A 142,099-nucleotide genomic window follows, 5' to 3' on the forward strand; every position below is an offset into this window, starting at 1 on the left:
AATGAAGGAGAGTTTTATTGTGGGGGGGGGGAGAGAAATGCCCTTTGGCATTCTCCAGCTCCCACACTGGGAAGGGGTTGGCACAGCCTGGCATTCAGTCAGCCCACCCCCTCGTCATCCTCACGCGCCCCCACCCACTGGTACCATGGCAACAGAAAGCCAGGACCACGGTGGCAGCGAGGGGGATCCAAAAGAAGGCAGGCGGGGGAGAGAAGCATGAAGGTTGCTGCCATGGTAACCTCTGGCCCCAGAGGGATGGGAACACCGAGGGACTCCATGTCACCAAAGGGCCGCTTTACACATCCGCGCTCTTTTCCGTTGCCACAACAACTGGGCCTCGAGGAGAAGGCCCTGCTGCAGGGTGCCACTTTGGGGGCAAGGGTCTGGCCTTTCCTTACAGAGGTTATTCACCACGGCAAGGATGCAGCTTTCAATGTGCCAACCTCAGTGCTGAGCCGTATCAAGGGAAAACAGATTTAAAGTGACCCTGAGAAGGAGCAGGGTGTGTTTTTACAAGCCTGTACACATCCGGTTGATGCCTATTGCAACAGATGCCAGCCACCTGTATGGTCTGAAGGCTTTCACAGCCAGAATCGACTGGCTGGGGTGAGTTTTCCAGGCTGCGTGGCCTGGTAGTTTTTGCGCCTACATTTCGCCTGGATCTACGGCCAGCATCTTCAGAGGCAAGTCACGGTGAAATGTGTTTCTCTCCGTGGCATATTAGCAGCCAAAACTACCAGGCCAAGGCTAAACAGCTTGGAAAACCCATCGCTGACATTCTCCTATCACTTTCTTTTCTCTAGAAATTAAACGGTCCTTTATAAATGGCATGTATTTCAAAGCAGAGAATCCTGTAAGTCAATTCTGTGATATTCACTAGAGTTGCTATTTGTTCATCATTTTTAATAGATTGTTCATACAGTCTGGCAATTGGGGAGGCAGGCCTTTGGGGAGGCCGGCCGCAGACTGCCTGCCCGCTCTGATGCCCCCGTGCCCTCTGTTGTGCCATCTCCTGCACTGCCAATGTAAGATCTTATTTGGCACTGCTAGCAGCCCCCCCCCCCTCGTTCCCGGCCTTGGGATTGGGCACCATCAACAAATTGTGGTCGACCAATAATGGTTGTGTTAATGCTGCTGTGTTTTAATGTTTTAATATTGTGTGTATATTTTGTTTTATTTATTATGTATTGTAGTTATGCACTGGTTTGTACACTGCTCAGAGCCCTTAGGGGGTGGGCGGGTTATTAAAATTAATAATAACAACAACAACAACACAGAAATCCAGTCACTAGTAAACACAGCCTGAATATTCAGCACAGACATTTTGATGGAGTTTGGCCTGGAAAAGAGCGCTACTGTGGCAATAAAGAGGAGCAAGATCACTGAGAGTGATGGGATTGAAATGCCTGATGGCCAACTCATCAAGTGCAACCAAGAGGCAGCTTATCAATACCTGGGCATTTTGCAGCTGGATAACATCAAGCACGGGCAAGTGAAGACTGTTGTCAGCAGAGAGTACACCCAGAGGGTCAGGAAAATTTTGAAATCTAAATTAAATGGCGGGAATACCATCAAGGCCATCAACACCTGGGCCATACCCGTCAGAAGGTACACTGCGGGAATCATCAACTGGACACAGGCTGAGTTGGAAACATTGGATAGAAAAACTCGGAAGCTTATGACAATGCACCATGCCTTACACCCACGCAGTGATACTGATAGATTATACCTTCCCTGGAGATCTGGAGGCAGGGGCTTACTGCAAGTACAGCAAACAGTGGAAGAGGAGAAGCATGCACTGGCCGATTATGTGAAGGAAAGTCAAGAACAGGCATTGATTGAAGCGAAGAACAGACATTTGCTGCAAACCCAGAAAACCAAACAAGAATTCAGAAAAAAATGTGATTAAAATGAGGACTGAAAGCTGGCACAACAAAGCACTGCACGGCCAATTTCTGGAGAAAATCAAAGACAAGGTGGATAACGAAAAGACCTGGCTGTGGTTAACAACTGGAACTTTGAAAAAGGAAATTGAATCCCTGATTTTAGCCACCCAAGAGCAAGCCATTAGAACAAATTCGATCAAGGCCAGAATCGAAAAATCCTCAGATGATGCAAAATGCAGATTGTACAAAGAAGCTGATGAAACTGTAGATCTTGTCCTTAGCTGCTGCACAAAGATTGCCCAGACTGAGTACAAACAGAGACACAACTCAGTGGCCAAGATGATCCACTGAAATTTATGCAAGAATTACAACATAAGAACAGCTAAGAACTGGTGGGAACATTGTCCAGAGAAAGTAATGGAAAATGAGAAGGTCAAGATCCTGTGGGACTTTCGAATCCAAACAGACAAAGTGTTGAAACACAATACACCAGACATCACCGTGATCGAGGACAAGAAAGTGAGCATCATCGACATAGCAGTCCCCGGTGACAGCAGGGTCATTGAAAAAGAACACAAGAAGGTCACTAGATATCGCGATTTGAAAATCGAGCTTCAGCGTCTATGGCACAAACCAGCTGAGGTCGTCCCAGTGGTAATCGGCCCGCTGGGCACCATCCTGAAAACACTAGGGCAGCACTTGAAACATCTTCGAATTGACAAAATTAAAATCTGTCAAATTCAGAAGGCAGCCCTGCTGGGATCTGCACGAATACTACGCCGATACATTACAACTTCCTAGGCCTCTGGGTGAGGCTCAAATTGTAATGAAGGCCAACAACCAGCTAAAGATCTGGCAGCTGTGAAATCTACAATAATAATAATAATAATAATAATAATAATAATAATAATAATAATAATAATAATAATAATAATAATAATAATAATAATAATAATAATAATAATAGGGCTGGCCCTTCGATCCCAGTTTAAGGGTTCAAGTCTGTTTGGAAAATGTCACTTTTTGATTTGAAAGCCCCTCCCTGCTTCTTAAAGAATAGAGCAGTGATGGCGAACCTTTTTGAGACCGAGTGCCCAAATAGCAAACCAAAACCCATTAATTTATCGCAAAGTGCCGACACAACAATTTAACCTGAATACTGAGGTTTTAGTTTTAAAAAAACAGTTGGCTCCAAGGCGTGCGTTACTCGGGAGTAAGCTTGGTGGTAGCTGGTGGCTTTGCTTTGAAGCAACCGTGCAACTCTTCCAACAGGTGAATCACAATCCTAGGATGGTTTACTCAGAAGCAAGCCCCATTGCCAGCAACCAAGCTTACTCCCAGGCAAAGGATCGCGCTTTAGTTCTTTGCATGGAAATCAGCGGGGTTTAACAGCGCTTAACCGGGTTACCTACACTGCTTCCCCAAAACTAGGTCTAAGGTTTAATGCTAATAATCGAGCCCAGTGGCCCAGGCCAGCCAAGATATGGGGGGTGGGAGCACTCTGCGAGTGCCCACAGAGAGGGCTCTGAGTACCACCTCTGGCACCCGTGCCATAGGTTCGCCACCACTGGAATAGAGACTTGCTTAGTCCCAGTGGATAGCTGGAAAATCCCACGCTGCAGCTCAGCAGATCTGAGCTGTGTTAGTGCGGAAAGGGAGACTTGCAGGGAAGAGGCGACCATAATGCTGAGCCATAATGCTGAGCCATAAAAGTAGAGGCGACCATAATGCTGAGCCATAAAAGCCACAGGCAACAAGGCAGAAGTCTCTCCATACACCGGGGATGCACCAGCTATGCTGAAAATGTGACTTTGCAAACTAGCCCAAAGGGGTAGAGGTCTAAAAAAAAATTTCCCCTTTATTTTTGGACTTTATACCCCCCCTCCCCATACAGAAGTCTCAGGGTGACTTACAAAACGAAAAGCAACAATAAAAGCATCATTGTGTAAAACAATCCTAAAAACCCTGGTACAACCCACCACGTACCCTCCCCCTCCCCAGACAGGCAGCCTCCAGAGGGGGTATCAAGGGGGTCAAAGGCTGAAGGCCTGGGTGAATAGGAAGGTATTTGCCTGAAGCTGAAACCAATAAAGGGTTGGCACCTGAAGAATTTCCAGAATGAGGCTGGTCCAGAATCTGGGGCTGGCCATGGAGAAAGCCCACCTGCATATTCCCTCCCCTCACACCCCAGCAGGGGAGGGAAACAACAGGAGAGCGCCCCCCTCCCCTTCAATCTCAGTGCTCAGGCAGGTTTATATGCCTGCAGGCCCTCCCTCAGATAGGTGGGGCCCAAGCCATCCATCCATCCATCCATCCATCCATCCATCCATCCATCCATCCATCCATCCATCCATCCATCCATCCATCCATCCATCCAATTTATAGGCCACCTCATCCCTGAAGGGCTCAGGGCGGCTCACAACATGGCTGTTTTCCAAACAGCAAATTAATACAACATAAAACTTAACCCATTAAAACTCAACAGCAGTTAATAACAATAAATAGATTAAAACAACAAGATTGTGTAGAACACATACACATAGGCGCCCGATCTAAAGGCCGAAAGAAAGAAAGAAAGAAAGAAAGAAAGAAAGAAAGAAAGAAAGAAAGAAAGAAAGAAAGAAAGAAAGAAAGAAAGAAAGAAAGAAAGAAAGAAAGAAAGAAAGAAAGAAAAGGGAGGAGATAGGCAGGGCGCAAGATGGAATTAGGGCCCAACCAAGATGGTCCAGACAGGCAGCTTTGATTTGTGTGGAACAGCGCAGCCGGCCCCTCCAAAAGCCCATCAACCTCAGGACTTTGAATTGGATCCAGTAACGAATAGGGAGCCAGTTGGATTTAAATACCCTCTATCAGGGACAGAATATTGAGAATTAAAGGGAAGGGGGAGAAAAATCAAGTAGCTCAAACACCTCATAGCACTCTGAAGGGGAGATTTTGGAGAGTGAAGTCTCCGAGCTGCCCCCCCCCCCCCCCGTTATTTCTCAATGCCCCCCAGCTTATTACCCACTGCAAGACAAACACTGCCCTGCCCTTGCTTAGGGGCACATTTATCTATTCTTAATGCATGTGGTCCAGGCTTGAATTTGGACGCCAAAAACAGGAGTGAGGCTCTCTGCGGATCACGCCCTGGCTCCGCCTGTTGGGAGTAGAAGACATCTGGCTAGCATTTGTCTGTATTTCCTTGGATAGCAGAACTGTACGTCTGAACTTTGATCACAGCTGTCTTCTCTTTCGCTTGTCAAGAAAAAGAGCCTTGCAAAGCAGAAATGGGAAACAGCAACGGTTTTGTTTTTAAAATGTGTTTGTCAGTCAGTTTAGATCTGTCCAAGATAGCCCAGGCTAGCTGGGTTTCATCAGCTCTCCGAAGCAGGGTTGACCCTGGTTAATACTTGGATCAGAGACCACCAAGGAAGTCCAAGGTTGTTACGCAGAGGCAGGTAATGGCAAGTCACCTGTGTCCCTTTGGGGTCACAATGTCAGCTGCCACTTTTGACTAAACTTATCACTATCACCAAGTTGATGACCAAGCTAACGAAGAAATAATTCTCAGTTTCTCTGTCATCCTCATAATGGAAAATAAAATAGCTGTGTATAATAGACGGTTTGGGACAGGAAGTTTTTCCCCCCCTTCCTGTTTGATTATTAAAATTAAAACAACAACCTTTATTTGGCATTTAAAAATAGGTTCTAGAGCGTTGCCAGACATTTTTAAAATACAAATCAAGAGTACATTCACAGCGCAGACAGGAAGACTGTATATAGCAGTATACATTACTTAGAAAGTTCTGTCACTTGTAAAAGAAATTTTGCTACTTTTTCCAAGAGCATGACATCTGTGTTGTTTAATAGAAGCTCCACAACAGAGCAGTCAGAGTCACTTTCAGATTTGTCTAGGGCCAGCCTGGGAGAGAAATTCCTAATGCCCACATATCTCGGCCAGTCAAGAATAATGTGAGCAAGAGTCTCCACTTGATTTTTACAGTCTGGACAAACCCGATCCTGGAGAGGGATGGATAAGTAACGACCCTTTGTAATGGCCGATGGGAAGGTATTGGATCTGACCCTTGTGATAGTCCATCTCTGTTGGGGTTCAGTTAATAATTCAAGATATTTGGCTATGTGCTCCTGTTCCGGTATTATTCCGACAGATTAAAATTAAAACCATGTTGACTTTTTTTTTCACAGTGGGTCTGCTCAGAACTCGACTGAGGCTTACTCAATGGGCTTACTCACTGGGAAGTGTTATCAGGATTCCACCTATAACTTTTTTTTTTATAAATATGCTTTATTAAATTCAAATAAGAGGTTACAGAAAGCAAATAGAATGATTAAAATAAGTAATCCAGTTGTAGTTCTATAAATTAATAAAATCTTCAGATTACATCACATCTTTGAAAGATAAAAAAGGATAGGAGTAACGAGAAAGAGAGTTACTGTGAGGTTATCATAAAAGGATGAGGATTAGAGAGAATAGAGATAGTTAGAGGGAGAGAAAATAAGGTGACACACATTAATCATGTTTCTTGTCTATTTATCTTATATTATTACTTGCTTACTTATTTATGGGACTTCACCTTCAAAATTCAATTTCTTATTACTAATACATTATCAACTAACTATCTGTATCATAATAAAGGCAATCTCGAGGTTATATTTACTATACATATTTTGTTATCGTTTACCATTCATGTTTATATAGTTCCATTATGTTATTAACTTCATAACATATGTAACCTCATGTCATTAGCAACTAAAGGATAGATAACAATTAAAAAAGGAATTATATGGTCTTCTTTAGTAGTCAACTGGAAGTATAATGACATCGTTCTCTTTGGTGATAAAGTTTGTCCAAAGCTGCCAGTTTTTTCTGTATGTTTCAGCTGGCAATTGTTTTATTTGATGTGCTTGTTGTTGATAACGTTTCCTTCCATATCTGTTGAACAGCTAGCAGCGGTTCTCAACCTGTGGGTCGCAACCCCTTTGGGGGTCGAACGACCCTTTCACAGGGGTCGCCTAAGACCATCAGAAAACACAGTTATGAAGTGGCAACGAAAATAATTGTATGGTTGGGGGTCACCACAACATGAGGAACTGTATTAAAGGGTTGCAGCATTAGGAAGGTTGAGAACCACTGTGCTAGAGAATCAATGATTTATCAAGTTTAAAAAGAGGCGACCTTGCCAAACCTGGGATTGCAGGGAGGAATGGCCATCCTGTAGTTTTAAGAACTTTCAACGATGCACCCAAATTGACTCTTCACCACTGTAGTCTTTATAAACTGGATAAAGCATAACAGAAAACCATAATCTCGGGTATTGTTATTCATTCGGGCCCTAACGGTTGTTCCCATCAGCAAATACAGTGTTAACCCAGAAAAATATTGGAGCAGGGGCATAGAGGAAAGAGGCATCCCGAGAAAAGTGCCATCTTTGAATCTGTGCACTGTACTAGCTGTGTGATTTTTGCTGTGAGCTAAACACTGCTACCAGAGAGATTAGTACAGTTGCCTTAAAGCATAGGTGTCAAACTCGCGGCCCTCCAGATGTTATGGACTACAGGTCCCATCATCCCCTGCCAGCATGATGCTGGCAGGGGATGATGGGAATTGTAGTCCATAACATCTGGAGGGCCGCAAGTTTGACACCTGTGCCTTGAGGCATCCAATGCCCCCTTGGTTCCACACACCCAACCACTGGCCAAAGTCTCTGCCTACCTGTGCTCGTATTTCAAATTTTGATTTTACAACCTACATTGGGGTACATCCAACCTCACCCCACCCCCTTTAATTTAACAGTGCAATCCTAAAAAGAGTTACACCTTTCTAAGCCCACTGGAGGTACACAACTCTGCCCAAGATTGCACAGGAACATATGAAACTGTCTTATATTGAATCAGACCATCGGTTCAGGAAAGTCAGTATTGTTGACTCAGGCTGGAAGCTGGTCTCCAGAGTTTCGGACACAGGGCTTTCCCATCACCCACTGCCAGTTTTTTTTAAAACTGAAGAAGAAGAAGAAGAAGAAGAAGAAGAAGAAGAAGAAGAAGAAGAAGAAGAAGAAGAAGAAGAAGAAGAAGAAGAAGAAGAGGAGGAGGAGGAGGAGGAGGAGGAGGAGGAGCAGGAGGTGGAGTTTGGAGACTCAAAGGGGCTTACAATCTCCTTGCCCTTCCCCCCTCACAACAAACACCCTGTGAGGTGGGTGGGGCTGAGAGAGCTCCGAGAAGCTGAGACTAGCCCAAGGTCACCCAGCTGGCGTGTGTGGGAGTGTACAGGCTAATCTGAATTCCCCAGATAAGCCTCCACAGCTCAGGCGGCAGAGCACGGAATCAAACCCGGTTCCTCCAGATTAGATACACGAGCTCTTAACCTCCTACACCACTGCTGCTCCTGGACTGGGAATTCAACCTGGGACCTTTTGCATGCAAAGCAGACCTCGCTAAACCACAGTCCCTGCCCAGCGGCTCAGGTGTTGGGAGGAAGGCTTCAAACTTTCCTCCATGGGATGGTAGTGAAGGTTCCACGCAGGGATATACAAAAAATTCACCAACATCTACAAGCTGTTAATGCAAGAACAAAATAGAGTAAAAGCAGCATTTCACTTTTCTATTGCAGGGGCAGCGTGTAAGAGCTCTACTCACTGGCCAGATTCTTGGAGTGCTGCCGGAGATAGGGAAAAGACGCGAACAAGCGGCTGAGTTGTCCACGACCATGCATCAACCCAATTATAAACCATATCTATGGCACGAATGCAGGGAGAGCAATTCTTCAAACAATGCCAGGACATGGTGTAGTGGTGAAGAGTGGCAGACTCTAATCTGGTGAACTGGGTTTGTTTCCCCTGCTCCTACACATGAAGCCTGCTGAATGACCTTGGGCTAGTCACAGTTCTCTCCGAACTCTCTCATTTCCACCTACCTCACAAGGTGACTGTGGCAGGGAGTGGAAAGGAAGGACTTTGCAAGTCGCTTTGAGACTCCTTAAAGCAGGGTATAAAAACCAACTCTTCCTTTTCTTCTACATACGGTAACTACAAAAAACTTCTGAAGAGAGTCAGTTTCACAGCAACATTTCCAAATTTGGAAAACGATAGCCCAGAGATGCAACAGAATCTGGAAAGATCCCTTTTTTTTAAGGAAAGAAAAGGAAGATCACAGACACTGTGAAGTTTGCAGACATGTAAATACTGGGGGCCTACAGAGATGACAGAATCTACATATAAGAAGTTGTCAGATGCATAGTGGGGGAAGATCAAGTCTTCCTTTCGAGTTGCCAGAATGAAACAATGAAGATTTTATGTTTCGAATTTAGAGCGTACGGAATCAAAGCCAAGACACGGCCGACAGAAAGAGGTTGGAATTAGATGCATGCCAGGAAGTACAGACTCACCAACATCTACAAGCTATTAATGCAAAAAGTCCTTGCCATCTGCAGAGCCTGTGTTTCATTTTGAAAAGGAGATAACCGCTTCGCAAAAGCCGCAGGCAGAAGGGGAATGGAAAGATCACACATCTGGGTGAGAATATATAAAAGAACTCTGCAACATCCAAAGCTCAATGTTGCCAACTGAATACAGCGGAACCTCGGTTTTCATTGCCTTCAGTTTTCATCGGTTTCGGTTTTCATCGATTTTTTCAGTGAAAAATGTGTCTCAGTTTTCATCTATTTGCCTCGGTTTTCATTGATTTGCAGTAAGGTGCACGGGTGTGTGGAGAAAAATCTCCTGGACAAAGCTGTTGCAGGCCGTGTGTGCAACTTGTTTAATGACAACATCTTGCCCCATTTCAGACAAATCTTAAAGAGGCGTCAAAAACAGACCTCTTTGGACAGCTTTCTGGTGCGACATTGGTCCACTGGCTCTGAAGCTGGTCCTAGTGTTATTGTTTGTTACTGTTTTCAGCATTAAACACTATGTTTAGTCACCAAAAATGTGTTTTTGGCATGTTTTTTGGAGTGCCTAGAACAGATTAATTGGATTTACATTGATTCCTATGGAAAAGTTTGCCTCGGTTTTTATCGGTTTCGGTTTTCATCGATTCTTTTCAGACGGATTACCAACGAAAACTGAGGTTCCACAGGAGAGTGGAACAGCAGGACAATGCCAGATCCATCATTTGAAAGCATGAACCTCTGTAAGATTGCTGATGGTGAAATAAAACAAAACAGAGAACAAACAATAACAATAAATCCATGGATATGATATGAACTGCAACTTGTTCCCAAAAACAAAGATTTCGCAAGGCAAAGGGAACAAACATCCTTGTGGATAAAATCCTCGTCTATGTGCCTCTAAACTGAAACACGTACAAAAGAATTAATGATTATACTTGTAACTGCTATGCCATCTCTCAGATCTTAATTTTGAGTGTAGAATGTGGTACCAAACTCACAGAGAGAGGGCAAGACACTTTATAGCCACCCCTGGTATCCTAAGCATAATATCCAGCAAGGGCCAATGTTTTCAGTTGGCACACACCATAGTTGGCAGGACCTGCTAGCCTAGCTGGCTGAAGCAATGGAACAGAAAACCAAAACCAAGTACACAGGATTTTTTATTGCTTTTAACAACTGAGATGAGCTCGCTCCAAGGAAGTGCCTCAGGAAGCAGCGGGGAGATCAGGCCTAGAAACAAACCTGCCCATAAGAAATACCTCTTGTCGCCACCTCCCCAATTTCCAATCACCCCTTCCCATTCGCCAGGCCTTACTGAGGGGCGTTTCTCCAGCACAGTTCCTGCGACTGCCAAAATGCACAAGAGTCCAGCTCTTCTTCCAACCTTGTCGAACTTTGGAATTCCTCTTCGTGGTTGGGGAGGGCAGGAAATCAGGTGCCTAAAGGGTGATTTCTCTTCAGTTCTCCTCAGAAATATCTTGGAATCCCTGGAGTTCGCGCAAGCCCTGTTGCCGGGTGGGGCGAGGGAGGAAAGAAAAGCGACCTGAATAGAAATGCCGTGACTGATTCAGTATGCCCACACCTTCTGTCCGACGGCCACTTTGCCTCACAACTGCACCCCGGTCCTGAACTCCCCATGAAGTTTGGGGCAGGGGAACAACTGTGGGGGGCACGGCACCCGGGGTGAACACCGGGTGCCATTTGATAAAGCTACACCCCTGCTTCTGTCTCACTTCCACACAGGAAAGAAACCCTTGTCGCCCCCCCGCCCCCCCGACCTCAAACCACACCTTGAGAAAAGGGCAGCACCTTCCACTGCAGCTACAGGCCCCCTTCTCTGAAACAACTTGACACTTCCAAGATGGCACATTCTCTCCCTTCCACCTCACCTCGTGGCAAGAGCATCACCCAGTTTACCCCATTACCTCTAAAACCATCCGGATATTGGCTTTGATCTTGGCGGAGTCTGTGGTGAGGGTCTCAGCGGTCCTGTTGAGAGAGAAATAATCCCTAAGTAGGTAAGGGAGAAGGATGGATCCAGGCCAATAAAACTTGGCAGCATTTAGATCTCATCTAACTGATCTGTAACAGTGTCACCGCCCAGGAAAATAGCCAAAATATTTTCCTGAGTCGAGTTACCTGACTACACTGGCTCCAGGTCAGGACAGAGACCTGTGTGGTTCAGAAGCCTCCATAAGGCTTGCAAAGGACATATATATGTGTTTGTGCCAATGTTTTATGGTTTCTTGCCTTTGCCCCTCTTTGGGTATAATGAAAGCCCTTTAGTGTTGAATTTACTATTTGCCCATTGTCTAGGTTTATATTTTAGCTAGGTTGATTTAAGGTTCTGTTGTTGTTTATTTAGGATAGTCTTGCCTATCAGTATATGTGCTTGCACTCTCCAAGGTTTTCTCTAACGTTTAAGGTTAGAAATGTTATTTTTGATATTTGTGTTTGTTAGTAAAAGCAGTAGCCTGTAGAAGCTGATATTAAGGGACAAGGAAGTTAGCCCTGGAATTCAGCTTAAACCAACACCCAGCCAACTCCTCAGCAAAGACAAAGACCCCTTTGGTTTTGCAAATTAAATCTGATGACAGCACCCAGAGGTCCCAGCCGTTGGAAAACGTGTCGGGACCACCATTGGACAGTTTGAACTCTCTTTTGTTGCAGAACTGAGGCGCAGGAGCCTCAGGTCATAACCGAAGGAAATAGCCCGTCTGATAACAGAGATAACTGGGTGCGGTAGCAGACCCACCCAGTTCTATGAATGGACCTTCTCCACTTTCCTTTCAGCACCATTGCGAAGTCTTGCGGGAAGACACTTGGCAGCGGGATTTTGTGATCCCATTCACAAAAGTTGTAATTGTATCTTTCTCTTGTATTAATGTTTCTTTATTGGTGTTCGGTACGGGACCTGCCCCCTTTACCTGCCCCTTTGCCCCTTTTGATGTGTATGTATAAAAGATCTCCTATGCATGCTTTGGTTACGCATTCCTCTTGCCTGGAGTTTGTCACCATCACCTCCCTAATAAAAATACTCTTTGCATTGAGAGAACACCGCTTCCCCATGGCGCCTCCAACTAGGAGTTGCTTTGGCAGGCTAGAAATCATCACTTATTGTTACCCAATGCAGACCTTGTAGCAGTGTAACAACAGTGGGGATTTATTTAACCAATCAAAATCCTACAACTCATCACTGAGATACCACAGCAGCATGGCCTCTCTGCAGACAATCAAGAAAGACTGTATCTAATAGAGAAAACATCTAGTGAAGGACGGCACAGGGGCTTTTATCAGCCCAGCCCCCCTCTGAGGAGCCAGGTGGGAAAGGTGATTTCCTCCAAAACTTACTCGGTCAACAGCTTGGTCTTCTTCTCAATGAAGGCCAATGCCTCAGGCAGTGTCAGCTGTGCATAGAACCCATACCCCAGAACCACAAAGATGGTGGGTAAAAGATACAGCGTCTGGCCTGCATCAAGACAGGGGAAAGGGGTAGAAAATAAAAGGTGCTGAACTTCTGCCCCAGCTGGCTAAGACTAAAGGTGGGAGGAAGAAGCAGAGAGGAACCCAACTTGCTATTAAAGGGGGTTAACACCCACAAGTGGCAACTGTTTAAAAGGTACAGAGAAGTCAGTGGCCTTTAGTTATCCATGATGAAGAATATCTGCAAGAGAAGCAACGGAATGAAGTTGTGAGGAAAGCAAAGGAACCTCATCCCACGGAAGCTGTGTAGGATGGACGTCACCAGAGAATTAAAGATCACAGAGAATTAAGGCCCTCTTGACAGTCCCATTAAGTAAAGCAGTGGTTCTCAAACTTCCTCATGTTGTGGTGACCCCCAATCCTAACATTTATCCATTTTACAGATGGAGAACACTGATGCAGAGAGCCTTAGGCGACCTCTGTGAAAGGGTTGTTCGACCCCCAAAGGCAGGAGTGGGCAATTATTTTTTCCATGGGGCCGCATAAGAAACAGAAAATATTGTGGAGGGCCGGGCCAAAAGGCAGGGGGGCGAGGCGCTTTTGAAAGCCCCGCAGAAGCCGGAAGCCAAGGCAACCGGCTTCTGCGGGGCTTTCAAAGACGCCGCCCCCGGCACAGTCAGGGGCCAGGTCATCCGGGCGGGTTTATGGCCCGCTTCATATAATGCCCAGGTCTGCCCAAAGGGGTCGCGACCCACAGGTTGAGAACCACTGATTACTAAAGAAACTCAGTAAGCAATCAAAGGGGATCAAAAAGGCCAGGCTACTACAATGCAGATGCCCTCACTAATTGATTATTTATTTATTTATTTATTTATTATTGTATTTATAAACCGCCCTCACCCGGAGAGCTCAGGGCGGTGTACAGACACATAGGTAGCGCATATTAAAATCTAATAAAACTGTTCAATTTAAGATAGACATTGAAATAATAGGCTCTACGTCATTAAAACCAACCCCATTAAAAAAAGCAGCTGTTCCTAACAACAAAATATCAGTGGCGTCCATCTACTAAATCCCCTCAGAGGGAAAGGAAGGGGGGAAGGGACTCAGCATGTAGTCCATAAGATGATGACTATAAGAGGAAGGGGAAAGTAGAGAGGGAGCCATCAGCGGCCGGGCCTCCCCGAAAGCCCGGGCGGAACAGCTCTGTCTTACGCCCAGGCCCTCTACGGAAATCATGGCTAAAGATCCCGCAGGGGCCCGGGCGTAGCTGGAGGTAGAAGACTGTTCCACCAGGCAGGGGAGCCCAGAGCTGTAAAGAAGGCTCCTGCTTAGCAGCCGGGTGGAGGCCAAGCCGCATCATGGAGAGGAGGCCAAGGATCACCAGATAAGTTGGCTCTCTACCCGCCGAGGCGGCGCAGAGGTCACGATTTGGGACGTGATGGGGCAGAGGCATGAAAGTCCCAAGCTTGGAATCACGGAGGTCCCCAGACCGCCAGCAAGGCCGTAAAAGCGTCAAATACCAACGCAGCTTTGGAGAAATGAGTTCGGAATTCAACGCGGTAACCAGCGGATTCAAGGCTGACGAACACAGGTGAGAATATATGCCCTCTTGCGGCACCCCCTGTGAGAAGACGGGCCGCCGCATTCTGGACCAGTTTTAGTTTCCGAATCAGACGCAAGGGAAGGCCTGCGTAGAGCGAGTTGCAATAGTCTAACCTGGAGGTGATTATGCTATCTTCATGGCTACCCACATGCTAAATGGGTGGATCGCACCCAACACATGCAAATCAAGCTTGCTAACTGCACCCTTTACACTTGTTAACAGAAAAATGGCTCTTTCTCCCACCCTGGACATTCCACAGGTACATATACTCCACTTGCTTTACTACCATCAGATCCTCTGAAGATGCCAGCCACAGATGCAGGTGAAACGTCAGGAGAAAATGCTACTAGAACACGGCCATACAGCCCGGAAACCACACAGCACACCACTAAAGAAACTGGCTTGTTGGCATGCAAGAGGAGGCCTTATTTATTTATTTCATACATTTATATCCTGCCTTCCCCAACCAAGGTCAGGCTCAGGACCGCAAACAACTTATTTAAAATCAGTTAGCTAATACATAAAAATTTACTAAAAACTTTTGGTGGCAGCCCCAAGATTATGGGACATAATCCCAGAGAGGTGCGCCCGACACCCTCACTCTCAATCTCTAAGAGGCAACCAAAGCCAATTTCATTCAGGTCAGCTTTTCATTCGTTTAGTGTTTCTGCCTATTGGCCATTTTGAACTGATGCGTTTCTATGGTTTTTTGTTTTATTTACACTCTAAGCTGCCCTGAGTTTTATGACAGAAAAAGTGGCCACTAAATGCTTTGAATCAAGAACGTAGGTAAGGGGGGGGCTTCTCGGGTTTAAACCCCCCTCCATTACATGTCCGAAGCTCCGCCCCTCGTTTGTATTTTGTATCCCCTGGCTCCATTTTCCCTAGCTATGCCTCTGCCCAGAGGGGAGGGCAGAAAGGACTGCTGCCTGCCAGCTGGGAGCCCAGCGAGTGGGGGGGGGAGGGGAGTCTACTGTCCCTGGCCTCCGAGAGCTGCTTTTATAAGCACTGAGGCTGGGGGTGGGGCTTGGGGAGGTGTGGCCACGCTTTTGGGCCGGGGAGGTCCAGGATTAGATCATCTCCAAACCTCGGTAGTGTCCAAGCTAAATGAGCTATTATATGTGAATGCATGTAATGGGAGCGCAGCAGCACTTCTTCTGCAAGGAAAGATGACAGGGATGATATTACAGACACAATCAGTGTTGGGTGGGAAACCACCAAGAAAGTTCAGGGCTGCTCTGCAGAGGCAGGCAATGGCAAACCACCTCTTTATTTATTTTTATTTTTTTTAAAACTTTTATACCGCCCCATCCCCTGGGGGCTCTGGGCGGTGTAGTCTCTTGCGGTGTAGTCTCTGTTAGTCTCTTGCCTACAAGATAGCCAGAAGTGGAGGCATTCCTCCCATTGGGCAAAGTGGGCAGCCGCCCAGGGCACTTCCCACTCCCTCCACCGTGAAGTTGACCAAGTGGGCGATTTGTGCCCTGCCCGGCCCAGGCTAGCCTGAACTTATCAGATGTGGGACGCTAAGCAAGGTGAGCGCTGGTTAGCACCTGGATCAGAGACACCAAGGAAGAGTTGGGTGACAAAACAACTCTACTGGTCGCTTGCCTGGAACACCCCACGGGATGGGGTCGCCACGAGTCAGCTGCAATGTGACAGCACATTCTTTGTGATTCCAAACGTGGTTCTTGGTGAGCCACGGAATGACAGACTCTTTGGCCAGGTCCCCAGTGCAGTTCACACCTCATCTTAGGCAAGCCAGCCTCTTACAACCTCAACACACACACCCCATGCGTTATGTGGGATTGATAATGCTGTAAGGAGGAGGTTACGATCCTTGCCTCAAACATTTGCAATACAGGATATAAAAAAATTGAGTATTATTAGCCGACCTCTTTTTCCGTCTTTGTCCCCCATTACATTTAACACCAAGAGGACTGAGGAATGGACCATTCAGGCAGTGACTATGGGGAGAACTTGTGTGGCTGTGTTAATAGCACTGGCTAGAAAACTTTAATCAGGTTTCTGTTTTTACTGGTGTTCACCTCAAGGAACAGTCAAGGAGCCTTATAAGAAGAAGAGAGTTATGATCAAGATCCGAGTCTAGTTGCTCCTTAAAGATCTTCAAGATCTCCATGGCACAACCTTTCGAGAGTCAAAGTTCACTTGCTCAGATTGGAACCCAACCAAAGGAATTTTGACTCTTTAAAAAATGCCATCTTTTATTGATGGAAATTAACGTAACCGAAAAAGAAAATGGAATCTTATCTTAGTTACAATTCTAATAGAGGAAACAAAATTAAATATGTCATATTAATAATTACCAATATTACCAATATTACCTGTTTTTGATAGCAATTCTACTAGACCAAAACAGATTAATAAAAAAACTTTAATAGATTACAATTATAAATGTCTAGAGCTCTTCTCACAAAATACAAATTGCATCGGCAAATTATAATCATTTTAATATATGTATCCATTTGTCTATTTCCTGTAATATACACCCTTCATTTCAGCATCATTACCCTTGTTTTTTGGGGGGAGGGAAATAATATTTGCACTACATTTTCCCTTTGTCTTGGAATTCTTGGACTGGTTTCTTATTTACAAAGAGGCTTATCTGGTGAACCAGATGTGTTTCTGCACTCCTGCATTCCTGCTGGGTTACCTTGGGCTAGTCACAGTTCTCTCAGCCCCACCTACCTTATAAGGTGTCTGTTATAGGGAGAGGAAGCAAAGGCCACCTTGAATCTCCTTACAGGAGAGAAAGATGGGGTATAAATCCAAAACTCTTCTTCTTCTGAGATTTTTGGAATACTTTTGGGTAGTATCCCTAATAATGTTGTATTGGCATCCATAGCAAATTTGATTTTTTAAATGTTCTGTATTTCTGCATGAATATCTTTCCAAAGCTTTCAACTTTTATGTGCATTTGCCGTATAAAGAGCCATCCACTTCTTTACATTTCCAGCATCCTCCACTACAGATCTCGTCCATCTTCTCGATATCCTTTCTGAATTGTGTCAATCCCCTTATTGTATTGCTTGCTGAATTAATTTCCTTTCTTAATCCTGAAGCTAGTTGAAAATATATGGTTTGCCTCCTTCATTTTCTGGGGGGCCAAGGCTTAATTACTCCTTGAGTGTCTATCGTATCTCCATATCATATCTCTTGAAAGTTTATTCTGAAAACATGTTGGTCTTGAAGGTATCACTGGACTCAAATCTTGCTTTTCTGCTTCTACCACCGGAAACTATCCAGTCAAGAATTGCATGGGGGAGGGGCAACTTTACACCTTATGCCACATAACAAAGAATCTCAGCCACATAAGAACATAAGAAAGAGCCTGCTGGATCAGACCAGGGTCCATCTAGTCCAGCACTCTGCTGCTCGCAGTGGCTCACCAGGTGCCTTTGGGAGCTCACATGCAGGATGTGAAAGCAATGGCCTGCTGCTGCTGCTGCTGCTTCTGGTCTGCGAAGGCATTTGCAATTTCAGATCAAGGAGGACCAAGATTGGTAGCCATAGATCGACTTCTCCTCCATAAATCTGTTCAAGCCCCTTTTAAAGCTATCCAGGTTAGCTGGATAGCTTTATCCACATGCTTGTACCACATGCCTGTACTGAGTGCAAATCCCTCCTCTTCCTTCCCCTTACCATCTGTCTTTCTCAAATGAATGTCCCCCTCTTCCCGCACCTTCTGCTTCTCGCAGCCAGTATACAATCAAAATTATTTTGGCTCACTGCCAGCAGGAAGCAGAGAGAGAGAGAGAAATGTCTTCACATTCAACGCATCCATTCGTGCTTGGGGGAGAGTGAGAAAACAGCCTAAATTTGGCATTTGTTATGCTACGTACCTTTCTGGCGCACATCAATTATTTTTATCCAGAAAGAGTTCATTTGGGGATAAGAGCTCGGCCGTTCTTGCCCAAATCCTGCAAGTTCCATCACGCAAGCTTATTTTATTTATTGCCTTCATTTAGACCCTACCTTTCTCCCACCAGGAACCCAAGGTGGCTCACATCATTTTCCTCTCCTCAATTTTATCCTTATACCAATGGTGGCGAACCAATGGCACGGGTGCCAGAGGTGGCACTCAGAGCTCTCTCTGTGGGCATGCGCGCACAGAGTTCATCATGGGGGGGGGGAATTGCCCCCCCCACACACACACACATCTAGGCTGGCCTGGGCTGCTGGACTTGATGCATGTGCACCTCAGCGACCAGAAAGGACTCAGCTGGTGGGCCTGTGGCTCAGCACCTGTGCTCCAGGTGGAAACCTTGCTACCCGGGAGAGGAGGGGCAAAGGTAGGCAGAGAGATGCCTAGAAGAGTAAAGGGCGCAGATGCTGCACATGTGGGACTTCCTGGAGGCTACAGCAGGTTGGCCCCTGCTCGAGGGGGTTATTCAGGTTAAATTACCGCGTTGGCACTTTGCAATAAATAAGTGGGTTTTGGGTTGCAATTTGGGCACTCGGTCTTGAAAAGGTTCGCCATCACTGCCTTATACAATTATTTGAGGTAGGTTAAGTGGGGAGATGGTGGTGCATATGACTGGACCAAGATCACCCAGCAAGCTTCCATAGAAGAGGAGGAAATCTGAACTTGGGTCTCCCAGATCCTGGTTTGACTGCCTAACCATTACATCATGCTGGCTTTTTTGGGAGGAATGGTGGTGGTTTGTGCATAGCAAGTTTCTGCAAGCCAAGCCAACAGACACCTTTCAGATCAGTTTGGTTCCAGGGGGAGAACTCCACTTATCCTACTAGTGGGACGGGGCTGTCTAAAGCTCCCTTGGGCCTTAACTTGGGAAGGCAGGGGATTTCTAGGAATTCACATTGTTCTTTTCACTGGCAGTCTTCAAGCATCGGCTGAATATGAATACTTGTCAGGGATTTATAGGTGGATCCTGCACTGAGCAAGGATGTGACGGCCTGTATGGCCCCTGCCCACTATATAATTCTATGATTCTTCCCTTGGGAATCTTTCCTACCCACTCAATCAGACCCCAGGCTGTGAGGGTTTATACACCCAGTTACAGCCCCTATGAGCCAAACTGTAGCTGTTAGCTGCAAAATTATTTTTTGCATTTATATGCCTCTTTCCATCCAACCAGGTTCCCCAAGGCAGCAAACACAAACACATTAGAACCTTTGAACAATCAAAAGCTTCTAAAATTACAGCTCAGCAAAAACGCACAAACAACATTTGAAGCATTTATATGTCTCTTTCCACCAAACCAGGGTCCTCAAGGCACCAAGCATAAACATAGGATTAAAATCTTTGAACGCTCAAAAACATTTAAAATTAAAATTCAGTTAAAACACATAAACAACCTCAGAACCAGGCAGGAGGGCCTAATGAACGTTGCCAAACAAAACATAGTTCTAATGTTTTGGTGCCACCACAGATAAGGCCTTTCTGAGGCTGCCACCAGACTAGCCTCTGATGGTGGAGGCAACTGAAGCAAGGAATCCCAAGATGACCTGAGCATATAGATAGTTTCACATGGGAGAAGGTGGTCCAGCAGTGGCGTAGGAGGTTAAGAGCTTGTGTATCTAATCTGGAGGAACCGGGTTTGATTCCCCACTCTGCCGCCTGAGCTGTGGAGGCTTATCTGGGGAATTCAGATTAGCCTGTGCACTCCCACACACGCCAGCTGGGTGACCTTGGGCTAGTCACAGCTTCTCAGAGCTCTCTCAGCCCCACCTACCTCACAGGGTGTTTGTTGCGAGGGGGGAAAGGCAAGGAGAATGTCAGCCCCTTTGAGTCTCCTGCAGGAGAGAAAGGGGGGATATAAATCCAAACTCTTCTTCTTCTTCTTAAGATATGCTTCTGTACACATCTGCTTCACAGAGGGTGCTTGTGTATTACTCAACGCCTCCCCAACACAGTTTTTCTTGACCTGGGACATTATCCACCTATCTCCTTCCATGAGTCATCTGAAGCTATCTCCTCAGCAGGCAGCGGCCTGTATCACGTAATTCCCATAACTGAAGGGTAATTCCTTAAGAGGCGTCAATGATTTCCATCAATGTTTCTTCCCAGTGCAGACCCTCACCGTATCCCCTATTTTCTTCCACTGAGTCCCAGGAACAAAACTGGGAGTGAGGATCAGCAGGCTGCAGAAGAAGAGGGAAGTGGAGAAAGTCTCCACAAGCAGATCTCATCACACACTGAGACACATCTCATCTGCCTTCCAGATGTGGCATACAGCATTCAGAATCATGTGGCCGTGGCTGACAGGGGATTGGACTAAATAGCCCTCTGTCTCTTTCCAACAGTTATCATACCACCTCTGGTTTCCTTCCTTCTATCATGGAAGCATATTTCTTTTGTATACTCAGATCTCCCTTGTATACGCTAAACCAGTGATTCTCAACCTTCCTAATGCCACGACCCTTTAATACAGTTCCTCATGTTGTGGTGACCCCCAACCCTAACATTTATCCATTTTACAGATGGAGAACACTGATGCAGAGAGTCTTAGGCAGTGGTTCTCAACCTTCCTAATGCCGCGACCCTTTAATACAGTTCCTCATGTTGTGGTGACCCCCAACCCTAACATTTATCCATTTTACAGATGGAGAACGCTGATGCAGAGAGTCTTAGGCAGTGGTTCTCAACCTTCCTAATGCCGCGACCCTTTAATACAGTTCCTCATGCTGTGGTGACCCCCAACCCTAACATTTATCCATTTTACAGATGGAGAACGCTGATGCAGAGAGTCTTAGGCGACCCCTGTGAAAGGGTCATTCGACCCCAAAGGGGTCATGACCCACAGGTTGAGAACCACTGCTCTAAACATATCACCATAGAGCAGCCAGGAAACAGAGGGATAGAACCGGCAAGGAGGAGAAAAAAGCCCCACACAGGAACGGGCTCTTTGCACTACTTACACTTCAGCATTGACATAAAAATTGCAGCCAAGGTCAACTTGGGTCACCAGCTCCCGATTTCCTGTCTCCTAAGAAGAAATGACACCAGCTTACAAACTCACTTGGGCTCCTCAGGACAGAGCTGGCTTCACAATAGCCACTCCGGCCAGCAGTCTGCTCAAATTGGCATGCTACTTCAGAATGTATGAGAACTATCGACTATTTAGAGCTACAAATGAAAGACTTCAGAATTACCTGTAACCGCTCAATCACGCTCTTCAGTTGTAGGTACTGGGCGATCTTCTCATAGACCTCATCCCGCTGCTCCAACACTTTCCTAAGGGAAAACATCAGTGACAGCCAGTTGGGGTAGTTCATGTTATTTCACCACCCCGAAGAATGCATGCCCTGGCCTGTGAGGTCCAGGCTAAACTGATCTTGTCAGCTCTGGCAAGCCAAGCAGAGTCAGCCCTGGTTAGAACTTGGATGGGAAACCCCCCAGGAAGTCCAGGGCTGCTACACAGAGGCAAACCACCTCTGTTAATCTCTCACCTTGAAAACTCTATGAGAAGGCCATAATTCAGACACAAACTAACATTACTTTTCACCACCAAACAATGGGTCCTCTTCGTTATCTGGCTCATGTCACCAGTCCAGGATAGAACAGGCATAAGCAGTAATGCCAGTGCTGTAGGGTTAGAGAGGTTCTGTAATTTGGAGAACCAGATTTCATTCCCCACTCCTCTACATGAAGCCTGCTGGGTGACTTTTGGCTAGTCACAGTTCTCTCTGATCTAATCTGTCTCAGCTCCACTGATCTCACAAAGTGTCTAGTGTGGGGATGGGAAGAAAAGGAAGTTTAGATTTATACCTTGCCTTTCTCTCCTGTAAGGAGACTCGAAAGGGCTTACAATCTCCTTTCATGTTCTCTCCCAACGACAGACACCTTATGAAGTAGGTGGGGCTGAAGGAGTTCTGAAGAACTGTGCCTAGCCCAAGGTCACCAAATAAGTTGCATGTGTAGGAGTGGGGAAACAATTCCAGTTCATCAGATAAGAGTCCACTGCTCATGTGGAGGAGTGGGGAATCAAACCCAGTTCTCCAGATCAGACTCCACCACTCTTAACCACTACACCTTGCTAGCTCTTGAGGGAAAGAGTTTGTAAGCCGCTTTGAGACTCCTTACGGTAGAGAAAACCAGAGTATAAAAACCAACTCTTCTCCAGTATAATGTCCAAGAATGAGCAGATGGGAGATGGGGAGACCAAGGGAGATGGGGCACCAACACCACTGTAAGCAGTCACTTAGCTGGAGATTTGGCCCCACTGTCCAAAACTACAGGGCCTCAGAGACCAGGAGCTTGCCCAAGGCAGAACCCTGTGGAAGAGGAGGAATCACTCACTGGAGATCTCTTTGCAGAACATCACTTATGAAACCTTCGTAGCGCAGCACCTTCTCTTTCACTTGTTGCTCATCCAGCATTGCCATTGGAGTCCCCAAAGAGTGATGGTGACAAGGAGGAGGAGAAGTTCACCGCTGCAGCCAGGGAAAAGGAAAAGCATATCTCAAACCAACAGTCCTGGACACAAATCGGAACTTATTTGTGAATTATACAATTGGCCACTGCAGTTAAGATCTCTAGGAAGGCAAAGGCGCCCCAGCCTTCCACCACCCCTCTTCCTCTGCATTTATCCCATCACTCTAATGGTCTACACCAGTGGTTCCCAACCTTTTTTCACCTGCTTACCCCTTAGCAACCCTAAAACTGTATCCCCATATTAACAAACCATTTCATTTTTTTCTGGCGGGTACCCTGGAGGTAAGCACACCCCAGGTTGGGAATCATCTGTCTAAACATTTACCTGGCTGGTCCGCAGCTCCTGGAAACAAGTTATGATCAACTAGGAAATAAAGGGGGGGGGGGGCTAAATTGATTTCTTCCTTTCTTTTCCTCTAACAGATCCTCCTTCTGCAAGCTGCCCTGTTTTTATAGTCCAACACACGCGTTTTTCTGTGCTCTTCCAAAGGTACAAAGAGAGCGACAGCAGAATATGTCCCAGGCACCAAGTAATTCTTATATATACAAGCTTTGGAAGAGGTCATGGAGGGCGTCAGGAACGCGACCCAGCACTTCAAGCACTCAATCGAACCCCAATAAAATCCCAGAGGGAAACGTCCCACAGGGAAAACACAGTAAGAACAAAAAGAGTGCTTCTTTCTAGCATTTTCCTATCGCTTCCTCTCGTATAGCTGCCATTGCCATGGTTTCTTGGTACCTGTACTGATAGGAGGTTGCCATTTGCGGGGCTCAGCTCTGGCAGGATGCTCTAGCCGCTAATCTCTATGGTTGTTTCCCTTTGTAGTTTAGGGTGGTGACAAGGTGGGGATCTACTTCCGGGTTGAACATCCGGGTACTTGGAATGTTATTCTGAACTCGTCCAAGCTTTTCTACTGCAAACTTATTAGCTTGCAAATAATTTACTAGTAATTGTTTCCAGTGAAGTTTCGTATCCGTGTTTCGGAATCAGGAAACGCAACGGAAATGGTAGACTCGTCTCTCTGAGGTCACTTCCGGTTTTCTTGTTAAATTTTTTTTAACAAACCGGTTCTGAATCTTCACAATGGCGGCGCCGGAGCTATATCTGGATGGTTCGATTCGCTTTTGGGTCCTGTTGCCCGTGGCTTGGATCGCGCTCGCCGTCGGGATCCTGCGCCTGCGTGTGGCGACGTTGTTGCGCGGGGAGCGCGAGCTGGGCTGGCCCGAGCAACGCCAGGACACGTGAGCGGAGGGAGGGGCGTAAAATGGGCCACGCCCACCTTCTGAAACTCGCTGCATGGTGGTTGATCTGGTTGTGTAGGAAAGTTGTCGATCTTTTATGTTGCAATAGCAGGACTGACTGTGCAAGGTTACAAGTGTCAAGAAAGTGCAACTCTGATAAGAAGCCTGGAAAGTTTCATAAACACTTATTGTGGCATTGTGAGCCTGTCATAGCATAGCTAAAGTTGATGCATGTGCACCAAAGGGAGAGTACAATGTGAAAGTGCTAACTCAAAATTAATCAACTAGTTCAGTAGTGGCTCCCTTCAGATGCTAGAAGACACTGCTGCCTTCCAGTCTGGATTAAATGTTCCCAAGTCCTGTCCTGTGGTACAGGGGAGCAAGCTGCAGTACTGCAGTCAAAACTCTTCTTTCAGCCTGAGTTCGATTCTAATGGAGGTCAGTTTAAGAACATAAGAACAAGCCAGCTGGATCAGACCAAAGTCCATCTAGTCCAGCTCTCTGCTACTCGCAGTGGCCCACCAGGTGCCTTTGGGAGCTCACATGTAGGATGTGAACGCAATGGCCTTCTGCGGCTGTTGCTCCCGATCACCTAGTTTCAGTTAGCTGGCTCAAGTCTGACAGACTCCATCCTTCCAAGGTTGGTAAAATGAGTATCCAGTTTGCAGGGGGTAAAGTGTAGATGACTGGAGAAGGCAGTGGCAAACCACCCCATAAATATGGTTTGCCTAGTAAATGTCATGCTGTGATGTCACCCCGTAGGTCAGTAATAACCAAGTGCTTGCACAACAGACTATCTTTACCTTTAAATCCTGCCTATCAATCAATAGCTGAAGCTCATGCACCAACTGCACCCTCACAAATAATTTGTCTCCTGAAAGAAGATCCAGAATTATGTAGCCCCTACATGCTCAAAACCTTTGCCTGAATCATTTGCCACAAGCCTAGTTAATAAAGTCTTCCCAGTTTAAAGAATACTTCAGGGAGGGCTTCTGTTATATACCACATCATTAAGAGGTGACACAAATTACTAACAGGGCCTAATCTATCATGACATACAAAGGCACAGTCAAATGGACCTCTACAACATAAAACCAGCACAATAAAAAACCACAAGGATAACAAACAAAACTACAAAAATCAACATTTTGGCACAAAATTCTCAGTCCCATTCATCCTCAAAAACACTGCGGAAAAGGAACATTCTTTCTGCTTCCTGAAGAAGACAAGCCAGATGAACTTGTCCGTAAATTCAGTTAGTTTAGCACAGATTGCATTCTGTAATCTAGGGGCCGCTGCCGAAAAGATCTAGTTCCCATTTTTGGTCACATGGTACTCAAAAGGAGATGGAAGAAACCCAGGCCTTGAAGATGACCCAAACAATACGGTTGATATAGAAGCTAATTGTTCTTCAGGCAGTACAAGCCCAGACCACTGAGGGTTTTCACAGTCAAGAAGGGGTGGGTCTGTGGCTCAATGGAAGATCCTCTGCTTTGCGCACAGAAGGTAATAGGTTCAGTCCCCAGCATCTCCATGTTAAAAGGATCAGGCATCGAGTGAAAATTTGCCTGTGGTGGTCATCTGTCCTCAAACAGGGCCTAGGCCTGCTGGAACATTCTGTCCAATGAGACCAGGACCATGTGGGATTTAATGCAGTTCTGCAGGGCCTGGAAGATTTAGCTGTTCCACCAGGGATATGGTTGAGGCAGCATCAGTTACCATCTTTAGCCTGCCGCCCATGCCCCCCTGACCACCCCCTGTTATTAGATAACAGGTTCTGTTTTTATCCGCCCGTTCTTTTTAAGATTTACTGGGGCTCAGTAAAAGTAGATGTTTTTGTCATTTTGTTTTTTTAGTATTTAAAGTTTCTTTTAAATTTCTATCCGTAACAAATAGTTATTGATGTATTTATTCGTAGATTCATGCGGGAATCTGCCCCAAGCCCAAGAAGTAAGGGCCAGAATAGAAATTTAAAATAATTTTTTAAAAGATTCGGTGTAAGAGTAGCTTTCTGTATATGCACATGTAAGAAGAGAGCCTTGAATTGCATCCATCTAGACAAAACTAGCCCCAACCTGGATAGCTAATTTGACCTTGTCAACTCTCAGAAGCTAATCAGGGTTGGATTTGGATGGGTGATCTCCAAGGAATACCAGGGTCGTGATGCAGAGGCATCAAACCACCTCTGAACAACTCTTGCCGTGTAAACCATATGGTGTTGCTCTCAGTCAGCTGTGACTTGGCAGCAAAAAAAAACCCCCTAAGTTTTTAAACCTAAAAATATAATCTTCCCCTCCTAATTATTACCAGTTCTCATGGTTGTTCTGATAATGTTTCCATTGCAATTACCTGTGTCCTAAAATCAATGATCCCTTCCGAGACTTCAAGATCTCAGAGGAAACAGTTATTATTTACAGCATGTTTATTCTGTCTTTTTGCCTTTGTGTGTTTAGCTGCATGCCAGCTTTCCCTCTGTGACATTGCAGGGGAATTCCCAGAGCCATTCTAGTTGCCAGCATGGTGTAGTGGTTAAGAGCAGTGGACTCTAATCTGGAGAACTGGGTTTGATTCTCCACTCCTCCACATGAACAGCAGACTCTTATCTGGTGAACTGGATTTGTTCCCCCACTCCTTCACATGAAGCCTGCTAGGTAACATTGGGGTAGTCACAGTTCTCTCAGCACTCTCTCAGCTCCACCAGCCTCACAAGGTGTCTGTTGTGGGGAGAGGCAGGAAAGGAGTTTGTAAGCGGACTTTAGCCTTCTTACAGGAGAGAAAGATGGGATATAAATCCAAACTCTTCTGCTTCTGCCTCACTAGTTCACAGGATGGGAATGTCTGGTCTTATGGCAGTAGCTGCAGGTCAACAGTCAGCATTTATACCTTATGTGTAACACAGAAATTATGTTGCAATGACTGTTTAGGGGAGTGTTCTTTGTCCGTCAGGCAGATTCTGGCCCGTAGCCGCCTCCTGAGGGAAAACGGACGGTTCCTGACTCATCAGGTGAGAGACTTCCTGTTCCATTCCTCATGCAGTCCCTGGGGCAGTCTTTCTCAGCAGGCACACAGGTTACCACACATATGTGGACCTCATTTTGATGTGGGACACTGACTTGTGGAATCTCTTCTCCACACGGGGCTCTGTGCAGGTTCCAAAGGGTTCTGTTCATGCAGTTCGCAAAAATGCTCTGGAGAATCTTGTCCAAACATTGCATGAATAATATCTCCAGCAGGAGAAAATAATCCTGGCAAACAGATTAGCCACCTCACGTGTTCTCAGGGGCTGCTGTAGTCTCCAAACAGGCCCAGAGACAAGCGATTATGTTATTTACATTGTGTATAAATATGTATATTTGCAAACATGTTGTGTGTGAGAAGTAACAGTAAAATACGGAGTGTCTACATTAATTAGAACTTGGAAACATGATTTTTCCCCTTATAGGTAATACTGTGAGCAAACTTTTATCTATATATATGAAAAGCGAACAGTGTTTTTGTTGATGATAGTATAACTCAGTAACTGCTGGGCCAATTCCTCTGAAAATTCCCAGCCACTATAGTCAGCCAGGCGAGAGTGTTTTTAGATGTTCACATACCTGAAATTTCACACCTGGCCCAGGTAAAACACCTTTTTCCTGGTGCTCCCTAGTGAAGGACATGCAGCTGCCTGTGTGTAACTGTCACCCTTAGAATGTTCATGCTGCTTAGAGTGTTCACTCAGACGGCCAGATATGAACAGTGAAAACAGTACATAGGCAGTAACTCGAATGGAAGTGAAACACATACACACACATACACACAAGGGAGAAGGGAGGGAGGGAGAGGGAGGGGGAGGCATGCAAGGGAAGAGAAGTGAGAGAGGGGAGAGAGTGAGGGGCGGCATGCAAGGGATGGGAGGGAGGGGCCAGGCACCCTAGATTCCCTGAATACTGCAGTTACAGTTAAGAAAACCAGGCACGCATTACTCAGGAGTAAGCTCGGTACAGCAACCGTGACATATGGGTGCTGTGTGGTTTCCGGGCTGTATGGCCGTGTTCTAGCAGCATTCTCTCCTGACGTTTCGCCTGCATCTGTGGCTGGCATGTTCAGAGGATATGATGTTGGGAAAGCAAGTGGAGTATATATATCTGTTGGAGTGTCCAGGGTGGGTGGAGAAACATTGTCTGTGAGTAACAAAGAAGGCAACCAGGTCAATAGTTGAGGGCATCTGAATAGAAGTATGAGTAACAATGAAGACTATAGCATGGGAGTGTCAATGGAGATAGCAAGGTCACTGGTGGGAGCATCTGAATAGAAGTATCCTGGCCTTTGTTTCTTTTGTCTATGGTCATCCCAGTTTGTGTGGAGCTGAGCTAGACACCGTCTTGACTCTTAGCATTTTTTTCAACACCGGCGTTGCCAAGTTCTGTTCATTTTCATAGTTTCTTCCTTCCTGTTAAAATTGTCCATGTGCTTATGGATTTCAATTGCTTCTCTGTGTAGTCTGACGTAGTGGCTTTCAGAGTGGTAACCACTCATACTTCTATTCAGATGCCCTCAACTATTGACCTGGTTGCCTTCTTTGTTACTCACAGACAATGTTTCTCCACCCACCCTGGACACTCCAACAGATATATATACTCTACATGCTTTCCCAACATCATATCCTCTGAAGATGCCAGCCACAGATGCAGGTGAAACGTCAGGAGAGAATGCTGCTAGAACACGGCCATACAGCCCGGAAACCACACAGCACCCAAGTGATTCCGGCCGTGAAAGCCTTTGACAATAAACCGTGACATACTTTGAATGGCTGCGTCGCGCCCGTCAGAGGGTTTCCTCAGAAGCGACACCCATTGCCACCAACCAAACTTACTCCCAGGTAAAGGATCATGACCAGCCAGCCTAGATGTGTGGGAGGGGTGCCTTTCCATTCCCCCCCAAGGAATGCGGGCACACACATCAATGACATCGCGCAGTATCAGGCTGCGTGTTTGCATGAGCACATACTGCTGGCCTCTGCAATTGATTGGCTGCTACTGTTCCTTTTCCTTTTCACCATAATAAGCCACAGCAATGCGTGGCTGGGCCCCGCTAGTTGTTGATAAAATGTGGGGGGGCCAGAAAAAGTCGCAGGGTTTGAGGGGGCACATATCTACCCCATGGACCACCAATGGGCCATTTCTGGCCTAAGCACTGAAGGGGACATAATTTCTTCCTTGTTTATGTTAAGTGTCTTTTTCCCCCTGTTGCAAATGCTGCCTCCAGGATTGCTTTAGCTGTGCATGGACAGAACGAAACATTTATCCTTTCCTCCCATGCCTCACACTCATCAACAAAACCTCTCCTAGGTTGTCTTCACCCTGCGGGGGGACATGTATGGGAGGGGGGGCTGTGGCTCAGTCGAAGAACTTCTGCTTTGCATTCAGAAGGTCCTAGGTTAGATCCTGGGCATCTCTAGGTAAAAGGACCAGGTAGAAGGTGATAGGAAAAACCTTACCTGAGACCTGGGAGAGCAGCTGCCACTCTGAGTAGACAGTACTGATGTTGGTGAACTGATGGGCTGATTCAGTATAAGGAAACTTCATGTGTGTTCATGTGTGTAATCTTTTCTCCCCAGTGTGGGAGACAAACATCTTGAAGGTGGCCTGGTTCTGTGCATTGTTGGAGGCTTTCATGGCCAGAATTAACTGCCTGTTGTGGGTTTTCCGGGCTGTGTGGCTGTGGTCTAGTAAGAACATAAGAAAGAGCCTGCTGTATCAGACCAGAGTCCATCTAGTCCAGCACTCTGCTACTCGCAGTGGCCCACCAGGTGCCTTGGGGAGCTCACATGCAGGATGTGAAAGCAATGGCCTTCTGCTGCTGCTGCTCCTGAGCACCTGGTCTGCTAAGGCATTTGCAATCTCAGATCAAGCAGGATCAAGATTGGTAGCCAGAGATCGATTTCTCCTCCATAAATCCGACCAAGCCCCTTTTAAAGCTATCCAGGTTAGCTTCCTCCTGTGGCAGCATATTCCAAACACCAATCACACGTTGCGTGAAGAAGTGTTTTCTTTTATTAGTCCTAATTCTTCCCCCCAGCATTTTCAATGTATGCCCCTTGGTTCTAGTACTGTGAAAGAGAGAGAAAAATTTCTCTGTTAACATTTTCTACCCCGTGCATAATTTTATAGACTTCAATCATATCCCCCCTCAAACGTCTCCTCTTCAAACTGAAGAGTCCCAAACGCTGCAGCCTCTCCTCATAAGGAAGGTGCTCCAGTCCCTCAATCATCCTCGTCGCCCTTCTCTGCACTTTTTCTATCTCTTCGATATCCTTTTTGAGATGTGGCGACCAGAACTGAACACAGTACTCCAAGTGCGTTCGCACCACCGCTTTATATAATGGCATGACAGTTTTTGCAGTTTTGTTCTCAATTCCTTTTCTAATGATCCCCAGCATAGAGTTTGCCTTTTTCACAGCTGCCATGCATTGAGTTGACATTCCCATGGAACTATCAACTAAGACGCCCAAATCCCTTTCCTGGTCTGTGACTGATAGCACTGACCCCTGCAGCGTGTATGTGAAGTTTGGATTTTTTGACCCTATGTGCATCACTTTACATTTTGCTGCATTGAACTGCATTTGCTATTTCTTAGCCCACTCACCTAATTTATCAAGGTCCGCTTGGAGCTCTTTGCAATCCTTTGCGGTTCTCACCACTCTCATAATTTGGTATCATCTGCAAACTTGGCCACCACGCTACCCACCCCTACTTCCAGGTCATTTATGAAAAGGTTAAAGAGCACTGGTCCCAAAACGGATCCTTGGGGGACACCACTCCCCACATCTCTCCATTGTGAGAATTTCCCATTTATACCCACTCTTTGCTTCCTGTTTCTCAACCAGTTTTTAATCCACAGGAGGACTTCCCCTCTTATTCCTTGATTGCTGAGTTTTCTCAATAGTCTCTGGTGAGGAACTTTGTCAAAAGCCTTGTGGAAATCCAAGTAGACAATGTCTACTTGGTAGCCAAGGACTAACTAGTAACATGAGTAACATACTAACTAGGACTAACTAGTAACATACTAACTAGTAACATACACGCTACCCACCCTTACTTCCAGGTCATTTATGAATAGGTTAAAGAGCACTGGTCCCAAAATGGATCCTTGGGGGACACCACTACCCACATCTCTCCGTTGTGAGAACTTCCCACTTACATCCACCCTTTGCTTCCTGTTTCTCAACCAGTTTTTAATCCATTGGAGGACTTCCCCTCTTCATTTTCATCTCCTAGAATTTCACTCACATCTACAGCTGGCATCTTCAGAAGCCAGCTGCAACATGCCTCAGAAGTTGTGAGGAGACCGTCAGGAGCTAAAACCACTACACTGTGGCCACACCGCCTGGAAAACCCACAACAGCTGTCTTTTTTTCTAATGAGCACATAGCAAGGGAGGAAAAGTTTGAAGTTTCTCTTTCTTACTGCTCAGTTTTCCTTCTCCATAAAGCCATTTCTGCATGCTTGTGTTTACAAAGGAGAAGAATTGTTGTAAAACAGTTTGGGGGTTTGGAGGTGCCAAGCACGTACTTGTAAGAAGTTGAACCTCCTGAGAAACCGAGTAAGGGGCTCACTTGAATGACTGCTTCCATCTTCCCACTAGGTCTCTTCCCAATGTAATATTTGGACTTCAGAGCTGGAAATTCCAACATTTGATTGAAACCAGAATGCTCATGTTACTAGTTAGTCCTTGGCATGTACAACCAGTAGGGCACTTCCATCGCTGGAGCTAGTGGTCAATGGACTGTTAACAGATCGTACAAACTTCAAACCATTGTCAGTAGCCACACAGTAAATGGTCAGATGATCCTCAGAAATAATGCAGAAGGCTGTCAGCGATTGGCCAAGCACATCTTTCGTTTTTTCGGAATGAATGTCAAAAGCACTAGATCAGCTGGAGTCAAAGGAGCTGTTTTGTTTTTCTGCTTTCCAGCTAATTCATTTCGTTTATGTGCTTTTTCTGTAGCAAAGTCTGTATCTGAAAGTTAGCTCAGAGCAGAAGGGTACCTTTTAGAGTGCTCTCCTCTTTCCCATCTCCCTGCCTTTTATCTGAGACTCTTTGTGACTATTTCCATCAGCTACCTGCATTTCTGTTTATAAGGTATGAAAGAAGTGTTTTTGTTTGGGTTACATGAAACAAGTGACTACCATAAACACTATTAAAGAAACCAGTCCCGGAGTGTGGAGGCAATTTCAACTTGAAGGGCAGAGAGGAAGATGTATGAGATAGTGGTGAGAACGCTGCATAAAGACCAGGGTGGCACATGGGTTTAAACCAGCCATTCTCAACCAGGGTTCCGTGGTACCCTGGGGTGCTGTGAGCATGTCCCAGGGGTACCGCAGCAACACTACCGCCCCCCCCCCCTCATTTTTGTGGTGTCTCCCACCGGCACCAGCAAGGACATGGAGCTGGCCCATGGGGCAGGGCCTGCCACAAGGTCAGCAGCCACCATCACCCCCAGTGCTTCCCTTCACCCTGGGAGGGGAAGGTGGGGTGTGTGGCAAGCAGGGGCAATGGGAGGGGAAGGTGGAGGGTGGCAGCAGGGGTTCCGTGAGATATGAAGAGTGAGGTCAAGGGTACCCTGACCTCGAAAAGGTTGGGAAACACTGGTTTAAAAACCCACTCTGTCATAAAACTCAGTGGGTAGCCAAAGGCCAATTCCTCTCAGCTTGGTCTACCTTGCAGGATTGTTGTAAGGATAAAACGGAGGGATGAAAGGGGGATAAAAATCTGATAGACTGGCCTTGGAACCAGTGGAGTAGCGCCAAGGGGGCGAGGGGTGTGCAACACACCAGGCGTGCAGGGGCACAGGGCACACACAGGCCCCGGGCACAGTTCCCCCGTGCTCTGGCCCTGCTTGGAACCTTCCCTCCTTGGCTCCAAATCTGACTAACCTTGTGAAGTAAGAAATTCTCCCTTTGAGCTTTACCATTGGGACTCTTTAGTTTGGAGAGGAGACGGCTGAGGGGGGATATAATTGAAGTCTATAAAATTATGCATGGGGTAGAAAATGTTGACAGAGAGAAATGTTTCTCTCTTTCTCACAATACTAGAACCAGGGGGCATCCATTGAAAATGCTGGGGGGAAGAATTAGGACTCATAAAAGGAAACACTTCTTCACGCAACGTGTGATTGGTGTTTGGAATATGCTGCCACAGGAGGTGGTGATGGCCACTAACCTGGATAGCTTTAAAAGGGGCTTGGACAGATTTATGGAGGAGAAGTCAATCTCTGGCTACCAATCTTGATCCTCCTTGATCTCAGATTGCAAATGCCTTAGCAGACCAGGTGCTCAGGAGCAGCAGCAGCAGCAGAAGGCCATTGCTTTCACATCCTACCTGTGAGCTCCCCAAGGCACCTGGTGGGCCACTGCGAGTAGCAGAGTGCTGGACTAGATGGACTCTGGTCTGATCCAGCTGGCTTGTTCTTATGTTCTTACCACAGTCACGAGGTCACCAGCCAGCCTAATGATCCATTCGTAGGATCGTGCTCAGGGCGACCGAAGAAATGCCCGTGTAGCATTTTGAATGCTCGGAAAAGGCCCCCTTTGGCCATTTGTCTCCACTCACAGCCTTTTGTGGTATTTCCACAGGGCTTCCTCACGCGCAAACATTACTTCAACAACCCAGAAAACGGCTTCCTCCGCAAAACGAAACGCAAGATGCAGCTGCGAAACCCACTGACAGGTAACGAGAGGGGCTGGGAGCTGGGCTAGCAGAGAATTTTATTTATCTCAAAGCATTAATGTAGGCGCAGAACAAGTATTGAAAAAATCTTTTAAGTTTCCATACTGATATTTTCTCTAATTGCATTGCCTTTATGATTTTATGCTTTAATTATGATCAATTAAAGATGAACCAAAGTAGGCCTTTTGCTTTCTGGCTTTCGTTACTAGCCAGATCAGCAAAAAGCCTGGATGAAATACCCTTTGTTCTCAATTCTACATGGGAATGTATGAGATTATGAACTAAGTTGTTTTCGAGGTCTTCTTGCCCTGGCCCGGCACCTTGAGTCTGCTCTTTTCTGATACAAAGCGAGAACATGGCTAAATGTTTAGGCTCTTTGTCTCGAAACGTAGGACAATAGAAAACAATAACTGATAAGGGGAAGTTGGGCCTAAGTTCAGAAGACGTCAAAGGCAGAGTACTGACATCTTCCAATAAGGGCACAAGTTTGCCCCATTCCCACCCTTTCAAATGATTGATGGATGACGATGAACTTTGGGGTGTATTCTTTTTACTGCTATTCTGATGTAACCTCTAAAAGTAAGAGACAGCAGCCATTTTAAGGTGGCTCCCCTGATGCTGTTTTGCCCGTCTGTTGGCGTGAATAAAATATTTATCTGATTTTATTCCTTTGTCGGCTTAAGCTTTTTGGCTTAAATATTTTGAACCCGTTACCCTGCTGTAACATTAATACTTGCCTTTCCCTAAAGGGCTCAAGGTAGATTTGGGCCTTCTGCTGGGACCTGGGAGAAGCTGATGAAATTCTACCTTCCTGTCACGGGAAATCCTCTGGCTCCTGGGAGATTCGCCTGTCTTGTCCACGTGGTTGGAAGTGCATTTGTGCAGCCACAGGGCTCATGCAGCCCAAGAGATTCGTGCACCATGGGCTTCTGCCCCTCTCCCTGGCTGGTCCAGATGTTTCAAAGCTGCCTGCCAAGGCACACCTCAAGCCACCAGGTTGTCTGGTGAGCCGGTTGGCGATTCTCGGGCAGTGCGGGGCCTTGGCAGCAGTGGCGTAGGAGGTTAAGAGCTCGTGTATCTAATCTGGAGGAACCGGGTTTGATTCCCAGCTTTGCTACCTGAGCTGTGGAGGCTTATCTGGGGAATTCAGATTAGCCTGTGCACTCCCACACACGCCAGCTGGGTGACCTTGGGCTAGTCACAGCTTCTCGGAGCTCTCTCAACCCCACCCACCTCACAGCGTGTTTGTTGTGAGGGGGGAAGGGAAAGGAGATTGTCAGCCCCTTTGAGTCTCCTGCAGGAGAGAAAGGGGGGATATAAATCCAAACTCTTCTTCCTCTCTTCTTAGTATCCTTGGCTCGTGCTGCCTAGTGGTGGGCCATCTCTGATAAGGCCTGGAAACCTTTGACAGAAAACTGGGGTTCTGAGTTGGGGAGCTCACGCTATAACTTCAGAGGTTTCACTGTGCACCTGTTGGATCACAGTCTACACAGAACCATGCTTTAATTCTTCCCCCCCCCCCCCCCCGCATCCCCACCACTTCAAGATCCAACCATGGTTACGGAGATGCTGAAAGGGAACATCATCAACGTGCTTCCCATGATCCTCGTTGGAGGCTGGATCAATTGGGCCTTCTCCGGCTTTGTGGCAAGTGAGTGAACAGGAGTGAAGCCCGGCGAGAGAATGGTAGAGAGGTGGGCCAGTGGAGTTTGACAGCCAAAATTCCAGTTTGCTGTGATGTTCCTAGCCCTTGTAGCTTTCATAGGTCACTATAGGCCAGTGGTGGAGAACCTTTGGCACTCCAGATGTTATGGACTACAATTCCCATCAGCCCTGGCAGGGGCTGATGGGAGTATGTAGTCCTGCTTATCTGGAGATGGATAAGGTCCACTCCTGGAAACTATAGGCCCATTTTGCAGCAGGGGAGAACAGAGTCTGAACGTGGCTTGCCCACAGCAAGCTAGTGTAATGTGGCAACTAAGAGAGAAACAGTAGGGAATCAGGAAGTCCCTGGTTCAAATCTTGAACTCAGCAGGTGACCTTAAGACAACTATCTCCCAAACCACCCCCTTCCCCTCCAATAGTCTACAACACAGCGGTAATGGTAATTGGCCGATCTCACAAGATTATAGCAAGGATTACAACGCTAGTGCACGTGGGACTTCTGAAAGCGCTACACAACTGCAACAGGTTATTGTCAGTATGGTTCGAACTCGGGTTCCCCAGACGATTTGCAGAAGGGGTGGACCAAGAGTGTTTTCAGGCAACCTGCAGAGGCAGGTGCACAGCAAGAGAGGACATGACGCAGATCAGGAAGGCAGTTGAGGGGGGCGAGGGTTGTGGATGGTGGAGCGGCAGTAGAGCTCGGTAAGGGGGAGAGCTGGCTGATTCTCTTTTCCTCCCAACCTTCTAGCCAAGGTTCCCTTCCCCTTGACCCTGCGATTCAAGCCCATGCTGCAGCGTGGAATTAACTTGCTTTCCCTGGATCCCTCTTGGTAAGCACTTCTTTGCGAGGGGAAGGAGGGGGCTGCAGCCCTGGGCCCCACTCCAAAAGACCAAGGTTCCCTGCAATGGTCCCTGATCGCTGTTCTCTCAACAGGGTGAGCTCCGCCTCCTGGTACTTCCTCAAGGTCTTTGGCCTGCGTCGGGTGTACAATCTCATCCCGGGGGAAGAGACGGGTAAGAAGCAGCTCGGAAATCAGGAAGGAGGGTGTTGTGTTGAGCAGGCAGTGCTCAAGTGGGACGAGTCCTGGGCTGTGAGGAGTAAGCCATGACAGGAGGGTTGGGGTGAGACTGTACCATGTGGGAATTCATCGCATCGCTCAAAATGGTGGAGAAAGCTGTTCTGATTATTAAAGGGGGGGGGCACAAGGCTTGTGGGTGGGGGAGCTTGGTATGGCTCCAGGCCCCTCGACCCACATTTGAGCCTGGCTGCAACTGTGGGGGTGTCTGGGAGTCCCTCCAAGTCTGGGGCAGCCCCTGACTTCACCTCCTGCCACCGCTGCTGAAGCCGTTTCCAGCATTCATTGCCGCCAGCTGCGGGAGGAAGGGAAATGCATTGTCTGTGCACGTATGGATATCACTTTTATTTTGGGATAGATTTAACCACCTCCATCTGTATTATTTGGGGGGTGCTCCGAGTTTGCAGGAAAATCTCTCGTGTCCACGTGGCCCCAATCTGTGGATTTAGGTAACCATATATGGAGCCACACATCGCTACTGGGTAAATGGATGTCAGGCTACAGATGGGGGTGCAGGGCAGTGACTGGATACTCTCCATCACCCAACCCCCAGGCCTGGGCAGCACTTCCAGATGGTAAACGTGGGTTTGGGCTGTAGCCTGTAGTGGGATTCAAATAATTTAACAACCGGTTTCCGGTGGTGGGATTCAAAAAATTTAACAGCTGGTTGTTTACAAGCACCATTTTAACAACTGGTTCTGCTCAAGTGGTGCAAACAGTGGTGGGATCCAAAAATTTTAGTAACAGGTTCCCTCGCCAGCCCCCCCTCAGCAAAGGGGGCAGAGGCGTTCCTCAGCAAACCTGAGCCCTGGGCAAAACCTGAGTTGAATGCCCCCCCCCCCCATGGGCAGCCACCCCACCACGACCCCCCCCCCCAAATTTTTTGCACCAGGTCATTTCTAAATCATCATCACATTATAGAAAATGCCCCAACTCACAAATCTGAACACAGCAATGGTGAAACACACAGGTTCTTTGATAGAGACTGGTGAGATAAAAGGCACGAAAGGCTGAGAATCCATGAATTGCAGAACCTGAAAGGGATTAACCCAGTTCAGGGAGTTACATTATTAGTTGCAAATGCTATATGGAACCTTCACGTTCAAAGGCAGTATGCCTCTCGGGGAGGCGAGGGCGTGGAGATGGAAAAGCAGACCCAATTAGTAACCCCCTCTCGGCACACACAAATAATTAGTAACCCACCCTCAGGAACTGGTGAGAACCTGCTGGATCCCACCTCTGGGTGCAAACCGGCTGAATCCCACCACTGGCTGTAGCCCTTCATGTGGCTCAAGGAGGCTCCCACAAATGAATCTTCCTCTGGATAAAAAAACATGCCCCGCACACCGAAAGCATGTCGTGTCAGAGAAGACTGGGCCACAGCCCTTCCCCGTCTATTGCCATTTCAGTAGAGGAGGTTTGGGTGGTGGAGGGAGATTGGGAGGAGCATTCCCCTGTGAATCCCTACTGACATGCTGAAGTGTTGACAGCGGCTGTAACAGGTTTACCGCTACAACAGGTTTACCGCGGCTGGCCTCCACACGGGCCAGGACCTTTACGGCCCTGGCCCCGGCCTGGTGGAACACTCTTCCTCCAGCTGCCTGGGCCCTGCGGGACCTTGGTGAATTCCACAGGGCCTGCAAGACTGAGTTGTTCCGCCGGGCCTTTGGAGTGTCCAGTCGCTGAGGTGTGCCCCCCGTCCCCCCTTCCTTGCTTCCTTGCTTTGCTCCTTGGCCCTTTTGCTCCCTATCTTTTATAATTTATTTTTGTATATTTACTGTTAATTTTAGGGAGGAGTCCGACCGCTCCATTCTTTTTTGGGGTGGTTTTAAAGGAATTGGGTTACGGGACGCCATTACTATTGTTATTGTTTTTGACAGCTGTTTAAATGGTTTTAATGGATTTTAGTGTATATGGTCACTATTGTGACCCTTGTTTTATATTGTATATAGATTAGTGTTGTACACCGCCCAGAGCCCGTTGGGGATTGGGCGGTCTATAAATTTAAATAATAAATAAATAAATAAATAAATAAATAAATAAATAAATAAATAAATAAATAAATAAATAAATACAATGAGGACTAGTCCCTTGGAGTAAAGCAATTTCACTTCCCCCCCCCCCCCCCCCCGCAAACACATTTCTCTTGGCAGCTGCGGAACATAACCAGCTGCTACTGCAAGATCACTTCCTGGGTCCCACCGTGCCTGCCCCACCTGACCCTAATAAGGCCTTCAAGGTAAGAACCAAAGTGTAGTTCGCCAATGGTTGCACTGGAGAGCATGGTGGGGAGGAACCGGATGAAAAACCAGCTTGTGTTAATACGTAGAACAGTGTTTCCCAACCTTTTCGAGGTCAGGGTACCCTTGACTTCACTCTTCATATCTCACGGTACCCCTGCTGCCATCCTCCACCTTCCCCTCCCATTGCTCCTGCTTGCCACACCCTCCACCTTCCCCTCCCAAGGTGAAGGGAAGCACGGGGTGGGGGGGTGGCTGCTGACCTTGTGGCTGGCCCTGCCCCATGGGCCAACTCCATGTCCTTGCTGGCGCAGGTGGGAGACACCACAAAAATGAGGGAGGGCGGTAGTGTTGCCGCGGCACCCCTGGGACATGCTCACGGCACCCCAGGGTACCACAGAACCCTGGTTGAGAATGGCTGATGTAGAAGCTAGCCTGATCTCGGAAGCAAAGAAGGATCACCTCTGGTTCGTACAGTGGAACCTCGGTTTTCATTGCCTTCGGTTTTCATCGATATTTTCAGTGAAAAATTTGTCTCGGTTTTCATCGATATGCAGTAAGGTGCAGGGGTTTGTGGAGAAAAATCACCCGGACAAAGATGTTGCAGGCCGTGTCTGCAACTTGTTTAATGACAACGTCTTGCCCCATTTCAGACAAATCTTAAAAGAGGCGTCAGAAACAGACCTCTTTGGACAGCTTTCTTGTGCGACATTGGTCCACTGGCTCTGAAGCTGGTCCTAGTGTTATTGTTTGTTACTGTTTTCAGCATTAAACACTATGTTTAGTCACCAAAAATGTGTTTTTGGTATGTTTTTGGGAGTGCCTAGAATGGATTAATTGGATTGACATTGATTCCTATGGAAAAGTTTGCCTCGGTTTTCATCGGTTCCGGTTTTCATCGATTCTTTTCGGACGGATTACCAACGAAAACCGAGGTTCCACTGTACTTCGATGGGAGACGACCAGGGAATCCAAGGATCGCTGTGCAGAGGCAGACAATGACAAGCCACCTCCATTTTGTCTCAGATCTGACCTGGACAACCCAGGATAGTTGAGTCTCCCTCGATCCCTGGCATTTCTAGGTAAAAGAATCAGGTTGAAGGTGATATGAAGAATCTTACCTGAGACTCTGGAGAGCAGCTGCCAGTCTGCGTAGGAAGTATAGAGTTGCTACCCAGGGGCAGACAGTGGCAAACCCGCCTCTGCTTATCTCCTTCCTTGGAAACCTGAGAGCAGCAGTTCTCAACCTGTGGGTCACGACCCCTTTGGGGGTCGAACGACCCTTTCACAGGAGTCGCCTAAGTCCATCGGAAAATTACAGTTATGAAGTAGCAACGAAAATAATTGTATGGTTGGGGGTCCCCACAACATGAGGAACTGTATTAAAGGGTGGCGGCATTAGGAAGGTTGAGAACCACTGCGTTAGAGTTACCCTCAGTCAGCTGTGACTCGACTACACCCTCCGCCATCAAGTACTACAACGGCAGGACATTTTGTAAGCCTACAAACAGCCACTAAGCCAGTGGTAGTGAACCTTTGGCACTCCAGATGTTATGGACTACAATTCCCATCAACCCATGCCAGCACAGCCAATTGGCAATGCTGGCAGGGGCTGATGGGAATTGTAGTCCATAACATCTGGAGTGCCAAAGGTTCGCCACCACTGCACTAAGCCTTTCTGTCAGCAGACAGTGAAGCTCTGGCCAAGGCATTCAAGAGTAGAGCTGCTCAGAATGTGACGGCCACACACACACACCCCACCAAAAAAGCCCCCAAAACCACTGTGGTTAAGAGCAGCAGACTCAAATCTGGAGAACCAGATTTGGTTCCCTGCTCCTCCACATGAAGCCTGCTGGGTAACCTTGGCCTAGTCACAGTTCTCTCAGAACTCTCTCAGCCCCACCTACCTCTCAAGGTGTCTGTTATGGGAAGAGACAGGGAAGGAGTTTGTAAGCCGCTTTGAGATTCCTTCACGATAGAAGAAGAAGAGTTTGGATTTATATCCCCCCTTTCTCTCCTGCAGGAGACTCAAAGGGGCTGACAATCTCCTTGCCCTTCCCCCCCTCACAACAAACACCCTGTGCGGTGGGTGGGGCTGAGAGAGCTCCGAGAAGCTGTGACTAGCCCAAGGTCACCCAGCTGGCGTGTGTGGGAGTGCACAGGCTAATCTGAATTCCCCAGATAAGCCTCCACAGCTCAGGCAGCAGAGCTGGGAATCAAACCCGGTTCCTCCAGATTAGATACACGAGCTCTTAACCTCCTATGCCACTGCTGCTCCTAGAGAAAAAGCAGGGTATAAAACACCAACTCACTTCTTTTAAAATTTTATCTTTGGCCTCAGTTCACCCAGGGGCCCTCAGCAGCCATCCTCTCCTGTATCCCAAAGTGACCCTTTAACCTTCTCCCCAGAGTTGGTGGAGGAATTCCTTAGATTTATTTATTTATTTATTTATTTATTTTTTCAATTTATATACCGCCCGATCCCCGAAGGTAATGGAGATGAAGTATTGTCCCTCTGAAGTGATTTCCAAACACCATGTCTGATTTACACAAAACCTCCAGGCACTGATCCAATATACAGTTAACGTGCACAGATGCCATCGCAGCAGGGGCGTTTGCCCTGCACTGCAGCGGCTGCCTGCAATTTCTGTTTGCAGTCGTTGCAGCAATGACATTCTTATAAAACGCCAACTCACTTGCAGCAGTGGCGTAGGAGATTAAGAGTTTGTGTATCTAATCTGGAGGAACCGGGTTTGATTCCCAGCTCTGCTGCCTGAGCTGTGGAGGCTTATCTGGGGAATTCAGATTAGCCTGTGCACTCCCACACACGCCAGCTGGGTGACCTTGGGCTAGTCACAGCTTCTCGGAGCTCTCTCAGCCCCACCTACCTCACAGGGTGTTTGTTTTGAGGGGGGAAGGGCAAGGAGATTGTAAGCCCCTTTGAGTCTCCTACAGGAGAGAAAGGGGGGATAAAAATCCAAACTATTATTATTATTATTATTATTATTATTATTATTATTATTATTATTATTATTATTATTATTCCTTTCTCCGTCAGGCCGAGTGGGAAGCGTTAGAGCTCGTTTCTCACCACTGGGCTCTTCAGGATGTAGAAGAACAACTGATGGGCCAGGACCTCAAGCTGTCCGGAAGGTTTCGGCCCGACTGACACGGCTTTCGACATCTGAGGGCCACAGTTTGATGGGGCGGCTACGAGTCCCCAAAAAGGGAGCGGCGAAGGGCCACCCTGTCCTGCATGGTGTGTTAAAAGTGTGGAATGGCTTTTGGCTCGAGAAGCAGAGGAGAGCTGGAGCAGCAAAACAAGCCCTCGGTCCCTGCAGCGTGTGGTGGCAAGAAGGAGCCGGGACAGGAAAAAGCGGCACATGGCGCCACTGCTCACCAGCCGGAGGAACAGAGCACGAAGAGAGGCAGCACCTCAGCTATCCAAGCGTGTCTGTAGATAGGCAAATGATTTGAGTGTTAAAATGGGTAGCTGTAACTCTTCCTGCTTCGAGTGTGTCTTCTCTTTACCGAATTGCAGATAAAGCCAGGATTTCTGAGCCGGGGGGTGGGGGTTCCCCAAAAACTACCTTGACAGAATACTTCTGAAGTCAGCCATGCCTTTATAAGCAACAGGAAGCAGTTGCTACTCCCACAAACTGAGTGCAAAAACGGGGGGGAAAGTAGGAAACCGGCATGGAAGGCTGAGATAGAAAATCGCGTCTTGCCCCATGAGTGCAGGCGAATATTTCTTCGAAGACGATCCAACATCTAGCCTACATGTCAACTTTTTCACACGTAGAAGGCACTTTTAAATCCATCGTGCGCCATGAGACAGACAATAACGTTATCTATTTCATCCTTTCCCCTTAGAATTTCTCCTCCTGTTGCTAACAATAGCCTGCTGGTACGAGCTGCCTCAGGCAACACCGTGCGCCATTTGGAGCTGCAAGCAAGTGAAGATGTGTTCTGCTCTGTACCAGTGATGGCGAACCTATGGCACGGGTGCCAGAGGTGGCACTCGGAGCCCTCTCTGTGGGCACGCGAACACAGAGTTTGTCATGTGGGGGTGGAAAATCACCAACCAACTGCCCCCCCCCACACACACACATCTAGGCTGGCCTGGGCCACTGAGCACGTGTGTGCACCACAGTGAGCAGGGAGGACTTGGATGGCGGGCCTGGTGCCTGTGCTCCACGTGGCTGTTGCCTGAAGGGGGGGCAGAAGAGGCAGAGATGCTAGAGAGGCACAGAGCAGTATGCGTGGGACTTACTGGAGGCTAGAGAAGGCTGGCCCCTGCTTGAGCGGGTGGGGCGGAGGAAGAGGGAGCCAACCGGTTTTTTCTAAACTAAAACCTCAGCATTCAGGTTAAATTGCCGGGTTGGCACTTTGCGATAAATAAGTGGGGTTTGGGTTGCAATTTGGGCACTCAGTCTCAAAAAGGTTCGCCATCACTGCTGTCTCAGAAAATGATGATAGTAGGATTGTATATTCCTCCGTCACAGAACTCACTGGACCTTCTTTGTTGTGGAATGCTCCACCTGGATCCTAGCGCCTACCAGTGTTCAAAAGTGGTAGAGCTCAATGAACTCTAAATGCTCTTGTGTCAAAGTGCCATATTCAGTAACGCACAACATAATGGTTTTGACAAGGAAGCAACATAGAAAGGAATGACAATTCTCACATTTGTTTGGGACAATGTCCCAATGTGGAAGCATACAATTCCCCCTCCCCCCCCGCTGCGCCTTAACTGACTGCACTAACATCTTTATCCGAGACAGACTATAGCTAGACCAGGGGTCTGCAACCTGCGGCTCTCCAGATGTTCATGGACTACAATTCCCATCAGCCCCTGCCAGCATGGCCAATTGGTATGAGCTGCCTCAGGTGGGCAACACCGTGTTCCATTTGGAGCTGCAAGCAAGTGAAGATGTGTTCTGCTCTATACCCTGTCTCAATTGGCCATGCTGGCAGGGGCTGATGGGAATTGTAGTCCATGAACATCTGGAGAGCCGCAGGTTGCAGACCCCTGAGCTAGACACTGAAGGACAGGACTGAATGCACTCAGCCATTCCAGCCGTTAAAACGGAGCATGAGATCGTTTGAACAGTGCAAAAGAACAAGAACGTTGGTGCAGTCTAGTACAAGGGGGGGAGAGAGGCATTGTGAGAGAAACCTACCACAGATCAGGCTTTCGGGTGGCCCGTGAACAAATCCCCCCCCCCCCTTGCCGAGAAAGCCAAGCGTGTGCTCAGGGCCCAGAGCTAAGTGGGTTTTTTTAGAGCAGGGCTCCCTGTAAGTCTCCTGCCCTCTCCCATGAGTGGATAAACGCTGATTTGTAACATAAACCTACCCCACACGCATATATGCACACACCATAAAGAGGGCTTTCAGGTCCATATCCACAGGAGAGCCATACAAAAAAAAAGAAAGGGGGTGGGTGGGTGGGGAACGAGTCCACACACTTCCTTTAAATGAAGTTGTTTTATGTACAGGTTTTTGCCACATGCCAAAAATATTTTCTTCCAAAAAAAGGTGGGGGGAAAACTCACTAAGAAGAAACAGCCCCACAAGTCCAGCGAAGGAAACGTCTTTCCAAAAACCCTTAAGAAAATACGCTTTGCGGCCCTGCGGTCAGCCGGTGCCGTGTGCGTCGCCGAGGCCACCTTCCTCCACATCCTGCCCCGCCCCCGCTCTGCGTGCAAGAAACCTATTTACAAACCAGTGTGATCCCTGAGCATAGAAAGCAGCAGCAGCAGTCAAGACGCCGAGCAGAGAAAGGGGAAGAATTCCCGCCCACTCTCCAGGGCCAGGGGTATCCCTAAGCCGAAACCCACACTGCTTCCCTGACCTCAACTGAAGTGGCTGGAAAGGGGACAGTGGTTGTGGCAAGAGCAACTCTTGGGGGCAGGAACTGCTCTGGGGCTCCAGGTACCGAACATAGCTCAGTTCCCCCACACCCTCCACCAATAGGCCTTGATGCTAAAATTCTGGAGCAGCAGATTTCAGCCGAGCAGCTAACAAGCCCCACCCTCGCTCAAAAACCAGGACGCTGCGACCGAAAGGCAGCCGAAGAGACACATGCAAGTCCAAGTGGTAGGAGGGCTATAGAAATTATTGCTCTACTTTTTTGAGGGGCGGGGGGAGCAGAAGGAGGCACTTGATAAGTGAGGGGAAAGGAGGAGGCAAGAAAGCCTTAATCCAGCACCTCGCAGTTGACCGGGTTAGGAGTGGGGTGGGTGGGTGTCAAACTGGTGGCCGAGCACAGGGGAGAGAATGAGAGAATACCTTTTGTAAAAACCTTCCTGAGCAGAACGAGGGCCTGGTGTAGCTGACCCCACGGAAAGAAGCCCTGGATTCAGAAGCAGCAGCAGAAGGGCCGTCAACCGGATGCTAAAAGAGCTAAGTGAGGAGCCGCAGTTGCGGGGGCGAGGTGGGGCAGCATACCCAAGGGGCTCTCGGGAACGATCCACATGACAATTCCCCCCTCGGTCTGGAAGCTCAAGCCCTGACAATGTCTCCATGCTTTTGAGATGGAGGATCCAGATCCCACCCCACACACACGCGCGCACCCCCTCAGCCCAGCGCCCTTTATCTTACAAAATGCTGGTGCGACACGCTGGCCCTAAAAGGGGGTGGGTGGGACAAAGCTCTCCCGCCCCCTTCAGAGCAAGGGAAGGCCTGTGCAATGCACGGGGGAGCGGCATACGGTGAGTCCTTTCCGGCCCTGCCCAAACCATGTTCCGAGGCCTGCGAAAGTTCAGCGCTGCCCCTGGAGAGAATCCAGCTGCAAGCGTCAGTCTGACGAAAGGAAGATGTGCGGCTCTTGCTTCCTCCTGCATCCCTGGTTGTGGCAAAGACGAGCAGGGGAGCCGGCTGAGGGTCAGTCCACGTCCATGAAGTCTCGACTCGTGGGCTGCCTGGGGAGGGAATCGCAGCAGGCCTCGTAGTCTTCCTGCTCTCCGGCACCGGCGGAGCTGGCGGATGCAGGAGGGGGAGCCGGGTGGCAGATTTTGTCCTGACGTTGGTAGAAGAGGACGTAGGCAGCTTTGGACTGTGTTGGGAAGAGGAGAAAAGGAGAGAGAGGGTGAGGGTCGGCACCAGTGGCCCCTCTAAGCCAGCGGTTCTCAACCTGTGGGTCACGACCTCTTTGGGGATCACCTGAGACCTCACGGGGATCACCTGAGACTATCGCAAAACACATATTTCCGATGGTCTTAGGACCCGAGACACAAACAATTTTATGGTTGGGGGTCACCACAACATGAGGAACTGTATTAAAGGGTCGTGACATTAGGAAGGTTGAGAACCACTGCTCTAAGCACTCCCTGGTGCTGCACAGCGGTCTGAAAATGCCACGTGGAACTGCCCCCCCTCCCCAGGGAGAGCTCCCCCTGCTGGCCAACCCCTGATCTGCGCAACACCAGTACAGTGGGCACGCATATGCGCAGCTGACAGGGAACGTTGGTCAGTAGACCAAAGCACAATGGAGACATTTACGAAAGTGGCCTGGTGCAGAGGAAAGGGGAGAGTTGATGCAGGTCAGGGTTAGGTCCCATCTGTAAACAAATTGCCAAGAAGGCATGAGCTGTTCTAGGTCCCGAAGGCCCGGAGGCTGGGGGGAGAGTGTTCTTGTGGGGAGAGGAAGGGAAAGGACCTTGTAAGCCGCCTTGAGTCTCCCGTAAAGCAGAGTATAAATCCAAACTCTTATTCTCACTGGGGAGGTGATTTGTTGCAGGGGTGCGTACCAAACTTAGGACCATGCTATTGCCCTGCATTAATCTAAATCTCCTGTTATGGTTTGTGCCTGCCCAGTATATGTGAATGGGTAACAGCCAGAACTGGAAGGGTTTAAGAACATAAGAACAAGCCTGCTGGATCAGACCAGAGTCCATCTAGTCCAGCACTCTGCTACTTGCAGTGGCCCGCCAGGTGCCTTTGGGAGCTCACGTGCAGGATGTGAAAGCAAGGGCCTGCTGCTGCTGCTGCTGCTGTTCCTGAGCACCTGGTCTGCTAAGGCATTTGCAATCTCAGATCAAGGAGGATCAAGGTTGGTTTGAGAATGGGTAAGGATCATGTGGGGTGGGATGGAGCTTTTGAGACGGAGAAACCAGCCCCCCACCCCCACATACACCTTCTGGCCCGGTGCCACATACACCTTCTGGCCCGGTGCCCATAATGCTGATGCGAAACATTGGCACTAAAAGGGGATGGGCAGAACAAGCTCCCTGGCCCTTGGCAAAGGCTTTCTCTGTGTGGAGTCAAGAGGGTAGCAGCCTCTTTATTATCTATCTACATCAGTGTTTCCCAACCTTTTCGAGGTCAGGGTACCCTTGACCCCACTCTTCGTATCTCACAGTACCCCTGCCGCCACCCTCCACCTTCCCCTCCCATTGCCCCTGCTTGCCACACACCCCACCTTCCCCTCCCAGGGTGAAGGGAAGCATTGGGGGGGGGTGGTGGTGGCTGCTGACCTTGCAGCAGGCCCTGCCCCATGGGCCAGCTCCATGTCCTTGCTGGCGCCAGTGGGAGACACCACAAAAATGAGGGGGGGGGCGGTAGTGTTGCCGCGGTACCCCTGGGACATGCTCACGGCACCCCAGGGTACCAGGGAACCCTGGTTGAGAATGGCTGATCTACATGGATGAGTTTCACAGCTCATGCCGTCAAATAATTCAGTTGAGAACGAGTGTTGCAGAAAAACGGACCAAGGTTTCTTCCTGCAAAGCCCCATAAGACCTGTTCCCAGGGGCTGCCAAGAAGTGAAAAGCAGCTGGAGGCGACACTACGACCTATGCAGGGATCAGTAAGGCCTGGTTTGTCTTGAGATGTGCAGGCGCGACAGGCACACTTAAGCCTTTTCATAAGTGGCAGGCCAGAGAGTCTGGAATTGCAGGGGTAAGAAGAGGGTGGGGGTGGTCAGCATGGGTCGAGAAGGCGTTTCAAATGTTACGTCTCGCTCACCTCGATCTGAGCCTTGGAAACCACTGAGACGTTGCTGTCGTCAAAGTAGAACCACGTCCCGCTGTCCTTGTTCCGGGCGAACGTAGTGTCTAAAAGACAGAAAAGACCATATGGACCCGGTGAAGAGCTGCTCCCAAAGACGTGGCTGCAACAGGGACATGTGGGGACATTTGCTCTGGGTGGGCCCCATTGCAACACGAGGGGGGGCACAGAAAATTGCCCCCCCCCCACTTCACACCCATGGTCCACCCGGCCAGCCAACAAGCCAAGGCCTGCCAGAACAATGCGCAGGTCGCACCCAGGCCCAGTGGGACGTGGCTGGGTCCTCTGGCGGGGCGAGGGGGGGAAGGAGGAGGCGCGTGTCCTCCATCTCCCCTCGCCCGGCAGAGGCCGCCGAACGTGCCCTGCTGGGCTTGGGCGTGCCGGGCCAGCCCTGCTTGGCGCGTCCCTCTCCAGGAGAAGCGGGGCTGACCCGGCACACCAACGCAAGGGACATGCCAAGAGAGGGACACAATGCCCCAGCCTCCTCCTCGGCACACTGGGTCAGCCCTGCTCCTCCTAGCGAGGGACGTGCCGACAGAGGGATGCGCCGCCCCAACCTCCTCCTTGGCATGCCACCCAGTGAGTGAGCCTCCCCACCCCGCCAGGTAAGTAGGGCATGGGGCGCGGGAGCAGGGTCCGGGGGGGGGGGGGGGGGGGGTTGGAAACGCGGAGTCTGCCCTGGGCCCAGTTTTCCCCAGCTACGCCTCTAGCCACTCCACTAAATTTCCACCACGCATCAAGGGAAAGGATACCATCTTACCATCCAGACAATGTGTGTGCCACCATGCCGATGATGACTCCTGGGTCTAACGTGTTTGTGGACTAGAAACAGGTGTGCAACGAATAAGGAGGTCTGGGACAACCCACCCACCCACCCACCCCCACCCAACATGTGTTTCTGAGCTGGGCAGTCCATGCTCACCCCTCCCCCCAAAAACCCCCACCCCAGGCAACCCTTCTTTGGGGGGTTTTGCCTATTTTGAAGAGGGGGAAGAGCTGCGCGAGGCAAGCGTCTGTGCAAATGGATCTCTATGTCAGGTGCCTCACTCATAAATGGTACCTCCATGGAGGAGGAGGGAAGATTTACATGCAGTTCCTTCATTACACCACATACCATAGAAATGTAGAGCTGGAAGGGACTCCGAGGACTCACAGCTACCTCTCCCCCCACTTTATTCCCCCAATGATTCCTGCTGTATGCCCAAGACACAAACAAACAAACGATTTCAGGATTCCTGGTCGTCCAATCTGACCTGGAGGAAAATTCCTTTCTGCCCTCAAAGTGGCAGTCAGCATTACCCGGGGCATATAAGAAAGGGCCACAAGAGCAGAGAATGGACTCTTCCCCCGCTGTTCTTTCTCTCATGATCTGCCTGAATTAAATGGTGAGTTGCAGAATCATAATAGTTTTCAGATGGCCATCTAACCTCCGCTTACAAACCTCCAGAGACCACTAGATCCCGAGAAAGCCCCCATCTGTATCAACCAGGTTCCAGTCCCCCCGGCAGACAGAGAATGAGACAATCAATAGTTTGGAGAGGTCTTCCAGTAACTGAACTTTCTGATCTCTCTAAGGGCATTTTCACACATGCAGAGTAATGCACTTTCAATCCACTTTCACAATTGTTTGCACCATAAAATCCAGCTGCAAAGTGCATTGAAAGTGGATTGAAAGCGCATTATTCTGCATGTGCAGAAGTGCTCTTCGAGAGCTAGTATGATGTAGAGGTTAAGAGTGATAAGACACTTATCTGGTGAACTGGATTTGTTTCCCCACTCCTACACATGAAGCCCACTGGGCAGAGGTGTAGCTGGGCCAAACTGCGCCCAGTGCGCATTCTATATTTTCCGGGGGGCCCCCCCATGGCCCCTCCGCGGCAGCCCCCTTCCCCGCTTCCCACACTTACCTTAGTTATTTTCCTTTTTCAGAACTTTTTCAGGCTGCAAAAGGCCTGTTTACAGTAAAAATGGCCTGATGGGAACTATACTTCCCAGGAGACCTTGTGAGCCCCAAGGTCTCCTGGTGTAAGGAATTCCATAGAAGCAGAAATAAAAGGCTCTTTGGTGTAAACCCCCCCCCAAGGCCAGGCGGCTGCCCTTCTCATCAACACCGTTGAATCCTTTACACCTGGGAACTGTAGTTCCTCAGGCGTTTTTACTGCAAACAGGCCTTTTGCAGCCTGAAAAAGTTCAAGAAAAAGGAAAGGAACGAAGGTAAGTGTGGGAAGGGGGGTGGGGGCAGTGGTGGGATCCAAAAATTTTAGTAATAGGTTCCCATGGTGGTGGGATTCAAACAATGGTGTAGCGCCAATGGGGCTGTGCGGGGCACGACAGGGGTGTGGCCAGGCATTCCGGGGGCGGGGCATTGCTGGGCAGGGCTGTGGCAAGGACGCAGCTGCTGCGCTGGTCCTTGGACGGGAAACAAATGCACGCAGGCGCAGGCTGCCATGCACGCCGGTGCACCTCCTGCTAGATTGCTTCACGTTCTGCGCACTACTGCTGAGGAGCAGAGGAGGGGCGTAACTAAGACAAAAAATCACGTGGTAAAATCACCAATTAATAACCCCCTCTCGGCACACACAAATAATTAGTAACCTACTCTCGGGAACCTGTGAGAACCTGCTGGATCCCACCTCTGGGTGGGGGGCGCTGTGGGGGGTGGGAGAAAGGGGGAGGGGCCTGGGGGCGATTTTCTGCACTCACAGGCATGCGACAGGTGGACGGCGCACCCCCCCACCCACCCCCTTGTAGCTCCACGACTGCCACTGGGTGACCTTGGGCTACTCACAGTTCTCTCTGAACTCTCTCTGCCCCACTGAATGTAGTGGGGAGAGGAAAGGAAAGGAGTTTATAAGCCACTTTGAGACTCCTTGCAGGCGTGAAAAGCAGAGTATAAATCCAAACTCTTCTACTCTTCTTTTTATTTCGTACTCTATTTTGTACAATCTCTCCTGTTCCCCCACCCTCCACAGTACAATCCATTGTTTTATTTCTGAACTACGGTCACAACCAGTTCAGTGCAGAGAAGAACACGACGGCAGTTCTGCACCTAATCCCCAGGCAAAAGCAATGCTTATCGTCCCTCATGAACAGCACACAAGGTGCTGCCTTTCAAACAGAAATTCTACTCCCTAGAGGATAAAATATAAAAATAGCTGTGTGCCACTCCACAGCCGCAGCACGGTCTCTTGAGAGGCAAAGCCGGAAGCAGCTGCTGGGTCATTCAAAAAAGAGCTGCACAATCAAGCCGCAGCCGGTCAAGAGCAAACACCACTGTGACTGGGGCTGAGCAGCAGCAGCAAACGACTCCCCACCCACCCCCCACCCCCAATTCCCTAAAATCTCCCTTTTCCTGTTCTGTTCCTGCCTCGTTCTGTTGTCTGGACTTCAGCGTATCCTGGGAGGATCTGCTAAGGAAGTTGAAGATAGGTATTGTCTCTTCCAAGAGAACAAGATCGCTTCCTATTTTTAGAGATTCCCAGAACTGTACAGCCCCTGGGGACACAGACATCTGTTTGATAAAAACAATCCATGAGCCACGCCCTATGCAAGTTTTTCCAGATGCCTGTCAAGGCCTACCATGGATCTGATTTTGCTTCTCCCCATTCATGCCCAGCCAGGGGGGCCAGCTGTCTGCTTCCTCTCACCCTCCTAACACTCCTTCTCGTGCCTGTAATTTACAATGCCCATCTCTACGGAGGTACCCACCGATAGTGGTTGGACAATAAGCAATAAGGTATTCTTGCAGTAACAAATGGTCGTGGTTTCTTTTCGTGAAGTTTGATGATGAAGTCAGAGAAATCGAGGTCCCTACAAGACAGAGATTTTGAGCCTACAGCTTTCCCCTAGAAAACTTCCTTCCTAGGAGCAACAGGATAATCTTGGAAATATACTAGACCCATGGTGGCGAACCTTTGGCACTCCAGATGTTATGGACTACAATTCCCATCAGCCCCTGCCAGGATGGCCAATTGTGGGGGCTGATGGGAATTGTAGTCCATAACATCTAGAGTGCCAAAGGTTCGCCACCACTGTACTAGACAGACACCAGCCAAGGTTCTTGCAGTGGAGATCACTATGTGCCTGTATGTGAATGCCCCCCTCATTGGGAAGGGCACTTCAGTTCCAAAGATTCAAGAGTCCTTTGTGTACCACAGTAATGCTTGAAAGGGAAGCCAGTGGCTCCTAATTCCAGAGTTACTCCTAATTTCAGAGTTAGATTTGAGCCCAGTAGCACCTAAGAAACCAACAAGATTTTGGGGTTATAAGCTTTCGGGAGTCTAAGCCACAGGTGTCAAACTTGGGGCCCTCCAGATGGTATGGACTACAGTTCCCATCATCCCCTGCCAGCATCATGCTGTAGTCCATACCATCTGGAGGGGCCCAAGTTTGACACCTATGGTCTAAGCCAGCCATTCTCAACCAGGGTTCCCTGGTACCCTGGGGTGCCGTGAGCATGTCCCAGAGGTACCGCGGCAACACTACCGCCCCCCCCCTCATTTTTGTGGTGTCTCCCACCGGCGCCAGCAAGGACATGGACCTGGCCCATGGGGATGGGCCAGCCACAAGGTCAGCAGCCCCCCCCCCCCAGTGCTACCTTTCACCCTGGGAGGGGAAGGTGGGGGGTGTGGCAAGAAGGCAATGGGAGGGGAAGGTGGAGGGTGGCGGCAGGGGTACTGTGAGATATGAAGAGTGAGGTCAAGGGTACCCTGACCTCGAAAAGGTTGGGAAACACTGGTCTAAGCTCTCTATGCCACACAAGAGGAGAGCTTTGACTCTGGAAAGCTTATACCCTTAAAATCTTGTCAGTCTCTTAAGGTGCTATCTGATGCAGGGCGGTATTCGACAAAGAGAGTTTTGATTCTCAAAAGATGACTTTCTGAAAATCTTGTTGGCTTCCATGGTTTTATTAGACTCAAATGCTGGTCTCCCACTGAAGGTCAACACAGCGAACCTCTGAAATTCTAGAGTAGGACTGAATCTTGGACCTCAGCAGCAGAGTATTACGGCCAGAGCCGATGCTGGACCAGGGATTTCTTTTCATAGCTCTCTCCTCTGCCATACTATGCTAGAATGAGCTCTGGAGTCTCCTCAAAAGATATTAAGCACTTCATTTTAGGCAAAGGACTCTCCAACGTGCCTGCTTCACAAACAATAAAAGAGAAGAGGTCAGGAATGGACAGGGGTTTCTTTTGGTAGCATTAAGGAGTGGGAGCAGAGATGAGCAACAGGGGCCCCATGCAGAACCGGGAAGAAGAAATTTGGGAGTAAGAAAAGAACAGGGACCATACGGCTCACGGCCAGAATAATATCTGAAGATACCCTCTGCTTGAGAAAGGTGCGGTTTAATGGCAAGCCAGCATGAAAATTTGGTCCCTGCTCATGCCTGTACTGGTTTTTTATTGGTTCAGTCCAATTTCTGAAATGTTTATGGGGCCACTAAGGGGAATGGATGATCTTTTTTATATATGTAAGGCATATATATTATATATATAAGGCATATATATATATATATATATATATATAGAGAGAGAGAGAGAGAGAGAGAGAGAGGACAGACAGACAGACAGACAGACAGACAGACAGATAGATAGATATAGAGATAGACATAGATAGATATATGGAGTTAGGGTGGGGGATGGTTTTTAAAGGAGATTTTATCATGTTTTTAAGATTGCTTTATGGCGTTTTTATTATTGTACCCTGCCCTGGGACTTTAGCAATGCATGGGGAATAAGTACAAAGGAAATAAATAAAAAAGGGGTAAAAGTGATAGATTTGGAAGACCCAGGTTCGATTCCCCACCTCGCCAAGAAGCTTGCTAGTTGGCCTTGGGGCAGCTGTTCTCTTTTGGTCTAACTTACCTCTCAGGTTTATTGTCAGGGTAAAATGGAGGGGGAAGGACTGAACTAAGATACCCGGAACAGTGGAAGGATGGAATAAAAATGTAGCCAATGCATAGGCATGTCGCAGGTGTACATCTCTCAGCCCTTTGATAACTTTCCATCCTGCAGCACTCTGAAGGTCTAATTGCATTTGCTCCTGCAATGAAGCTCTTCCCCCAACCCCAGCTGAATGTTACCAACTCCACATCAGAGTCACAAGCCGCCCACAATGCCTGCCACATGTTAGCTCCACTGCCGCCCAGCTGCAAGGGGTGAAGGATGCCAAACCCTCACCGGATTGGGAATTCCACAAGGGTGTCGAGCTTTTCCCGGGAGAACTTGGTATAGGAGAAGCGCTTGAGGTGAATAATCAGGGTCTCCGGCAGCGACCACAAGTCCAGCTTCTTGGTAGCCAGCTGGTGTTTTTTGCAGGTGGGGCAGTACCTGGGGGAGAGGAAAGAGCGTAACCACCAAAATAAAGTCACAGAGCCACAGGCTCTCGGCCTCTTCCTCCCGCCAGGAAGAATAGCCCCGAGTCACTCGCAGAGCTAGATTTGAGTCCAGCAGCACGTGGAGACAAACAAAAATTTCAGGGTGTAAACAGCTGGAAGTCAACGCTCCCTTCACATCTGGCAAAGAGAGAGACTGGATTCTTGAAAGCTGACACCCCAAAATCTTGGGGTCTCGAAGGTGCTAGTGGAGTTGAATCTATCTCTTCTACTGCAGATCGAAATGGCTGTCCTCCTGAAACTGAGACTCTCTGAAGACTCTCCAAGGAGTTCTGAGCCAGACATGGGTGGTAAAGAGGACAGTCCCCATGAAGATGCTGGAATTCTGTGTCAATGCACATTCGTTTTAAAAAGTCAAAGCACTGTTTTGCTGGTCAAGATGCATGTGGACAAAAAAACCCCAAGATCGGGGGTTCCCAACATGGTGCCTGTGGGCATCCCTAAGAACATAAGAGAACAGAAGAACAACCCTGCTGGATCAGACCAGAGTCCATCTAGTCCAGCTCTCTGCTACTCGCAGTGGCCCACCAGGTGCCTTTGGGAGCTCACATGTAGGATGTGAACGCAATGGCCTTCTGCGGCTGTTGCTGCTCCTGAGCACCTGGTCTGTTAAGGCATTTGCAATCTCAGATCAAAGAGGATCAAGATTGGTAGCCATAAATCGACTTCTCCTCCATAAATCTGTCCAAGCCCCTTTTAAAGCTATCCAGGTTAGTGGCCATCACCACCTCCTGTGGCAGCAGATTCCAAACACCAAACACACGTTGCGTGAAGAAGTGTTTCCTTTTATTAGTCCTAATTCTGTTGCTTGCCTATATCTTTCCCGCTTAATGTTCTTAGAAACCGGGCGACGTCAGGTGGGGCTTTTGCCCAGCAAGACTGAGAAGTAACTATGAATATTGGATTGGCTGGGTAGATTTCTTAAAATGCTGCTTTGGCAGCAGCTGCCATGTGACTGAAGGGAAGCTGCAGCAGTCATTTTGTGGCGGGGCCTGCCTCTGATGGTAGCCATTTTTTGGTTGTTCCCACCATGCTGTATTACAGTGGTGGCGAACCTATGGCACGGGTGTCAGAGGTGGCACTCAGAGTCCGCTCTCCACCTGTGGGCATCAGCCGCAGCCAAGAAACAGAGTGCGCTCCCCCCACACACACACACACACATCTAGGCTGGCCTGGGCCTCTGGGCTTGATTGTTAGCATTAAACCTAAGACCTAGGCCCCTTCCGCACACGCAAAGTAATGCGTTTTCAAACCACTTTCACAACTGTTTGCAAGTGGATTTTGCTGTTCCGCACAGCTTCAAAGAGCACTGAAAGCAGTTTGAAAGTGCATTATTTTGCATGTGCGGAATGAGCCCTAGTTTTGGGGAAGCAGTGTAGGTAACCCTGTTAAGTGCTGTTAAACCCCACTGATTTTCATGGGAAGAAAATCCTTGTGAAGAAACTCCTTTATCTGGGAGTAAGCTCAGTTGCTGGCAATGGGGTTGCTTCTGAGTAAACCTTCCTAGGGTCATGATTCACCCATGGGAAGAGTTGCACGGTTGCTTCAAAGCAAAGCCACCGACTGCCACCAAGCTTACTCCCGAGTAACACACGCCTTGGAGCAAATAGTTTTTTCTAAACTAAAACCTACATATTCAGGTTAAATTGCCGTGTTGGCACTTTGCAATAAATAAGTGGGTTTTGGGTTGCAATTTGGGCACTCGGTCTTGAAAAGGTTCGCCATCACTGCTGTATTAGAATTCCAAAAGTGCCCGCAATCTCGAAAAGGTTGGGGATTCCTGCTCTGCATCTACAACATATTTTGAGTGCTCTGAAGACTTGTTTGTTGCTTTAGGGCCGTGGTGGCGAACCTTTGGGACTCCAGATGTTATGGACTACAATTCCCATCAGCCCCTGCCAGCATGGCCAATTGGGCTGATGGGAATTGTAGTCCATAACATCTGGAGTGCCAAAGGTTTGCCACCACTGCTTTAGGGTGTGGTCAGGTTGGAGATGAAGATTGTTGGTGGAAGCAACTGTAAGGTAAGGAAGCTAGGAGGAAAAGGGCCAAGCAAAGTTGTTCACTTCTGACAAGTGAGAGACCCATCTAGAAACATTCTGCTTCTCAGACTTATTAGTGAACTGTTCCATGACCACGCCTGCAAAGATCTTTAGCTTCTCTCTCTCCATGAACAGCAAAGAGATCTAGTTATTTCCAGGGAATCTTATATCAGAGCTGGTAAACTGTGGAATATGCAAGGACAAATATTCCAAAACCAGGATCAAACCACAATTTGGAATCTCAGCTTACAAGGAAAATATACATCAGCCAACTTGGGTGTCAAGGCAAAGTATGCCTTGCAGGACAGACGGACACACACACACCCTAGAGGAAGATAAGTTAGCAAGGTAAATGAGGAAAGGAAGAGTTTACAAGGCTGATAATTACACACAAACACCCATCCCCAGCTCGTTCACATAGCAACATACCGCAGTTTGCTACTGAAGTATCCCTAACTGTCAGGAAGGAACACTCCCCAGTATCAAAATATCCATTTATGCCAGTGATGGCGAACCTTTTAGAAACTGAGTGCTGGGGGCGGAGCGAGGGGAAACTGCACCTGGGGCATGCGTGCACCCTGTGCCCCTTCCATGCCCACAGCCTGCCCTGGAATGCCCCCGGAATGTCCCGAAACACCTCCGCCCCACCCCCAGAACACCCTCGCCACACCCCTGCAGGGGCACACACCCAGTATGTCATGCACCCCTTTCCCCCTTGGTGCGATGCCACTGCCGCGTGCCCAAACTGGGGCGACAGCGTGCGTGCCCACAAAGAGGGCTCTGAGTGACACCTCTGGCACCCGTGCCATAGGTTCGCCGCCACTGTTTTATGCTTTCAGCCAGCACAATAAGTTTTTAAAAAGCCCAAAGTTATATTTTGGAATTCTACTTCTCTGGCCTGCGTAAGGTGTGGGTTGGCTCCATTTACGGGCACCCGATGGAGACTCCAGACAAGGCTGTCCAATCAGGCTGCAACCAAAGATTCTTCACCCTCCAAAGCAGATCAACTGCAATTTCTGGGTTGCAACCAAATGCAGCAGTGTGTGCAGCAGCCGCTGCTTGTCCAGGAGATGAAGAGGGGCAGCATGATTCCATTTTCTTTACCTCCTGGTTAGCTAACCACAGTTTCTCAGTTTAGCATCAGAAACACTTTACTCAAGTCTTGTTTTAAGACCCTGTAACTCCAGTTTGTTGGCTGCCCTTCTGTACCCGACCCCCTACACCCCACAGTTCTCACCAAGGATTTTCTTCCTCCAGCGTCTCCACCGTGGTGAATAGCTCAATGCATTCCTGCAGTCTCACGGGGTTCTTTTTCAACGTGTAGCCCATGCAGTCGTGTTTGACGTAGCCCTACGGAAGACACAAGCGGTCGGAGGAACTGGCTGCGGGACTCCCGCCCAAGGAAAAACCTGGGGGCGGAAAGGGGGTTGAGAGAAAGAACGCCTCGTGCACTCACCTCAGCTTCCGCCTCGTTGTAGTAGCGCTTCTTCATGTCCGAATCCCAGTCTATAGCAATGTACGGTTGGGCTGAGCAAAGGGGAGAAGTCGTAATGAGGGACAGAGCAAACCTGAGTGGCAGTGGTGTATGAGATCAAAAAACCAGGGACAGATGGTTGTTGGGAAGATGCACACTTCCTGCTAGATCCCCAACATGAGTCTTCAGGAGCTACAAAGTAATCATGTGCCCTCTAAGCGGCCAACAGGAGAAAAACGTCCTGCTCTTTTAGTAGAGGTGCAATGTGTGGAAATGGGTAACTTTTCACAGTATAGACCAGTGGTGGCGAACCTTTGGCACTCTAGATGTTATGGACTACAATTTCCATCAGCCCCTGCCAGCATAGCCAATTGGCCATGCTGGCAGGGGCTGATGGGAATTGTAGTCCATAACATCTGGAGTGCCAAAGGTTCACCACCACTGATATAGACCTCTCTCATAGAATCATAGAGTTGGAAGAGACCCCAAGGGCCATCAAGTCCAATCCCCTGCAATGCAGGAACACACCATCAAAGCACTCCCGACATATGCTGACCCAGCCTTTGTTTAAAAACCTCCAAAGAAGGAGACTCCACCGCTCTCCGAGGCAGTGAATCCCATTGTCGAACAGGCCTGGTGGTCGGGAAATTCTTCAAGTCCGAATGAAGAACTTCCTGAATGAAGAACTTCTTCGGAGAATGAAGAACTTCTCTTTCTCCAGGGAGATTCCGTGTCTCCTTCTGTCGCCACCTTCTGCCAGTGGGGGGAAAGCAGTTTAGCTTCACTTGGCGCTCTGTCCACGATCCCTTCCCCCTGAGGAATGTTTCCACTGCTCTTTTTACATCTCTGTATTTTCTCTTTATTTTCAATTGGGAGGCAGCCTGGTGAAGTGGTGAAGAGTGGTGGACTCTAATCTGGAGAACTGGGTTTGATTCCCCACACCTCCACATGAGCAGTAGACTCTTATCTGGTGAACTGGGTTTGTTCCCAACACTCCTCCACAGGAAGCCTGCTAGCCGACCTTGGGCTAGTCACAGTTCTCCCAGAAGTCTCTCATCTCCACCTACCTCACAAGGGGTCTGTTGTGGGGAGAGGAAGGGAAAGGAGTTTGTAAGCTGCCTTGAGACTCCTTACAAGAGAGAAAGGTGGGGCACGAATCTGAACTCTAAACATCCCTGAACATCTTTTGTCCTGAAAATCCTAAGCTGGTTGCGACTGGGAGGCACCGTACACACACAAACATCACACAGCAAATAGAATCCAATTACGCCTTTCTTTTGAAGGGGTAGGACAATTTCCCAAAAGCTTCTTGCCAATCCTACTGGTCCTGTAGCCAGCACAGTGCAGAAGGATGTGTAAACCAACCCCTTAGGGATTATTAAGAAAAGGGGTAGGTGGGATTTATAGTATCCCAGAGCTATAAAGGGCCAGATTAAAGTGTTCCAGAAGCAAGGAAGAAGAATGTCAAGAGCCTTGCCAACTTCTATGCAACACAAAATGCACAACTGCAACGAGGGGCAGACAGGGAATGCGGCTTCTTTCCCAAGGCACGGATGGTTGGAAACAGGAAGCAAAACAATCTGTCCGCCTGATTTCTCTCCTAACAATGTCCTACAGCTCGCAGGCCACTTGGCGCGGGGGTGTGTGTGTCATTCTTTCCACTTTTTCTGCAACTTCAAGCCCACCTAGCCAATGACTGCAAAGGTCTCTTATATATTGGAAGCAGGGCTACCCTCCATCAGGACAAGAATCCATGTAAGAATACTTTTGTATCATAAAACCTTGGCAACTCTAAAGTCCAACCAATTAGTAAATCTGAGCTATAGACACATGACGAGAGCAAAAGGGGGGAGGATCAAATTTCTCCCATATTAGCTCTTTACGAAATTCCTGATCTGAAAACTATTCATAGATGGGAGGCTAGCAAAATTTGTGACTGGCTCTATAGTAGAGATGCTGGTCTGATCCAGCTGGCTTGTTCTTATGTTCTTATGCTCTACAAGACAAACAACTTGCTTCCATTCAGAAATACTCCCCATGGTTCTCCTGCGTCAAAAAGAACAAATGTTATGCACAATCTCTCACAAAACTCAAGGAAGCACACCTAAGGAAATCATTCACTTCCCTGAGATGCCAGACGTTTAAATCAGAACAATTACTGGGGAGATATGCTAAAACACCAAAAGAGCTACATGTGTGCAGATGTAGTTTAAATCAGAGTGACGACATAATACACTACACACTTCATTGCCCTTTTTACTCTGCTCTCCGCAACAAATATATCAATGATATAGTGAGGAAGAGAAAGTTTGCTTTCTGATGGCGGACGTGTATGCTGAGGTTACATTCAAAGAAGCGATATTCATGTTTTTAGCAGCGAAAATCAGAGAACATTTAACTGATGTTCAAAACATACAAGCTAAGTTGTAATAAAGGTGGTTAGAAAACCTTTATAATTACAATCAGTTCCTGCTATGAGTAAATATATGATACTTGCTTCGGTAACTTAACACTATTAGAACTGTAATGCTTCTACACTCTAAAGCAGGGGTAGGGAACCTGCGGCTCTCCAGATGTTCAGGAACTACAATTCCCCATGCTGGTAGGGGCTGATGGAAATTGTAGTTCCTGAACATCTGGAGAGCCGCAGGTTCCCTACCCCTGCTCTAAAGCTTTGAAAAAATCCTCACAATGTGTTTTATATTTTTGTAAACTGTGGGGAGTAGGGCTTTGGTTGAAGTATCTGCTTATATGTGTATGGCCTGTGGCTAATAAACATTGAATTAAGACTGCAAAGGTCTCTCTCTTCGCTAGACCAGAAAGAGCCTCCAGACAACACGCACAGGGTTGAATCTGTCAGGGAGAAGGCATTAGCACTACAGATCTGTGGGATTTAACCCTCAGGGTAGGGGAACACCAAGAGATATTATAGAGCAGGGTTCTGAGCCTGCCAGCTCAGACTGAGCCATCAGCCCCTCCCAGCATGGCCATGATGGTAGGGGCTGATGGAAATTGTAGTCCATAAACATCTGGAGAGCCACAGGTTGCAGACCCGTTATAGAGTGACTAAATCAGCGTGCAAAAGTAAACACCTAAAAACGCAAGTAGCGTATAACAAATTCCACATTGTAGCAAACTGATAACCCCACCCGCAATACAATGCACTCAACCACACCTTTGCATAGAAAGTTCCACCCAAACACTTACTGATTGGTTCCCCACTTTGGGACATGGACAATATATTAACACTCTCTTCTCACTAGACACAGTGTGTAACAGACTTCTCTCTGTCATACACCTCTGAAGATGCCAGCCACAGATGCAGGCAAAACGTTAGGAACAAGACTACGGCCACACACCCCGGAAAACCCACCACAACCAGCTGAATCCAGCCGTGAAAGCCTTCGACTCACTTTTGATCTTTAGGAGACAGCTGGAGAGGGTTTTATTTAGGACTGCATTTGATTGATTTAATTTTTTTATTTGTTGGCAGTCCTAATGATGATTCTAAATTGTGGTCTTTCGTGCGTGTGTGTGTTTGATGTAATTCTTGTTTTGTTCACAAGGTAAACCGCCTTCAGTTTTGCAAGGTAGAACAGCGGCTAAACAACATATTAAATAAATCACTAACACTAGAGCAGAGGTCTGCAACCTGCGGCTCTCCAGATGTTCATGGACTACAAATCCCATCAGCCCCTGCCAGTTGGCCATGCTGGCAGGGGCTGATGGGATTTGTAGTCCATGGACATCTGGAGAGCCGCAGGTTGCAGACCCCTTGACTAGAGCTAATCCCAGGGTACCCTCACCTTTGCCCCACCCCACAAAAAATGCCAAGACACTCCCTCAATGCCTCCGTGGCAAAGGTCACATCATTACCCTCAATCCCAGCGGAACAGAAGGGAATGTGCCAGAAAGATGGGACTCACAGTTAAAGGAGACAGCACTGCCCTCATCCTGGCTGGCCATCCGGTCACTGGTGCCGTTTGAGTTGACCGGCTGGAGGGTGAACAGCAGTTTTCGTCGCCGCAGCAGGCAACACTTGCGCTTGGGCTGGATGGCTGTAGGAGGACTGGGGCTGGAAGAGGGGGCCCGGGGGGAGTGCGCTGGATGGTGCAGGGGCGGACTGGGGCTCTGCCTCCCCTGCATGCCGGCTCCATCCTCCCCTACGGAGGCATCTGAGGGGTTTTCCTCTGTTTCCGAGCTGGGTTCCTGGCTAGTGGAGCCTTCCGCTGTCGTCGCCTCCTCCTCTTCCTCCTCGCCTGAACCTCGGGAAAGAGCAGATGGCAGCTGTAGAGGGACGCTACATATACATACATACGCCTTTATTGGCATCGTCAGAAAGAGTTACATAAATCAGGAACAACTGCATGAATACATAACAGATAAAAGGCCCCACGGGGAGCACAACAAATACATTCTACTGGGAACTCTCAGCTATCTCCGCAATGAAATTGGCGACCTCTTCACAAAGACCGGGGTCCGAGTTGTTTAACAATAGAGATAACCTAGTCAGATCAGGCAGCCCAGATTGGAAGAAAAAAATGTAAGTTGGTATATTTAGATCTGACGTTATCGAATCTGGTGCAGTGCAAGAGTTGGTGAGTCAGGGTTTCAACCACTTTAAGTTTGCAACTGCATAACCTTGCGGATTTATCTAAATTGCTGAACCTACCCTTTAATAGGGCAGAGGGCATAACATTAAAACGCGCAATGGTAACGGTTCTCCTTGCGCGTGGGTTCGTTAAGGTATGGAGGCAATAGGCCATACGTCTCTGCTCAAATGGAATTAGGAGTTGTGTTGGAGAGCAGATTCGTTTGGCTGCTAGAAGCAAATTTGCAAATTCTAGATCTAAAAGCCGATCTCTGAGCCTATTGTACGCTTCTGAATAGGACATTAGGTAGAGTGATTCAATAGGCAGGCCGATGAGTAGAGGGACACTTATAATCCATCCCCATAGACCAGGAGTCTGCAATCTGCGGCTCCCCAGATGTTCATGGACTACAAATCCCAATTGGCCATGCTGGCAGGGACTGATGGGAATTGTAGCCCATGAACATCTGGAGAGCCACAGGTTGCAGACCCCTGCCATAGAAACAAGCATATAAATGAGGAAAAAGATGCTCACCTTCACTTAGCCCGTTGGGCCTCTTGCTGTAGAGGTCCTCTTCCTCACTCTGATCCTCCTCCTCCTCCTCTTCTTCCTCAGAGTCTGGTCGAGTTACGTAGCGGCTGGAAAGAGAGGCAGGTCATACCTCCAATCTGGCAAAGGCGACCACCCTGTTGTCATCCCTGTTATTTATGGTGGCAACAAAGGCTCCCATTTCTTGCAGCAATCAGCTGCAGCTTCATGGAATCATCGAATCATAGAGTTGGAAGAGACCCCGAGGGCCATCAAGTCCAACCCCCTGCAATGCAGGGACACACAATCAAAGCACTCCAAACAGATGGCCATCGAGCCTCTGTTTAAAAACCTCCAAAGAAGGAAATTCCACCTCACTTCTACGTAGTGCATTCCACCGTCGAACAGGTCAGGAAGTTTTTCCTGATGTTTAGGTGGAATCTCTTCTCCTTCACCTTGAATCCATTACTCCGTGTCCTAGTCTCTGAGGCAGCAGAAAACAAGCCTGCTCCCTCTTCGAAATGGCATCCCTTCAAATATTTAAACATGGCTATCATGTCCCCCCTTAACCTACGCTTCTCCAGACTAAACGTCCCCAGCTACCTAAGCCTCTCTTCGTAGGGCATGGACTCCAGACCCTTTACCCGTGGTGGGATCCAAAAATTTTAGTAACAGGTTCCCATGGTGGTGGGATTCAAACTGTGGCGTAGCGCCAATGGGGCTGGGCGGGGCACGACAGGGGCGTGGCCAGGCATTCCGGGTGGAGCATTCCTGGGTGGGGCTATGGCAAGGATGCAGCCGCTGCGCCGGTCCTTGGGCAGGAAACAAATGCACGCAGGCGCAGGCTGCCACGCACGCCGGTGCACCTCCTGCTAGACGGCTTCAAGTGCTGCACACTACTGCTGAGAGGAGGGGCATAACTAAGGCAAAAATCACGTGGCAAAATCACCAATTAGTAACCCCCTCTCGGCACACACAAATAATTAGTAACCTACTCTCGGGAACCTGTGAGAACCTGCTGGATCCCACCTCTGCGCCTTTACCATTTTGGTTGCCCTCCTCTGGACCCGCTCCAGTCAGTCAATATTAAGATGGCGTCCGTGTCGGAGCCCAGCAGCGGAGCTCCGCTATTAACAGGATTTTAATAATCTCCTTTAATAATCTCCTCCGGATTTCTAACCTGGGAGAGTTTGGTCTAACCACCATATGGTGTTACCCCACGGAAATTTGAGTGAGGACGCAGCATTAGAAGCCATAACACGACGAAAACGCTGTTATATACCATAGGACTATGAGGTACTTATCTCCTACCGTGTCTTCTGTTTTTCGCCTGCTGACTCTCGTGCCTGTCCGTGGCAGCTGGGCGTCCACCATTAAGGCGCCGTCACGGGAGACTGTGAGTGTAACGGGGGCGTCGGTGGCAGAGACCCCCCAACCTCAAATTTGGTCCTTAGAGCCCCTAGGGAGGGTGCAACAGACACACGAGAAGCCAGACCCGGCCGCGGAGCCAACTGAAGGCCCGGCCGTGGAGCCAGCCGCGGGGCTGGTCAGCGGGCTGTGCCGCTGAGCCAACTGAAGGGCTGCCATGAGCCAGCCGCAGAGCCAACTGAGGGGCCGATCGCGGAGTGGGCCGAGGAGCCGGCCGCGGAGCGGGCCGAGGAGCCGGCTGCGGAGCTGGCCAAGGAGCTGGCGAGGGGCCGACCGCCGAGCCGCCGAGCCGCCAGAGCCAGCTAAGAAGTCGGGCCGCGGAAGCCAACCGCGACAGCACCGAGGAGCCGGCGCGGAGCCGCCGCAGGCCAAGAGCTAGCTGTAGAGCCAGCCGCGAGCCGCTGCGGAGTCGACTATGAGCCGGGCCGGAGAGGCAGTCGTGCCGCCGGTGACCCATCGCGAGCCGGGCCGAGCCGGTCGAGGAACCGGCCACAGAGCTGAAATCCGGGGTAGTAGTGACGGAGACCCCCTTGCTCCAAGCCCGGCCCCCAGAATGGTTGATTGTGCCACCTAGGCCTGATTGGGAGAACGAGGCCCCGCGAGTCACAGAACACGGGATTAGCAGCTTTTTTACAACTCAACACTGCTGCTGCCTTTTTAGTTTTTTAAAGATCCAGCTGATTGTAGACGGAGAACCTGGGGTAGGAACCGGCACCTTTGAGACCAAGGAGGAGAGACCAGTGGCAGTGGTCCTCCAACTGCTGTGCTGTTTGTCCTACCATTTGTTCATCATTGCCATCAACCCTCTTTCCTTGTTCCTATGTAATCTCTGGAGTTTAAGATCAACACAGGAACCTTGCCTAGGTGGTGTGAGCCCTGGGCCTGGACTTCCCTGTAGCGACTATAATTTTATGTCTATTAGTGGCCACCAGAGGGCGCAAGGACAGAGGAGTGGTCCCGTACTCAGCCTTGAACAGTGTTTCAGTGGCAGCACCTGGTTAAAATTGTTTCCCAGTGGAGCCTGGCCATTGTTACCATCCTTGAGGACACATATGACTCCCGTTGGTGTGAGCAACGGGAAGTTATTCTAGTTATACTTATTAAGGTCTTCATGCTGATTGTATTTTTAACACCTCAAACTCTGATTTATTCTGTAATGGTACTGTTAATAGATAGTTACCATAGGCTTTGGGAATTAGTTAGTATGATTTAGTGTGTGTTGGTTGTATTGTTGTGATCTAAATTAATTGCTGTAGATCTGTTGTGTTAGGTTAATTAGATAGGCCTAGTTAGCGGCGAGCCCGAGCCCACTGTAGTGGGGAGCTCTCGCCAGGAAGTTAGATTGGATTAGGGACGGTAGGGAAATGGGGGAGCCACCCATGGGTCTTGGGATCCCAGTGCTAATGGGACGGTAGACGGTAGACGGTGGCCATATGAGAGAAGATGGGTGAGATGCAGAAAATATGCTCGCCCATCTTCTGACCTCCGATCTATCCCGAGGAACGTAGGTGGTAGGGCTCAGGGCTACTCTGCTTCGTCACTGGTGTTGATAAATGCCAGGTCCATAAATAATAAGATCAGCTGTTCTTGAGGATATCTCAAGACCAACAGATGGACCTGGCTTGTATCACCGGAGACTCCAGGCGAGAAGGGGAGACCGTCAGCCTTAGGCGCAGGTCTCCCCACCAGGTTTCGATGTCTCCACCGGGTCACCTAACACAGGGCCATGTGGCAATGTTCATCCAAGATACTATCCCCTTTAGGGCTATCCCTGTCCCAGAGATCATAGGTCTGGAATGTGTTGGCCTGGAGTGGATGGCCTCGGAGAGGTTGGCGGTCCTCCTGGTGTACCAGTCAGCCCTAGCGACCGGGCGGCCTGCTGCAGCAGCTAGAGGTGGTGGCTGACTGGGCGCTATGGGTTCCCCAGACTTATTGTCTTTGGGTGACTTCGCTAACGCCCATGTCGACACCGCCTCGCGGTGTGGTGGCTGCTTGGACCTGGTTTCATCCATGGCGCACGCTGGGCCTCTCCTTGGTAAGTTCTGGCCCCACTCATGAGGCTGGGCATACACTTGACTTGGTCTTTGGGTCAGGAATTGATATGGTCATATCCTCTACCGACAGAGTGCCATGGTCTGACCATTATGCCCTGAAGGTTCAGGTGGACGTGTCAAGATCATCCTCAGCCCAGGGCTTAATTTGGGCAGATTTATGTCCACTGCGGAGACTTATGGATCCTTCTGGATTCCTGAATGCTCTGCGGGACCCTGAACTCCACCGCACCCTCGATGAGCAGGTGGAAGACTGGAATTCCCGCCTTTCTGATGCCATCGAGGTTGTTGCTCCCCGGCACCCTCTAAGCTTCGGTCAAGGCTGGCTCCTTGGTATACTGAGGAGCTACGCTTGCATGAAACGGGAGCTCAGGCGGCTAGAGCAAGTGTGGAGGAAATCTGACGAGGCTCTTGCGCCAACATCTTATAGGGCGTTTATGAAGGCCTATGAGATGGCAACAAAGGAGGCTAAGAGGATGTTCTTCTCCTCCTCTCTTGCATCTGCTAGCTCTCACCAGCACAATTATTTCGCATTATTCGTCGCTTACAATTCATTGTCTGAGGGTACTACAAATCATCAATTGGCTATTAGCTGTGAGGCATTCATGAGCTTTTTTGCAGATAAAGGCGTCGCCCTCGGCCAGGACCTTCCCTCTCCACCTTAGAGACAATAAGTGAACTGGAGGCTCCCTTGCCGCCTTTCTGGCCCTTGTTTGGCCCAGTTTTCCTGCTCTCTGAAGTCCGCTGTTGACAGGGTCCTGGCTGCTGTTAGACCTACTACCTGTCCTCTGGATCCAGCCCCTCCTGGCTCATTAAAGCATGCCGGGCGGAGTTACCACCCCACCTGTTGAATATCATCAATAGCTCCCTTTGAGCAAGGAGTTTTTCCGGTGGGTTGAAGGAGGCAGTGGTCCCACTCTTGAAAAGACCATCGTTAGATCCTGGTGGGATCTGGCCAATTACCGCCTAAGAATCTTTCATTTCTCTGGGGAAGGTAATTGAGAGAAGTGGTGTTGAGCAGCTTCAGGGCTTCCTGGAGGACACATTGGCTTTTGATCCTTCCAGTCCGCTTCCGTGCTGGACATGGGACGGAAGACCGTTCTTGTCGCCGCCACAGACACGCCCGTAGATGCAACTAGACCGAGGCGGATCGGCGCTGCTGGTGTTGTTAGATCTCACCGCGAGCGTTTGACGCGGGTCGCACACGCACCTTTTTGACCCACCGCCTGGCGCTTCCGGGGAGTGCGAGGCACTGTCCTTCAGTGGATTGCTTCATTTCTCGGGACCCGGTCTCAGCAAGTGTGGTGCGGGACCAGGCCTCGAAGTGCCCACTTCAGTGTGGTGTACCTCAGGGAGCGCTGTTGTCCCCGCTATTATTTAACATCTATATGCGACCCCTTGCTCAGTTGGTACAGAGCTTTGGGCTGATCTGTCATCAATACGCTGATGACACTCAGCTCATTCTGTTGATGGAGAGGGGGACGGCCATCGCCCCTGCGGCTCTCCAGCATTGTTTGGAGGCGGTTGCTGGTTGGTTGAAGCAGAGCAGGCTAAAACTGAATCCATCGAAGACGGAGATCCTTTGGCTGGGTCAGGAGGGTGGGGTTGGGGATCTCCAGCCGCCGGTGTGGGAGGGGGCTACATTGGCACCGGCCCCCCTCCGTTCGTAACCTGGGGGTCCACCTGGATTCGTCTCTTTCAATGGAGACCCAGGTGGCCCATGTAACCCGGGTTGCTTCCATCTCCGCCAGGCCCAGCGACTGGCCCCTTCCTCTCCCCAAACCGATCTGGCTACTGTGATCCACGCAACGTCACCTCCAGGCTAGGATTATTGCAACTTCGCTCTCACGCAGGCCTTCCTTTGCGTCTAATTCGAAACTAAAACTGGTCCAGAATGCGCGCCCGTCTGCTCACAGGGGTGCCGGGCAGAGACCATATTTCACCTGTAAGGCGCTTGCCTGCACTGGTTACCAGTTGAATTCGAATCATTTTCAAGGTGCTGGTATTGACCTTTAAGGCCTTGGCGCTGCCTGGGACCTCCATACCTACGGACCGCTTTGCCTCATATAAACCAAATCGCCTCTCTGCTCGCAGAGCTGACCTACTGGCATCCCTGGCCCTTTAATGATGCGACGGGTTTTCCACCCGCCAGAGCCTTTACAGCTCTGGCCCTGCCTGGTGTGGAACACTCTGCTCTCCACATTGGCCCCGCGGATCTTAACGATTCTCGCAGGGCCTGCCAGACGGAGTTGTTCCGGCCAAGCTTTGGGAGGCCCGATGGCTAATGGCCTCTTATGTCATCTATGGACCCTGCCGCCCTTTCCCCTCCTCCTTCCTCTAAGGGGATTCAGTGATTGGACGCCATCGATATATTTGATGTTGGAATGCTGCATTTATTTTAATGGGGTTGGTTTTAACAATATAGAGCCATTATTTAATGTTTATTTATATTCGATACTGTGGATTTTACTGTGCTCTATCTATTGTCTGTTCACCCCCCTGAGCCCCTCGGGGGAGGGCGGTTTATAAATACAACAATAAATAAATAAATAAATAAATAAATAAATAAATAAATAAATAAATAAATAAATAAATATGCCTCCCGAACTGCGGTGCCCAGAACTGTACACAATATTCCAGGTGAGGTCTAACCAATGCAGAATACAGAGGTACAATTACATCCCTCGATCTTGACACTATACTCCTATTGATACAACCCAGAATCGCATTGCCTTTCTTGGCCGCTGCATCACACTTCTGACTCATATTTAGTTTATGGTCTACTAAGAAGAGAAGAAGAGTTTTGGATTTATATCCCCCCTTTCTCTCCTGCAGGAGACTCAAAGGAGACTTACAATCTCCTTGCCATTTCCCCCCTCACAACAAACACCCTGTGAGGTAGGTGGGGCTGAGAGAGCTCCAAGAAGCTGTGACTAGCCCAAGGTCACCCAGCTGGCGTGTGTGGGACTGCACAGGCTAATCTGAATTCCCCAGATAAGCCTCCACAGCTCAGGCGGCAGAGCGAGGAATCAAACCCGGTTCCTCCAGATTAGAATGCACCTGCTCTTAACCACTATGCCACTGCTGCAGAGGAGAGATTCAAACATGGGTCTCCCAGATCCCAGTCTGCCTCTCCAGCCACAGATGCGCAAAAAGCCTGCTTTTCCTTTTTTTTAGATTGAGTCACCTTCTTCCACCCCCTAGATCAGTGGTGGCAAACCTTTGGCACTCCAGATGTTATGGACTACAATTCCCATCAGCCCCTCCCAGCATGGCCAATTGGCCATGCTGGGAGGGGTTGATGGGAATTGTAGTCCATAACATCTGGAGTGCCAAAGGTTTGCCACCACGGCCCTAGATTGTCAGATCTTAGAACCTAAGCAGAGTGAGCGTTTGGATGGGAGACCACCAAGAAAGTCCTGGGTCACAACCACAAGGCAGGCACAACAGTTATAACAAAGATGGGGAACTGGGTTATGATAGTGACTCTCTGAACATGCTAACACTTACTGAGACATTTGCCCTCATCAAAGAGCGGCTACTAGCAACGGATTACCAACAACTGCAGAGCTTGGTCAACAAATCGTGCTCGCCAACCAACGTGGCAATTCCATTTGTGCAGGGAAACCCGGCCTACTATATTGCGGCACTTACCAACCCTATATATAGGAGAGCCTACATGCTGGCTAGATTTAACATTATGCCATCCCCGCTCCATAGAGGAAGACTCAAGGGTCTACCAAACGATAAGAGGCTGTGCCCCTGCAGTCCAGGGCAGCTGGATTCCATTCCGCACATTCTCCTCCACTGCCCACTTTACCAGAATCTAAGATCCAGCTTATTATTACAGGTCATTGACTCTATGAAAACCCCTACAGAGCTTGATAAAGTAAATATGCTCTTAAACTGTAATGATCTTGACTATTGTCTGCAGTGGCAAAGTTTCTGGCTGAGGTTTGCGAACCGAGCTTATGATCCAGTGTGAAGTGTTATCTTGTAGGCGCAGAAGGCATAAGAGGAATATACTCTGAAAAAGCAAAGGTTTTCTTTTTGCCCCCCATTACTTTCTTTCTGTAATGGGCAGTTGGCAACCATGATGCAGCTGAACAAAGAAAAATGCAAGCTTGAAAATCTATCCTTTTTCTGTTACTAGGCAAGCTTGATAGCCCAGCAGAATGCCCCTTGTTCAGAGTTATACAGAATGTGCAAATTCAACTGTTTTTAAGGTCTTACTGCTCCCAGACAGATACCTTGGATTTGCCCTTCTTCTAGTGACAGAAGAGAGAAACATGAAAATGTTTAGGCTCTTTGTCTAAGGAGAAGGGCAACAAAAGACAATATAGATTAGAAAGAAATAGGGCCCTAGTTCATCTTGCGTCAAAGAACCAGGTGCTGACATCTTCCAATAAGGGTCTTGAACAACTCCAAATGTTTTGGGGAAAGGGAAAATCTCCATCTTTCTTTATGATTGATTGATGATGATGAACTTTGGGGTGTATTCTTTTTACTGCTATTCTGATGTAACCTATAAAAGTAAGAGACAGCAGCCATTTCAACGTGGCTCCCCTGATGCTGTTTTGCCCGTCTGTTGGCGTGAATAAAATATTTATCTGATTTTATTCCTTTGTCGGCTTAAGCTTTTTGGCTTAAATATTTTGAACCCGTTACCATGCTGTAACAATCTTGAAATTTTAACTGTATTTATATTGTGTGTTCTGTATGCCGATAAAGGCTTGTTGAAATTGATTAACCACGAGGCAGGCGATGGCAAAGCGCCTTTTTGGATTTTCCCTACCAGGGGCTGATGGGAGTCGTAGTCCATGAACATCCGGGGGACCAGAGTTTGACACCCCTGCCCTGGAGATCACCATAAGGCGGCTGTGGCTTGATGCCCCTTTTTTTATCACCATCACCTTTTTCTCCCTTGAGAAAACCAGAACGAGACACAACCTGGGCACTGCTGCCAACCTTCCTAGATCCGGGCACATCCTTCTCGTTGCCCGTGACTTGCGGGCGGAAGATGAGCACTTTGGGTGGAAAGACAAGCATGATCCTTCTTTGCAGCAGGTGGACGGGAAAACAGAGGCAGCAGTGCAAGGGCGGAGAAAGTTTTGGGCCGGACAGGGAGCAGCAAACGCAAGCCACTCACGAGAGCCGATGCAGCAGGAGGTGGTAAAGGGAATCCCAAGAGAGCTGATCCCGAGGCACAGAGACCAGGAGCGGGTGGCCGAACAGCATCACTCCATAGTAGGTATCGCTGTACTCACGACTGTGGGTGCGCTCTCGCAGATACACAGGCAAGACTACTGCATCTGCCGTGGCCGGGTCCTCCTGCGGGGAGACTGATACTTCATATCTGGAGGGAGAAAGCAAGACGGGCCGTTTACATGAAAGCTGAATTAAAGCTGAATTAAATTCATCGCCACCGAAGAAGAAGAAGAAGAAGAAGAAGAAGAAGAAGAAGAAGAAGAAGAAGAAGAAGAAGAAGAAGAAGAAGAAGAAGAAGAAGAAGAAGAAGAAGAAGAAGAAGAAGAAGAAGAAGAAGAAGAAGAAGAAGAAGAAGAAGAAGAAGAAGAAGAAGAAGAAGAAGAAGAACAAAGAACAAAGAAGAAGAAGAAGAGGAGGAGGAGGAGGAGTAGTTTGGATTTATATCCCCCTTTCTCTCCTGTAGGAGACTCAAAGGGGCTTACAATCTCCTTACCCTTTCCCCCTCACAACAAACACCCTGTGAGGCGGGTTGGGGCTGAGAGAGCTCCAAAAAGCTGTGACTAGTCCAAGGTCACCCAGCTGTCGTGTGTGGGAGTGTACAGGCTAATCTGAATTCTCCAGATAAGCCTCCACAGCTCAGGTGGCAGAGCAGGGAATCAAACCGGTTCCTCCAGATTAGAACGCACCTGCTCTTAACCACTACACTACTGCTGCTCCACTCATCCACCACTCACGCAGAGTAAGAAATCAAATCCGGTTCTCCAAATTAGAGTCCACCTTATCTTAACCACCACGCCACGTGGTTCCCGTCCCATTAGACTTTCACAGTGATCCACCTTTCTGCTGCCATCTCAAACTCACATGAAAATATCGTCCCGGTCCAGAATGCAGCTCAGGGATTCTTCCATCTGATAGATCTTGTAGAAACGATGACTGAATACATCCGCCACCATCATCTGGGAAGGGAGAGAGCAGGTGGTAATGGAGGAAAGGAACAGGTGATACCAGCTTAGGAGCACCAGACCGCTCTTCCCTCTCCCTCCCAGACTCACCCGCTCAGCTGGCACACCTGTGTGCTCGGATAAGGTGCGGCAGAGGTCTAGCACTTTCCCAGCTTTTGGGACAATCAGTCTGTGCTGTTAAAAAAAAAGGAGGGGGGGGGAGGTAAACCTATCACAACTCTGACCTGGATAGTCCCAGGCAAGTCTGATCTCATCAGTTCTCGGAAGCTAAGCAGGGGCCGGCCCTGGTTCATACTTGGATGGGAGACGACCAAGGAAGTCCAAGGTTGCTATGAAGAGACAGGCAATGGCAACCCACCTCTGTGCATCTCCCCCTTGGAAACCCTATGGCACAGGTGTCAAACTTGCAGCCCTCCAGATGTTCATGAACTACAATTCCCATCAGCCCTTGGAAGGGGCTGGTGGGAATTGTAGTTCGTGAACATCTGGAGGGCCACGAGTTTGACACCCCGGCATGGATTTGCTGGAAGTCAGTTGCTACTTGATGACAAGCAGGGAAAAAAAGAAACGGGAGATCAAAGATGTCTCTGTCAACCCAACACAGCCCTAACCTGAATAGGCCAGGCTAGCCTGATCTCATCAGGCCTTGGAAGCTAAGTAGGGTTGGCCATGGTTAGTTCTTAGATGGGAGACCACCAAGGAAGTCCACAATCGCTAAGCAAAGGCAGGCACCGGAAAACTATCTCTGTTCATCCCCTGCCTTGGAAATCCAACAGGGTCGCCATATGTCAGCTGTGACTTGATAGCACTTTCCACCATGAGACTGGGCATAGTGCAGGCAGGAACAATGTTTACACTGGGCTATCTACATTAGAGTGTCTGTGATAGCAGGGGAGAGGCAGCTGTATATACTTGTAAGACACTTATGCAACCCAACACCAGATGTTGCGCTTCCAACTAAGCCTCTTTTTTTGTTGGATCAGTAACACAGGAGTGGATTATGGACACAGACTGATGCCATGAGGAAGCCATGACTAGGTGTGGTAAGAAAGGAGCAACGTGATGGCAAAAAGGACATCAGAATTAATATATCTCACATAACTCTATGGATAGCCTTGAAATAGCCTGGATAGCCTTGAAAACTCCATGGGGGTCACCAGAAGTCAGCTGTGAATTGACAGCAAAGAACACACACACACACAGCTAAACTCCAGACCAAAGTCAACTTATCAATGAAACGGACTCCATCTCTGGAAACTGCCCCGGGGACAACCAACCTTCAGCATCTTTGCCCTCTTCTGCCAATCAGTTCTGCCATAGTCCCATTCATTCTGCCTTTAGTCCCATTCATTCTGCCATAGTCCCATTCATTCTGCCATAGTCCCATTCATTCTGCTTCCTCCCCACCCCAAAGAGCTAGAAGTTACACTGCAAGGCTCAGAGCACCGTCCAACCTCAGAAGAAGCCCCGTCTTTCTTTCCCACAGTGACAAGTCTGGTCAAATCAGCCTCCCTTAACCCCCGAGAGCCTGCCCAGCTGGCACCTGCTCAGGTTTCTTGCAGGGGTCCATGTAGATGAAGAAAATCTCCATGACTCGCTCTTTGCTGACAGGCAGGGGGACGCTGAGGTAGCAGAAAGGGTCGAAGGTCACGGAAACTTTGCCACATTCCGGGCACACCAGGGTTGACTTGAAGAGCCCGTGGAAGATGTCGACAATGATGGAGTCGTTGCGGCGTTTGTGGTTGTGCCACGCCTCCTCTGCTACTTCCTGGAGAGAAAGGAAGAGCAGGAGGAGGTGAGTTTCTCCCCCCTCCTCCTCCATGCCTTCGGGTGACCTAATCGGGGTGGGAAATTTCTGGAGATGTGAAATCAGTGCTTGGAGAGGGAGCTCGGTTGGATTGGAATGCCATGGAGTCAGCTGTCTAAAGCAGGGGTCTGCAGCCTGCGGCTCTCCAGATGTTCATGGACTACAATTCCCATCAGCCCCTGCCAGCATGGCCAATTGTAGTTCATGAACATCTGGAGAGCCGCAGGTTGCAGACCCCTGGTCTAAAGCCACCATTTCCGCTATGAGGCCCTAATGCTGTTGTTCAGCCATAACTCCGGGATAATTCCAGCCCCCACCGAGAGGTTGATAACCCTACTGTTATACTTAATGGCTGCAGCACCTGGCTGAACAAGGAAAGCAGCCTCTCCCCTTTTCCCTGTTTATCCTGTCCTTGTTTCACCTTCCACAGCTGATATACGTTTTTGCCCGAAGGAATGTTTTAGTTCCCTCTTAAATTTACTGAAATGACTGAGTTAATAGATAGTTTTAACACTGGTAGATGTTTTATTTGTTGTACTTTCAGCCAAAAGCAGAGGGATGGTCTATTAAGTCCAATATATTTTTTAAAAAACCCTTTTTTGAAGACATCTAGGCACTGTTTCAAAGCGGACACGCAATGCTTCCTTTTGCCTCCCCACCCACTTATCTTTACATTCTTCAAAGCCTGAGGTCAATGATTCAGAGCAGCTCTTGCAAGCTAGTAGAGGGTGGGAAAAACCCCATGGAAGGGGGAAAGGAATGGGGGTTGCCAAAATCATTAGCGCTCCCACAAGATGGTTTGATGACAATGGAAAGCTCAACACTCAACACAGTCCAGTGAACCAGAGGACTTGGCAAAGCGCAAGAATGCCTTTCAGAAGTACCTACTACGCACAGGTGTCAAACTCGCGGCCCTCCAGATGTTATGGACTACAGTTCCCATCATCCTCAACACAGTCCAGTGAACCAGAGGACTTGGCAAAGCACAAGAATGCCTTTCAGAAGTACCTACTACGCACAGGTGTCAAACTCGCGGCCTTCCAGATGCCATGGACTACAGTTTCCATCATCCCCTGCCAGCATGATGCTAGCAGGGGATGATGGGAACTGTAGTCCATAACATCTGGAGGGCCGCGAGTTTGACACCGATGGTTGATGGCTCTTTTTTTTCCCCATATGTGCTGGACAAAACAGACAAAATTGTTTTGGAATACGATTTTAAAAGAAATGCAAAAGATTATGAAAATTACAATAGAAAGGAAACCTGAGGCATTTTTGTTGGGGCTGATGGGGGAGGGTATTCCTAATCAACACAGAACACTTTTAATGTATACGACAACTGCAGCGAGGATTTTATATGCGTACAAATGGAGAGAGAACAAAATTCCAACAAAACAAGACTGGATTTTGGAAGTCACAGTATATGCAGAGATGGCAAGACTGACGACATTTATAAGAGTCAAGAATATGGACAGCTTCTGTAAAGATTGGAATTCCTTTGCGGACTACTTACTGAAAACATGTACAAATAGAGAAAAAACGGCAGGATTCGAGACTTAAATGAAAACAGGTGTATTGGACTAGTTTTATAAGAAGGACTAAAAGTGAAAAGCAGATATTAATTATAAGCATGAAACTAGATTCGCATTTGCACAGTGAGGTAGCTGGATGCACCATATATATGTGCATATGTTAACAGATAAATTTATTTCAAATTAAGTATAAATATCATTTCAATAACCTGATTAGAGTAAGAACTTCTCGAACTATTATAACATTGCTTTATGCACACAAAAAATATGCATCTATCTATTAATTCCTTTAAATGTAATCAGTGATAATGTAGCAAGAAATTACTAGATTGTTTAATGATTAATGATTAAGGGTTAGGGCAGTGGTTTTCAACCTTCCTAATGCTGCGACCCTTTAATACAGTTCCTCAGGTTGTGGTGACCCCCAACCCTAACATTTATCCATTTTACAGATGGAGAACACTGATGCAGAGAGTCTTAGAAGACCCCTGTGAAATGGTTGTTCGACCTCCAAAGGGGTCCCGACCCCCAGGTATACTGTTCCATTCAGTAGTATACTGAATAGAATAGCAAATGTTAGTATAGCAAATACTAGTATACTCCTAGTACAGCCAATGTTGATTCATTTCACAAGATCATAAATGCAGATCCACTCTACTCACGTTTAAAATGTATTATCATTCTTCTTATTGCTACCCGTTTCCCCGAAAATAAGACAGTGTCTTATATTAATTTTTGCTCCCAAAAATGTGCTATGTCTTATTTTCAGGGGATGTCTTATTTTTCCGCTCCACAGCTGCATGCTGTGGTCGACAGGCAAGCTTCCAAACAAAAACTTTGCTACATCTTACTTTCGGGGGATGTTTTGTATTTAGCACTTCAGCAAAACCTCTACTACGTCTTATTCTCAGGGAAACAGGGTATTACTGTTAATTTCCTTTTCTCATAGTCTTTTGCTCGATTACATCAAGATTACATCCTCCTATGGAGGAGTCCGGTTGCTCCCTAGGGGGGGGTTTCAAAGGAAAGGATCCACCTGGTGCCTTTTATTATGATATCACCGCTGTTTTCATGAAATTTAGTATGTTTTAATGTTGGAGTTTTTATGGGCTGTTGTTGTTTTAATTGTATGGTTTGCCCCCTTGTATAACTTGTTTGCCCCCTTGTATAACTTGTTTGCATTAATTTTGTTTGCATTAATTTTGTTTGCCCCCTTGTATAACTTGTTTGCATTAATTTTGTTGTACACCGCCTGGAGCCCCTCGGGGATAGGGCGGTATAAAAAATCGAAATAATAAATGAATGAATGAATGAATGAATGAATGAATGAATGAATGAATGAATGAATGAATGAATGAATGAATGAAATGAAAATTATTAAACTCAATAAGGTGCTACTGGATTCACATCTAGATGTTCTACAACAGACCAACAGAGCCGCCCTCTCTGTTGTGCGTGCGTATGTATGTTTGTCCCTCCTTGATTCAGGATCACCGACATTCCCCCAGCAAACCTCTCCCACCTCATCCGGCCGCCCGGCCGCATCCTTCAGCTCTATGTACTCCTTCTTCTTGACGCGGTTCAGATCCTCATGCAGCCCGTCGAGCAGGAAAGAGAGGAGCTCCTGAGAGTCGTGCTGTTGGTAGCCAAGGAACTGGGAGGCAAAGTGACCCACTTTGGTCTGTGGGGGAAGAGAAACATGAGACAGTGGCCTCGACCTCCACTAGCAGAAAGGAAGAGCCAAGGAAAGGCAGACACAGCTAGGTGGAGGAGCCGTGGCTCAGTGGCACGAAGAAGGACCCAGGTTCGATCCCTGGCATCTCCAGTTTTAAAAGGACCGAGATGGCCCTGGCCAGGTGACAACACAGACCAAAGGCAGTTCTACGCGCTTGGCTCACCTTGAACATGCGAGGCACAATGGAGCGGTGGTGCCCAGACCACTGTTGCTTGATGAGGTCGGCATAGGCTTCCGCAATTTCCCCCTTCATTCCCAGGGGGTTTGTGAAGTTGAGCTCCTCCAGGTAGCAATTCTTGAGGAAGTACTCCGTGAGGGACGGAACGTTGCTCAGACACTGCGAAAAGAATGGGAAGCGCTGAACGAGAGGTAGGCAGGCCTGTGGCTGTGATCCGAGAGTCCAAAATGTGAATGGCTCATTGGGCAGAATATTAGCACTGGGGATCCTAACCCTTCGGTCCTTGAGCGTGCTCCTGAGCACTGGGTGGACCCTTAAGTGCCAGAAACCTTGCCCCAGCCCTGGTCCCTATGTCCCCCCCCCTTTTTTTAAAGAGATGTCTAGAAGAAGAAGAAGAGTTTGGATGTATATCCCCCCTTTCTCTCCTGTAGGAGACTCAAAGGGGCTTTCAATCTCCTTGCCCTTCCCCCCTCACAACAAACACCCTGTGAGGTAGGTGGGGCTGAGAGAGCTCCGAGAAGCTGCGACTAGCCCAAGGTCACCCAGCTGGCGTGTGTGGGACTGCACAGGCTAATCTGAATTCCCCACAGCTCAGGCGGCAGAGCGGAGAATCAAACCCAGTTCCTCCAGATTAGATTTCTATTGTTATCATTAAATAGTGCAGAGTATGTTTGGCCACTGTTAAAGATGCAGGCATGGGGAAGGGAGTGTTGGATGAGTATGTTTTAGAAATGTAACAGCAACATAGCATATATCTTGCAAAAAGGACTAAAACACTAACAAATACAAGTTGATGCACATTTGTTTTACACTAGTGTAACTGTTTTGTCACACTGGATTATACATTATTTTGTGCACCAAGCATGAACAGTGCTGTTTATCTTTGCCTTCTGCGCAAGAGGGAAACGAGCCACTTCTGCCATCAATGAGCACGTTCTGGTCCCTATTTTCTGAGGTGGCTGAAGGTTGAGAAGAGAAGTAAAAGAAGAGTTTGGATTTATAACCCGCCTTTCTCTCCTGTGAGGCGACTCAAGGCAGCTGACGAACTCCTTTCCTTTCCTCCAGAGCCAGCATGACATAGCGGTTAAGAGCAGGTGGACTCTAACCTGGAGAACCAGGTTTGATTCCCCACTCCTCCACATGAAAGACAGAGTCTTATCTGGTGAATTAGATTTGTTTCTGCACTCCTAACATTCCTGCTGGGTGACCTTGAGCCAGTCACAGTTCTCAGAACTCTTTCAGCCCCACCTACCTCACAAGGTGTCCGTTGTGGGAACAGGAAGCAGTTTGTAAGTCCCTTTGAGTCTCCATCGGGGGGGGGGGGGGGGACCATAAATCCAAACTTTTCTTCTCCTCTCCCCACAACAGATCCCTTGTGAGGCAGGTAGGGCTGACAAGTTCTGAGAGAACTGTGACTAGCCCAAGGTCAGCCCAGCCGACATCATGTGTAGGAGAAGGGAAACAAATCCAATTCTCCAGATAAGAGTCTGCTGCTCATGTGGATGAGCGTGGAATCAAACCGGATTCTCTAGATTAGAGTCCACTGCTTTTAACCGCAACACTATGTTGGTTAGCTACCCCCAGCCCTGACATTTGCTCACAACCTGTAGGAGCAAAACGATTAGTGTAGAATACAACAGACAAGCCAGTCATGTTTCAAAACCATCTTTCTCCCCCCCCCCGCCCCCATATACAGATTCCGAGTGCAGAGGGACAGCTGGTTCTAGCCTGATGGATGTTTCTCAAACTTGACCGGAAGCCTGGCTTGCAGATTATTAGCATTGTGGGCTGTAACTGTTAAGCTGCCCCTTCTCTGCAAAAATGGAAGATATCCTTGATCAGAGGGCAGAAGTCATCAGACTCCACCTCCATATTCTAAGTCAGGGGGTTCCCAACAGGGTGCCCATGGCCTCACTGCCACAGCAGTGGCGTAGGAGGTTAAGAGCTCGTGTATCTAATCTGGAGGAACGAGGTTTGATTCCCAGCTCTGCTGCCTGAGCTGTGGAGGCTGATCTGGGGAATTCAGATTAGCCTGGGCACTCCCACACACGCCAGCTGGGTGACCTTGGGCTAGTCACAGCTTCTCGGAGCTCTCTCAGCCCCACCCACCTCCCAGGGTGTTTGTTGTGAGGGGGGAAGGGCAAGGAGATTGTAAGCCCCTTTGAGTCTCCTGCAGGAGAGAAAGGGAGGGATATAAATCCAAACTCCTCCTCCTCCTCCTCTTCTGCTTCTTCTGCTTCTTCTGCTTCTTCTTCTGCTTCTGCTTCTTCTTCTTCTTCTTTTTTTTTTTCCTGGTACCCACCAACTGTTTTTCAAAAGTGGGTAGAACCAAGTGGGGCTTTTGCCCAGCACAACTTCTGATTGGCTGTGCAGATTTCTAAAAACATGGCACTGGCAGCAGCTGCCACCACAGCACGTGAATCTTCACTGTGTGATTGAAGCTACGCTGTAGCAGTCATTTGGTGGCTGGCAGTCATTTGGTGGGGGTTTTTTGGCTGCACCCATAACACTGTCAGAATCTCAAAGGCGCTCACAGGTTCAAAAAGGTTGGGGAGCCCATATCTACCCACATCAGCCATGCCTTCACCCCACTCAATTCCGTGGGTCTCACTAGAACCGTGGTGGGGAACCTTTGGCACTCCAGATGTTATGAACTACGATTCCCATCAGCCCCTGCCAATTGGCCATGCTGGCAGGGGCTGATGGGAATTGTAGTCCATAACATCTGGAGTGCCAAAGGTTCGCCACCGCTGCACTAGAATCACAATTCAGTCGAATTCTTTAGTTCTTTCAAAACACACAGAAACCTCTTCCCAATAGATTACAGGATGCCTCCCTCTCTGGATTACAAGCAAACACATGACCGAGAATAAGACGCCCCACGTAAAAAGAACCAGTGGAATTCCCAGGGCAGTTTATAGAAACAATTTGGACTGTTCAAGTAAGAGACACAAAGGAAACACCGGGGCAGGGGGGGGGGGGAGATCCCACCGTGGACCCCCAGACAGAAATGACCCCAAAAGAACTGAATGCTCTTTTGCTTCTTAACAACAACAGGAGAGCAGAGGTGGGATCTAGCAGGTTCTCACCAGTTCCCGAGAGTGGGTTACTAATTATTTGCGTGTGCCGAGAGGGGGTTACTGATTGGGTCTGCTTTCCCGTCAGAAATTCCATTAGGTTCAAAAATCATAAAGTCCTGTTGTTTCCTATGTGGCTGGTTAGCGAAGGTAGAAAACGGGATAATTCTCCCTGTTGGGCTGTTTTAAAAAACATGTTTTAGAAATATGGTAAAGTTCCTTGTTTAAGGAAAGTATCCTTCTTTTAATTTCTAGAAACAAAATTAAGTATTTGAAAGTATTAAGTATTTGACAGGCAGTCAATTAGAGGAGAAGTAGTTGTTTCTATTGGCAGTAGACGATAAGACTTGCTATAATGAGTTTAAATTATGGACAGAAAGATACCAGCTGGAAATTAGGAACTTTTTTTTTTACAGTAAGAGTTTTTTACAGTAACAGAGAAATTATTAATGCCCTGCCCCGGAATGCCCGGCCACGCCCCCCCGTCGTGCCCCGCCCAGCCCCATTGGCGCTACGCCACTGTTTGAATCCCACCACCATGGGAACCTGTTACTAAAATTTTTGGATCCCACCACTGCATGAGAGGCAGAGCCTACGCACTCAAGTTGTCCCCTCCCTGCCATATTTAAACCCCCACTCACAGCAAAGGCTCTCCTGACTAGTCCCATATCGGAGAGCAGCTCTAAAATATGCAGGCAGACAGCACAGCCTATCAAGCAATATGTGAGCTTTTACTGCCCACTTGTGGGACAGATGAAGAACTGCAGCAGAGGGTCACCCGGATTTCCTGCAGAGACACCTCTGCTCCCGACACAGGATGGCCCAAAGGCTTGGGAAGGTTACGATATCAGCAACGCAGACCAAAGCCCCTAATTGGTACCTGCAAGGCAGAGTTCATGAAACAGGTGTTCCCCAGGTTGGTGAGGCCGCAGACTCCTGGCTGGCCCTGGTACAGTTCTTCCTCCTCCATGGAGTTCTTCCTGAGGGGGAGCGGGGGGGGAGCGGGAGAAAAAAAAAAGAGTTTCAAAATGTAGCCAGGTTGGTCTGCAGTGAAATAGCTAGATTTCAGCCCAGTTACAAGAGATTTAGGGCGTAAGCTTTTGAGAGTCAAATCTCCCTTTATCAGACATCAAAAATGGAGAGACAGTCCTTTTACCCTAGCTAGAAGGTGGAAGGAATATTGTAAAGAATGCTTGTAAATGATGCAGAGGCAGAATTAACATTGTAAACCACTTGATTAAGCAAAGGGAAAAAGCTCGGGGAAAAGGAAGGCTGTTAAAGGGGAAACCAGAAAGCCAAGGCCTATGCTAACCAGCGTGGTGTGGTGGTTAAGAGTGGCAGGCTTTAATCTAGGGAACTGGGTTCGATTCTCCACTCCTCCACATGAAGCCTGACGGGTGACTCTCAGGCTGGTCACAGTTATCTTAGAACTCTCCCAGCCCACATGGAGGCAGACAAAGGCAAACTCTCTCTGAACGTCTCTTGCTTGAAAACCCTTTGACATTGGCATAAGTCAGCTGTGACTTGAGGGCTCTTTTCACACACAGAGAGAGCAAGCAGTTGGGATAAGGACAGGAGCACCTGCAAACTTCTACCATTCTGCCTCCTCTGCCTTTTGAAATGCAGCTGCTCTTCAGGCAAGAAGGCTGACTCTCATATTCCACAGATTCAACAAGGTGTCAACAGACAGGTTCATTTGGGAAGGGGGCAAAATGCCAGAATGAGATACTCACATAATATGCGGCCTAGAGCTGGGCCAAGTGCCGTCTTTGCTCCTGGTCTCCATTATCACCATCTGGCAGACGACGCGTGGGCAAGAACGGGGGGAAAGGAGGGAAAAGAGGAGAGAAAAGGAATTGAACAAGGGAAAAGTTAACCCCATTAGCTGGAGCCAATCTGAACAACTGTGTATAGCCCATACTCAAAGTTGCCACCCCTTCAAGCGGTTGACAAGGGGACAATAAAACAAAACCCACAAAATTGCCCTGCCCACTGGCTGTGTATCTGACCATCTGCCAGCCCCCTCCCAGAATTTGACCACTCCCAGGATTTGATCACTGGGGTATGATGCCAGACGCCTCTTATTTAAATTATTTAAATTAATTATTAACTATTTATTGATGGACGCTTCTGCTATAGTTTTAAGGTTTTGTATTTTAACTGGGGTTATTCGATTTGTTTTATTATGTTTGCTGTTGTTTGCTGTACACCGCCCTGAGCCCTTCGGGGGTAGGGCAGTTTATCAAATCGAATAATAATAATAGTAATAATAATAATAGTAGTAGTAGTAGTAGTAGTAGTAGTAGTAGTAGTAGTAGTAGTAGTAGTAGTTCTGTACAGTGCCAATCACAGGGCAGCTTGTATTTAATACAGAATGAAATGCGTTCTGAAGCCAGACAGACTGTGGGTACTGAACTAACACAAGGGTTCCTATCTGCAAGCAAGCCACCCTCTTTTTCTTAAATGCAAACATGCAGCCTCTGTCCCCTTATCTACTGTCCCTCTCCTTATCCCTCTTTGGCACTGGAAGGTGCAATAAAATTGGAATTAATTAACAGAGTGAGTGTCTTGGACAGGAGCGAGGGAGACAGTCTGGGGATAAGGAATAGGGCAGTGAGAGCAAACCTTTTTGAGACCGAGTGCCCAAATTGCAACCTAAAACCCACTTATTTATCTCAAAGTGCCAACACGGCAATTTAACCTGAATACTGAGGTTTTTGTTTAGAAAAAGCGGTTGGCTCCGAGGCATGAATTACTCGGGAGTAAGCTTGGTGTTAGTCGGTGGCTTGGCTTTGAAGCAACCGTGCAACTCTTCCAATGGGTGAATCACAACCCTAGGAGGGTTTACTCAGAAGCAAGCCCCATTGCCAGCAACTGAGCTTACTCCCAGGTAAAGGATCACACTTTAGTTCTTTGCATGAAAATCAGTGGGGTTTAACAGCGCTTAACAGGGTTACCTACACTGCTTCCCCAAAACTAGGTCTTAGGTTTAATGCTAATAATCGAGCCCAGCAGCCCAGGCCAGCCTAGATGTGTGTGTGGGGGCGTGTGTGTGGCTCTGTTTGCATGTGCCCACAGAGAGGGCTCTGAGTGCCACCTCTGGCACCCGTGCCATAGATTCACCACCAATGGAATAGGGTGACAGGGTGGGTGGAGAGAACGGGCAGAACTGCAAGGGGAAAAAGTCACAAGATCTCCCGTTTTCAACCCCACTTTGACAACTTCCTTTTGCAGATGATACCAAATTAGGAGGGGTAGTTAATACCCTGGAGGACAGAGGAAGGATTCAAAATGATCTGGACAAATTAGAGAGCTGGGCCAAAACTAACAAAATGAATTTCAACAGAGATAAATGTAAGATTCTAGACTTAGGCAGAAAAAATGAAATGCGCAGATACAGGATGAGTGACACCTGGCTTGACAACAGTACATGTGAAAGGGATCTGGGAGTCTTAGTAGACCACAAATGGAACATGAGTCAGCAGTGTGATATGGCAGCCAAGAAAGCCAATGCGATTCTGGGATGCATCAATAAGAGTACAGTGTCTAGATCAGGGGTGGGCAATTATTTTTTCCATGGGGCCGCATAAGAAACAGAAAATATTGTGGAGGGCCAGGCCAAAAGGCAGGGGGGGCGAGGCGCTTTTGAAAGCCCCGCAGAAGCCGGCAGCCAAGGCAACCGGCTTCTGTGGGGCTTTCAAAGGCGCCTCGCTCCCCAGCACGGCAGGGGGGCCAGTCAGGGTCATCCGGCGGGCCAGATGTGGCCCGCGGGCCGTATAATGCCCAGGTCTGGTCTAGATCGAGGGAAGTAATTGTACCACTCTACTCTGCATTGGTCAGACCTCACTTAGAGTACTGTGTTCAGTTCTGGGCACCACAATTTAAGAAGGATATTGACAAGCTGGAATGTGTCCAGAGGACGGCAACCAAAATGGTTAAAGGTCTGGAATCCATGCCCTACAAAGAGAAACTTGGGGAGCTGGGGATGTCTAGTCTAGAGAAGTGAAAGTTAAGGGGGGGGCATGATAGCTACGTTTAAATATTTGAAGGGATGCCATGTCAAAGAGAGAGCAAGCTTGTTTTCTGCTGCCTCAAAGACTAGGACACGGATTCAAGGTGCAGGAAAAGAGATTCCAGCTAAACATTAGGAAGAACTTCCTGACTGTTAGGGGTGTTCGACAGTGGAATTCACTGCCTGAAAGAGTGGTGGAGTCTCCTTCTTTGGAGGTTTTTAAACAGAGGCTGGAAGAACATATGTTGGGAGCGCTTTGATTGTGTGTTCCTGCAAGGCAGGGGGTTGGACTTGATGGCCCTTGTGGTCTCTTCCAACTCTATGATTCTATCTCTCTGTTTCCTCCTGTTTCTCTTGAACTGGGGGGATTCCTACACAATGCATCAGGCGATTGCTTTCCCCAAGGACAACAGTCTCACATTATGCTTTTAACAACACTTGTTCCGATAATAATTTAAAAGTTTAAAACACTGCAGGAAATGTGGATGGTGGATGTGCAGAGATTGGCTGCGCAGGAGGCGTGACTGTGTATGTAGGAAAACATTTTCAAAATATGTTCATTTTGAAAAGCATCCTACTAAGCCCGTGGTGGCGAACCTTTGGCACTCCAGATGTTATGGACTACAATTCCCATCAGCCCCAGCCAGCTGGCAGGGGCTGATGGGAATTGTAGTTCAAAACATCTGGAGTGCCAATGGTTCGCCACCACTGTACTAAGCACACCCTCTGCCCAAAATATTGAAAAGGCATTATTCAAGTTATGTATAACTTCACTCCTATCTGGACATGGGAGCTGTGGCGGAACCAGGCAGAAATAATGCAAGAACCTACTACACTAGACTGCAGGCGACAAAAGAAAACCAGCACAGCAACTGTATAAGTCAATGAATGTATACTTTAGTGCAGGGTCTGCAACCTGCAGCTCTCCAGATGTTCATGAACTACAATTCCCATCAGCCCCTGCCAGCATGGCTGATGGGAATTGTAGTCCATGAACATCTGGAGAGCCGCAGGTTGCAGACCCCGTTTAGTGAAATCTCTTAACCCACAAAAGTGAAAAGTAAATAGCATACAGCATACATAGAACATAAAACATACATATTACACACAGAAACTAGAAGACGACACGTAACACATGTGCAAGCCAGCTGACAAGCGAAGGAACATCTTTGGAAAAATACTAGGTGAATAAAGAATGCACAAATTCTGTCACAACAGTCTCAAAGCTGAATATATAAGCCGTTCTGTGGCACAATAGGAAGAAGTAAGTCTTGGGAAAGTAGTAGATGGGGAAATCACCGCATGAGCAAACCCGGGGCGGAGTGAGGGGGAACTGCACCCGGGACTCACGTGCACCTGCGCCCCTGCCCCAGAATGCCCCCGGAACTCCCTCGCCATGCCCCCACAGGGGCTCGAGCCCAGTGCATCCCCCCCGGCGCTACGCCAATGGGCAAACCATCAGACTACTGAATACTGATGAAGCTGTTTTCACAGTGAAATGGGTGAGCTCTGTCCAGAGGCGTTCCTCCAATTGGGCAAAGTGGGCAGTTGCCCAGGGCGCCACCTTGTGGTGGGCGACAAAAATGCAGGTTCATTTGTGGGGGATTTTGTATTTTCTGTGTTTTTTCTGTTTTTGGCCTGCAGGGGGCGCAGATTTTAGGCTAGCAGCACCAGAATTTCAGGGATTGTTTGGGAGACTCTCCTGATGATATGACCCGGGTTTGGTGAGGTTTGGTTTAGGGAGTCCAAAGTTATGAGCTCCCAAAGGGAGTGTCCCCATCCCCCATTGTTTCCAATGGGAGCTAATAGGAGATGGGGGCTACACCTTTGAGGGTCCATAACTTTAGACCCCCTAAACCAAACTGTACTATTTTTTGTTGTTGTTGTTGTTGTTGTTGTTGTTGTTGTTGGTGGTGGTGGTGGTGGTGGTGGTGGTAGTAGTAGTAGTAGTAGTAGTAAATCCACCCCCTTCGGCATGGATTTAAAGGGAGAATCTGAGGTCCCCAGTTTTAACATTGAAAGGGATGCTGTTTCAGGGTGTGATTGATGCCTTTAAATAATATTAACTGGGGACCCCAGATTCTCCCTTTAAGGTGGATTTAAAAGGAGAATCCGGGCTCCCTAGTTTAAACACCATTGAAAATGATGCTGTTTGGGGGTGGATTCCAGCAGATTCTCCTCTAAGAGCCAACCGGAACACAAGTTCTGGAGCCGAGCTCAGTTCAGATTTAACCTCACAGAAAATTCTGCAAACTAACGCCCACCTCTCGTCCCCTTATCACACTGCTCCTTAAATAAGCCCCATCGCTCAATGCTTTGCAAAAGGTCAACTTGAGGGCCGTTTGCTCAAGAGGGTGCAAAAGCAAATGCATTCTCATGGTTTGTTCGCAGAGCTGGCGTTCAGGAAGGGGAGGGGGACACTCCCAAACAGTCAGATGCTTGGTTAACCTAGCCCAACCTCTGGGAACTTGCTCTAACAGGCGGCAGCTCACAGGGGCCACAAACGTTTGGTGACCTCTCTCAGGCTGTACTGCCTTTCAACAGGGATGTCACGATTGTTCCCGAGACCTTCTGCAAGGGGACAGCCCTGCCCTGAATGTGCTCATCTGGAAATAACAACATTACCTGCCCTGAACTGAGGCAAGCGTCCAGAACGGTCATCTGCAAGTTCCGCAACCTCTCGCAAGACCCGTCTGCATTCTTCACCCAGAGCCTTGTCTCCTCCTCAGGTGGGACCGCAAAGAGCCGCCGGGCTTCCTTAAGGACGTTGTCTAAGAGGAAGGGGGACAGGAGCACAAAGGAGCAATTATTCCTGGCCTGCGAGGGTCCTAGACCATCTGCTCTTCCCCCAATGCTTGCAGACAGCCGCAAACCACTCAATTTCTTACCGATAATGTCCAGGCGGCTGAAGGAGGCCATGACAGGGTTATCCATGTCATTGTGCTGGCAGAGGTAGAGATCCACCAGATAAACTTCCACTTTTGGCATGCTTGGTAGGTCCACGACCTAAGATTGAGAAGAAAATTAGGCAGCGAAGGGCACAATATGGCCATCCACCTAAGGACAAGCATAGGAAGTCACTGTAGGAAACGTACAGAGACACATATCCCTTCTCTACTACTGCCAGGGCAGTCTAAAAGTTCAGTTCTGAGCATTGTGGAATATATTGCTCATTATGGAATTCCCTAGCTGAGGATTCCGCAACGTGGTGCCCATAAGTACTTCCCTTGCAGTGGCCAATTGGCCATGCTGACAGGGGCTGATGGGAATTGTAGTCCATAACATCTGGAGTGCCAAAGGTTCGCCACCACAGCCTTAGGGTCTACTGAGCTTTTCAGAAAGTGTGTGGGGTCAGTGTAAAGCAAGGTTTGTAATTGGCTGTCTTCATGCAAAGGAAAGGGTTTTCCACTGGAGGATTTGGAGAACTGGAAAGCGCTTGGGCTTCTCTTTGACCACATGGATGAACTTACCTTTCCAGCCTTCCTTCTTCCCAGGAGGTGCAAGGAAGGAAGTATTCCATTTGGCTCCACCTCCTGTTAAAGCCACAGGCTCAAAAAAAGTTGGGGATCCCTTCCCAGGCTACGTACCTAAAAACCTCAGCCAAGATTATGTTTCCAGGTCTCATGAAAGTGCCGGAAGACACTGAAACGCCACCACGCTACCAAAGCCTTAAGAAAAGCTTGTTGTTCAGTAAGTTAACTGAGAAGTCCCACCGAGTCAAACAACACATACAAGTATGCAAGTGCACAACTGCAATCTAACTTCAGCTCCTAATGAGAGTGGGGTTAGTTACGACAGAGCAGCAGTATAAAAGAGAAATCGGCTATCGCTACGGCTGGCTGTGGCAGAGAGCTGGAGTATAATTAATGGGATTTGTGGACCAGGAAATCTTAATCAAGTCTCTTCTCTGCTACAAACTCAGCAGCTGAGTAAGTGTCCTTAATTGGGGGGGAGGGGGGATGACGTCAAGTCACAGCTGACTTACGGCAATCCTGCAAGATTTTCAATGGAAGAAGGAGGAGGAGAAGGAGAAGAAGGAGAAGAAGAAGGAGGAGGAGGAGGGTTGGATGTATATCCCACCTTTCTCTCCTATAGGAGATTCAAAGGGGCTTACAAACTCCTTTCCCTTCCTCCCTCACAACAAACACCCTGTGAGGTGGGTGGGGCTAAGAGAGCTCCGAAGAACTGTGACTAGTCCAAGGTCACCCAGCTGGCGTGTGTTGGGAGTGTACAGGCTAATCTGAATTCCCCAGATAAGCCTCCACAGCTCAGGCAGCAGAGCGGGGAATCAAACCCGGTTCCTCCAGATTACAGTACACCTGCTCTTAACCACCACGCCACTGCTGCGGTGTTCAGAGGTGGGTTGCCATTGTCGGTCTTGGCACCATAACCCTTGGTATCCCGAACCAAATCCTTGCCAGGGTCAAAGCTGAGATTATGGGACTAGTTCAAGGTCACCCAGCAAGTTTCCATTGAATTACCCCCATCGAAAATTCATCACAGAGATAACAACAATAGTCTTCCAGGGCTGACGTGAGAATTCCCATGGTAATATATGAAATGACTTTAAAACATGTAGGGGTGCGTTAGTGAACCCAGTAGAGCCTCTCCCGCTCTCCCGCCTTCCCCAAACCCTTAATAAAAGGCGCCAGGGACCCCAGCTTGGCAGATTGGTCAGACTAGCCAGATTGGCCAGATCAGCCAGACTTGCCGCTGGCCTCTCTCCACCAGTTTCCTGATATCGCTGCGTCTCGTCTCATTCATTGCATCGCCGTAGCGACTTCAAAAACATTTATGTGAGAACACCTCAAGCCATCCTACAAAACTGCCTTCCCCAGACATCAAATGGGAAAAGTCTTTGAAACATAGGAGTGCAACACAAAAGTGGACACAACCAATTGGCCATGCTGGCAGAGGCTGATGGGAATTGTAGTCCATAACATCTGGAGGGCCAAAGGTTCGCCACCATGAGGGTAGGGTATGCACCAAGAGGGCTTGTGCACTGCGAAGACCATAAGCTGCACAGCCATTGCGGGATTCTAGTGAACAAAGGCCTGATCAGGGGATAAGAGCTGCATTTGCCCTAACTGGCATCTAATATTCCCCCTCTACACAACAGCAAAAAGAAGAGTCATTTGTTTATAGAAGAGATGGTGAAGAGGGAGCTCAAACCAATTACCCGTCATTAAGAAGAAGAAGAATTGGATTTATATCCCCACTTTCTCTCCTATAGGAGACTCAGAGGGGCTTACAAACTCCTTTCCCTTCCCCCCTCACAACAAACACCCTGTGAGGTAGGTGGAGCTGAGAGAGCTCCGTAGAGCTGTGACTAGCCCAAAGTCACCCAGCTGGTGTGTGTTAGAGTGTACGGGCTAATCAGAATTCCCCAGATCAGCCTCCACAGCTCACGCGGCAGAGCGGGGAATCAAACCTGGTTCCTCCAGATTAAAGTACGCCTGCTCTTAACCGCTACACCACTGCTGCTCCCTAAGAACCAACAGATTAAGGACCGACAAGTCTTATCTGTGGGTAATCTTCTTTCTGTGCGCTGCAAAGCCTAACATTCCTTGCCACCGCTCGTGCTCTTCCCCCCAAAAAACAACAACACATAAAAATTGGGAGGTCGCACAACTTTCAGTACACCCACTCCCTACAATGGAAAAATGTACCCCTCCTCTTCAAGGCACCAAGCTGTAAAGCCCTCACCTTGCGTCCAATGGGTGGCTGCTCGTGCTCCAGGCCATACCAGCTCACCAGTTTGTCCCACACGTCCTTCGGCACCAGAATGTACTCCTCATACTCCACCAGCCTATCCTTCAACCGGTACGACTCCAAATCTGGAAGGAAGGAAGGAAGGAAGGAAAGAAGGTTTGGAATCATGAGCACACCCACCTTTCCAGAGAAGCAACAACCCTTCAGCAAGTAGCGCGTGGCCAGTTCCAAATTAAATGCTAGCCAGGGCTTCATCAGTGGAACTCACTGTTACAAGAAAACGGGAATGCTTTTTCCCAATGAAGTGACGCACACCACTTTCCATGAGATGGCAACGGAATCAAGGGCCAAGCTCTGGTGGGAAAGCAGAAATCATACCTTCAAAGAGCTCAGCGTTGTTGATCCGACCTGGGTAAGAGCTGGAATTCTGGTCTCCAGATTCTACATATGCCTTCCATTGCTGGTACCAGTGATTCTCCAGAAGATACCTGTGCAAGGAAGCAAGAGATCAAATCTAGAGGAAAGAAGCATGCAAACAGGAACACTATTGTGACTTCTCTTCCCACTCTAATCTCAAATCAGAACGGGGGTTTATTGCGTGTTCACGATTGCACTAAGGACAGCAGAATGCAGATTTGCAACAAACAGATCTAGGTTCCGGAGAATTCCAGCTTCTTCATGTAGCTTCCAGGTGCCGTGGCTTTTGAGATAAATTTTCCAAGATGAAAGTGACATCCGTTTATGGCTGACAAGAAAGAGACAAAGGTCTCCCCCAGGCAAAGCAAGAGATTCTAGAGAGCAAAACGTGATGTATCGGTTAAGAGCAGTTGGACTCTTATATAAAGAACTGGGTTTGATTCCCCTCTCCTCTACATGAACGGCAGACTCTTATCTGGTGAACTAGGTTTGTTTCCCCACTCGTCCACATGAAACCTGCTAGCCGACCTTGGACTAGTCACAGTTCTTCAGAACTCTCTCAGCCCCACCTGCCTCGCAAGTTGTCTGTTGTGGAAAGAGGAAGGGAAGGAGTTTGTAAGCTGCCTTGAGACTCCTTACAGGGGAGAAAGGTGGAGTATAAATCCAAACTCTTCATCTTCTCTTTCCTTCACTCCAATACTTCCCAGGATCCTGGAAAGTACTTCTCGGTCCCCTAGCAAAGGGTTCATACACAGTGCTTTGTAAAGCAAACCAAAATGCACCTTTCTGTGCAGACCAAAATCATGAATTTATAAAGATATGTCTAAGTATATACCATCAGTTTCTGTATGTAGCATCCCAGCAGGTAACCACTGCATTGCTCGGCTTGTCATGTTAATTCTTAAGCTTTGTTTCAGATTTCTGCTCGCTTTCAGATTTCAGCTACCCTAATTCAATTAGGCTGCTTGTTAGATGCCCCGTCTTGTTACGTCTATTGATTTACATTCTCAAATTTGCCTTGAGTTTCAGGGGGAAAAAAGGCAGACTGCAAGGAAGATAAATGAAAATAAATATTGGCTGACGTATCCATGTCAAGATAATAGGTGTCGCTGAGCTCTTATAATCTGAGTTTTTAATTTAAAATAATTTTTTCGTATGTTTGTAAAAAGAAGTGTTGATATAACCTGCATTTGTTAAATAAGAGAGCCAGCATGGTGTAGCGCAGTGGTTCTCAACCTTCCTAATGCCACAACCCTTTAATACAGTTCCTCATGTCGTGGCGACCCCCAACCCTAACATTTATCCATTTTACAGATGGAGAACACTGATACAGAGAGTCTTAGGCAGTGGTTCTCAACCTTCCTAATGCCGCGACCCTTTAATACAGTTCCTCATATTGTGGTGACCCCCAACCCTAACATTTATCCATTTTACAGATGGACAACACTGATACAGAGAGTCTTAGGCAGTGGTTCTCAACCTTCCTAATGCCGCGACCCTTTAATACAGTTCTTCATGTCGTGGTGACCCCCAACCCTAACATTTATCCATTTTACAGATGGACAACACTGATGCAGAGAGTCTTAGGCAGTGGTTCTCAACCTTCCTAATGCCGTGACCCTTTAATACAGTTCCTCATATTGTGGTGACCCCCAACCCTAACATTTATCCATTTTACAGATGGAGGACACTGATGCAGAGAGTCTTAGGCAGTGGTTCTCAACCTTCCTAATGCCGTGACCCTTTAATACAGTTCTTCATGTCGTGGTGACCCCCAACCCTAACATTTATCCATTTTACAGATGGAGGACACTGATGCAGAGAGTCTTAGGCAGTGGTTCTCAACCTTCCTAATGCCGTGACCCTTTAATACAGTTCTTCATGTCGTGGTGACCCCCAACCCTAACATTTATCCATTTTACAGATGGAGGACACTGATGCAGAGAGTCTTAGGCAGTGGTTCTCAACCTTCCTAATGCCGTGACCCTTTAATACAGTTCTTCATGTCGTGGTGACCCCCAACCCTAACATTTATCCATTTTACAGATGGAGGACACTGATGCAGAGAGTCTTAGGCGACCCCTGCGAAAGGGTCGTTCGACCCCCAAACCACTGGTGTAGCGGTTCAGATATCGGACCAGGATTTGGAAAACCAAGATTAGAATCCCCAGTCTACCGTGGAAACTAGCTGGGTCACCTTGGGTCAGTCACGCACTCTCAGTCTTGACCCTGTCAGGTATTTGCGTGTCAGTCCTCAAAAGGATACCAGCAGCCTGATGTGGAGGCAGGCAATGGCAAACCACCTCAGAATATCTCTTGCCTTGAAAACCCCATGGGGTTGCCATTAAGTTGGCTATGACTTAACAGCATTTTCCACCACCACAAAAAGAACTAGCAACTCGGTTAAGACCGGTCAGCTAGATTAATGTTAAGTACCCTTGCTTATTACCCAAAACTTAACCTTAGGTTTGTTAAATTGTCAATTACTGTTTCCTGTCAGGGATGGAAAAAAGAGGGATCCTTAACTCACAGGCCGCTTCCACACATGCAGAATAATGCATTTTCAATCCACTTTTACAATTGTTTGAAAGTGGATTTTGCTATTCCGCACAGTAATATCCAGCTGCAAAGTGCACTGAAAGTGCATTATTCTGCATGTGCGGAAGGGGCCACAGTCTCCCAGATTAAAACAGCACAGCACACACACACACATCTTTAATCCGTGCTGGCTGGAATCTCACTGCAGTCATGAAGTCACCAGGTGTCTTTAGGGCAGTGATGGATAACTTATGGTACGGGGGTCAAAGGTGGTACTCGGAGCCCTCTCTGTGGGCATGCACACATAGAGTTCGTCATGTGGGGGTGGAAAATCACACACACCCCACACTCCCATCTAGGGTGGCCTGGGCCACTGAGCACGACGTGTGCGCACCGCGGTGAGCAGGGAGAATTCGGCTGGCGGGCCTGGTGCCTGTGCTCTGGGTGGCTGCTGCCGGGGGGGGGGGGGGCAGAGGAGGCAGAGATGCTAGAGAGGCACAGAGCTGTGCGTGTGGGACTTGCTGGATCCTACAGCAGGCTGGCCCCTGCTCAAGTGGGTGGGGTGGAGGAAGAGAGAGCCAACCATTTTTTTCTAAACTAAAATGGTTAGTTTAGAAATTGCCAGGTTAAATTGCCAGGTTGGCACTTTGCAATAAATAAGTGGGGTTTAGGTTGCAATTTGGGCACTTGGTCTCAAAAAGGTTCGCCATCACTGCTTTAGGGGAAACCATTATTCCTTCTCTTATCAGCAAATACTTGATACCAATGGCCAGTGGTGGGATCCAAAAATTTTAGTAACAGGTTCCCATGGTGGCGGGATTCAAACTGTGGCGTAGCGCCAATGGGGATGGGCATGGCATGACAGGGGCGTGGCCAGGCATTCCAGAGGTGGGGCATTCCGGGGGCGGGGCTGTGGCAAGGACGCAGCAGCTGCGCCGGTCCTTGGGCGGGAAACGAATGCACGCAGGCGCAGGCTGCCACGCACGCCGGTGCACCTCCTGCTAGACTGCTCCAAGTTCTGTGCGCTACTGCTGAGAGGAGGGGTGTAACTAAGACAAAAAATCACGTGGCAAAATCACCCATTAGTAACCCCCTCTCGGCACACACAAATAATGAGTAACCTACTCTCGGGAACCTGTGAGAACCTGCTGGATCCCACCTGTGCCAATGGTCTACTTTAAAAATACTGTGTATGATTTAATAGGGTAGATCCTACCCCTCTTGCATCACTCCACTGGGGCTAAGAAACCTTCCTGCAATTTGTGGCTCTTCTGTGGGAGGAAAGTTGGGACCACCCTGTGTATATATGCACTTCAGGATATTCTCCAGTGCTGTATGAATACCTGTTGACCTTCTGGGTAGGTATCAAAAGCTTTTAAGGCCGTGGTGGCGAACCTTTGGCACTCCAGATGTTATGGACTACAATTCCCATCACCCCCCACCAGCACAGCCAATTGGCAAGCTGGCAGGGGCTGATGGGAATTGCAGTCCATGACATCTGGAGTGCCAAAGGTTCGCCACCACTGTTCTAAGGGATCAGTGTCTCTGCCTGTGTAGCCTTGGCTAGCCAAAAGACCTAGTCCGTTATATCCTACATTGGCCCTTTTATGATAGCATCCTGATTTTTTTATCCGAAATTAATGGCTCAGAGGACGACAAGTTGTGTTTCCTCCTGGCAGATGTTTTCCCAACAGTCACAGTTAAGGTGGCACCTTCTACGTTTTCAGTTACTATTTTAAGGAGGAAATCAGTTGCAGATCAAAATGTTAAAAGTTAAACGATAATGTGGGCATTTTATGGTGTTGTATTGCTAAATTTGGTAGAATTATTATCGTAGTGTGTTTATGGGATTTTAGGAGGTATTTTTGAATCTGTGATGGGCTATGGCTGACAATAAATCACTACTACTACTGCCTGTTGACCTGCCAATTGAACTCATTGAGCCGCGAAGCATTACTTATAATCTATTCTAACATTTAACTTGCAAAATTTTATCGATCGATTTCGAATACCTTTAATGGCATATAAATAGTTTCACATTAACATTGCAAGATAATAAACAGCCTTTACAACTTCTGACGAGTTAAAATAACACCATTTAAAAATTTAGCCACCGCTTCCAACAGCTCGTAGTTGTGGCTGTTTAAAAGATATTTAACCTTCTGTTTATCTGTAATGCCTTCACTTCCATGCAGGAAGGGGATTATGTGCTTCTTCCTACCTATCTCATAAAAAGGACAATTCAACAGCATATGAGATACTGTTTCCACAGAACCCATGCCACACGGGCATTTCCTTTCTTTATGTGGAATTCCAAGGTGGCGTCCAAGGCTAAAGGAAGAAGGCAGGGTATTACACCTAGCTAAGGTGATTGCTCTACACCACCGGGCCTCAACCAGGAGATAAAGGTACCGGGCTACAATTAATCTATCCACAGGTATTCCCAGAGAGATCGGGGAACAGGTTTTATTAGCTTCCTCTAGCATCTGTTGAAACTCTCTATCAAAAAGTCTCTTCTTGATAGCCCCATAGACCTCCTGCTCTGTTAACATTAGCAGGTCCTCCAAGGAAATGCCCAACTCATTAAGTTTGGCTTAGATTTTAACCCACCACTGGGTTGTGTGGAGGATGGAGGCAAAATTTTATCCACAGAGGTGAACCCTATAGAGGCGAGCCCTGAATTCTTGTTGCCCTGCAGCAAACTAATCTTCTCTCCTAACTCACAGACAGAATATTAGGGAAGAAAAAGTATCTATGTGCTAGCTTTTCCTATTGGGGAACGTAATTAATACTGTCCATTCCTATTTAAGTGTGGTCAGTCTGGAGTGTGAAATACACGAGCCACTCGGCAAAAACAGATTCACCACGAATTGCAGCAGATTGCTGCAACAACACTTTGTAGCTGACACACATCTTCAGTTGCCTTGGTAAAGAAGAAAGAAGGGTTTGGATTTATACCCGGTCTTTCTGTCCTGTCAGGAGACTCGAGGCGGCTTACAAACTCCTTTTCCCTTCCTCTCCCTACAACAGACACTTTGTGGGCAGGTGGGGCTGAGAAAGTTCTGAGAGAACTTTCAGAACTGACCCAAGGTCACCCAGAAGACTTCATGTGAAGGAGTGGGGAATCAAACCTGGCTCTCCAGGTTAGAGTCCACCGCTCTTAACCGGTAACAATCCCTGGGCAGGGCTGCTGTCTCCTTGAAGCGGCCCACACACCCAAGGACAAAGAGCAAATATGTTGTCTCCTGCACTTCCTGCCTCTTCTTTAAGAGTGCAACACGACCCACAATTCTCACAAGAAGCAAGGAGTTCTGCAGACGCTTAAAGGAATCTTGGGGCACTGCTATGTAGTGGTTACTGCAGAGTGCCCAAAATGGTACCCGTGGACGCTGTCAGACTCTCGAACGTGGAAATAACAGAGACCGTAGGAAAATCCTAAAGCAGTTTATTCCAGTTAATATGAAGAGTAACAATGTAAAGCAGGATCTGAGCTAGAGAGCTCAGATCCAGGACCTATATCCTTTAACCCCTCTCCGTTTCACCCCAAGTGAAGAAGTGATGCTGGAATCCATCCCCAAACAGTATCATTTTCATTGGTGTTTAAAGTAGGGAGCCCAGATTCTCCTTTTTAATCCACCTTAAAGGGAGAATCTGGGGTCCCCAGTTTAAACAACATTGAAAGTGATGCTATTTTGGGGTGGATTCTCCCCCACACTGAAACAGCATCACTTTCAATGTTTAAACTGAATAGAATATTTTATTTATGGACAATGACCAAATATATGTTTCAACTGGGGACCTCAGATTCTCCCTTTAAATCCATGGTGAAGGGGGTGGATTTAATAATAATAATAATAACAACAACAACAACAACAACAACCTTTATTAGGCACTGAGAGAATAAAAGAAAGAAAACAAGCACTGGCAGGAAGGGGGTGGGTTTAAAAGGAAAATCTGGGGAAATTTAGGGGTGCCTACTGTCAGGGGTGCAATTATTAAGATAGCACCACCAAAATTTCAGAGTATCTTCGTGAGCCCCTATTGATGATACCACCCAGGTTTGGTGAAGTTTGGTTCAGGGGGTCCAAAGTTATGGACCCTCAAAGGTGTAGCCCCCATCTCCTATCAGCTCCCATTGGAAACAATGGGGGATGGGGCACTCCCTTTGGGAGTCCATAACTTTGGACTCCCTAAACCAAACCTCACCAAACCTGGGTCATATCATCAGGAGAGTCTCCTGAAAAATCCCTGAAATATTGGTGCTGCTAGCCTAAAATCTGTGCCCCCTGCAGGCCAAAAACGGAGAAACACTGAAAATACAAAAAAAATTCCCACAAACGAATCTGCATTTTTGGCACCCACCACAAGGGGGCGCCCTGGGCAACTGCCCACTTTGCCCAATGGGAGGAACACCTCTGGGCTCAGGCAGTCGAGCATGGCAGTTTGCGACTCTGAAGTATTATATATATCCACACTTTTGCTTGGAGAAAATTAAGGCAGTCCATAAACATTCGAAATAGCACAAATGCATGGGTCAAGTGGTAAATGATGCCCTGTATGTCATTAAAGCAACATGATAAATTTAGGCTTGATAAGGAAGTTACTGCTGCTTGCACTGTAATTTCTTCCCAAATGTTTGTGCTTTAAAAAAAAACTTTGACATTTGTGGGAATTTCTCATCTTTGCCTGACCCACAACACAATCATCTATCATTAACAAACTCTTCCAGAGTTCAATGCATTTTACATGCCTTATCATTACTTTAATCTGTAAGATAGGACAGTGTTATCGTTCTCACACTACAAATGCGTACACGTGTGCAGAAAATGTGACTTGCATATGGTCACATATGGAGTTTGGGTCAGAGGCAAGATTTGAACAAAAGACTTCTAAGCTGCTACACCCGTGGTGGCGAACCTTTGGCACTCCAGATGTTATGGACTACAATTCCCATCAGCCCCTGCCAGCATGGTTCGCCACCACTGCGCTATACTCTTCCAGCTTTCACAAGGTTTCTGGCAGCTTTCGGCACTGCAGCATTGAACACGAACTTCCCCGCCAAAGTTGCTTGCAAAGTTCCCAGGAGCTCATGGGAGGAAATGACCTCTTCCTACCCAACTACAAATATTCCAGGGGCAGCAGAGATCTTAGTCTTTGCATTCACACTGGGTCACACTGGATAACTTGTAACTACCCTATGCGGTCTGACGAAACGGTCGTTCAAAACCTGCAGCTTCCTTACCCATAAAAGAGTGATAGCAGTGTGCATGCTTTTGAGTCACACAGAGCTCTCTGACCTAACAAAAGGCTCTGTGTGATTCAAAAGCCTGCCAAGTCTTATACAACTTCTTTCTACCATCTACAGATTTAAGCCTAGAGCAGTGGCTCTCAACCTGGGGGTCAGGACCTCTTTGGAAGTCGAACAACCTTTTCACAGGGGTTGCCTAAGACTCTCTGCATCAGTGTTGTCCATCTGTACAATGGATAAATGTTAGGGTTGGGGGTCACCACGACATGAGGAACTGTATTAAAGGGTCACGGCATTAGGAAGGTTGAGAATCACTGGCCTAGAAAGTTTTCAGGGCAACACACTAACAGAGGTGACTTACTATTGCCTGACTCTGGGTTATAACCCTGGTATTCCCTGGTGGTCTCCCACCCAAACACTAACCAGGGCCAACCCTGGTTGGCTTCCACACTCTGATGAGATCGGGCTAGCTTGGGCTATCCAAGTCATGACGAGCCTAATCTACTCATCTGTTCTACCCTGGACCTAACAAAAACTTGGCCAGGAAGCAATTTTAACACTGCCGTAAAATTCCAATCGTTCCTCAACCAGAAGAAAACCCAGTTGTTTGAGGAAACTGGTACCGACTAGCAAAGAAGCTTTATGCCCGTTATCACTTTCGTTCACTATGAGAGAAACCCAGCTTCTCCCCACACACCACCAGCTACAAAAAGCAGCAAAATGAGTCATAAGAATAAAACAAGGGCCCCTTCCACACACGCAAAATAATGCGTTTTCAAACCACTTTCACAACTGTTTGCAAGTGGATTTTGCCATTCCGCACAGCTTCAAAAAGCACTGAAAGCAGTTTCAAAGTACATTATTCTGCATGTGAGGAATGAACCAAGTATAGGAGAAAGCAAGGAAGAGAGGCACCAGCTATTCTGCTCAGTGTGAGCAGGTAAAAGAGAGGGCGCAGGCAGGTGTGGCTCCGTGAAGGAAAGGGCCAAACAAAAGCAGCTGTCAGGAGAGTGCAAGACTTCTACATTGAAATAAAGAGTTTCAAGTTGACAAGGAAAGTGACACATCAATTATCATGTCTGCAGCATGAAATCTGGCACTTTTCACCACTTTCATCTCATTCAGCCTACGATCCTACAGGCACTTTGCACAAAACGGGACCGACTGCCAAGTCAGCACACGCAGGAGCCCAGCTGCCTTTCTACACATTTGCAAAGAGGCTGGACACACTGCCCTGCGCTGGTGCCACGGAGAGAGCGGGCTCCTTGTTTCCACAGGCACTGTTAAGCCGGCTGCCAACCGCACGCCCAGAGGTGCAGGCTGGCATCTTGCAGGCCAGGAAAGACAAAAGTGCGAGATGTCAAAATTGCTCAAAGACAGGAAGGGGGGGGGGGGAAGTTATAACCCTCAAAACAAACCGCTGGAGTTCCCCCACAGGAAATTAGTCAGCAGAAAGAGCAAAACCAAAAGTAATTCGGGGGGGGGGGGGGACATAAGGATAAGTGAGTGGGTTGAACATTTAGAAGAAGAAGAAGAGTTTGGATTTATATCCCCCCTTTCTCTCCTGCAGGAGACTCAAAGGACTTACAATCTCCTTGCCCTTCCCCCCTCACAACAAACACCCTGTGAGGTAGGTGGGGCAGACATCCCAAGATACTGAGGCCACTGGAAAAATGAAAGTGTGCAGTTAGCCGCGACAGCTACCCCAGTGTAGTCACACACAGAATTATACTGCGGTCCCAAGGGAAGGGTCAGATTGTCCCTTTTTTGGGACACAAGGCTCTGTCATGCAAGAGTCAAGTGCTCAAGAGATGAACTTCACACTAGTATGCTGGGAAAGTTACAATTTGGAATTCTGTTGGAATTCTGCCTGCCCCCTACCCCCTAAGCACAAGAGTTCTGCCCGGAAAACAAAACTAATGTAAAAACCAAGCAGGGTCTTTTCTCATTCAAGAAGAAGAAGAGAAGAGTTTGGATTTATATCCCCCCTTTCTCTCCTGCAGGAGACTCAAAGGGGCTGACAATCTCCTTGCCCTTCCCCCCTCACAACAAACACCCTGTGAGGTGGGTGGGGCTGAGAGAGCTCCAAGAAGCTGTGACTAGCCCAAGGTCACCCAGCTGGCATGTGTGGGAGTGCACAGGCTAACCTGAATTCCCCAGATAAGCCTCCACAGCTCAGGCGGCAGAGCTGGGAATCAAACCTGGTTCCTCCAGATTAGATACACGAGCTCTTAACCTCCTACGCCACTGCTGCTCCTCTGCTCAAGTACACAAACCATTACTAAGGAGGCTACAAGATGATCCTCAATCCCGTTCTCCTTCAGAGAACAAAGAGTAATGTTTGCAGTTCTGCAAAAAGGAGAAGTCTTCAACTCAAGTGGGAAAGGTTGCTAATGGAAGCACTCTGATATGACTGAGGGGTCTTTAAACCAGTACCCTGGGACTCAAAAAGGGAGCATGGAAATCACCAAAACACACTGCAGACCCATGAGAATGCACTTATGGGTTGAGCTGGAATGGCAATCAGATCCAGTGACTGGATGGATTCAAGTGTTTAAACCACACTTGAGCATGCCCTGAAAGATAGATTCAGAGGACAGCCACATTGGTCTGCCGTAGAACAACTAGATTCGAGTCCAGTAGCACCTCAGAGACAGTCAAGAAGTTTGGGAGTAAAAACTTTAGAGTGGCTGTCCTCTGTAGTCTATACTCAAAAACTCATGCCCACGACATCTTATCGATCTCTAGGATGCTACTAGATTCAAATCTATGCCCTGAAAGTCTCTAGGCAATGCATCTCCTAACCACTCTTTCAGTTATCCACAAGGGAACATCAGAAGGCGGCTAGAAGCACTCCACAAGGAAATGGATCCTAGTGATGTGATTGCGAACATGCCCCCCCACACACACACAAACACCAGAGACACACAAACAGCAGAGAAGAATCCATACATACATAAATTAAACAGTGGTCTTCGAAGCACCTGCAGGATGCAGTCCAATGTATTCCAGTTTTAGCTTTCAAAAGAGTCAGAGCTCCGCATCTCTTGCTTACAGAAACTTAGGCTTCACGAGCCTTGAAGGCATAGCTGAACGCCTGCTTCATTTACTGCAAGGCAAGCAGCAGGGCTACAGCCATATCACTTTGGACAGCAGGTGCACAGTCAAACAGAAGTGGAAACCCTGCCTCTCGCTGCATCGGAACAAGGGGGGTCTGCCAAAATAAAACCATGTCAAACCGTCTTTAAGGAGCCATAAGGCGCTGGGTTTAATTGTGCAGTGCCAGATCCTCTCCGGCATCATATAAATAACTAAACGTGCAACTGAGAAACAGGGCAGGATTGCAGGTCCCATTGCGTTGCAGGAAAGAAGAGAAAGTTACTCAGGGCAACAGAAGTCGGAACTGTTGCTCAGCATGGATTAAGTCAGCAGTTTGTAACCACGTTGCTTCCAACGTAAAGAGGTGGGGGCATGCTAATATGAATTAAGAGGGGATTCTAATCCAAATTAGGGACTGCTTGTGTGTATAGAGTGCAGGGAAAGGGGTAAGTGCTACGGGTTGTAAAGAGGGGGGATTCGAATCCAAATTAGGGAGTGCTTGTGTGTATAGAGTTCAGGGAAGGGGGTAAACGTTGTAGGTTGTAAGGGAAGAGGGTTCTAATAAGAACTAGCGGCTGCTTGTGTGCACAGATGGGGGCTACTGGTGTGGGTTGTAAAGGCAGTGGTGGGGGTTCTGATCCGAATTAGCGACTGCTTGTGTGCACAGAGTGCAGGGAAGGGGGTTAGTGCTGTGGATTGGGTGTGTGGTGGTGGGGTTCTAATCTGAATTAGCGGCTGCTTGTGTGCACAGAAGGGGGTAACTGCTGTGGATTCCTACGACTCCAGGGGGAGTCTCCCATCTCCCCCCACCCACCCACCCACCCGATGACCCCCGCCTGGCTCCTCGTCCCTCCCGCGCCCTTACCATTCCTCTCCTGCCACCAACGGCCGCTCCCGCCCGGGTAGGGTAGGCCCGTCCCCCTCCACCTGCCGCTTCTGGGCCTCCAGCCCCGGCACCCCCCGCTCCGTCGCCATCGCCTCCTCCAGCTCCGCTCCGTTCCTCCACCGGCCCGGAAGCGAGCTACGGAGATACCTTATTTCCCACTCCCGGCTCTTCGGGTGGTCCCGCCCACCCGCTTCCGGTCGGCCATGAGAGGTGTGGCACAGAACAGGAGTACAGAAACTGGAGGCATGTTGAATGTGGCGAGTGGTGGAGGCCGCCATCTTGTTAGTGTCTGAAGAAGTGGAGGATGCTCAGCGCATGCTCAGTTTTAAAAAAGCCCTCAGTTCGGCGCATGCTCAGTTTTTAAAAAGCCCTCATGATGAGCCATTGTGTGGAACGGACAAGTTCTTGTCATATTTTGACTAGGGCGGGGGTAGATGGGACTTTGCAAGGAGTTGCTACAGACCCATTGTGCGCGCTGCGACGCCCTTTCCGCCATCTTTAAATGGGGCATGGTTCCTCTCTTATCTGGGAATTGACTATTTTTGGTAGTGGCAAAGAATTGAAGCCTGTTTCTGAGCGCCGGTCCTGTATAAAGTCGTGGGAGACTCATCTTCTGGGGGCAGGAAGATGGCTAATCTCAGGAAGGGGTGGATTTGGGTTGGTTGTACATATGCAATAAAAATAAGAGCGGAGTTGAGGGTACCAGACTACAATCTCCCCAGGCTCTGCTCCCAAATCTCCAGGTGTTTCCCAGGCCAGAGTTGGCGACTCTAACCTGAAGTTTGGTAACGTTAGACCGTATACAGTACCTTCGATGAAATCATCCATTACCTCTAATGAACTTTGAAAGCAATACAAACTTGCACTTTATAAGGAATAACACTATCAGCTCTTGGCTTCCATCAATTTTGACACGTTGAACTCTCATCACCTGTAAAGGAAGCTATAGTTGGCTTCCTAAGTCATAACAGTCTGTTGTCTGAATGGAGGTACTCCATAAAACACATCCGGTTTACAGGTAGTACTGTAGATATTCACCCATCTCAAAACAGAGCGAAAGGCAACTATGGATGCCTTTGCTGCTTTTCAGAAAGCCATCTTGGCTGGGGCCCAAAGGCACAAGAGCCCTCCTTAGATATAAAGCAGGGGTGTCAAAACATGCAGACTGAGGGCCAGATCCAACCCCTTGAGAGGGCTTATCAGGCCTGCGAGCCAGCTGAGGCAACAATCCCCCACCCTCACTGCCGATTTAGCCTGGTGAGCCCACTCTGGGCTTGCCAGACCAGGCACCCACCTCACCCTGCAGCGAAGTTGCCAGTCTAGGCACCCATCTCTCCCCACTCTTTATTTGGCCTGGTGAGCATGCTGTGGGCTCACCAGTCCAGACACCCAAGCTACCCCACTCCCTATCTGTCCTGAGCCAGCTACCTGCCCCCACCAGTGCTGCCCTGTGCTGGCAAGGCTGCTGTGGGTTTGTCAGCCAAGGTAGCCATCCCCTCCAGGGCCAATATGGGCTGGTAGCCCCCAATGCTGGATTGGCATGCTGAAAACTCATCATCTGAGGAAACCACCTCCCCCGGTGCTTAACTGGGCTGGCAAGCCTGCTGCGGATATATTAATGTACAATAGAATTTATTACAACAAGAAAGTAGATTAATTTTCAATTTGAACACATTAACTCCTGGAGGGTTGAATTCAGAAGTGAATTCCTCTTGTTTCCTATAAATCAGTGATGGCGAACCTATGGCACAGGTGCCAGAGGTGGCACTCAGAGCCCTTTCTGCGGGCACGCACACACAAAGTTTGTCATGTGGAGGGTGAAAAATCCCCTCCACACACACACACACACATCTAGGCTGGCCTGGGCCACTGAGAATGACGTGCACACAATGTGGTGAGCAGGGAGGACTCGGCTGGCAGTCCAGATGCCTGTGCTCCAAGTGGCTGCTGCCCGGGGTGGGGGTGGGGGGCACGGAGGAGGCAGAGATGCTAGAGAGGCACAGATCAGTGCGCACAGGACTTGATGGCTAGAGCAGGCTGGCCCCTGCTTAAGCAGGTGGGGCGGAGGAAGAGGGAGCCAACTGTTTTTTTCTAAACTAAATCCTCAGCATTCAGGTTAAATTGCCAGGTTGGCACTTTGCGATAAATAAGTGGGGTTTGGGTTGCAATTTGGGCACTCGGTCTCAAAAAGGTTTGTCATCACTGCTATAAATAGTAATGTAAGTATTGTGGGCAGTACTGCTAATATAATAGGTCGAAGCTTGGCAGTGGATGTTAAGTTCTACATACATATGAACTTATCAGACAATTATCAGCTATTCTAATATTTGTGTTACGGTGAGTAAAATTTTATACAGACGGAGTTATTATATAAGAGTGATGTATGCAATGTAATGAGTACTTATGATTATTTCAAAATATTAGGGTGAGCTTGAATACCACATCTCATCAAGAAGATGGGGTTAAACTAGGCTGTTTAGACATAGTAACTAATAATAGTTTGTATATCAATAACCCAGCAAGTCAAAGCATAGCTATGACATGCGCTTGGGGAGAGTATTGAAAATGCACAGAAAGAGCGAAACAGATCTGCAGCGCTTTCCGTTGGCTTCTCCTGAAGACAGACTTTTCTTCTTGACCTCATTGTACATTCATGCAACTTTGTATTTGCTGTCTCTGTGTGTAGTTGTTCAGACTGTTGTCATTGCTGCAGTTGGTTTTCTTTAGAAGACTTGCTTCTACTTTACCAGTTTTCAGGTTCACCTAACTCTGTAAAATTGTTGCCTCTTTAGGCACAGTGAACGGTTGTATTTTTGCTATTGTTGTTATTTTGCATTTGTAATGAAGAAATGTGCTTAGGTGCAATGTGCTTAGGTGCAATGCGAGTGATCATTTGTACATGCCCTGCACACGGTGCATGCCGTATTTGCTTTGGTTGATATATATTGTGATGTATACCTTTTTGGACAGTGGCTCACCAGCTGAGGCAGCCACTCACTCCTGCCCTCCCAGTGCCAACCGCCTTCCCTAGTGCCATTCTGGACTGGTGAGCCCACTGCAGACGAGATAGCTCCCCCCCACTAGTGCTAATCTGGGCTTGCAAATCAGCTGTGGACTTGACAGTGGAGGCACCCCCCCGCCGCCCCAGCGCTGATCTGAGTTGACAAGCTTGCTGTGGGCTTGCCAGCCAATTCAGCCCCCGCCCCCTCCCAGGCTCTGCCTAACCAAATCACATTTATGTCATAGCTGGTCCTTGTAACAACTGAGTTAGACACCCCTAATCTAAATATTCTGAACCTGTACACACACACACACCAGCATTTTCCCAACTCTGCATTTTCTTGCTTGTGCAACTGTTACCCCGAATAGAGGGAACAGGATAAGTTACCCAATTCAGGCCCACCCCCAAATGCAATTAAATGTGATTAAATGTGATTATACTTTCAGTGCTAACACAACTGCACAAAAGACACGAAAAACAAAAACCCCGCTCCCCAAGGAAAATCCATCTGATCCTATGTATAAATAATAGACAAGAGTCCTGGTTTCAAAAACAGGGCAGTACCAAAAATAAGCAGAAATGTCTTGTGGCCCTTCCTACCTAAATGAATAAACTGTATAGCATCAGGTGGGTAGCCGTGTTAGTCTAAAGCAGCAGAAAAAAAGTTTTGAGTCCAGTGGCACCTTTAAGACCAACTAAGTTTTACTCTTGGTATAAGCTCCCGTGCGCATGCACGTTTCTTCAGATACACTGAAACTGAAGTCACCAACCACTGCAGCAATGGCGTAGGAGGTTAAGAGCTCGTGTATCTAATCTGGAGGAACTGGGTTTGATTCCCTGCTCTGCCTCCTGAGCTGTGGAGGCTTATCTGGGGAATTCAGATTAGCCTGTACACTCCCACACACGCCAGCTGGGTGACCTTGGGCTAGTCACAGCTTCTCGGAGCTCTCTCAGCCCCACCCACCTCACAGGGTGTTTGTTGTGAGGGGGGGAAGGGCAAGGAGATTGTAAGCCCCTTTGAGTCTCCTGCAGGAGAGAAAGGGGGGATATAAATCCAAACTCTTCTTCTTCTTCATACAGGTAGGAGGGTGATACCTGGAAGGGCTAGTTAAGGTCAATATGCATAAATAATTGAGCGTTAAGTAAGATTGGTTTGAAAGAGATGGTAACACCTGTGAATGTCAACTAACTAGCGTACAGCACCATAAAAAAGTTGACAAACAGATGTAGGATCTGAATGACATTAGCTTGACTAATTGCATCTTGACTGTCCATTGCATCAGAAGAAATGGGTTTTAACGCATGCAAGTTTAGGCCAGAATAAAATCTGGTTAGCCTTCAGAGTGCCACAAAGCACTATTTAATTTTTGCTGCATTGGCCTTACACTGCTACCCTTCCAGAATTGTGATAGCACAAGTTGCGTAAATACCGACTTTCAGGCAGAAAAACAACACAGGAATAAAGTTGCCGATTTCTTTTTCCCTGTGTGGCTCCTAGTTTATCCCCAGCTTTATCGTTTGGGACATATTTGGAGAAATGCCCTTGAAAGCCATTGGCCTGGATCATTAAACCGTCAATTGCTTTAGAGCAGGGGTAGGGAACCTGCAGCTCTCTAGATGTTCAGGAACTACAATTCCCATCAGCCTCTGTCAGCATAGCCAATTGGCCATGCTGGTAGGGGCTGATGGGAATTGTAGTTCCTGAACATCTGGAGAGCCGCAGGTTCCCTACCCCTGCTTTAGAGGAAACGGCACCAAAGAAACATCATGTTTTGCCACACTTGCTCTCTTAAGAACGCAGCAGCCCGATAGCAGGAACAATCCACAAATAAGGCTTGGAAACGTGCCCCTGTTGATAGACATTTCTCACAAAATCCACAATGTGGCCCATCTTAACCATTTTCAGGTGCACTTCCCAGGAGAGGCTTTATAGTGGGACTGATCCTACCTGTAGGTTTTCAAGCAATGCGGTATTAAACGGCACTACAAAGAGGGCCAGCCCAAGATGGCCCAGGCTAACCCAATCTGTTCAGGCCCCTGTTAGCACTGGGACAGGAGATCACCATGGAAGCACAGGGCCGCTGTGCAGAGGCAGGCAATGGCAAACCACCTCTGAATGTCTCTGGCCTTGAAAAATCTATGGGATTACCTAAGTCAGCTGCACTTTGACAATGCCACATCTCAAAAAGGATATTGAGGAGATAGAAAAAGTGCAGAGAAGGGCAACGAGGATGATTGAGGGACTGGAGCACCTTCCTTATGAGGAGAGGCTGCAGCGTTTGGGACTCTTTAGTTTGGAGAGGAGGCGGCTGAGGGGGGATATGATTGAAGTCTATAAAATTATGCATGGGGTAGAAAATGTTGACAGAGAGAAATTTTTCTCTCTTTCTCACTATACTAGAACCAGGGGGCATTCATTGAAAATGCTGGGGGGAAGAATTAGGACTAATAAAAGAAAACACTTCTTCACGCAACGTGTGATTGGTGTTTGGAACATGCTGCCTCAGGAGGTGGTGATGGCCACTCACCTGGATAGCTTTAAATAGGGCTTGGACAGATTTATGGATCTATGTCAATCTATGGCTACCAATCTTGATCCTCCTTGATCTGAGATTGCAAATGCCCTAGCAGACCAGGTGCTCAGGAGCAGCAGCAGCAGAAGGCCATTGCTTTCACATCCTGCTTGTGAGCTCCCAAAGGCACCTGGTGGGCCATTGTGAGTAGCAGAGTGCTGGACTAGATGGACTCTGGTCTGATCCAGCTGGCTTGTTCTTATGTTCTTATGTACTTTACAGATGCAAGTGCCAGGGCCCCAGGAGTTCCTTTAGGCGTGTTGCTTTAAGCATCTGCCTTGGTGACTCAGGCCGAATCCCCACTGAAAATTGAATACAGATATAACCAGGTTTCAAAAGAAACGGCACCTTTTCATCGAGGTGTCACCCTCCCCACCACGGCATGTGTGTGATGAGGACATCCATTTCAATCACACTTTCAAATAGTGCAGCAATCCCCACTAGTGTGCGATCGTACGCGCAATCTGCTCAGCGGCTCTTCCTTCCCCATCCTGATTGGCTGTCGTGCAGGGTTGGGGCAGAAACTTTTTTTTTACACAAAAAAAGTGCTAACGCTGAAGCGAATACTGTTCTTTCGTGCACACGTTTCAGCGGTACCCGGTTTCCTCGCGCACACGTTTCGACGATAGCCTCAGCTGAGCGAAACAAAAAAAGCCGAGCGAAACAAACAAACAAAAAGGCTGCGCGAGCCCGCTGCGCTCTGGTTGGCTGGAAGGCATTTGCGTCACTCTCTACGGTGGGAAATTTGAAACATTAGACCCCCCAAACCTGCCCACAGATCTGGATTGGAGACATGTTTTTTTTTAAAGGATCACATTCATGCAGGTTCGGGAAAAACACGTGATAAGGGGGAGGGGGAGCGTCAGAACCGGGATGAATCTGTGTTCGGTGGTTCAGCTGTGGGGCAGTTTGCCGTGAAACCTGGATATTTCAGGTGAGTATCCCGGGATTAATCGGCAGTGGGGATATCGCCTCACATCCCAAGGCAGAAAAATATCATTGCCAGAAAAGCTGTGCTGCCGTCAGCAGTTTTTATGTCAGCCAGTACTGACATTTGCGGAAAGGGAATCCACCTCTTCTGAATTGTCACCGTGCTTCCATTTCCTGGTCGTCTTCGGAAAACCCACAATACTTTCAAGGCACTGTGCACATGCTCAACAAATGTATCTGGGCTGCTAAAGGATTTCAAATGGGGCAAAGAACATGGACAAAGACTCTCCTATGTTTTTCTCTTGGGGTGGACAAAGGGTCTTCTTGAGCAAGGGGTCCAGATGCTCACACGCAGCTTGGGTGGGACACACTGCTGCCTACCTGCCTTCGTTATGCAAAACCACACTTACACAGCCTTGAAAACCCACAACAGCCATATGTGAAGGTGCAGAGTTCTGTTCTGTTTTTACACTGCTTTTTGTATAGGTTTCAGCAAAGCAAAATCGGCAGAGACCAGGCCGGGGCATATCTGAAGGCCCACCGCTCTCCCAAAGTTGGTCTTGTGTCCACTGGCTGACGGCGGCTTTTACCTCCTACCCAATCCCTGTAACTGGAGACGCTAAGGATCAAACCTGGAACTTTCTGCATCCCAACAGATGCTTTTTGATTTATGGGTCACACACATGAAGCTGCGTTTTCCTGAACCAGACCCCAAGTCAGGCTTTTCCACTCTGAGCTGCTCTCTGGGGTCTTAGATGAGTCTATCACCTACTAGCAGTTTTGGTTTTTTAAAATCATCTTCAAGGTGTGGGTGTTGACCTTTAAGGCCTTGCGTGGCCTGGGACCCTCGTACCTTCGGGACCGCATTACCCCATATGTCCCAACTCAACCTCTGCGCTCAGCAGAGGCCAATTTACTGGGGGTCCCCGGCCCCTCAATGATGCGGCTGGCCTCCACTTGGGGCTGTAGGGCTCTTCACGGCTTTGGCTCAGCCTTCCGGTGGAACACATTCTCCCTCCGAGCTTACACCCACCCTGCGGGACCTTGGGGATTTCAAGAGGGGCTCAAGACTGAGTTGTTCCATCAGCCTTTGGAGAGACTCAAGTCAGCTGAGGGTGGTGCCCCCCCCTACCCCCTCCTCTTTACCCCCATGGGCCCTAATACCATCAGGACCCATTATTTCGCATTAGGAGGGTTTCATAAGGGCATGGGCAATGTTTTAAGATACGACTGTTGTTTTAATTATATGTATGTTTTTAGCTGATGTTTTATCCGTACACCCCCCTGAGCCCTTCGGGGATAGGGCGGAATACTAAATTTAATTAATAATAATAATGATAATGATGATGATGATGCAGATGCTGGGGATTGAACCCAGGACCTTCTGAATGTCAGGCAGTTGCTTTTCCAGAAAGGCATGGCCCCCTCCAATCAGCACCCCCCCCCCCGCGGTTCCAGGGCTTCCAACAGCTCCCTTCCCCCCCACACACACACCCCACCCCACCCTGCAAAGTGGGCTTTTGGGGAGGAGGAATTAAAGAATCAGTTCTCTTGCCGTCTTCAAAACAGAGTGCAAGAGATTTTTCAGCTAAAAGCTAACCCAGAATTGCTTTTATGGACTCTGTTGAGGTGTTACCTTGTTATGGGCAGTTCTAACCACCCTGTATGATAAGGTTTGGAATGTTTACTTTTTCCTCTTCCAAAAACTGATTCATTCTAAAAACCATTGTGAATGTAAGGTGGGATAAAGAGGCTTAAATAAATGGTTTATTAGCACTGTATATTCTGAAAGAGATGTCAATGAGTCAAGCCTGTGCTAAGCTTGAATATGGGGAAACTCAGCCATTATGACTCAACAGGTAAGTCAGGTATTTTCTCCAAGCTTCGTTTACCTTAAAAGGTCACTTAGACAAAAAATAAAACTCTGAGCTTCTTGCTTCTCAGCAATTGGAGTGTTGCACTCCACCAGCATCCCAAATTCCCCATCCTGTGATGTTATCATTGTGGCCAACCTCTGAGGCTCAACAATACAGAATACAGCTAAGAACCAGTTCAGCTGGCCTGCTTGCAAAGCCTTACTCTGGATGCTGCAGCTTAGCCACACTCAAGACATTAAAGAGAGAATATAATTTTGGAAATTGAGGGGGTTTTTTGTATATAGATGGAAGATTACATGCTTGGTAGTAGTACTAAATCAGTGATGGCTAACCTTTTTGAGACCAAGTGCCCAAACTGCAACCCAAAACCCACTTATTTATCGCAAAGTGCCAACACGGCAAATTAGCCTGAATACCGAGGTTTCAGTTTAGAAAAAACGGTTGGCTCTGAGGCGTGTGTTACTTGGGAGTAAGTTTGGTGGTAGTCGGTGGCTTGGCTTTGAAGCAACTGTGCAACGCTTCGAACGGCTGAATCACGACCATAGGAGGGTTTACTCAGAAGCAAGCCATATTGCCAGCAACCGAGTTTACTCCCAGGTAAAGGATCATGCTTTTGTTCTTCCCATGAAAATCAGTGGGGTTTAACAGCGCTTACAGGGTTACCTACACTGCTTCCCGAAAACTAGGTCTTAGGTTTAGTGTAATAATCTCTCTGAAATAATTGCACTATTATCACATGACGAGCTCTGTGCACGCATGCCCACAGAGAGGGCTCTGAGTGCCACTTCTGGCACCCGTGCCATCGGTTCACCACCACTGTCCTAAATGCTTAGGAATATCCTAAAAAGGATTCAATCTGCAGTCAAAAACTTGAGCAATCCTAGAAAGAACAACTCCCAATAAGGGCTGCCAAGGAATCCTTTCTTCTATACAAACCCACTCAAACTAGTTCCGCTTTCTCCCATCTGAATCCAAAGGAGAGATGATGGACACCCAGAATTCTTAGAGACTTTTAATCAGTTTCGTACATTTGGATATGGCGCAAAACCCTGAACAGGGGGAGGGAGGCGCAGCTGGGAGAGAGAATTCTGCATGTCTTTGCCGCCGCCAGATCTTCTGCAACGATTGCTGCTTTTTGATTAGCTAAAGCGGAAAAGATGCTTCTTCAGCTCAAGTTCCATACGGGGCAGGAGTTTCCTTCTTTCCGTAACAGGAGAACTAAACTCCACATCCACCCCAGCAAAAGGGGGAGGGAAGAACATGGAGATAGTCCATTCCAGGGCTTCTTGCTCTTTGCAAGAAAAGGTTGGCTTCCAGACCAAAAACCCCATGCTCGGGGTTCTTCAAACCAGTACACCCCTCCAAGGTGTTCATCCATATTTCCTGCACATTCACTCTTCAATAGGCCACTTTGGAGTTTCCCTCTCAAAACACCCAAACTTGGATTATTCCCCTTCATAAATACTAAGAATACATCTATATACCGTAAGCCAACCAGTTGAATTATCATGGCACCCTCCCAAAAACTACAATTCCCACAGTTCCCAGGGGGATGTCATGACAATTGAAACAGGATGCCGTCAGCTTGCAGCTAAAGGTCAGTCGTGTCATTTGCTGTATCCAACTCTGCTACATTTCTCTGCACTCCATTTTTTTTCTCTTCCAGTAACTGAGAAAACTTAACTTCCGATTCTGGACCCCTCAAAAAAGCAGCATCGTATCTCAGCAGCGTCAATATCTCCCCACTACTCCACTCAGATTATAGTGTGACAGGAACTTCCGTAGGCCCTCAGCAGATGTAAATTTAACAAAGGTTGGATGTCCTTAACCACAGGTAAGGGGTCTGCATACCTAAAACCATGGTTAAGGACGGGCTGCAGACCTGGATGAGAAATCGCAGGCTGAGGCTGTTTGCAAACCGTGGCTTGGATCCGATGGAGCACTTCCACAGGTGGCCAAGAGCAGCATTTGGGGGGACACTCTGGGCTGCAGTGGAGGAGGGAGCAATGAAGTCCTGTGGTGGAAGAAACTGCCCCATCCGTAGAGATGCTTTGTGAGATCCCAGACCATGGTTTACATTAACCGTGGTGAAATATTACGTCGACACGGAGAAAACCATAGTTAAGGCAGTTTGTCCCACCTCTGCTATTTCTGGTGTCTCCCTATACCAGGGGTCAGCCACCTTTACCACCCAAAGAGCCATTTGGACCCGTTTTCCAGGGCCCTGAAGATCTACCGAGCCAAAGAGGTGGCTCTGCACAGAGCCGCCTCCAGTTTGGCCCCTCCACTCACCTTTCCTGGAGGGACACGCCCATGTTAACCTCCGACCTCCAGGCCACGCGGAGCCGCAGTATAAGGCTGAAAGAGCCGCATGCGCCTCCAGAGGGGCGGGTTGCAGACCCCTGCCCTATACACATGCTCTCGGGAGGCTAAAGCAGGGCTGCCTTGTATATCAATGACCTTAACTTGGGTTCAAGAAATAAGTTTTCTGTTGGTCCTGGTCCGCAAAAGGAAGAGCAAAAAGAAAGCACACCAGTGCGCTCTGAACTGCAAGCTCTCCTGGGAAGGAAGGCTGACACTTTTGGACCCAGAGATGGCTGACATTTCTTCAAGACAAAGGCAGGAAGGACTTTAGTCTCGGTAGACCCGGAGCTCTTAAAGCAACAGATCTAAGCGGGAAGACTGGGTGGGGTCAAGAAAACATTCCCCCAATAAAAGCCTCTTCGGTCGTATAAGGTGCAACACGGGAAAAGGCGAAAAGAGGGGAAACCGGGAAGTCACAGGCTCAAGTGGAAAAGGCAGCAGGAGGTGGAGGGTCGCGCATGCAGATTATCTGGCTCGAGTTACTGTTCTGCGAAACTGAAAGATGCTCTTATTTCCTGCTTGTTTGGCCCCCCTCTGTAAACAAAACCTGCTTTTATCCTCTGAGCATTAGGTTACCCTCCGCATGTCACCGTGGTCGTTATCCCCGGGCAACAGGCAAAGCCACTGCTGATGGGATTCTCCTTGGATCTATCAGTTGCACAGACCCCACGTGCCAAGCCAAGAGGTCTCCTGCACCGCTGATTCCTAGCTTCTCAGCACAAAAGCAGACTAAGTTTCTGCATGCGCCCCCTGCAGAGGCGGAACCTTCAGCAACCCTTTAAAGCTGCCAAAGGGTGGTAACAATAATAATTTGGCTCTAACGGGAGGGGGGGGCAGGTATTTCTTTGAACCTTATAAGTGTTCCATGCTGCATATAAAAATGGTTACATATGTACATATATATACACAAACACACAAATTATATATATATATTTAGGCCATGATCACAGCAAGGAGAGTTGGGTGCTATCCTTGTTTATATGGTAAAGATAGCATAAGGTGGGACTGAATCGATGTCCTGAAACTCCACCCACTCAGGACTTTGGACCTGGCGTTCCAGAAACAACCTTGACTGCTTGGGAAGTTGCAATATAATCATACTAAGAGTATTCACGGGATCCCAAACGCTTAGCTTTTGGAGCGGGGGCTGCAGATATTCCCCTCGCTTTCTGAGGTATCTCTCTGCAATAGAGTCAAAATCCTCGAGAATCCCATGTACCAACAGGATTCTGCAGGAATTTCTGAGCCCAAATAAATAAAGGCTGGCAAGTTGAAGAAGAAGAAGAAGGAGGAGGAGGAGGAGGAGGAGGAGTTTGGATTTATATCCCCCCTTTCTCTCCTGCAGGAGACTCAAAGGGGATTACAATCTCCTTGCCCTTCCCCCCTCACAACAAACACCCTGTGAGGTAGGTGGGGCTGAAAGAGCTCCGAGAAGCTGTGACAAGCCCAAGGTCACCCAGCTGGCATGTGTGGGAGTGCGCAGGCTAATCTGAATTCCCCAGATAAGCCTCCACAGCTCAGGCGGCAGAGCGGGGAATCAAACCCAGTTCCTCCAGATTAGATACATGAGCTCTTAACCTCCTACGCCACTGCTGCTCCTATAAGAAGTGACTGAGGATCTGATGGTGTCTAACAGACAAACAATAAAACAGAAGCCATGGAGAATGAAGTGTCTTTGTGTAATGACCACAGGGGTCAAATAACCTTTCAGTCCATGCGTGTCAAAGCAGCAGAAGTTGAGAGCTTGTCAGTTACACCATAAAATAAAGATTCACCAAGTAGAGGGGGAGGAGTGGCTCTTCTGACAGACCAGAAGTTGACTAACCCCTTACTCAGGATTCTTAGCTTTTTGATATGGTTTAGGGGGCCCTGTGAGAGAACAACATGGAGGCCAGTGACCCTCAGAATAGTGGTGGGGTTACCTTTGACACAAGGCAGAGGTGGGACTCAGTTTACAGGAAGACTGAGGAGTCACTATGTTAAATGTCCAGAATAGTTGCAGACTGCAGAGAGTAAGAGCGAAGTCTGAGGGGGGAAAAAAAGGAGCAAGGACCGGAGTCAGTGTAAGATAAGCATCTGTGCAGAGATTAAGCGAGGACTTTGTAAAGGCTTTAACAGCAGACAAAGATCCCGAGTACTGGAAAAACCATCCCGTGGCTTTAAGAAGTAAGGGGCCAGCAACGAGCAGTGATTGCCAAAGACTTCGGAACTGAAGGAGGGTAGGAATGAGATCCAGCCCAGGGGGAATTTCTTCTGGGCGAGCTGCGTCAACAGCAGCTCCAACAGCTCCACTTCAACAGGCCTTGCCCAGAAAAAGTTCCTGGAGGAGCGGGCCCATGAAGGAGAACAGGCAAACCCTGAGTAAGCAAGCAAGTCATGCGAAAGGCATGACCGACCAACAGGAAACACTCTGCGTGGAGGGGTCAAGCGAGGCACAGGTCTAAGAGAGAGCAAACTAACTAAAAGGCTCTATGACAGCACAAAGAGGAAGCAGGGGGTAGCAGGCTACACTGCTAGGCCCTCGGAAAACGAAGCACAAAAGATGAAAAACCAGGGAGGGAAGGATGGCGGAAAGGAAGAAAAGGATACTGCTCCCCAAAAGACTCCAAGAGGCCTCCAAGGATACCTGTTCACCTGGCACAACAGATAGGCTTTCAACACTCCTGCCTACCAGGGAGACCCCCAGCCAAAGCCAATAGTAGATGATAGGGGAGATTTCAAACCAAGTGAGAATCCACCCGTTGCTCGAACGATCACAGTAGCTCTCTCCCACCTCCGCTTGCAGATATACAAGAGTGCAGAAGACGGCTAGGCAGACAGTGGTCCTTATGCTCCTCCCGCTTTTCCCTCCATGCACCTCTTCTCCCCGCCTCTCTGCCCAATCAGGTTGAGGTGGGGTTTTGTTCCCCTGCAGACAATACTGTACGCTCCCCGCAGCTGGAGAGATAGAGCGAGGAAGGGGAAGGGGGTGTCTCTCTTCATAGATATTTGTAAATATAATATTTATCATATTGCATTGAAAAAATAAAAACTTAAAAAATAAAATGAAACACCGTGCATGTATGTGTGTGAGAGACAGCGAGGGAGGGAGGGTCCATCGCAGCAGCAGAGGGTTGTCAGTTCCCGGCCATCTGACGGCAGGGGTAGGAGGTGCTTATCCTTGGCTCCAGGGCACTGTGACCCCCACCCTCACCCCTGTCAAATTCCCAGCACGAGTCCTTGTTCCACAGTTCGACACAAAAAAAGCCGGCAGTTGGGGTGTGCCCAGGGTGGGAGAGCTGGTTTATTTTCTGCCCCACCAACCCAGATCTGGGAAGGTTTCAAAGCAGCAGGCTCGGTCGTCCATTTTGTCCGTTCACTGAAAGAGAAACGTAAAAAAAGGATTCAGGTCCGTTTTGCCTCTGCCTCCCTCTGTGAAAAGACCACCCCCGGCGCAACAAGTTTGCCTGCACTGCCGGTTATCTCCTTTAAAGTGTCCTTTTCCTCCCACTGATTCTTTTCTCCCTCCCATTCATCGCCATCTTATATAGCAGTGGGGTTTAACAGCACTTAATAGGGTTACCTACACTGCTTCCCTAAAACTAGACCTTAGGTTTAATGCTAATAATCAAGCCCAGCGGCCCAGGCCAGCCTAGATGTGGGGGGGGGGGCGCAACTCTGTTTGCGCGTGCCCACAGAGAGGGCTCTGAGTGCCACCTCTGGCACCCGTGCCATAGGTTCGCCACCACTGTTATATAGCATCTAAGCTGTGTTGGGCTGCAGTAGTACAACTAAATCAGAGTCTGCTGTTGTCTGAGAGAACGACAAGGTTTTTGGGGCATGAGCTTTTGAGAGTCAAAGTTTCTTTTCTCAGATCAGGTAGCTCTGATTCTCAAAAGCTCGAACCTCGAAAATTGTGTTGGCCCCTTAAGGCGTTACTGGACTCCCAATTTAGACCCTATAGCAATTGAAAAGCTCCTCAGCACCCAACAAAAGCAGTCAGTAAATTCTACTGAGGCTAAGAGATCACGGCTTCCCTAAGGTCGCCTAGTGAACTCATGACCTAGGTGACATTTCAAAGGGGACTTCCTAATTCACAAACAAACAGCTTTTCTGTTAGTTCATTTTTGTAATCCTAATCCAGTGATGGCGAACCTTTTTGAGACCGAGTGCCCAAACTGCAACCCAAAACCCACTTATTTATCGCAAAGTGCCAACATGGCAATTTAACCTGAATACTGAGGTTTTAGTTTAGAAAAAATGGTTGACTATGAGGCGTGTGTTACTCGGGAGTAAGCTTGGTGGTAGAAGGTGGCTTTGGTTTGAAGCAACCATGCAACGGGTCTTCGAACTGGTGAATCACGACCCTAGGAGGGTTTACTCAGAAGCAAGCCACATTGCCAGCAACCGAACTTACTCCCTGGTAAAGGATCACGCTTTAGTTCTTCGCATGAAAATCATTGGGGTTTAACAACACTTAACAGGGTTACCTATACTGCTTCCCCAAAACTAGGCCTTAGGTTTAATGCTAAGAATCAAGCCCAGCAGCCCAGGCCAGCCTAGATGTGTGTGTGTGGGGGGGGTGATTTCCCCCCCACATGATGAACTCTGTGAGTGCCCAAAGAGATGGCTCTGAGTGCCACCTCTGGCACCCGGGCCATAGGTTCGCCATCACTGTCCTAATCCCATGGGTACTGTTATTCAGACATCTCTGCTGGCAATTGGTTTATGTTCTGTAATCCACCTTGAGTTTCAGTGAGAAAGATGGGCTATAAATGAAGTCAATAAAATAAATAATTCAGGGAGGCACACCGAGGGGTATTTACAGAAAATGGTGCCCAGGGAAGCACTGAAATTGCACCCCTCCCTCCCAAATCCAACAGATCTTCCCCATCTTGGAAGACCAGCTCTCCGGTAGTCACACAGGCTACCTCACATGCCCTGATTTGCCCCACTCTAAATACACCGGTGAAACATACACAGTCTTCCCTCCTTTGTTTCACCTTCTGAGATGATTTAGGATGAGATGGGAGTGATTGGCCCAAAGCCACCTGTGAGCTTCTGAGGCAAAGTGACAATTCGAATCCGGGTCTCCCTGATCTTAGCCCACCACTTTAACCATTATCCAAAGCTGGCTCTCAGCCACCATAATGTACCAACTACATTTCTGTCGTTGCCCCTCTCCCTCCCTCTCCCTTCCACACCTAACCCCGCCTCCCCGCTTCCCCTGCGTCCAATCCCAAACAATACATCATCCACAAGGGGATGTGTATCAGGGCAAAAGCTAAGAGCTTGAATGGGAGTGAGGACAGGGGATTGGAAAGGGCTACGTGCGTGTGCTGATGGGGGGGGGGAGATGCCACTTGTCATGCCGAGAACAGGAAGGGTGCTGATGGAAAGGGGAGGGGCTCAGATACCTGACTCGGTGGCTAAAATTCAGTGTCCACTACCTGGAACGCGGCGCTGCCTGTAGGAGAGGAGAGACTGTTCACCGCTCAGCCGCAGAGTATTACTACAAGGACTGGACACTGCACAGTTAATGGGGGGCAGGGTTTGAGACAAAGTGTGTATCTTCTCAAAGGAGTTTTTACGAGGAGACTGAACAATAGGTAGACATTGCTCCTGAGATATCTTCTGTGCAGTAGGTGGAGTATGCAACTTGTGAAGGTGAGAGAGCTTTGGCCAGGGCAAGCCTAAGACATTTCAGTGCCCATATTAGAAGGTGTGATCGGTGTTTGGAATATGCTGCCACAGGAGGTGGTGATGGCCACTAACCTGGATAGCTTTAAAAGGGTCTTGGACAGATTTATGGAGAAGTCGATCTATGGCAGTGGTGGCAAACCTTTGGCACTCCAGATGTTATGGACTACAACTCCCATCAGCCCCTGCCAGCATGGCCAATTGGTTTGAAGCAAAGGTTTGCCACCACGGATCTATGGCTACCAATCTTGATCTTCCTTGATCTGAGATTGCAAATGCCTTAGCAGACCAGGTGCTCAGGAGCAGGAGCAGGAGCAGGAGCAGAAGGCCATTGCTTTCACATCCTGCATGTGAGCTCCCAAAAGCACCTGGTAGGTCACTGCGAATAGCAGAGTGCTGGACTAGATGGACTCTGGACTCTGGTCTGATCCAGCAGGCTTGTTCTTATGTTCTTATGTCCAAATGCCATCTTCTTCCCATTAATTAATGTGAGCGTGTAAAGTTATGTCAAGTTGATGTTGCAAGCCACTTTATGGTGAGCCTATTGGGTTTCTAAGACAAGAGATGTTCCGAGGTGGTCTGCTGTTGCCTGCCTCCACCCTGGTATTCCTTGGCCGTCTCCCATCCGAATACTTGCAAAGGCAAATGCTGAGAGTGTCTGATGGGTCCAAAGTTACCCAGCAAGTTTCTACGGCAGAGTGGGGATTCGAACCTGGGCTTCCAAGATCCAAGTCCGACACCTTAACCACTACACCACGCTGGTTTTCTGCGTATTCATATGAGGATACAGTCCCCTCAGATGACCTCCTGTGCCTCACTTGTGATAAATGGGGAATTGCGCCCCATCAGACAGATCTCTTCTTTAGGGACTTCTGGGACCTATGAGTAGGAAAAGTGAAAGACGGCGGGCGAAAGCTGGGAGAAAGAGCTGGAGCAGAAGTGGGCAGGACTTGATTCCCAGTGGGCGGGGCAGATGGAAAGGTGGGCGGGACACTGGATGAGGGACACTTGATGAGCCGCTCACCTGATTCAGGCAGGGAAGCCGATCTCAGCCCCGTCTCTTTCTGTAACTGAATCTCCTTTAGTGCAAATATTGATGTGGCTGCAAGAGGAGATGGAAAACGAGAAACGCTGAGAAAAGGGGAGAAATAGCTTTTACTGGATCCACTAGTCTACAACAAGTTTTCCATGATTGAAGAAAAAATTGCCTCTATTGGACTGTCAGTGGATTCACTTTGCCCTTTGTCCTATTCAGAAGCTTATAGGAAATTAAAAGGTCAACTATTGGATAGAGAGTTCTCTACCCTAATCACCGCAGCCAAGAAAACATGCTCCCCCCTGTATTTTTCTCTCCCATTTGAACGGGGCCACTTGGCACACTACCTGTATTGCTTAATAAACCCTGCTCAAAGGAGAGCCATAATGCTCGCCAGGTTTAATGTTATGCCTTCTGCCTTGTTACATGGCAGATTTAATAAGCAAGAAAAGGCTAAAAGATTGTGCCCATGTAACGATGGCTCAGTTGAATCTCTGGCCCACCAATTATTTCACTGTCTCAGATTCAAGGAAATCAGATCCAAGTATGTGAATCTTACTCCTTTACATTTACCCGATCTCCCCGATTTAATTAGATTACACTACTTGTTGGACAACCCTGATCCTTCTCTCTGTATGATAGTGGCAGACTTTCTCCTGGAAATTACTAAACGCCAGTAGATTTCCTTCGACCTAACATGTATTTTGTATTGTATATGCTTTTTAATCCATTTTTTATTATTCTTGTACTGCTGTCTATGCCAATAAAGGCTTGCTTCTAGTCTACAACAATTCTTGAGTGAATATTTGAATAGCAGCAAACCACCTCTGCATCTATTCGGCAGATGGCCATCGCATTCTTGAATCAACGACATAAAGTTGTAACCGGGGTACCTTTTTGAGCTTGCAGGCACCTTTGGGATTATGGCATAGGGTGGTGGGAACAGCCACAAAATGCCTGTCATGCAACGGCTGCTATAGGGGGTGCAGCCAGACACAAAATGCATGCTGCAGCTTACCTTCAGTCATGCAATAAAAATCCTTGTGCTGAAGAGGTCGCTACTGCCAAATAACTGTTTTTAAAAATCTCTACAGCTAATCAAATCTCCAATGGCCAATCAGATGCCTGACTGGGCAAAAGCCCCACATGGCTCCTCCCACTTTTAAAAAACATTTCATCACCATGAAAAGTTTCAACAGGTGCCTTGGTGCCTCCTGGCACCATGTTGGGGACTCCCGGTCTCAATCCACATTTTTAAAGCCAAATTCCCAACGACGGATTGTGTGGGATTTTAAGCTTTTTTAAAAGTGCCCTTTGGAATTGAAGTTTGAAAATCCTCCCTCTAAGCAGTGGTTCTCAACCTTCCCACATGTTCCTCCCTTTAATACATGTTGTGGTGACCCCCAACCCTAACAATTATCCATTTTACAGACGGAGAACCCTGATGCAGAGAGTCTTAGACGACCCCTGTGAAAGGGTAGTTCGACCCCCAAAGGGGTCCCGACCCCCAGATTGAGAACCACTACGTCTAGCCAAGTTCAGGCCAATTATGAATGTGTAACAATGTATTCCGACTCGAGCCTGTTGTGTACACTTCTCATCAAGTTCTAATTCTCACAATTTGACAAATTATATAATATTCATAATACTAGGATGGCCAACTGTTCAAAGAATTTTTGACTGCACAAATTTAAACTGTGAAAAATGTATAAGGACATCAGCATATTACTAGCATCTTGACATATGGCCCACTTTGAGAGCAAGAGAGGAGAGAGAGAGCTCTTTCATGCGCATTACTTTGTAAGTTATCCCTGATTAGGAGAAAAAAGTGTCATCTATATTGTGCATTACTTGCGATGATGAAGCCTCAGACAATGGTTGAATCAGTTAGTGTGATGCTACGGAACACTGACGAACATTCCAATAGCTTGGGGAACAACTCCCAGCAACAAAAACAATCCAACCTCTACAGGAGGGTATACATGTCAGTTCGGCTGAGAATGAACATTGACACAGGCCTGATGAAAGGAAAAGCTGTGTCTGGAAGGCTATAGACTGAAAGAATAGTGGGAATGTAAAAAGCAACAATCCAAGAGACAGTGACTGGAAGAAATAATAAAAAAGTGGACATGAACCACAGCATATGTGTCAGCAGGATGTACTAGAGAGGAGGAGGATGTACTAGAGCACAGGTGTCAAACTTGCGGCCCTCCAGATGTTATAGACTACAGCTCCCATCATCCCTTGCCAGAATGATGCTGGCAGGCGATGCTGGGAAGTGTAGTCCATGACATCTGGAGGGCCGCGAGTTTGACACCTATGTACTAGAGAGAGAGGTCCAAGGAAATGGCTGCAGAATGTGGGCTAGAGAGCCAGAAGCATACAAGGTTGGCTCTGAAGGGGGAGGGGGGGTTCTAAGAGCTGCAGGAAGAAGAGGAGCTGCGGTTGATTCCAATGTCTCTGCAGTCTTGTGAGCCCCCATACATACAGGAGCATCAAGAGTGAGCAAATCAGCGGAGCAACGTTTGATTTCACACAGTGAACCAATTATCTAACAGCAGGCTTCCACGGTTTAATCTCTTCGCTTTCCGTATTACTTCAATGCACAAAAGCAAAAAACAGACTGAAATCAGCCCATGCCGATTCATCAACTGATGACGGGAGTGACAGATTACGCCTCGCCCGCAACAGTGTGGCCCCTGGTCAAGTTCATGTAACATGTCCACGTGTACAGCCAACACCGTATTAGCTTCTGTAAATGCTGCCCGCCCCCATCCGGCTTTTTTTTTTCATCCAAATATTATTTTGACTGGCCTCCCTCCTGCCCTCGCCTGCACTTACTGTCTGGGAGTTTGAGGACTCGGTCTCCCAGACTGTGGAAGAGTAGGTGCCGCATGGCCTCGTCCGCAGAGATCCGCTTCCTGCCCTCAAACTGCATTGGAAGATGGGGGAGAAGAAAGGGACAGAGAGAAAAAGAACACATCAATCCCTAGATCAAACCTGGAAGAATATATGACTACCTGGAGGAATATATGAGGAGCAGCAGCGGCGTAGTGGCTAAGAGCAGGTGCACTGTGATCTGGAGGAACCGGGTTTGATTCCCAGCTCTGCTGCTTGAGCTGTGGAGGCTAATCTGGGGAATTCAGATTAGTCTGTGCACTCCCACACATGCCAGCTGGGTGACCTTGGACTAGTCACAGCTCTTCTGAGCTCTCTCAGCCCCACCCACCTCACAGGGTGTTTGTTGTGAGGGGGAAGGGCAAGGAGATTGTCAGCCCCTTTGAGTCTCCTACAGGAGAGAAAGGGGGAATATAAATCCAATCTCTTCTTCTTCTACCTCTCCCAACCGGCACCACAAAGGCCACCTCCACCAAAAGAGACCGAGCATCATGTGACTTCCGCTCTAAAAGAGTCCTGTCAGAGCCCTCAAACAAGCAAGTTTGTGTTGAGCTACATACCAGTCTCCAAAAATGAGAATACCCCAGCTACAAATTACCATCTCCTATGGGGGAAGTAGCATAAATTTCACTCGGACGCAGTGAAAAACGTTAGTCTACTGAACCATCCATGCGTATAAGGCGGTCATTTGGGTGGATACAGGGGCTACATCACTATCCATTCTAACACACACAGCTGACTCCATATAGCTGTACCCGATCAAGGGCAAAACCTCCGTTTGACACTTGGTAGGATGATACAAATGAACAAGTTACTCCTGGAGTGAGACAGCTCAAGCAAATCTGGTCACCTGCATGGGCTTATTTGAGGAGTTTTATCACGCACCTTCATCTGATCTAATGTCAGAAGAAGCAGGAGAGCAGTAAAACTTCCCTCATCGTTTGTTAAGGCTTGACAGACAATCCTCTCATCAAGCAGATGCATGCCAAAGGATGCCGACACAAGGTAAATGGTCACCTGTATTCACCTAACGGGGAAGGAGCAGTCTGTGGTGGTTGCTCTAGGTCTGAAGAAGAAGAAGAAGAAGAAGAAGAAGAAGAAGAAGAAGAAGAAGAAGAAGAAGAAGAAGAAGAAGAAGAAGAAGAAGAAGAAGAAGAAGAAGAAGAAGAAGAAGAGGAGGAGGAGGAGGAGGAGGAGGAGGAGGAGTTTGGATTTACATCCCCCCTTTCTCTCCTGTAGGAGACTCAAAGGGGCTGACAATCTCCTTGCCCTTCCCCCCCCCACAACAAACACCCTGTGAGGTAGGTGGGGCTGAGAGAGCTCCAGAAGCTGTGACTAGCCCAAGGGCACCCAGCTGGCGTGCGTGGGAGTGCACAGGCTAATCTGAATTCCCCAGATAAACCTCCACAGCTCAGGCGGCAGAGCTGGGAATCAAACCCGGTTCCTCCAGATTAGATACATGAGCTCTTCACCTCCTACGCCACTGCTGCTCCCTTAGTAGAGCTTTAAATTCCTTTCAGTGGGTGGGAGTACAAGTCAAGTATATCAGTGGAAGTCAGGACTGGCAGACTAGCTCAGGGGTCCACAACTATTTTCAGCCTGTGGGTATCTTTGGAATTCTGTCAATGGATACAACCACACTGAAGACTCTTCTTTCTGTATGACTGAAGGTAAACTGTGGCAGCCATTTTGTGATTGTATCCATTGACAGAGCGACCCAACAGTCTGGCCCCTTCTACTTTTAAAAAAACATTTGCTTGAGCACCGGGGAAAGGCCCGTGGATTACTGAACCACGGGGAAGGTTTCCAACTGTTCAGACTGAGGAGAAAACCTAGGGCAGTGATGGCGAACCTTTTAGGAGACTGAATGCCAGGGACGCCAGACAGGAGAAACTCTGTCTAGGGGCAGGGGTCTCAGAGCATATCACTATGGGGCAGGGGTCTGCAACCTGCGTCTCTCCAGATGTTCATGGACTACAATTCCCATCAGCCCCTGCCAGCATGGCCAGACAATTGGCCATGGTGGCAGGGGCTGATGGGAATTGTAGTCCATGAACATATGGAGAGCCGCAAGTTGCAGATCCCTGGTCTAGGACATGCGTACACCCTGCGCCCCTGCCATACCCCCGTCTGCCCCTGCCCTGGAACGTCCCCGGAATGCTTCAAAACACTCCGCCACACCCCTGGAATTCCGTTACCACTCCCCCGCAAGGGCACGTGCCCAGTGATTCCATGCACCCCTCGCCCCCCTTGGCACTATGCCACTGCCAAGTGGCCAAACTGGGGCAACAGCACGCATGCCCACAAAGAGGGCTCTGAGTGCCACCTCTGGTACACGTGCCATAGGTTTGCCACCACTGACCTAGGGAATGGGTCCCAGAGAAGAGAAGCCCCCAAAAGCCAGCGCTCACCTGCAGCAGCTTCCCTAGGAGGTCAGCCCCATCACTGTCCAGCCTGTAAAATTCCAGGGGGGGGGGGGGATGGAAAATATTCAATCACAGAAACTGAGTTCCCAGGGCTTTGAGGGGTGGCTGACCATGTTTCCAACATGTTTCCAACATGTACAACATGTATAATGGGGAAAAGGGAACTTGACCAGCAGGCTGCCAGACATTTTCTTCATATGTATTGTCAAAGAAACCATGAAAATGAACAAAACTTGGCTACCAGTGTTGAAAAACACTAGAGTCAAGACAGTGACTAATCAGCTCCACACAAACACAGGATGACTACAGGCACTAAACAATCAAAGGGAACAAAGGCCAGGCTACTTCTATTCAGATGCCCTCACCTATTTACCTTGCTATCTTCATTGTTACTCACAGGCTAATGGGTGGATCCCATTCAACACAAGTAAATCTAGCTTGCTAATTGCACCCTTTACTTGTTAACAGACAATGGTTCTTTTCCCCCACCCTGGATACTCCAACAGGTATATATACTCCACTTGCTTTCCTACTATCAGATCCTCTGAGGATGCCAGCCACAGATGCAGGCGAAACATCAGGAGAGAATGCTGCTAGAACACGGCCATACATCCCAGAAACCACACAGCACCCCAATTTTCTTCATAGCTTGTTGTGATGACAAAATGCATCGGGGACGGGGCGGTATAAAAGTTGAAAGTATAAATAAATAAATAAATAAAAAACCAACAAGGACATCCCAAACTCCACACTAGCGGAAAAGATTTGGATCTGCCACTTTTAGCTCAGTTCATAAGGGTGTGTGAAGGCTGTGATTCTACAAGGATGAAGAAAAAGTGCAGAACTTTATACTGAATGGAGACTGCAGATTTCCTTTATTCTTTTAAAAAGAAAAAAAAGCACGTTCCCAGTTGTGTGTTAATAGCTCAACTCAGGAAGTGACTAATTAGGAATAAAGTCTTTCTTACAGGGATGGTCTCACTGCCTTTAACAGGTTTGCATGCGTAATTCTGGTCCTGCCCCCAAAACCCTACCCAATTGAATTATTTGTGTGATAGTAGGAATCTTCACTGGGTCACAATTTGAGTAGATTAATAATGATGACATTATTATTTGGGTGCTGTGTGGTTTCCGGGCTGTATGGCCGTGTTCTAGCAGCATTCTCTCCTGACGTTTCGCCTGCATCTGTGGCTGGCATCTTCAGAGCCCGGAAACTACACAGCACCCAAGTGATTCCGGCCGTGAAAGCCTTCGACAAGACATTATTATTGTTAACAATAATGACAACCACCCCCCTCATCTGTAACAATATGCTTATTATTATGCTTGCAATACCAGGCACAATGTTGGAAGTTGCTAGAGTCTATACCTCTATTGTGTATAACATGTTTGCTTCTTAGTAACTATGCCAGATTCAGAGATTCTCCTCTCCCTTGATTCATAAGCTGATACTCACCTAGGAGCATGGTTGATCAGGGCCTCAGCACGATATTTGGGGTAATTATAGGCTCGAAATTCCTCATTGGACAGGATTCCAGGCCAAGTCTCTTCATTGGGCGTCCCTGACAGTGAAGAGGAGGAGGGGGAACAGAGATGAGCAAATCAGCAATTAGCACAGACACCCTGAACCGCAGAACAACGTCTTAGCATTGTATCAAGCCCTCAGAGTCAGCTTTCAAGGGACAGTCACACCAGTATTCCTGTTTCACTTTCTTTCCTTCTAATGCTTGCTGAAGTAGGACAGAACTGCGTGTGTTTCCTGTACTGGCTTGCTTTCTCCTTTGGGAAATAGAGGCTTCTCCCCAACCCATTCAACTGCTGAATTTTACTTGGCTGACACAGTTGAGAATCTGGCCTCCTATTTTCCACCTATGAGAAAAGATATAAGACCTATCCATTGTATGCAGCGTTTCAGCCACCATCAAGGTTTTTAGGGTAGTTGCAGATTGAAGTTTAAGCACTGTTTAAGCACATTATTCTTGACTGTCCGAGATATGTGAAGAAGAAGAAGAAGAAGAAGAAGAAGAAGAAGAAGAAGAAGAAGAGGAGGAGGAGGAGGAGGAGGAGGAGGAGGAGTTTGGATTTACATCCCCCCTTTCTCTCCTGTAGGAGACTCAAAGGGGCTGACAATCTCCTTGCCCTTCCCCCCCCCACAACAAACACCCTGTGAGGTAGGTGGGGCTGAGAGAGCTCCAGAAGCTGTGACTAGCCCAAGGGCACCCAGCTGGCGTGCGTGGGAGTGCACAGGCTAATCTGAATTCCCCAGATAAACCTCCACAGCTCAGGCGGCAGAGCTGGGAATCAAACCCGGTTCCTCCAGATTAGATACATGAGCTCTTCACCTCCTACGCCACTGCTGCTCCCTTAGTAGAGCTTTAAATTCCTTTCAGTGGGTGGGAGTACAAGTCAAGTATATCAGTGGAAGTCAGGACTGGCAGACTAGCTCAGGGGTCCACAACTATTTTCAGCCTGTGGGTATCTTTGGAATTCTGTCAATGGATACAACCACACTGAAGACTCTTCACTGTATGACTGAAGGTAAACTGTGGCAGCCATTTTGTGATTGTATCCATTGACAGAACGGCCAACAGTCTGGCCCCTTCTACTTTTAAAAAACATTTGGCAGGCACCGGGAAAGGCCCGTGGATTACTGAACCACGGGGAAGGTTTTCCAACTGTTCAGACTGAGGAGAAAACCTAGGGCAGTGATGGCGAACCTTTTAGAGACTGAATGCCAGGGACGGAGCAAGGAGAAACTCTGTCTAGGGGCAGGGGTCTCAGAGCATATCACTATGGGGCAGGGGTCTGCAACCTGCGTCTCTCCAGATGTTCATGGACTACAATTCCCATCAGCCCCTGCCAGCATGGCCAGACAATTGGCCATGGTGGCAGGGGCTGATGGGAATTGTAGTCCATGAACATCTGGAGAGACGCAGGTTGCAGACCCCTGCCCCATAGTGATATGCTCCGAGATCTGGTGCGGCCTGCATTTCATCATTACATGGATATCAAATTGAAACACATACACCCAGTGGTGGGATTCAAATAACTTAAGAAGAAGAAGAAGAGTTTGGATTTATATCCCCCCTTTCTCTCCTGCAGGAGACTCAAAGGGGCTGACAATCTCCTTGCCCTTCCCCCCTCACAACAAACACCCTGTGAGGTAGGTGGGGCTGAGAGAGCTCTGAGAAGCTGTAACTAGCCCAAGGTCACCCAGCTGGCGTGTGTGGGAGTGTACAGGTTAATCTGAATTCCCCAGATAAGCCTCCACAGCTCAGGCGGCAGAGCTGGGAATCAAACCCGGTTCCTCCAGATTAGATACGCGAGCTCTTAACCTCCTGCGCCACTGCTGTTAACAACCGGTTCCGGTGGTGGGATTCAAATAATTTAACAAGTGGTTGTTTACAAGCACCATTTTTAACAACCAGTTCTGCCAAAGTAGTGCGAACCGGCTGAATCCCACCACTGCATATACCCCTCCCCACCATAGTTCTCCAAGCCTTCCTGAGTAATGGCAGCCATGTTCAGAGAAAGAGGACCGTCAGCTCAATAGGGTCTTCACATACACTAACTACCTACACACTAAAGCCAACTATACTGGTTCCCATCAAAAGGTCTTGACCTTCAAAGCCCTATGCGGTTGGAGACTAACATACCTGAAAGACTGCCGACTCCCTTATGAACCTCCCCAACTACTACGATCGTCTTCAGAGGCCCTGCTTCAGGTGCCCCCGCCTTCTGAGATCTGGCAGGTAGCAATCCAGGAGAGGGGTCTACTAGTCATGGCACCAAGCTCTGGAATTCTCTCCCCAGGGACAGGTTCGTACTGACCCACAGCTCCTCGGCTTTCAGGTATTTATGGCACCATTTACACAGACTGAAATAAAGTCTGCTGATCTCTTTTCTACTAGCGCCATCGTTCTTCCTTTTTTTCCCCCCTCTTGGAATCCTGACTTGAGCTTCGACATGCTGGCTGCCATTTGTTCTTTTAAAAAATTTATAAATAATCACTGTTTTGGCTGGCCTCAGTGGCTCGTGGGAACATTCGAGCCAATGCAATCAAGGTCACGACCAGACTGTACTGTTCACTGAGGTGTAATAAGGGAGGAGGCGGCATGACGTCATAACCCTGAAGCTAGCGTGCTATTGGCTCGCTATTGTTCTAATGTATTGCTACGGCGCAGAGTGCAAAGTGCCTTTAACCATTGGAGTCCTAGGGAGTTGTGCCTCAAAAATATATATATTGATGGTCTCTAGTCCCTGCAGAGCCCCTGGGTTTCAGCCTAGTCAGCCTTATGCCCTGACCAGGAAGATTTATTTTTTCGCTTCCATTGCCATCTGCCACCTGAGGGGCCAACTCGTTTGCGTTTTGGATTCTCCTCAATGATTTCTCTTTCTCAACCAATGTTTCAATTGCTGTTTTTACACCTTATGTTACCCTACATCCACTGATGGGAATTGTAGTCCATAACATCTGGAGTGCCAAAGGTTCGCCACCACTGCGGCCTATATCATACCCTAACATGCAAACGGGCCTGACAATGAACCCTCAATTAATGAGTGCACTGGGTTACAGCTTATCCTCACGCTCAGAAGAGAGTGCTACTAGGCCTGCCGACGGCCTCTCCCACCCCCAGACCAAGATTCCACCACACAAAAGCTCTCCCACTTCCCCCACCCAGGAGGAAGCCACCCATGGTGGGGCAAAGATGGCAGACTGCCCTCCCTGCCACCACAGCAAAAGCCCTTCCGCTTCCCACACACGCTCTCCCCAGCTGCCAAACGCCCTCCCGTGTCCAAAATGCTCTCTTCTCACCCCCGGACTAAACCTTGCCCAGCAGTGCAAAGGCACAACTCAGGGGCGTAATGCCCATTGGGCAAGGTGGGCAGCTGCCCAGGGCACCACCTTGCGGGGGGCATCAAAATGCAGGGTTCGTTTTTGGGTATTTTCAGTGGTTTTCCATTTCTGGACTGCAGGGGGTGCTGTTTTTAGGCTAGCAGCACCAAATTTCCAGCGTATCATCAGGAGACTGTCCTTATGCTACCCCCCAGGTTTGGTGATGTTTGGTCCAGGGAGTCCAAAGTTATGGACTCCCAAAGGGGGTGCCCCATCCCCCATTGTTTCCAATGGGAGCTAATAGGAGATGGGGGCTACAGTTTTGAGGGTCCATAACTTTGGCCCTCCTGAACCAAACTGCACCAAACCTGGGGGGTAGCATAAGGACAGTCTCCTGATGATGCGCTGAAATTTTGGTGCTGATATGTCTAAAAATGCACCCCCTGCACGCACCAATGTCCTGGTGCAAAAAAAATGGGTCGTGGTGGAGTGGGGGGGCATCCAACTCAGGTTTTGCCCAGGGCTACAGTTTGCCTCGTTACGCCCCTGGCACAACCCTTCTGCCCCCTGCCCGCACAAAAGCCCTCCCACTCCCAACGCCAACCCAGAAGCAGGCCCGTGCAGTGGGGCAAAGGCGGCAGGTCGCTGTAAAGATCCCAGTGGTGCTGAATCTCTTCACAGCCGTTTGGCCTTGACTGAGTTTCCTGGCACGGGCGACGGGCCAGAATCCACAGCAACCACACTGTTGGAGGGCTTATCTCTTAGAGCGAGATGAGAATTCCGTTCCCATGAGAATGGGACTGGAGACTCCGGGAGGGGGATGGAACGAGGGGGTTATAACCTGTGGTCTGGGCGGGAAGGCCCATTCCTGTCATGTCGTGTGTGTGAGCTTTCTAAGATGTCTGAATAAATGGTCTTTCAACCAAAAGCCTTTTATTTCTGCCTCGTTGGAATTCCTTACATTATGACAGGAATCAACCGTTATTTTTCTTTTTAAAACTCAGTGGATCTCTGGTGTTGTAACATGCAGAGATTGAATATTCCTGAAACTGTGGAAGGCGCGGTAGCCCCCATAGAGGGTTCCGAGCCTTCTCTTCCTGATTCTGAGGAACCAGCAGGGGAACGGGTCTCGCTGGTGACTCTCTCCCGTCCTCGTTCCAGCATGGGTCTTCCCCTACTTCGTTGGGATGGGGAATGCGGCTGCGACCATGTGGATTTGCACGAGCCGTTTGGGGCGCTGTCTATGGATCGAGCGCCTGTGGATCGGATCTCTACCCGTGTCCGTGTGGATTACAAACCCCAGATGCAACCTGTCTCAGAAGAGATGGGTCTGACTACACTTCATGCAGTCACCCAGGAGTCGATTGAGCGGTTCCTTGACTCGTACTTCGAGAATGCTCCCAAGGACCCGCCGTGGCACAGCACCGGAGCCCGTCCCAAATCCACAGTCGAAACCGGGACGCTGTCGAGATCAGGATCGATTATTGGGAGGGGTTTCCGTGCCGGTTCCCAATCCGGATTTCCAGCCCCCGGGCCGGCGGCTACCGATGTGCAAGAGGCGCCCCGTGGAGCCGTCGGAGGAGTGGAGGAGTTACCATCCGGAGAGGGGGAATCCGAAGAAGATGCCCATCCAGATCTATTTCCCCTCCCGTCCAAAGAAAGCTGGGACGATGAAGTGGCCAGACTGCGCGATGCCAAGGAAGCATGGGACCGAGAACGCAGGCTCTGGGAGGAGGAACGCGAACAGCTGCAAAAAGATCGTGAATGCCTGCAAAGGGACCGAGAACAACAACGTCAGGACGTCCAACTCGAGTTAAACCGGGCCAAGGAGGCGTTGCAACGGCAGTACCAGCAGAACTTATCGATTCATGACAAAGTCCTGGATCACTCCAAGATGGATCTGGAGCGCCAGCGCGAAAGCATTAGGGCCATCCAAACGCAGAGCGAGCTGACTGCGGCCATTCAGCGGGATGAACAAGCAAAACTGGATCGTGAAAAAACGGCCCTACATGCGCACCAAGATGCCTTAACTCGCAAAGAGAGAGAATTGGCTGCCTTGGAACAGGAGCTGAAGAGGCAGCGAGATACGATGACACGAACCCGAGTCGGTGCTTACAACTTTACCAGAGCGCCCACCACAGCGCCCCCTGCCATGGGATCGACGCTGCACGGCCCTACTTCGATCCCTCCCCGCGCTCCTGCTGCCTCCTTTCTCGCCGGAGGGACGACGCTGCTGGGCCCCGCTCTGCCTCCTCAACCAGCGGTACTTCAACCCGCTCCTGCTCTCCCAGCTCCACCGCCCCAGCCATTGCAACCACAACCCCAGTGAGCTCCAAGAGCTGTTGAAAGAGGATATTATAGGCCTCCCATCCCTGCCCACTTTGACGGTACCGCCTCTAAACTCCCTTACTTCATTCTGCAACTTGACGCACATATGGAGGAGTTTGATGATCTGTACCGTTCTGAACGTGAAAAAATACGGGATATCGGGTCCGTCTTGGATGGGGTGGCTGCTGACTGGTTTGTGACTCTTTACGAATTGCAAGCGGATGATACTCGCACAGTGGCTGCATTTCTTCAAGCCTTACGTGCCCGCTTCCAAGATCCGGATGCTGAGAACGAAGCCATTCGTACCATAAAGTCCATTCAACAGGGCAACCGCTCTTTTGCCGAATTTGCCCGTGAATTTCGTGCGGCGGCTACTAAACTTCCTCCTGACTGGCCTGAACGCATGAAATGTGAATACTTCTTCGAGGCTATGAATACCAAACTTCGGGAAACAGTACTCCTCATCCGCATTCCGCGCACCGTTGCTGAGTGGATTGATCTGGGTTCACAAGTTGCGGCCCGTCTGGATTACGCTCGTGCCGGGGGACGCCCGCGTCCGAAGACCACTACGGTTGCCCCATCCACTAGAAAGCCAAGCTCACCCGTCTCCACCGAGACCACATCTGAGCGCCGCCGCCGTTTGGGATTATGCCTCTATTGTGGTGGTCCTGGCCATCTGGCTGCCAACTGCCCCAAGAAACAGAAGCCCGCCGTCCCGGTCTCCCGCACCCCCGCTGCCAAGCCTCCACGGAAGTCTGGTCCTCCCCCAACTGGCTCGTCCAAGGCCGCCATCGAGGAGGATTTCGAGGAGGGGGAAGTGGCGGTGTGCCTATCTTCAGCGCCCTTGGACATGGGTCCTACTCCGGATTCGGTGAGTGAAGGCAGCGCGCCCATTACTATTCAAGCCTCTTTAGCCAACCCTGCCAAGCATACACGTCTCCTAGCCTCCGCCCTCGTTGACTCTGGCTGCTCCCACTGTTTAATGCGACCGCAGGTGGCTGAGGAGCTTGGCTTAGACCAAATTCCCCTAGCGAAGCCCATTCCGTTTACACAAATGGATGGCAGCCCACTCGGGGCTGAGGGTCCAGCCCGATTCAAAACGCAACCCGTTTTTCTCCGTTGCGCTGACCATTGGGAAAAGATTAGTTTCGTTCTTGCTCCAGTGGCCAAACACTCCATTGTTTTGGGCATGCCATGGTTGTTATTACACGAGCCAAATATCATTTGGAAAGAGTGAATTATAGAATTCACTGACCCCCCCTGCGGGGAGCACATGAAGTGGGGGGAAACTCCACCTCCAAATGACATTGAACCATTGGCTTCCAGCGCATTGCACTCGTCGGTGACTCCTAATCCCAACGAAATCCCACAAGCTTATAAAGACTTGGCCAGAGTGTTTCAGGAACAGGAATGCGATCAGTTGCCCCCCCATAGGGATACCGATTGCAAAATCATCCTACAGCCCGGAGCTCAACTGCCCAAAGGTAGAATCTATCGCATGAGCCCCACCGAAGAAAAGGAGCTCCGTGCTTTCTTAGATAAGAATCTGGCTCGAGGATTCATACGACGAGCCACCAAACACACCCACGCCGCCCCTGTTCTGTTTGTGAAGAAAAAAGATGGCTCATTGAGGCTTTGTACCGATTACCGTGGATTAAATGCTGTTTCCATGTCTAATAAATATCCCTTGCCCTTAATCAAAGACCTCCTAGATGCACTGGGCAAGGGCAGGATTTTTACTAAGTTGGATTTAAGAGAGGCTTATTACAGGGTCAGAATTGCGGAAGGCTATGAACATTTAACAGCGTTTAATACCAAATTTGGACAATATGAATACTTAATAATGCCATTCGGTTTGGCTGGAGCACCCGGAGCTTTTATGGCCCTTATCAATGAAGTTTTGCAAGATTTATTGTATAAAGGTGTAGTCGTGTACTTAGATGATGTTTTGATTTATTCACAAACTATGGAAGAGCATGAAACCTTGGTTCGTGAGGTATTACAACGTTTGCTTGACAACTCTCTCTTCGCGAAATTGTCAAAGTGCTGTTTTCATCAGTCCTCCATAGACTATTTAGGCTATCGGATCTCACCCGAAGGCTTAAAAATGGATCCTGCGAAAGTAGACGCAGTACTCCAATGGCCGGCCCCCACCAACAGAAAAGAATTGCAGTCCTTCCTTGGCTTTGCCAATTTCTATCGTGATTTTATACCCCAATTTGCCAAACTAGCCCTTCCACTCACAGATCTTTTACGCACCAAAGGCAAGGATTCTCAGGCTGCCAAGCCCGGGGCTCCCCTCCCTTGGTCTCAGGAATGTCAAGCGGCATTCCAGCATTTGAAGTCAGCTTTCACTACCGAGCCCATTTTGAAACACCCCGACCCTGACCTTCCTTTCGTAGTTCACGTGGATGCATCGGACAAGGCGCTCGGCGCAGCCCTCTTGCAGAAAAATAAAGATGGAAAACTTGTGCCGTGTGCTTACTTATCCAAAAAGTTTTCTGGCCCTGAACTCAACTGGACCGTGGGTGATAAAGAGACTGCGGCTATCAAAGTGGCGCTATGCACCTGGCGTCACTGGCTTGAGGGGGCCAAACACCCCTTCCAAGTTTGGTCGGATCATAAGAATTTGGCCGCCCTCTCCACCCCCCTCAAAATGTCCGCAAAGCAACTATGTTGGGCTGATTTTTTCTCCCGCTTCTCCTTCACAGTACATTTTTTTCCTGGAAAAACTAATAAACTGGCTGATGCGCTGTCTCGTCTTCCCGGGGAGGGGGGCGGTTCTTCATTACGGGAGATCCCGCGCACCGTTCTCTCCCCCTCCCAACTGGGATTAGCTGTCACTCGATCGCAGGCCTCCGCGTCTCCTCCCCCTTCGCCCGTTCCGAGCATCGTCTCCCCCTTCCTGCGGGAACTCGAGGAGGCGGGGCTCCGCGAACTCCCAGCGGAGGAAGGAGACTCCCAAGTGCGCTTGGAGGATCGCGTTTGGAAACGGGGGGGGGTGTTGGTACGTGCCTCCCCCCCTCCGTAAGCAGGTTCTCGAAGCCTGCCATGATGCCAGGTCGGCTGGACATTTTGGCTTCCTCAAAACGCTACACCTGGCCCGTCGCCAGTTCTGGTGGCGCGCCATGCGCAAAGACATTGAGGCTTATATCAAGGGATGCTCGGTCTGCACGGAGGCCAAGCCCATCCCGGGAAAACCCCATGGCCTTTTAAAACCTCTCCCCGTCGCCTCCCGGCCCTGGGAGGTTATTTCAATGGATTTTATTACGGATTTGCCGGAAAGCCAGGGAAACACTGTTTTATGGGTGGTGGTAGACCTGTTCTCCAAACAAGCGCATTTCATCCCCTGCACCACCATTCCCTCTGCCCCGAAACTGGCGCGGTTGTTTATCCAACATATCTATCGCCTGCACTCCGCCCCCTCCAAGGTGGTGTCCGACCGCGGGCCCCAATTCATTTCCAAATTTTGGAAGGCTTTCCTGGACTTGTTGGGAACCACCCCGGCGGTTGCCGCCCCCTACCACGTTCAAAGTGACGGTGAGTCAGAGAGGACGAACAGAACTCTAGAGCAGTATTTACGTTGTTACACTAACTACCATCAAGACAATTGGTGCGATTTAATTCCATTTGCGGAGTACGCTTACAACAATGCCATTCATAGCAGCACACAGAAGACTCCCTTTGAAATTGTGTCTGGTCGTTCTTTCCCACCACTGCCCCAACTGCCCACAGAGGCGCTGCAACCTCCTGAGTTCAATCAATGGATTTCATCCCTGGCTGAGGGGTGGAAAACGGTCCAGACTGCCCTACAGCAAGCCAAGGACTCTCAAAAGTTTCAGGCGGATAAACATCGTTCTGACTTTCCTTTACGTGTAGGGGCTTGGGTCTCCCCCCCACCCCCCCCCCAGCCCCCCCCCCCCCCCCCCCGCCCCCTCCCCCACCCCCCCCCCCCCCCACACCCCCCCCCCCCCACCCCCCCCCCCCCCCACCCCCCCCCCCCCCCACCCCCCCCCCCCCCCACCCCCCCCCCCCCCCACCCCCCCCCCCCCCCACCCCCCCCCCCCCCCACCCCCCCCCCCCCCCACCCCCCCCCCCCCCCACCCCCCCCCCCCCCCACCCCCCCCCCCCCCCACCCCCCCCCCCCCCCACCCCCCCCCCCCCCCACCCCCCCCCCCCCCCACCCCCCCCCCCCCCCACCCCCCCCCCCCCCCACCCCCCCCCCCCCCCACCCCCCCCCCCCCCCACCCCCCCCCCCCCCCACCCCCCCCCCCCCCCACCCCCCCCCCCCCCCACCCCCCCCCCCCCCCACCCCCCCCCCCCCCCACCCCCCCCCCCCCCCACCCCCCCCCCCCCCCACCCCCCCCCCCCCCCACCCCCCCCCCCCCCCACCCCCCCCCCCCCCCACCCCCCCCCCCCCCCACCCCCCCCCCCCCCCACCCCCCCCCCCCCCCACCCCCCCCCCCCCCCACCCCCCCCCCCCCCCACCCCCCCCCCCCCCCACCCCCCCCCCCCCCCACCCCCCCCCCCCCCCACCCCCCCCCCCCCCCACCCCCCCCCCCCCCCACCCCCCCCCCCCCCCACCCCCCCCCCCCCCCACCCCCCCCCCCCCCCACCCCCCCCCCCCCCCACCCCCCCCCCCCCCCACCCCCCCCCCCCCCCACCCCCCCCCCCCCCCACCCCCCCCCCCCCCCACCCCCCCCCCCCCCCACCCCCCCCCCCCCCCACCCCCCCCCCCCCCCACCCCCCCCCCCCCCCACCCCCCCCCCCCCCCACCCCCCCCCCCCCCCACCCCCCCCCCCCCCCACCCCCCCCCCCCCCCACCCCCCCCCCCCCCCACCCCCCCCCCCCCCCACCCCCCCCCCCCCCCACCCCCCCCCCCCCCCACCCCCCCCCCCCCCCACCCCCCCCCCCCCCCACCCCCCCCCCCCCCCACCCCCCCCCCCCCCCACCCCCCCCCCCCCCCACCCCCCCCCCCCCCCACCCCCCCCCCCCCCCACCCCCCCCCCCCCCCACCCCCCCCCCCCCCCACCCCCCCCCCCCCCCACCCCCCCCCCCCCCCACCCCCCCCCCCCCCCACCCCCCCCCCCCCCCACCCCCCCCCCCCCCCACCCCCCCCCCCCCCCACCCCCCCCCCCCCCCACCCCCCCCCCCCCCCACCCCCCCCCCCCCCCACCCCCCCCCCCCCCCACCCCCCCCCCCCCCCACCCCCCCCCCCCCCCACCCCCCCCCCCCCCCACCCCCCCCCCCCCCCACCCCCCCCCCCCCCCACCCCCCCCCCCCCCCACCCCCCCCCCCCCCCACCCCCCCCCCCCCCCACCCCCCCCCCCCCCCACCCCCCCCCCCCCCCACCCCCCCCCCCCCCCACCCCCCCCCCCCCCCACCCCCCCCCCCCCCCACCCCCCCCCCCCCCCACCCCCCCCCCCCCCCACCCCCCCCCCCCCCCACCCCCCCCCCCCCCCACCCCCCCCCCCCCCCACCCCCCCCCCCCCCCACCCCCCCCCCCCCCCACCCCCCCCCCCCCCCACCCCCCCCCCCCCCCACCCCCCCCCCCCCCCACCCCCCCCCCCCCCCACCCCCCCCCCCCCCCACCCCCCCCCCCCCCCACCCCCCCCCCCCCCCACCCCCCCCCCCCCCCACCCCCCCCCCCCCCCACCCCCCCCCCCCCCCACCCCCCCCCCCCCCCACCCCCCCCCCCCCCCACCCCCCCCCCCCCCCACCCCCCCCCCCCCCCACCCCCCCCCCCCCCCACCCCCCCCCCCCCCCACCCCCCCCCCCCCCCACCCCCCCCCCCCCCCACCCCCCCCCCCCCCCACCCCCCCCCCCCCCCACCCCCCCCCCCCCCCACCCCCCCCCCCCCCCACCCCCCCCCCCCCCCACCCCCCCCCCCCCCCACCCCCCCCCCCCCCCACCCCCCCCCCCCCCCACCCCCCCCCCCCCCCACCCCCCCCCCCCCCCACCCCCCCCCCCCCCCACCCCCCCCCCCCCCCACCCCCCCCCCCCCCCACCCCCCCCCCCCCCCACCCCCCCCCCCCCCCACCCCCCCCCCCCCCCACCCCCCCCCCCCCCCACCCCCCCCCCCCCCCACCCCCCCCCCCCCCCACCCCCCCCCCCCCCCACCCCCCCCCCCCCCCACCCCCCCCCCCCCCCACCCCCCCCCCCCCCCACCCCCCCCCCCCCCCACCCCCCCCCCCCCCCACCCCCCCCCCCCCCCACCCCCCCCCCCCCCCACCCCCCCCCCCCCCCACCCCCCCCCCCCCCCACCCCCCCCCCCCCCCACCCCCCCCCCCCCCCACCCCCCCCCCCCCCCACCCCCCCCCCCCCCCACCCCCCCCCCCCCCCACCCCCCCCCCCCCCCACCCCCCCCCCCCCCCACCCCCCCCCCCCCCCACCCCCCCCCCCCCCCACCCCCCCCCCCCCCCACCCCCCCCCCCCCCCACCCCCCCCCCCCCCCACCCCCCCCCCCCCCCACCCCCCCCCCCCCCCACCCCCCCCCCCCCCCACCCCCCCCCCCCCCCACCCCCCCCCCCCCCCACCCCCCCCCCCCCCCACCCCCCCCCCCCCCCACCCCCCCCCCCCCCCACCCCCCCCCCCCCCCACCCCCCCCCCCCCCCACCCCCCCCCCCCCCCACCCCCCCCCCCCCCCACCCCCCCCCCCCCCCACCCCCCCCCCCCCCCACCCCCCCCCCCCCCCACCCCCCCCCCCCCCCACCCCCCCCCCCCCCCACCCCCCCCCCCCCCCACCCCCCCCCCCCCCCACCCCCCCCCCCCCCCACCCCCCCCCCCCCCCACCCCCCCCCCCCCCCACCCCCCCCCCCCCCCACCCCCCCCCCCCCCCACCCCCCCCCCCCCCCACCCCCCCCCCCCCCCACCCCCCCCCCCCCCCACCCCCCCCCCCCCCCACCCCCCCCCCCCCCCACCCCCCCCCCCCCCCACCCCCCCCCCCCCCCACCCCCCCCCCCCCCCACCCCCCCCCCCCCCCACCCCCCCCCCCCCCCACCCCCCCCCCCCCCCACCCCCCCCCCCCCCCACCCCCCCCCCCCCCCACCCCCCCCCCCCCCCACCCCCCCCCCCCCCCACCCCCCCCCCCCCCCACCCCCCCCCCCCCCCACCCCCCCCCCCCCCCACCCCCCCCCCCCCCCACCCCCCCCCCCCCCCACCCCCCCCCCCCCCCACCCCCCCCCCCCCCCACCCCCCCCCCCCCCCACCCCCCCCCCCCCCCACCCCCCCCCCCCCCCACCCCCCCCCCCCCCCACCCCCCCCCCCCCCCACCCCCCCCCCCCCCCACCCCCCCCCCCCCCCACCCCCCCCCCCCCCCACCCCCCCCCCCCCCCACCCCCCCCCCCCCCCACCCCCCCCCCCCCCCACCCCCCCCCCCCCCCACCCCCCCCCCCCCCCACCCCCCCCCCCCCCCACCCCCCCCCCCCCCCACCCCCCCCCCCCCCCACCCCCCCCCCCCCCCACCCCCCCCCCCCCCCACCCCCCCCCCCCCCCACCCCCCCCCCCCCCCACCCCCCCCCCCCCCCACCCCCCCCCCCCCCCACCCCCCCCCCCCCCCACCCCCCCCCCCCCCCACCCCCCCCCCCCCCCACCCCCCCCCCCCCCCACCCCCCCCCCCCCCCACCCCCCCCCCCCCCCACCCCCCCCCCCCCCCACCCCCCCCCCCCCCCACCCCCCCCCCCCCCCACCCCCCCCCCCCCCCACCCCCCCCCCCCCCCACCCCCCCCCCCCCCCACCCCCCCCCCCCCCCACCCCCCCCCCCCCCCACCCCCCCCCCCCCCCACCCCCCCCCCCCCCCACCCCCCCCCCCCCCCACCCCCCCCCCCCCCCACCCCCCCCCCCCCCCACCCCCCCCCCCCCCCACCCCCCCCCCCCCCCACCCCCCCCCCCCCCCACCCCCCCCCCCCCCCACCCCCCCCCCCCCCCACCCCCCCCCCCCCCCACCCCCCCCCCCCCCCACCCCCCCCCCCCCCCACCCCCCCCCCCCCCCACCCCCCCCCCCCCCCACCCCCCCCCCCCCCCACCCCCCCCCCCCCCCACCCCCCCCCCCCCCCACCCCCCCCCCCCCCCACCCCCCCCCCCCCCCACCCCCCCCCCCCCCCACCCCCCCCCCCCCCCACCCCCCCCCCCCCCCACCCCCCCCCCCCCCCACCCCCCCCCCCCCCCACCCCCCCCCCCCCCCACCCCCCCCCCCCCCCACCCCCCCCCCCCCCCACCCCCCCCCCCCCCCACCCCCCCCCCCCCCCACCCCCCCCCCCCCCCACCCCCCCCCCCCCCCACCCCCCCCCCCCCCCACCCCCCCCCCCCCCCACCCCCCCCCCCCCCCACCCCCCCCCCCCCCCACCCCCCCCCCCCCCCACCCCCCCCCCCCCCCACCCCCCCCCCCCCCCACCCCCCCCCCCCCCCACCCCCCCCCCCCCCCACCCCCCCCCCCCCCCACCCCCCCCCCCCCCCACCCCCCCCCCCCCCCACCCCCCCCCCCCCCCACCCCCCCCCCCCCCCACCCCCCCCCCCCCCCACCCCCCCCCCCCCCCACCCCCCCCCCCCCCCACCCCCCCCCCCCCCCACCCCCCCCCCCCCCCACCCCCCCCCCCCCCCACCCCCCCCCCCCCCCACCCCCCCCCCCCCCCACCCCCCCCCCCCCCCACCCCCCCCCCCCCCCACCCCCCCCCCCCCCCACCCCCCCCCCCCCCCACCCCCCCCCCCCCCCACCCCCCCCCCCCCCCACCCCCCCCCCCCCCCACCCCCCCCCCCCCCCACCCCCCCCCCCCCCCACCCCCCCCCCCCCCCACCCCCCCCCCCCCCCACCCCCCCCCCCCCCCACCCCCCCCCCCCCCCACCCCCCCCCCCCCCCACCCCCCCCCCCCCCCACCCCCCCCCCCCCCCACCCCCCCCCCCCCCCACCCCCCCCCCCCCCCACCCCCCCCCCCCCCCACCCCCCCCCCCCCCCACCCCCCCCCCCCCCCACCCCCCCCCCCCCCCACCCCCCCCCCCCCCCACCCCCCCCCCCCCCCACCCCCCCCCCCCCCCACCCCCCCCCCCCCCCACCCCCCCCCCCCCCCACCCCCCCCCCCCCCCACCCCCCCCCCCCCCCACCCCCCCCCCCCCCCACCCCCCCCCCCCCCCACCCCCCCCCCCCCCCACCCCCCCCCCCCCCCACCCCCCCCCCCCCCCACCCCCCCCCCCCCCCACCCCCCCCCCCCCCCACCCCCCCCCCCCCCCACCCCCCCCCCCCCCCACCCCCCCCCCCCCCCACCCCCCCCCCCCCCCACCCCCCCCCCCCCCCACCCCCCCCCCCCCCCACCCCCCCCCCCCCCCACCCCCCCCCCCCCCCACCCCCCCCCCCCCCCACCCCCCCCCCCCCCCACCCCCCCCCCCCCCCACCCCCCCCCCCCCCCACCCCCCCCCCCCCCCACCCCCCCCCCCCCCCACCCCCCCCCCCCCCCACCCCCCCCCCCCCCCACCCCCCCCCCCCCCCACCCCCCCCCCCCCCCACCCCCCCCCCCCCCCACCCCCCCCCCCCCCCACCCCCCCCCCCCCCCACCCCCCCCCCCCCCCACCCCCCCCCCCCC

The 142,099-nt window shown here is 50.2% G+C and overlaps 4 protein-coding genes across 8 annotated transcripts; 1 reads left to right on the forward strand and 3 right to left on the reverse strand.

The window, feature by feature from the left end:
* Nucleotides 1-10,415: 10,415 nt before the first annotated feature.
* On the reverse strand, nucleotides 10,416-23,916 carry UXT (ubiquitously expressed prefoldin like chaperone). 4 transcript variants are annotated; one of them, XR_007243963.1, is made up of 7 exons: nucleotides 23,044-23,887; nucleotides 22,584-22,717; nucleotides 21,437-21,518; nucleotides 21,203-21,270; nucleotides 12,625-12,742; nucleotides 11,199-11,262; nucleotides 10,416-10,778 (listed from the first exon to the last, which is right to left on the reverse strand). XR_007243963.1 is itself a non-coding variant. In XM_048490060.1 (6 exons), the coding sequence occupies exons 2-6, from the start codon at nucleotides 22,667-22,669 to the stop codon at nucleotides 10,731-10,733; spliced, it is 348 nt and encodes a 115-aa protein (XP_048346017.1). In that variant the 5' UTR covers nucleotides 22,670-22,717; nucleotides 23,785-23,916; the 3' UTR covers nucleotides 10,416-10,730. The 4 variants fall into 4 exon arrangements, 3 of the variants coding, with proteins under 3 accessions (XP_048346017.1, XP_048346016.1, XP_048346015.1); XM_048490060.1 differs by lacking the exon at nucleotides 12,625-12,742 and having other exon boundaries at nucleotides 23,785-23,916; XM_048490059.1 differs by lacking the exon at nucleotides 12,625-12,742 and having other exon boundaries at nucleotides 23,458-23,790.
* LOC125429183 (ER membrane protein complex subunit 3-like) lies at nucleotides 23,803-42,151 on the forward strand. Of its 2 annotated transcripts, XM_048490057.1 has the most exons (8): nucleotides 23,803-23,960; nucleotides 26,907-26,964; nucleotides 33,578-33,671; nucleotides 35,218-35,322; nucleotides 36,085-36,166; nucleotides 36,271-36,350; nucleotides 38,566-38,651; nucleotides 41,711-42,151. In XM_048490057.1, exons 1-8 carry the CDS (start codon nucleotides 23,803-23,805, stop codon nucleotides 41,819-41,821), a joined length of 774 nt encoding a protein of 257 aa, XP_048346014.1. In that variant the 3' UTR covers nucleotides 41,822-42,151. The 2 variants fall into 2 exon arrangements, with proteins under 2 accessions (XP_048346014.1, XP_048346013.1); XM_048490056.1 differs by lacking the exon at nucleotides 23,803-23,960 and having other exon boundaries at nucleotides 26,664-26,964.
* Nucleotides 42,152-44,121: 1,970 nt separating this feature from the next.
* Nucleotides 44,122-102,778, reverse strand: USP11 (ubiquitin specific peptidase 11). Its single transcript, XM_048490587.1, is given in 22 exon segments — nucleotides 44,122-45,706; nucleotides 47,617-47,705; nucleotides 51,340-51,367; nucleotides 51,369-51,468; nucleotides 53,838-53,987; nucleotides 57,332-57,444; nucleotides 57,551-57,621; nucleotides 61,495-61,827; nucleotides 62,695-62,798; nucleotides 71,317-71,523; nucleotides 72,237-72,331; nucleotides 72,428-72,511; nucleotides 73,881-74,105; nucleotides 77,199-77,357; nucleotides 77,575-77,748; nucleotides 81,547-81,646; nucleotides 82,400-82,461; nucleotides 87,304-87,449; nucleotides 87,567-87,684; nucleotides 90,385-90,515; nucleotides 90,769-90,878; nucleotides 102,558-102,778. Coding segments are annotated over 22 exon segments (2,880 nt in total). The 5' UTR covers nucleotides 102,668-102,778; the 3' UTR covers nucleotides 44,122-45,535.
* Nucleotides 102,779-114,983: 12,205 nt separating this feature from the next.
* On the reverse strand, nucleotides 114,984-132,353 carry LOC125427983 (cyclin-dependent kinase 16-like). Its single transcript, XM_048487550.1, has 7 exons — nucleotides 132,324-132,353; nucleotides 131,553-131,661; nucleotides 126,819-126,924; nucleotides 125,348-125,390; nucleotides 122,880-122,970; nucleotides 120,027-120,104; nucleotides 114,984-116,681 (listed from the first exon to the last, which is right to left on the reverse strand). Exons 1-7 carry the CDS (start codon nucleotides 132,351-132,353, stop codon nucleotides 116,644-116,646), a joined length of 495 nt encoding a protein of 164 aa, XP_048343507.1. The 3' UTR covers nucleotides 114,984-116,643.
* Nucleotides 132,354-142,099: the final 9,746 nt, after the last annotated feature.

This window comes from Sphaerodactylus townsendi, linkage group LG03, assembly GCF_021028975.2.
Source record: "Sphaerodactylus townsendi isolate TG3544 linkage group LG03, MPM_Stown_v2.3, whole genome shotgun sequence".
Lineage (NCBI taxonomy): Eukaryota > Metazoa > Chordata > Lepidosauria > Squamata > Sphaerodactylidae > Sphaerodactylus > Sphaerodactylus townsendi.

Bases quoted from the DNA above. Each gene is read 5' to 3' on its own strand.
- UXT (XM_048490060.1), bottom strand. From the start codon at position 22,669: ATGGCAATGCTGGATGAGCAACAAGTGAAAGAGAAGGTGCTGCGCTAC. The intron at 21,519-22,583 runs GTGAGTGATTCC...GTTTTCCCTTAG, and splicing joins GTTCTGCAAAGAGATCTCCA to GAAAGTGTTGGAGCAGCGGG. The intron at 11,263-21,202 runs GTAAGTAGTGCA...CTCTCTCAACAG, and splicing joins TTTTATGTCAATGCTGAAGT to GACCGCTGAGACCCTCACCA.
- LOC125429183 (XM_048490056.1), top strand. From the start codon at position 26,740: ATGGGATATAAATCCAAACTCTTCTGCTTCTGCCTCACTAGTTCACAG. The intron at 33,672-35,217 runs GTAACGAGAGGG...CACCACTTCAAG, and splicing joins GCTGCGAAACCCACTGACAG to ATCCAACCATGGTTACGGAG. The intron at 38,652-41,710 runs GTAAGAACCAAA...TTTCTCCGTCAG, and splicing joins ACCCTAATAAGGCCTTCAAG to GCCGAGTGGGAAGCGTTAGA.
- LOC125427983 (XM_048487550.1), bottom strand. From the start codon at position 132,353: ATGGCAGGGGGCGCTGTGGTGGGCGCTCTG. The intron at 126,925-131,552 runs GTGACTGCATGA...CTTCACTGTCAG, and splicing joins ACCGCTCAATCGACTCCTGG to GGACGCCCAATGAAGAGACT. The intron at 116,682-120,026 runs GTGAGCGGCTCA...TTTCTCTTTCAG, and splicing joins GGCTTCCCTGCCTGAATCAG to TGAACGGACAAAATGGACGA.